The sequence below is a fragment of the Ranitomeya variabilis genome, chromosome 1 (assembly GCF_051348905.1).
Source record: "Ranitomeya variabilis isolate aRanVar5 chromosome 1, aRanVar5.hap1, whole genome shotgun sequence".
NCBI lineage: Eukaryota > Metazoa > Chordata > Amphibia > Anura > Dendrobatidae > Ranitomeya > Ranitomeya variabilis.
In genome coordinates, this window is record NC_135232.1 from 759,021,458 (window position 1) to 759,165,636 (window position 144,179).

At 45.0% G+C, this 144,179-nt stretch overlaps 1 protein-coding gene and 1 non-coding gene across 3 annotated transcripts; one reads left to right on the forward strand and one right to left on the reverse strand.

Moving 5' to 3' along the window:
• Positions 1 to 33,851: 33,851 nt before the first annotated feature.
• On the reverse strand, positions 33,852 to 33,958 carry LOC143797437 (U6 spliceosomal RNA). Its single transcript, XR_013220468.1, has one exon. It is a non-coding gene; the product is annotated as a U6 spliceosomal RNA (small nuclear RNA).
• A 234-nt stretch (positions 33,959 to 34,192) lies between these two features.
• Positions 34,193 to 119,621, forward strand: TMEM259 (transmembrane protein 259). 2 transcript variants are annotated; one of them, XM_077271477.1, is made up of 12 exons: positions 34,193 to 34,369; positions 34,610 to 34,818; positions 46,170 to 46,439; positions 60,338 to 60,449; positions 75,759 to 75,869; positions 90,674 to 90,796; positions 90,897 to 90,997; positions 99,298 to 99,355; positions 99,452 to 99,535; positions 99,612 to 99,744; positions 104,492 to 104,591; positions 115,332 to 119,621. In XM_077271477.1, the coding sequence occupies exons 2-12, from the start codon at positions 34,621 to 34,623 to the stop codon at positions 115,938 to 115,940; spliced, it is 1,899 nt and encodes a 632-aa protein (XP_077127592.1). In that variant the 5' UTR covers positions 34,193 to 34,369; positions 34,610 to 34,620; the 3' UTR covers positions 115,941 to 119,621. The 2 variants fall into 2 exon arrangements, with proteins under 2 accessions (XP_077127592.1, XP_077127602.1); XM_077271487.1 differs by lacking the exons at positions 104,492 to 104,591; positions 115,332 to 119,621 and having other exon boundaries at positions 34,221 to 34,369; positions 99,612 to 99,748.
• The last annotated feature ends 24,558 nt before the right edge of the window (positions 119,622 to 144,179 follow it).

The window sequence follows — 144,179 nt, forward strand, 5'->3', positions numbered from 1 at the left end:
GCCCCCCATAGTCAGATCCTGTAGCGTATTAGTCAGCAGCCCCCCCATAGTCAGATCCTGTAGTGTATTAGGCAGCAGCCCCCCATAGTCAGATCTTGTAGTGTATTAGGCAGCCTCCATAAAAAAACAACAACACAATACTCACCTCTCTTCCATCTTGTTCCATCGGCGCTCCCTGCTCCCGCTCTTGTCCTGACAGCGGGCGCAGGGCGGTGATGTCATCGCGCCCACTGTCCGTGTCGGCGTCTGCAAGTGACGTCAGACGCTGACAGCGGGATGATGGGGGAAGGAGCCGATACAGCTCACCATGCGATGACGACGGGGGGCCACTGCTGGCATCGGGCGCGCGCCGATGCAGTTCCAGTAGCGTAGCTCCGGGTGGGCCCCGTCAGAGCACCGGGCCCGGGGTGATGGCCCCCTCTGCCCCCCCGATAGCTACGCTACTGGTATGGGGAGTCATGTCATCTACTGGTGTAGGTCCACTGAGTTTTATCAAGACCAAAGTCGGCGCAGCCATCTACAAGGAGGTTTTAGAGCACTTGATGCTTCCCTCTGCCGACAAGCTTTTTGGAGATGGAAATTTCATTCTCCAGCAGGACTTGGCACCTGTCCACACTGCCAAAGTACCAATACCTGGTTTAAAAACAACAGTATCACTGTGCTTGATTGGCCAGCAAACTATACAGGCTGATTGCCTCCATGCCATGCCTCATTGATGCAGTAATTGATGCCAAAGGAGCCCCGAACAAGTACTGAGTGCATTTACTGAACATACATAAACACTTGAAATACATCACTCTGTAATGACTCTATATAATATATGAGTTTCACTTTTTGTATTGAAGAACTGAAATAAATTAACTTTTTGATGATATTCTAATTTTGTGAGAAGCACCTGTATGTTTGGCTGACAGCTCTCTCTCCAGACTATCACATACACAAAACACTTCCATAAACGTTCTTGTGCTGTCTAATAGAGAGCAGATTTTACGCTACTGTAGCAGCAGCAGTAGCGTAGCTACCGGGGGGGGGCAGAGGGGGCCATGGCCCCGGGCCCGGTGCTCTGAGGGGGCCCAAACGGTGCTACGCTACTGTAACTGCATCGGTGCGCGCAATCTCCCTGCTCTGCCGCTATGGGGCCCCTGAGCAGGCAGGGGGGGGGCCCAGTGCCAGCAGTGGGCCCCCCGCCGTCATCGCATGGTGAGCTGTATAGGCAAGTAGCCGATACAGCTCACCGTATTGATGAGGGAAGGAGTGCTGCGCTGCGCTCCTTCCCCCATCATCCCCCTGTCAGCGTCTGATGTCACTAGCAGAAGCCGACACTGACAGTGGGCGCGGTGACGTCTCCGCCCTGCGCCCGCTGTCAGGACAAGAGCGGGAGCAGGGAGCGCCGCTGGAACAAGGAGGAAGAGAGGTGAGTTTTGTGTTTTTCCTTTTTTTATGGGGGCTGCCTAATACACTACAGGATCTGCCTATGGGGAGCCTGCTGCCTAATACATTACAGGATCTGACTATGGGGGGCTGCTGTCTAATACATTATACGATCTGCATATGGGGGGGCTGCTGCCTAATACACTACAGGATCTGACTATGGGGGGGCTGCTGTCTAATACACTACAGGATCTGACTATGGGGGGCTGCCTAATACACTACAGGATCTGACTATGGGAGGGCTGCTGCCTAATACACTACAGGATCTAACTATGGGGGGCTGCTGCCTAATTGTAATAATTATAGGGGATAACTCAGGAGACTCTTTGCGTGGAACAAGACAACTACAGGACACAGTTTTATAAGGGGTAAAGTCTATATTATCACACGGTGATTCAAACAGCTGCAGAGAGAAACTCAAGTCCACAACACTTGGTGCAAATATTAAACGCAGCTTAGCAGTCTATAGGAAACTTCAGAGGAAAATGCAATCAAGCAGAAAGTCTATGAAGCACAGTTAATCTTGAGGATACTTGACACGAATAAATCCTTGTCTTAGTCCAGGCACCGATAGATATGCTTATTAGGCAGTTCAAATCATATCTTAGCTCAACCAGGGAGGCCTGGTTAATAGTCTCAGGTTATTGCAAAGCAGCAACAGCTTACATGACCAGCAAATGCAGATGGAAGTAAACACGAACAGCAGATGAAGGAGGATTACTGGAAACTTGTGTATGCAGCAGGAACTCAGAGCAGAGTAGCAGGATCACCACACAGGTTCACAGGAGCAGGTGTATAGCCAGAGAGTAATCAGAGGTCAGGAGCTGGATGCAAGGCAGAATACTCTAGCACAGACTGAAGGCTGGGGTGGAGTTTTATAGCAGGAGACACAGTGCACATGAGACCAAAGACGCCATCTTGAAAAAGGGCAGTAATGCACAAAAGGTAAAAAATGTTCAGAGTCCTGACACTAATACACTACAGGATCTGACTATGGGGACTATGGGGGGCTGCTGCCTAATACACTATAGGATCTGCCTATGGGGGGGCTGCAGCCTAATACACTACAGGATCTGACTATGGGGGAGGCTGCTGCCTTATACACTACAGGATCTGCCTATGGGTGTGCTGCCTTATACCACAGGGTCTGCCTATAGGTGTACTGCCTTATACTACAGGGTCTGCCTATAGGGGTACTGTTTTGTACTATATTGAGGACTATCTGGCACATTATACTATATGGAGGTTATCTATGGGGCCATCATACAGTGTGGGGATTACATTGAAGGGGCCATCATACAGTATTGGAGCCATCAAACAGTTTGGAGTCTACTAAAGGTTCAGTATACTGTATGGGTGGTACTATACAGTGAGGGAGCATCATGCTTTGTATAGGGGAGCTGTACAGGGGGAGATTCGGAACATTATTAAATGTAAAGTGGGCACTTATTGTTATAGAGGAACTCGGGTTACTGTGACTATCAAAGGGGCACACAGGACAATATTACTTTCTAGGGGGCAAAATATGGGCAGTGTTTTCTAGGGCACTTGCACCTGGCATTACTATATTATAGAGGGGGTGCTTTAAAATTGACACAGCAGGTGCAGTAATAGGGACACATACTGCAGCAGCAGCTTAGTATTGGGATATCAGGGGCAGTAATACGGACATATACGGCAGCAGCGGCTCAGTATTGGGGTATCAGGTGCAGTAATAGGGACACATACGGCAGCAGCGGCTCAGTATTTGGGTATCAGGTGCAGTAATAGGGACACATATGGCAGCAGCGGCTCAGTATTGGGGTATCAGGTGCAGTAATAGGGACACATACGGCAGCAGCTGCTCAGTATTGGGGTATCAGCAGGATGAGGAGTTTGTGCAGGTTGGGAATACATGATGATGGGGCTGGAATGTGAGAAGTGAAATGTGTCTTTGTTGTATTCTATGCAGATGAGTCCTGGCTGTAAGAAGTTGTCATGTCGGTGTGGGTCAGATGAAAATGACGGGAAAAGTGAACAACTCCATCAGAAAACATAAGCGGTAAGACATTATCTGTAACTGTGCTGTGATCTCACGTCACTGAATTGTAATCAAGGTTACCTGGTTAGGGGCCCACTCAGAAGCTTTGCCCCCCCTGAACCAAAACCCTACCTACGCCTCTGAGCAGCAGGTTATCTTGAGAGCGAGAACAAGAGCATCAACCATTGGAATTCCAACATGCCGGATCCTTCCCTTAACTCACATAAAGTATGGAAGGAAAGTTGAGAGGCCCCATACACTTAACATTGTAGCTGAACCTGCCGACTTTAGCCTTACGTGCAAGTGAACCTTAGTGTAACCAGTAAAATAGACATTATGGTGTTCCCAGAAATCATGAGCCTTAGTGCAGCAACTCCGATCTACTCATCACTGTAGTGAGGCAGCTAGAATGATGTTGCTGTATAGAGGACGTCCTTATAGATCATGCTGTGTGCACAGAAATTATGAGCTTCAGTGCAGGAACTATGATTTAGTCATCTCTGTAGTGAGACAGCTAGAATGGTGTTGCTGTACGGAATTTCATTATTTCTTGACAAAAAGTTACACAAGATTACTGCCCCAATTCATGAAGAACAGAATTTTGTATGCTAGTCTTAAAGGGTATATCCCTTAAAAACAAAAAATGTGCCTAAGCACTAGCAAGCAGGCAATTGCCACCTAACTGACGGTTGTGGTCAGCGCCATTCTTTCCCGGCACAGAGCGGTCACAGACCGCCTCTGTTGAAGTGACGGGATGTGACTTCCGAGTCATTCTGATTGACAGCCAGCTCCTCCAGTGCAGAAATTCAGCTGTCAATCAGAATGACGTCGGCAGACCTGCCCCATCTACAGAGCTGAGCAGAGAAGAATCAACTGCTCTGACCGCTGTGACCGCTCTGTGCCATGGAAGAACGGCACCGTGCACAACAGGCAGGTAAGTAGCAATTACCTACATATTTGTACTTAGGCACATTTTTTATTTTTTTCATACAGTCCTGGATATGCCCTTTAAGGCCGATTTCACACGTCCTGATATTTCCGATACCTGAAAAACCAGTACCGGAGATATCAGTGTACTTGTGTGTAATTCTTGGGGCATACGTGTGGCAATAATGTGCTGCACATTTGCCGCATCAGTACCACATGTAACGGCACCTGGGAAACAGCAGTACAGTTAGCTCTGTTCCCCGGCACTGGGTGGTGAAGATGGCTACCATGATCGCTGGCAGACCAGGGGAGAATTATGAGAGTTATATTCAACTGATAACAGCAAGAGCAGGCAGTGGCTGATGGGACTATCACTCTGATGGGAGTATTCACCAGCCACCGCCTACCCTATAAATAAACGAATTAAAAAAAGCATTGTGAGTTCCCCTGTATTTTTGATAACCAGCCAGGCAAGACTGACAGCTGTGTGCTGCAACCCTCAGCTGTCAGCTTCAGCAAGGCTGGTTATGAAGAATAGAGGTGTCCCCATGCTGTTTTTTTTTATTATTTAAATAAATAATTAAAAAAAAATGGTGTGGGTCCCCCCATTCTTGTCAACCAGCCAAGGTAAAGCAGACAGCTGGAGGCTATTAGTATCAGGCTGGTAGGGGGCCATGGATATTGGTCCCCCAGCCTAAAAATAGCAGCCTGCAGCCACCCAAAAAGGCACATATTGAAGATGCGCTAATTCTGGCGCTCTGCCCGGCTCTTCCCACTTGCCCTGTAGCAGTGGCAAGTGGGGTAATATTTGTGAGGTTGATGTCAACTTTAGACACTTATCCATTACTAATCCTATATTTATATTGGAAATAAAGACATAGCCAGAATAAAGTCTTTTATTTGAAATCAAAATTATCACACTTTTCCAATTTCAAAAATAAACACAGTTGTTCTCACCTAACACCCATTCCATTGAACCCAACGTCTCCTGTAATAATAAAAAAAATCCCTCACCTGTCTGACGCTCTGTACCACTCTGCAATCCAAGTCTGGGGATAAATAGTTTTCAACTTGGACTGTCCCAAGGTGAGACCATCCAGGCTGAGAACCACTGAGGAATGAGCTGCTGTGAGTGCAGCATCAGTGGCTAGAAGCGACCTCATCAAGGTTACCGCAGGTCACTGAGGATGCATTCCCAGCCGGGCTAAACTGCCGTGACCTCAGCACGGTGAGAAAAAATCACTGAGTTTACGGCGGTGAACTCACTAAGCAGAACTGCGGTGAACTCAGTGGCTTTTTCTCATGTTGTTGAGGTCACCACAGTTCAGCCTGGCTGGGAACAGAGCTTCAGTGACCGGAGGTTGAAAACTATGTATCCTCAGACATAGATTATGGTATGGGACAGAACGTTGGACAGGTGAGGGATATTGTTGTTTTTTTTAATTTTGTTTAATTACAGGAGATGTTGGCTTCAATGGAATGGGCATTAGGTGAGTATAACTGTTTGTTATTTTTAAATAAAAATGAAAAAGAGTGTTTTCTTTTGATATCAAATATATCAAATAAAAGACTTTATACTTGCTGTGTCTTTATCTAATATATAAAGCTGAATGTGTGTATGTATGTGTGTATGTATGTCCGGGATTGGCATCTGAACCGTCGCAGCTACAGCCACAAAATTTTGCACAGTCACACGTCTGGACCCCGAGAGCGTCATAGGCTATATTGTGAGGTGAAATTTTAACCCCGCGCTTTCCAATTCACCAAACAATTTTGCCCCTATCTACATAATGGGGAAAAAGTGAAAGGAAAAGTGTTGGAGGTGTCGCAGCTACAGGCACAAAATTTTGCACAGTCACACGTCTGGACCCCGAGAGCGTCAAAGCTATGTTGTGAGGTGAAATTTTAACCCCGCGCTTTCCAATTCACCAAACAATTTTGTCCCTATCTACATGTAGCGCCCCCACTGCCGCAGGGCGGAGGGGTACCCGGTACCGGGCCTCTGAGTCTCTGCTCTGGGGTTGTCACGGTGGCTAGGCCCAGTCCGTGACCCTGCTGAGGGGCGTACAGTAATAGATGTGGATAATGGTGGTAGTGTAGTGCAGTAAATAACGAGGACACCAGGTTGCAGTCTCTTTACCTCTTTACTGAAGGCTTCAGGTGTCCAATTCAGGGCACTGTTAACCGGGCTGTCTGAGACCGGCCGGTCCGAAGGCACATCAGGAGTCCCCTTCACAGGTGGGAATCAGCGTCTACCTTCTAGCGCCTGTGTGTTGTAGTCCTTCCCTGCTGAGCACCCTGGGATAGTCCTCACAACTGCTTCTGTCTGTCTCTGATGCTCGTTCTCTCCGTCCCCCAGATGATATGGCTAGGACGCACCCGTATGACGGGGTAGGCCTGGAGTTCTTCCGGGACTCTAGAGTCGCCCCTCTCCCACAGCTGCCTCTGTTGTCTGCTTAGGTGTTTTAGTGAGACAGCCAACCTATAATTGGCTGTCCGGCCGTGGTTTGAAGTAATATTTGTAGTCTCTTACTTGCTCGGCATTCCGGCCACCGACTGTTGCCCCTCAGAAGGATGTTGCCTCGATCTTACAGCACGACTCCTTCTGGTTCTATCACTTCTTTGCTGTGTCCCCGTTGCTCACTGGTTTGTGCTATTCTTAGGAGTCTGCCAGGATCCCATCCCTGACAGGTCCTCTCACTAGCTCTTCCCAGTTACTTCTCTCTGTCTTCCTGTCCAACCCCCAGTTTTACCAGAGTGTGAGGAGTGGCCTACTAGATAGAACCACTCCCCCTGGTGGCCGGAGTGTGAAGTGTAATATGAGTGTTACCTGATCAGGTGAACTCCTTTAGTGCAATCAGACATAACATCACTCCCCTTAGCGGCAGAGCGACGTTACTGCAACGACCAGGACTCTGGGGCGCTGCACTCCCCCCCCGGTTAAATCCAGTACTCCCGGACTGGGAAAACAAGAACAACAATACATGTTAACAGGAAACACACAACAATTTGAAATATCATAAACAATTAAACATAACAGTGCTTCCCGTTATGGGAGGTGAGGACTTCTTTAACGTTGCGAAAGTTAGGTCATGCACAGTTTATGACTCTCAGTTCAGTGATTGAAACTGCGGGGACCCCGGGTAAACAAAGGGGTCCCCTTTTAGAAGTTTTTGGAGCAATTCACCGTCCATTACTCTATTGTCCATTTTAAAACCTGTAACAAAAGATATATACACAAACATTTTCAACTAAATAACAGCCCTTATTAGTATCTCTAAGTTTTGTAGCGGAGGGGAATTTGATTCTGAGTGCTGCGTGTGGATCTTCGCAGCACAGGGGTTGCTACTGGCCTAACAGGGCCCACTATACTTGCTACCCCTGGTGTAGTGTACTGCCTTCTAGCTACACTTTCAGTGAGTCTGGGTAGCACTGGCAGGCTGAAGCTCTCAGGGCTGCTGCTGCTGGCAACAGTAGGTACGGCAGGCTCACCGATAGCAGAGGGAGGATTTGCCGGTTCAACGGTTGGCATGGCATCTTCAGGTAGGGCTTGTTGAGGTTGCGGGGCCGGATGATCTGGTACCACCATTGTTTCTGGTGGGTCCGGCTGTTGAAACGTTAGAACAGGTACCACGATGGCCTGATTTATCTGAGTCCAGGACTGGGGAAAGTCACCAAGGACGGTATGGATCATCTTCTCCTTTTCCACCGGCGGGGAGATTCCTGGGGCCGTGTCCCTCTCTTTCAACTTATCGGGGCAGACCTTAAGGTGATCCCTGGATACCGCTGTCGAGGTCTCCCCTCTGTCCTTGCTTATGAGACAGACCTTCGTGTTGTCGAAATCGGATGGCAGGATGGTATACGGTTCTGCTTCCCATTGGTCATCGAGCTTGTGTAGTCTCCTCTTTCGTTTAAGCACTTGCTCACCAGGTGACAGGGGAATCGCAGGAGCATGCTGGTTGTAGTCCCTTTCTTGTTTTTGCCTAGCCTGGGCGAGACTCCTCTCTACGCACTCCTGTACCTTGCGGTACCTTTGCTGCCTTTCTACATCCCAATCTGCATCCGGTGAGGTATCTTCGGGGACTAGGACCCCCATGTCCAGATCAACGGGTAACTGGCTAGACCTTCCTCGCATCAGGTACGCTGGAGTGCAGTTGGTAGAATTTACTGGGATGTGATTGTATATATCCACCAAGTCAGGCAACTTTGTCGGCCACAGGTTCCGTTCCTCTACGGGCAAGGTCTTCAATAAGTCAATCACCACTTGGTTCATCTTTTCGCACATCCCATTGGTTTGAGGATGGTACGGTGTGGTTCTGATCTTCTTACACCCGTACAGTTGGCAGAACTCTTGGAACACTTCTGCTTCGAAGGCTGGTCCCTGATCGGTCAGTACCTTCTCTGGGTAGCCATGGGGCCTACAAAAGTACTGCTGGAAGGCCTTGGCGGCAGTCCTGGCCGTTAGATCCTTGACAGGTACAACCACCAAAAATCTGGAGTAGTGATCTACGATGGTAAGAGCATAGATATAGCCTGACCGGCTAGGCGTCAGCTTCACATGATCCAGCGCGACCAGTTCGAGCGGCCGTTTGGTGATGATAGGCCGCAGGGGAGCCCGTTGGCTGTCACGGTCCTTCCGGCGTAGGCTATATGGACCGCACTCCCGACACCACTTGTCAATGGCTCTCTTCATGCCAATCCAATAGAACCTCCCTCGGAGCAGCCTCTCTAGCTTCCTCCATCCGAAGTGTCCGGCTCCATCGTGGTAGGCTCCCAGAACCATGGGCGCATCTCGCCTTGGCACCACTATCTGCCACACCAATTCATGAGTACGTGGATCGATGCTTCTCCTGCACAGCTTGCCATCATGGATAAACAGTTTGCTTCTCCCCTTCCACAGCTGTTGGGTTTCCTGTGGGTCATCTGGGCCGGGACGTAACCCTGCCTGCGTCAAGAGCTCTTTCACCCGACGGACTGCGGGGTCACCATCCTGGGTTTCCGCCCACCCGTGATGGGGCAGGGGGTTCAGCGTAGCATCCGGTTGGTTCTTATGCCTGTTCCTCACATGATGGGAATTCTGAGTGGCTTTAGGGCGATGGAATGCGGGCAGCTCCACCTCTTCAAGTGCCTCCGGGTCTTCCTCTGCTTCTGGCAAATTGGGCATCCGAGACAAGGCATCGGCATTCGCATTCTTGTGTCCTGCCCGGTACTTGATGGTGAAGTTGTAGTTGGACAGCCGGGCCATCCACCGCTGCTCCAAGGCCCCGAGCTTGGCTGTATCCAGATGTGTTAGCGGATTGTTGTCCGTGAAGACGGTGAATTTCGCTGAGGCCAGGTAGTGTTTGAACCTCTCTGTCACTGCCCAGACGATGGCAAGGAACTCCAGTTTAAAGGAACTATAGTTGTCAGGGTTCCTTTCCGTGGGACGAAGCTTCCTGCTGGCGTAAGCGATCACCCTCTCCTTGCCTTTCTGGACCTGGGACAGCACGGCTCCCAATCCCACATTGCTGGCATCCGTGTACAGCACAAACGGTTGGTCGTATTCAGGATAGGCCAGTACCTCTTCTCCCGTCAGTGCCGACTTCAAACACGTGAAGGATCCTTCCAGCCCCTCGTTCCAGTCAAATGGGGCATTCTTCCCCTTGGCCTTCTTTGATTGGCCCACCAACAGGTCTTGCAAGGGTGCGGCCTTCTTGGTGAAGTCCTTGATGAACCTTCGGTAGTAGCCTACCAGTCCGAGGAACTGCCGGACTTCGTGGAGGTTGCTGGGCTTCGGCCAGTCTTGGATCACCGTGACCTTGTCGGGGTCTGGGGTCACTCCTTCGGCGCTCACCACATGGCCCAGGTACTGCACTTTGGGTTTCAGCAGATGACATTTGGACGGTTTCACCTTTAAGCCAAAGTTGGACAGGGCTTCAAACACCTCGGCCAGGTGCTTCAGATGGTCTTCGTAGGTCTTAGAGAAGACAATGACATCATCCAAATACAGCAGTACGGTCTCAAAGTTCTTGTGCCCCAGACAGCATTCCATCATCCTCTGGAACGTCCCCGGGGCATTACACAATCCGAAAGGCATGTAGTTGAACTCGCAGAGCCCCATCGGCGTCGTGAAGGCCGTCTTTTCTTTGTCCGCCTCTGCCACGGGAACCTGCCAGTACCCACTGGTGAGATCTAAGGTAGAAAAGTAGTTAGCAGATTTTAAGGCAGCCAGAGACTCCTCTATCCTGGGCAGTGGGTATGCGTCTTTATGTGTAATGCGATTCAACTATCTATAATCAACACACATCCTCATTGTACCATCCTTCTTTTTAACCAGGACTAATGGAGCTGCCCAGGGGCTACAACTGTCTCTCACCACCCCAGCCTCCTTCATTTCTCGCAACATGTCCTTGGCACACTGGTAATGGGCTGGGGGTACAGGGCGGTATCTCTCTTTTATGGGTCGGTGATCTCCCGTGGGGATATGGTGTTGGATCCCTTTCACCCGCCCAAAATCTAAGGGGTGTTTGCTGAATACCTGCTCGTACTCATGAACCACCCTGTAAGCCCCTTGTTTTTGATGGGATGGGGTAGAGTCAGTGCCCACATGCAATTCCCGACACCAATCTTTCGAGTGTCCTGCAGAACCGTTGTCCTCCGCCACATTTGACGGGACCAAGGGTTCAGGTGTCCGTATCACACTATTGTTGACAGTGAACAGTTTGGCGAGCGTGGCATACTTGGTGAGATGAACCTCTTCCTCCCCACAATTGAGGACACGTACGGGCACCCTCCCCTGGCGCACGCCGACCACCCCCCGGGCTGTCAGAATAGTAGGCCTATTGTCTGAATACACGGGTTCTACCAAGGCCTGGTAGTCCTTTCCCCTGAGGCCTATGGCTGCCCGACACCATATTAACATTTCACTCCTGGGGGGTATCGCAATGGGGTTTGAATCACTCACAGTGACACGGCCAATCTCACCACCAGTCAGCTCTACCTGCTGTCTCTGCATCAGAGCTCTGATTTCTTTTTGCAGGGCACGTTGTTCGCTGTGGCCAGTGGTTTCGGCTACCTGTTGCAACAAAACAATAACTTCTGCAAGACAATTTTCTATAACATTGGTACCGATAGTCATCATGGGATTACATTCTCGGCGGTCAATATCAACAATCACAATCCCCTGGGCTTTCAATTCCACCCGCCCCACTTTAATAGTGGCCTCTTTATACCCCACTTGTGGCAATGGCTGACCATTACTGGCTATTATGGCGAAATCGTCATCGGGGCCACGAGTAATATCGGTGTCCTCCCAATACCGTTTATAGAGTACATAAGGCATAGTCGTCACCTGAGAACCGGTGTCCAGCAAAGCATTCAGGGGGATGCCGTCAACCACTACAGGAAGAACTGGTCGCCCTCCAATGTATTTGGCTCTCCAATGCTGTGGGCCTGACCGTCCTATTCCTGGGGGTTGGCCCTTTGCCCCAGGGGTTGCTCGTTTAAAGGACAGTACCTTGCAAGGTGGCCCACCTGATGACAGCGGCGGCAGATGGGTCGTCCATCCTCATGGAAGCGATCGTCGGACCGGCCTCTGGTCGGCGGGGTCCTCCTCTGTCGCATCCAGGGAACATCCTCCGGTCTGGTGGCCAGCTGGATCTTCTCCTTGGGGGCCTCCTGTAGGGACCGCACCGTCCGGGCCAGGGCAGCAACGCTCTTGGTCAGCTCCTGCATCTGAAGGCGGAGTCCTGCAGGGGAGTCGTCTTCTAGGCTCTGGGCATCGGCCTCGGCGGCGACTGGAACATCCGACGCCACCTCCTGGTGGTATGTGAGAGCGGGACGCCTGGGAGGTGCTGCACGGCTAGGCTGTCGCTCCTGCCATGCCTGGATAGCTTTATCCTTGAATTGCGCAAAAGTCAAGTCTGGATTTTGCATGGCCAGGAAGTGCAGTTGACCCCTTTGGTGGCTGCACAGGAGCCCCTCAATGAACCGCTCCTTCAGGAGTTTATCCTCATCCTGCATGCTGTCAGGGTCACTCTGCTTAATGGCCCGCATCGCCTCCTGAAGATTAAGGGCATAATCCCGTAAGCTATCTTGCGGCCTCTGCTTGCACCCATAGAAAGTCAGTTTAATTTCGATAGCAGTGCGGGTATCGAAGGTGGCTTTAAGCTTTGCAAAAACCTGCTGTGCCGTTCCCTTATCCGCGGCGGGCCAGGATTTCATTTCTCTCAGAGCCGCCCCAAAGAGTTGGTTTGTTATCAGATGGACCTTCTGAGGCTCTGTCAGGGGATAGAACTCAAGCAGGCTGCAGATCCCTTCTTTAAAGTCGGTGAATGTATGTGAATCCCCGGAGTATCGTGGGAGCCAGGCCGCTCCGGGCAGGTATGGCATAGAGAAGGGCATTATAGCCTTTGCGGTAGCGGCGGTGTCCGACTGGCTGATGGGGGCAGCGGGCTCCGGGGCTGCCAGTGGTGGTATTAGGGCCGCGGCTTCGTCCGCCGCGGGGACCGGAGGTGCCCCTGCATCCACTGCTGCGGCCGCCACCTCCTCTCCTCCCGACTCGGACATGGCTGTCCCTTCCTCCCACTAACCTGCTGGAGGTCGGAGTTCCTCTTCTGGGATTGGCGCCTTACCGCGCTTTTCCGTTCCGCGCTTCTTTTGGCCGGTTCCGCCCACGAAGCTAAGGCTCCTCCTTCCGTGCGCGGCAATGGCGAATTTTGGCGGTAAATGACAGCACACTGTCTTTGCAATAAAGTACAGTCCAAGCACAGTAAATCACAGTTCCAAGGCACACATGACCTGATTCTTCAGGCTTAAGTAGATCCTGTTCGTGACGCCAAGTTGTAGCGCCCCCACTGCCGCAGGGCCGAGGGGTACCCGGTACCGGGCCTCTGAGTCTCTGCTCTGGGGTTGTCACGGTGGCTAGGCCCAGTCCGTGACCCTGCTGAGGGGCGTACAGTAATAGATGTGGATAATGGTGGTAGTGTAGTGCAGTAAATAACGAGGACACCAGGTTGCAGTCTCTTTACCTCTTTACTGAAGGCTTCAGGTGTCCAATCCAGGGCACTGTTAACCGGGCTGTCTGAGACCGGCCGGTCCGAAGGCACATCAGGAGTCCCCTTCACAGGTGGGAATCAGCGTCTACCTTCTAGCGCCTGTGTGTTGTAGTCCTTCCCTGCTGAGCACCCTGGGATAGTCCTCACAACTGCTTCTGTCTGTCTCTGATGCTCGTTCTCTCCGTCCCCCAGATGATATGGCTAGGACGCACCCGTATGACGGGGTAGGCCTGGAGTTCTTCCGGGACTCTAGAGTCGCCCCTCTCCCACAGCTGCCTCCGTTGTCTGCTTAGGTGTTTTAGTGAGACAGCCAACCTATAATTGGCTGTCCGGCCGTGGTTTGAAGTAATACTTGTAGTCTCTTACTTGCTCGGCGTTCCGGCCACCGACTGTTGCCCCTCAGAAGGATGTTGCCTCGATCTTACAGCACGACTCCTTCTGGTTCTATCACTTCTTTGCTGTGTCCCCGTTGCTCACTGGTTTGTGCTATTCTTAGGAGTCTGCCAGGATCCCATCCCTGACAGGTCCTCTCACTAGCTCTTCCCAGTTACTTCTCTCTGTCTTCCAGAGTGTGAGGAGTGGCCTACTAGATAGAACCACTCCCCCTGGTGGCCGGAGTGTGAAGTGTAATGTGAGTGTTACCTGATCAGGTGAACTCCTTTAGTGCAATCAGACATAACATCACTCCCCTTAGCGGCAGAGCGACGTTACTGCAACGACCAGGACTCTGGGGCGCTGCATACATAATGGGGAAAAAGTGAAAGGAAAAGTGTTGGAGGCGTCGCAGCTACAGGCACAAAATTTTGCACAGTCACACGTCTGGACCCCGAGAGCGTCAAAGCTATGTTGTGAGGTGAAATTTTAACCCCACGCTTTCCAATTCACCAAACAATTTTGCCCCTATCTACATAATGGGGAAAAAATGAAAGGAAAAGTGTTGGAGGCAAATTAACAGCTGCCAGATGTGAACAAGGGGGACTTAAAGAATGAGAGCGATGGCGCCAAAGAGTATATACTGTACAGTTGCTAAGGTGGGGCCCCGACATGGGATAATCGCCACACCACCACGGGGATATGAACACACACACAAAATGCGCCACACACTACCACGTGCTCGAACACATATACCACCCTCAGCGCACATTTCACCACACATACACCAACCTCGCCACATAAAAGTTGAAACACAAAAGTCGCCGCTCAAAACTCGCCACGCGCAAAACTCTCCACATGCAAAACTCTCCACACGTGCAAAACTCACCTCATGGAAAACTCGCCACACGCAAAACTTGCACACGTGGAAAAATTGCCACATGCACAAAGGTTGCAACACATGCAAAAGTTGCCTCACACAAAACTTGCACATACTCAAAAGGCACCACACATAAAACTCGCCACGCACAAAACTCGCCATGCGCAAAACTTGCTGCACACAACTTGCTACACTAACCTGTCACATGCAACTCGACACACAAAAAGTTGCTACATGCATGTCGCCACACAAAACTCATCTCACAAAAGTCGCTACATGCATGTCGCCACACGCAACTCAACACACACAACTTGACACACGAAACTCGCCCTAAAACACACACAAGTCTGGTATTATCCTTCAAAAATAAAAATCTGATTAATAAGCTGACAAACTACAAGAGCAACAAATGTACCATATAGGAATCCGGCAGCTGTCAGTCACATGACCAGTCTATTATGTGTATGTGTGAGCTAATATATACTGCCAGGGGGTGGGCTTACTGTTGGCTGGGGATTTATCAGGCTGCCAATTTAGCTTACAAATACTGAGGTAAAAATACTGACCAAATAACGTGTGAACGAGGTCTAATACAGGAGGAGATGACATACAGATATATACTATATACAGGAGGAGATGACACACAGGTATATACTATTTACAGGGGAGATGACACACAGGTATATACTATATGCAGGAGGAGATGACACACAGATATATACTATATACAGGAGAGATGACACACAGGTATATACTATATAGAGGAGGAGATGACATACAGGTACATACTACATACAGCAGGAGATGACATACAGGTATATACTATATACAGAAGGAGATGACACACAGGTATATACTATATACAGGAGCAGATTACCTACAGGTATATAGTATATACATGAGGAGATGACATACAGTTATATGCTATGTATAGGAGGAGATGACACACAGATATATACTATATATAGGTGAGATGACACACAGGTATATACTATATACAGGAGGAGATTACATACAGGTATATACTATATATAGGAGGAGTATATACAGGGGAGATGACACACAGCAGGTATATACTATATACAGGGGAGATGACATACAGGTATATACTATATACAGGAGATGACATACAGGTGTATACTATATATAAGGGAGATGACAAACATGTATATACTGAGGTGAAAATGAGAGGTGTGAGGTGAAAATGAAAAGGTGTGAGTGCAAAATGAGAGGAGTGAGGGAAAATAGTGGAGTGATCGGAAAATGACAGATGTGAGGTCGAAATGACAAGTGTTAGGGGGGAATGAGAGGAGTGAGGGGGAAAATAAGAGGAGTGAGGGGGAAAATGAGAGGTGTGAGGGAGAAAATGAGAGATGTGAGGGGGAAAATGAAAGATGTGATGGGGAAAATGAGAGGCGTGATGGGAAAATAAGAGAAGTGAGGTGCTATAACCAACCACAGATATTTACTATGCCCAGGCAACGCCGGGCTCTTCAGCTAGCTTAGATTTACAATCTCCATGCTTTTCTCATGGTCAACTTTATGTGGCCTGTTCAAGAGTTGGAACAGCCAAAAATCTGTTTGTCTTTGCACCTGAAGGAAAAACTAAGAATGTTGTTTATCAAAAGGCTCTCGAATAAGAAGTAGAAGATTACTTCACATTACTTGGCCAATTTAGTTAAATCTGTGTGGAATATCTCTGGTGTTGAAATATATGTTGTAAAATGCTTCTATTAGCTGAGTTTTTGCCTTTTAATAATTACATTTCTATCTATTTGTTTTGTGGTTTTTTTGTGCAGAATACATTTTTGTTAACACATTCTATTTTGCTAACAGCAGTTATTACCCCGTGCGAAGCCGGGTAGTACAGCTAGTTTACAATATAACTACAGGATTAGTAATGGATAGGTGTCTTATAGACGCCTCTCCATTACTAACCCGTGGGCTTGATGCCACCAGACAATACAAAGGTGACATCAAACCCACAAATATTACCCCACCTGCCACCGCTACAGGACACGTGGGAAGAGCCAGGCAAAGAACCAGAATTGGCGCATGTAATAGATGTGCCTTTTCTGGGTGGCTGTGGGCTGTTATTTTTAGGCTGGGGGGGCAATATCCATGGCCCCTTACCAGCCTAAGAATACCAGCCCCATTTGTCTGCTTTAGCTTGACTGGTTATCAAAAGTGGGGTGGACCACACTTGGTATTTTAAATTATTTAAATAATTAAAAAATAGTGCGTGGGTACCCCTCTATTCTTGATAACAACCCTTGCTGAAGCTGACAGCTGAGGATTGCAGCACTCAGCTATGTTTTACCTGGATGGTTATCAAAAGTACAAAGGAAACCACACACCAGACACCAGAATTGTTCTCCGATGACCCTGGACATTCCTGTAATAATTCATATCACCACTGTGTTGTATATTTTATGATTGTCAATTGCGATCTTTTATGATGACTGTCGGTTGCGCTCTGTTATGATGACTCTCAGTTGGGCTCTGTTATGATGACTGTCGGTTGCGCTCTTTTATGATGACTGTCGGTTGTACTCTGTTATGATGACTTTGTCGGTTGCGTTTTGTTATGATGACTGTCGATGGTGCTCTATTTTGGTGACTGTCGGTTGCGCTCTTTTATGATGTCAGTTGCGCTCTTTTATGATGACTGTCGGTTGCGCTCTTTTATGATGTCAGTTGCGCTCTTTTATGATGACTGTCAGTTGCGCTCTTTTATGATGACTGTCGGTTGCGCTCTTTTATGATGACTGTCTGTTGCGCTCTGTTATGATGACTGTCGGTGGCGCTCTATTTTGGTGACTGTCGGTTGCGCTCTTTTATGATAACTGTCGGTTGCGCTCTGTTATGATGGCTGTCAGTTGTGCTCTTTTATGATGACTGTCGGTTGCGCTCTGTTATGATGACTTTCGATTGCGCTCTTTTATGATGACTGTCGGTTGCGCTCTTTTATGATGACTGTCGGTTGCGCTGATTCTGATGACTGTCGGTCGTGCTCTTTTATGATAATAAAGAAAACTTGGCAATCAACTTCTAGAATATTTTTTTGGATTTGTTTTTGGATTTTTTTGGATTTTTTTAATGCAGCCAGAAAATAATATAGACGTTCCGGCCTCACTGGCCTTCATCAGTAACGGACTGCAGTATATTGGTTAATTGCGTTTAGTGCGATAATAGGAGTGAACCATAGTCACTTTAAATATGTCTGGTCATGCACTAGGCGCTGGGTATGGAGCCTGTATAAGATAGTACCTGGGTGGAGTCGATGATGGGTGGGTGGGGGTGTCGGCATGCAGTCTTTTATGATGACTGTCGGTTGCTCTCTGTTATGATGACTGTCGGTTGCGCTCTTTTATGATGACTGTCGGTTGCTCTGTTTATGATGACTGTCGGTTACGCTCTTTTATGATCACTGTCGGTGGCGCTTTTTTATGGTGACTGTCGGTTGTGCTGTTTATGATGGCTGTCGGTTGCGCTCTTTTATGTTGACTGCTGGTGGCGCTCTGTTATGATGACTGTTGGTTGCGCTCTTTTATGACTGTCAGTTGCGCTCTTTTTTACGCCTCTCCACATGAAGCTCCGCCCACTTCTCACAATGTCGTGGCTGCGGACAGGACCAGTGACTGACGGGAGGCGTCACATTCTGGTGACACTGAATAATCAGCACCGAGTGTAATTATTTATATTACAAAAAGTTACAATAAAAATGTAATATTTATTAATCAGGAAAAAAAATGAATTTTACCCAAATACATAAAATATAGAACAGTGTAATGAACCTTCCTGTCTGACCTGTGATGTTTGCTCCATTAAAACCTTGAGAAATCCCATAAAAAACGCATTAAAAAAACAGAAGAGGGAACTAGAATGGAGTCTGTATGAGGAGCTCAATACATCAACTCCGATCTAGTCACTTCACTACTGAACCGTCTACATTAGATTTGATAATATAAGAATCACAAAAAAACAACTCCGATCTACTGTGGGAATAATAATAATATGGAAACATAATGATATCATTGTGGAAGACATATAAGGCCTCTTTCACACTAGCGTCGTACGACGCACGTTGCAATGAGTCTTTTTGGAATAAAAACGCATCCTGCAAAATTGCTTGCAGGATGCGTTTTTTCTCCATAGACTAACATTAGCGACGCATTGCCACACGTCGCAACCGTCGTGCGACGGATGCGTCGTGTTGCGTCGGACCGTCGGCACAAAAAAACGTTGCATGTAACGTTTTTTGGTGCGTCGTGTCGAGCAATTCCGCCCCCTCCTCCCCGGAGCTCACAATGGGGCAGCGGATGGGTTGAAAAATTGCATCCGCTGCCCCCGTTGTGCGGCGCTTTCACAGTATGCGTCGGAACGTCGCATTGCGACGTGCGTCGTACGACGCTAGTGTGAAAGTAGCCTTATATTGAAACATAATGATATCACTGGGGGGACATATAATATGGAAACATAATGATATCACTGTGGGAGGACATATAATATGGAAACATAATGATATCACTGTGGGGGACATATAATATGGAAACATAATGATATCACTGTGGGGGACATATAATATGGAAACATAATGATATCACTGTGGGGGACATAAAATATGGAAACATAATGATATCACTGTGGGGGGGGGACATATAATATGGAAACATAATGATATCACTGTGGGGGACACATAATATGGAACATAATGATATCACTGTGGGGGGACATATAATATGGAAACATAATGATATCACTGTGGGGGACATATAATGTGGGAACATAATGATATCACTGTGGGGGGACATATAATATGGAAACATGATGAGATCACTGTGGGGGACATATAATATGGAAACGTAATGATATCACTGTGGGGGACATATAATATGGAAAGATAATGATATCACTGTTGGGGGGACATATAATATGGAAACATAATGATATCACTGTGGGGGACATATAATATGGAACATAATGATATCACTGTGGGGGGACATATAATATGGAAACATGATGATATCACTGTGGGGGACATATAATATGGAAACGTAATTATATCACTGTGGGGGACATATAATATGGAACATAATGATATCACTGTGGGGGGACATATAATATGGAAACATGATGATATCACTGTGGGGGACATATAATATGGAAACGTAATTATATCACTGTGGGGGACATATAATATGGAACATAATGATATCACTGTGGGGGGACATATAATATGGAAACATGATGATATCACTGTGGGGGACATATAATATAGAAACATAATGATATCACTGTGGGGGACATATAATATGGAAACATAATATCACTGTGGGGGGACATATAATATGGAAACATAATGATATCACTGTGAGGGGGACATATAATATGGAAACATGTTATCACTGTGGGAGGACATATAATATGGAAACATGATGATATCACTGTGGGGGACATATAATATGGAAACATAATGATATCACTGTGGGGGGGCAAAATATGGAAACTTAATGATATCACTGTGGGGGACATATAATAAGGGAACATAAGGATATCACTGTGGGGGGACATATAATATGGAAATATAATGATATCACTGTGGGAGACATACAATATGGAAACATGATGATATCACTGTGGGGGACATATAATATGGAAACATAATGATATCACTGGGGGGGGACATATAATATGGAAATATAATGATATCACTGTGGGAGACATATAATATGGAAACATGATGATATCACTGTGGGGGACATATAATATGGAAACATAATGATATCACTGTGGGGGATATATAATATGGAAACATAATGATATCACTGTGGGGGACATATAATATGGAAATATAATGATATCACTGTGGGAGACATACAATATGGAAACATGATGATATCACTGTGGGGGGACATATAATATGGAAACAATGATATCACTGTGGGAGACATATAATATGGAAACATAATGATATCACTGTGGGGGGGACATATAATATGGAAATATAATGAAATCACTATGGGAGACATATAATATGGAAACATGATGATATCACTGTGGGGGACATATAATATGGAAACATAATGATATCACTGTGGGGGACATATAATATGGAAACATAATGATATCACTGTGGGGGATATATAATATGGAACATAATGATATCACTGTGGGGGGACATATAATATGGAAACATGATGATATCACTGTGGGGGACATATAATATGAAAACATAATGATATCACTGTGGGGGGACAAAATATGGAAACTTAATGATATCACTGTGGGGGACATATAGTAAGGGAACATAAGGATATCACTGTGGGGGGACATATAATATGGAAACATAATGATATCACTGTGGGGGACATATAATATGGAAACATAATGATATCACTGTGGGGGGACATATTATATGGAAACATAATGATATCACTGTGGGGGACATATAATATGGAAACATAATGATATCACTGTGGGGGACATATAATATGGAAACATAATATCACTGTGGGGGGGGGCATATAATATGGAAACATAATGATATCACTGTGGGAGACATAAAATATGGAAACATAATGATATCACTGTGGGGGACATAAAATATGGAAACATAATGATATGGTATCTGTTTTGAACTGTGATTTCTGTTATGCTGTAATGTCTATTGTCTGTACAAGTCCCCTCTATAAGTTGTAAAGCGTTGCGGAATATGTTGGCGCTATATAAATAAAAATTATTATTATTATTATTATTATTATCACTGTGGGGGACATATAATATGGAAACATAATTATATCACTATGGGGAAATATAATATGGAAACTTAATGATATCACTGTGTTGGGGGGGCATAAAATATGGAAATATAATGATATCACTATGGGGGGACATATAATATGGAAACATAATGATATCACTGTAGGGGACATAAAATATGGAAACATAATGATATCACTGTGGGGGACATATAATATGGAAACATAACGATATCACTGTGGGGGGACATATAATATGGAAACATAATGATATCACTGTGGGGGGACATATAATATGGAAACATAATGATATCACTGTGGGGGATATATAATATGGAACATAATGATATCACTGTGGGGGGACATATAATATGGAAACATGATGATATCACTGTGGGGGACATATAATATGGAAACATAATGATATCACTGTGGGGGGACAAAATATGGAAACTTAATGATATCACTGTGGGGGACATATAGTAAGGGAACATAAGGATATCACTGTGGGGGACATATAATATGGAAACATAATGATATCACTGTGGGGGGACATATAATATGTAAACATAATGATATCACTGTGGGGGACATATAATATGGAAACATAATGATATCACTGTGGGGGGGGACATATAATATGGAAACATAATGATATCACTGTGGGAGACATAAAATATGGAAACATAATGATATCACTGTGGGGGACATAAAATATGGAAACATAATGATATCACTGTGGGGGACATTGTTGTGAATTAGACTTTTTGGCTCCCTCTTGTGGTTACTAGTGATATGACTCTGGGATTGTCTTTCCTCAGTTTGGCACCCACCTGGGTCGTTAGTCCAGGGGAGTTGCTATATAAGCTTCCTGGATCCTTAGTCCAGTGCCTGGCATCGTTGTAATCAGATCCTTTCTGTTTGCTCCTGTCTGCTGGTCCGGGTTCGTGCAAAATTAAGCTAAGTCCTGCTTCTTTGTTTTTTGGTTATTTGCTTGCTCTCATTTTTGTCCAGCTTGTACTATGTGATTCCTGACCTTGCTGGAAGCTCTAGGGGGCTGGTGTTCCCCCCCCGGGCCGTTAGACGGTTCGGGGGTTCTTGAATATCCAGCGTGGATATTTTGATAGGGTTTTTGCTGACCATATAAGTCATCTTACTATATTCTGCTATTAGCTAGTGGGCCTCTCTTTGCTAAATACCTAGCTCATTCTTGCGTTTGTCTTTTCCTCTTACCTCACCGTTGTTATTTGTTGGGGGCTTGTATCCAACTTTTGGGGTCTTTTCTCTGGAGGCAAGAAAGGTCTTTCTTTTCCCTTCTAGGGGTAGTTAGTTCTCCGGCTGGCGCGAGACGTCTAGAACCAACGTAGGCACGTTCCCCGGCTGCTGCTATTTGTGGTGCTAGGATTAGATATATGGTCAGCTCAGTTACCACTGCCCTATGAGCTGTTTTTTTTGTGTTTGCAGACTTAGTAATTATTTCTGAGACCCTCTGCCATTGGGGTCATAACAGTATGCCAGGCCAACATTGAATGTTTAATGCATTGCTGAAGTGGGATTATAAGAAAGGAAATTCAGAGTTTTTTTTTTTTAGTTTTTTTTCCTCTCTTCCTCCCCTTTACCTCTGAGTGGCTTGTGCTTGCTGCAGACATGAATGTCCAGACCTTGATTACAAGTGTAGACCAGCTTGCTGCTCGTGTGCAGGGCATACAAGATTTTGTTACCAGTAGTCCAATGTCTGAACCTAAAATACCTATTCCTGAACTGTTTTCTGGAGACCGATTTAAGTTTAGGAATTTCAGGAATAATTGTAAATTGTTTCTATCTCTGAGACCCCGTTCATCTGGAGATTCAGCTCAGCAAGTTAAAATTGTTCTCTCTTTTTTACGGGGCGACCCTCAGGATTGGGCTTTCTCGCTAGCGCCAGGAGATCCGGCATTGGCAAATATTGATGCGTTTTTTCTGGCGCTCGGATTGCTTTACGAGGAACCCAATCTTGAAGTTCAGGCAGAAAAAGCCTTGCTGGCTATTTCTCAGGGCCAGGATGAAGCTGAAGTGTATTGCCAAAAATTTCGGAAATGGTCCGTGCTTACTCAGTGGAATGAGTGTGCTCTGGCCACAAATTTCAGAAATGGCCTTTCTGAAGCCATTAAGAATGTGATGGTGGGTTTCCCCATTCCTACAAGTCTGAATGATTCCATGGCGCTGGCTATTCAAATTGACCGGCGTTTGCGGGAGCGCAAAACCGCTAATCCTCTGGTGGTGTTGTCTGAACAAACACCTGATTTAATGCAATGTGATAGAATTCAGACTAGAAATGAGCGGAAAAATCATAGACGTCAGAATGGGTTGTGTTTTTACTGTGGTGATTCTACACATGTTATATCAGCATGCTCTAAACGCCTTACAAGGGTTGTTAGTCCTGTCGCCATTGGTAATTTGCAACCTAAATTTATTTTGTCTGTGACTTTAATTTGCTCATTGTCTTCTTACCCTGTTATGGCGTTTGTGGATTCAGGTGCTGCCCTGAGTCTTATGGATCTGTCATTTGCCAAGCGCTGTGGTTTTGTTCTTGAACCGTTGGTAAATCCTATTCCTCTTAGAGGTATTGATGCTACGCCATTGGCGGAAAATAAACCGCAGTTTTGGACGCAGGTAACCATGTGCATGACTCCTGAACATTGGGAGGTGATTCGTTTTCTTGTTCTGCATAAAATGCATGATTTGGTCGTTTTGGGTCTGCCATGGTTACAGACCCACAATCCAGTCTTGGATTGGAAGGCAATGTCTGTGTCAAGTTGGGGCTGTCAGGGAATTCATACTGATTCCCCGCCGGTGTCTATTGCTTCCTCTACTCCTTCGGAAGTTCCTGAGTATTTGTCTGATTATCAGGATGTATTCAGCGAGTCCAGGTCCAGTGCTCTGCCTCCTCATAGGGACTGTGACTGCGCCATAAATTTGATTCCAGGTAGTAAATTTCCTAAGGGAAGACTATTTAATCTGTCTGTACCTGAGCATGCCGCAATGCGTTCGTATATCAAGGAGTCTCTGGAGAAGTGGCATATCCGTCCATCCTCTTCCCCTCTTGGTGCGGGATTCTTTTTTGTGGCCAAGAAGGATGGATCTTTGAGACCTTGTATTGACTATCGGCTTCTGAATAAAATCACTGTTAAATTTCAGTATCCTTTGCCTCTGTTGTCGGACTTGTTTGCCCGGATTAAAGGTGCCAAGTGGTTCACCAAGATAGATCTTCGTGGTGCGTACAACCTTGTGCGCATTAAGCAAGGAGATGAATGGAAGACAGCATTTAATACGCCCGAAGGTCATTTTGAGTACTTGGTGATGCCTTTTGGGCTCTCTAATGCTCCCTCAGTGTTTCAGTCCTTTATGCATGATGTTTTCCGGAAGTATCTGGATAAATTTATGATTGTTTATCTGGATGATATTCTGGTTTTCTCTGAAGATTGGGACTCACATGTGGAGCAGGTCAGGATGGTGTTTCAGGTTTTGCGTGAGAATGCTTTGTTTGTTAAGGGCTCAAAGTGTCTCTTTGGAGTACAGAAGGTTCCCTTTTTGGGGTTTATTTTTTCCCCTTCTGCTGTGGAGATGGACCCAGTCAAGGTCCGAGCTATTCATGATTGGACTCAACCCACGTCAGTTAAGAGTCTTCAGAAGTTCTTGGGTTTTGCTAACTTCTACCGTCGTTTTATCACTAATTTTTCTAGCGTTGTTAAACCTTTGACGGATATGACCAAGAAAGGTTCTGATGTTGCTAACTGGGCTCCTGCAGCCGTGGAGGCGTTCCAAGAGTTGAAGCGCCGGTTTACTTCGGCGCCTGTTTTGTGCCAGCCTGATGTCTCACTTCCCTTTCAGGTCGAAGTGGATGCTTCTGAGATTGGGGCAGGGGCCGTTTTGTCGCAGAGAGGCCCTGGTGGCTCGGTAATGAGACCATGTGCTTTCTTCTCTAGGAAGTTTTCGCCTGCTGAGCGGAATTATGATGTTGGCAATCGGGAGTTGCTGGCCATGAAGTGGGCATTTGAGGAGTGGCGTCATTGGCTCGAGGGTGCTAAGCATCGTGTGGTGGTCTTGACTGATCACAAAAATTTGATGTATCTCGAGTCTGCTAAACGCCTGAATCCTAGACAGGCCCGCTGGTCATTGTTTTTCTCCCGTTTTGACTTTGTGGTCTCGTATTTACCAGGTTCAAAGAATGTGAAGGCTGATGCTCTTTCAAGGAGCTTTGTGCCTGACTCTCCTGGAGTCGCAGAACCAGTTGGTATTCTTAAAGAGGGAGTTATCTTGTCGGCCATTTCTCCCGATTTGCGACGTGTGTTGCAGAGATTTCAGGCTGGTAGACCTGACTCTTGTCCACCTGACAGACTGTTTGTTCCTGATAAGTGGACCAGCAGAGTCATTTCCGAGGTTCATTCCTCGGTGTTGGCAGGGCATCCGGGAATTTTTGGCACCAGAGATCTGGTGGCTAGGTCCTTTTGGTGGCCTTCCTTGTCACGGGATGTGCGGTCATTTGTGCAGTCCTTTGGGACTTGTGCTCGAGCTAAGCCTTGCTGTTCTCATGCCAGCGGGTTGCTCTTGCCCTTGCCTGTCCCGAAGAGGCCTTGGACACACATTTCCATGGATTTCATTCCAGATCTCCCGGTGTCTCAGGGCATGTCTGTCATCTGGGTGGTGTGTGATCGCTTTTCTAAAATGGTCCATTTGGTGCCTTTGCCTAAGCTGCCTTCCTCTTCCGATCTGGTTCCTGTGTTCTTTCAGAATGTGGTTCGTTTACATGGCATTCCTGAGAATATTGTGTCTGACAGAGGATCCCAGTTTGTTTCCAGGTTCTGGCAATCCTTTTGTGCTAGGATGGGCATTGATTTGTCGTTTTCGTCTGCCTTTCATCCTCAGACTAATGGAAAACGGAGCGAACTAATCAGACTCTGGGGGCTTATTTGAGGTGTTTTGTTTCGGCAGATCAGGATGATTGGGTGACCTTCTTGCCGTTGGCTGAGTTTGCCCTTAATAATCGGACTAGTTCCGCTACTTTGGTTTCGCCATTTTTCTGCAACTCTGGTTTCCACCCTCGTTTTTCCTCGGGACATGTGGAGCCTTCTGACTGTCCTGGGGTAGATTCTGTGGTGGATAGGTTGCAGCAGATCTGGAATCATGTGGTGGACAACTTAAAGTTGTCACAGGAGAAGGCTCAGCATTTTGCCAACCGCCGCCGCGGTGTGGGTCCCCGACTTCGTGTTGGGGATTTGGTATGGCTGTCTTCTCGATTTGTTCCGATGAAGGTCTCCTCTCCTAAATTTAAGCCTCGCTTCATCGGTCCTTACAAGATATTGGAAATCCTTAATCCTGTGTCCTTTCGCTTGGATCTTCCGGTGTCGTTTGCCATTCACAACGTGTTCCATAGGTCTTTGTTGCGGCGGTACGTTGTACCTGTGGTTCCTTCTGTTGAGCCTCCTGCTCCGGTGTTGGTTGAGGGCGAGTTGGAGTACGTGGTGGAGAAGATCTTGGATTCTCGTCTCTCCAGACGGAGGCTTCAGTATCTGGTCAAGTGGAAGGGCTATGGTCAGGAGGATAATTCCTGGGTGGTTGCCTCTGATGTGCATGCGGCCGATTTAGTTCGTGCCTTTCACGCTGCTCATCCTGATCGCCCTGGTGGTCTTGGTGAGGGTTCGGTGACCCCTCCTTAAGGGGGGGGTACTGTTGTGAATTAGACTTTTTGGCTCCCTCTTGTGGTTACTAGTGATATGACTCTGGGATTGTCTTTCCTCAGTTTGGCACCCACCTGGGTCGTTAGTCCAGGGGAGTTGCTATATAAGCTTCCTGGATCCTTAGTTCAGTGCCTGGCATCGTTGTAATCAGATCCTTTCTGTTTGCTCCTGTCTGCTGGTCCGGGTTCATGCAAAATTAAGCTAAGTCCTGCTTTTTTGTTTTTTGGTTATTTGCTTGCTCTCATTTTTGTCCAGCTTGTACTATGTGATTCCTGACCTTGCTGGAAGCTCTAGGGGGCTGGTGTTCTCCCCCCCGGGCCGTTAGACGGTTCGGGGGTTCTTGAATATCCAGCGTGGATATTTTGATAGGGTTTTTGCTGACCATATAAGTCATCTTACTATATTCTGCTATTAGCTAGTGGGCCTCTCTTTGCTAAATACCTAGCTCATTCTTGCGTTTGTCTTTTCCTCTTACCTCACCGTTGTTATTTGTTGGGGGCTTGTATCCAACTTTTGGGGTCTTTTCTCTGGAGGCAAGAAAGGTCTTTCTTTTCCCTTCTAGGGGTAGTTAGTTCTCCGGCTGGCGCGAGACGTCTAGAACCAACGTAGGCACGTTCCCCGGCTGCTGCTATTTGTGGTGCTAGGATTAGATATATGGTCAGCTCAGTTACCACTGCCCTATGAGCTGTTTTTTTTGTGTTTGCAGACTTAGTAATTATTTCTGAGACCCTCTGCCATTGGGGTCATAACAGGACATATAATATGGAAACATAACGATATCACTGTGGGGGGACGTATAATATGGAAACATAATGATATCACTGTAGGGGACATATAATATGGAAACATAATGATATCACTGTGGGGGACATATAATATGGAAACATAATGATATCACTGTGGGGGGACATATAATATGGAAACATAATGATATCTGTTATGGACTGGTAATTTAGGAGCGACATGTGACTAGCTCTGAGCAGGTGGTAACTATACAGACCGCAGTTCCTGATCTTAACACAACACTAGAAGTAGCCGTGGGATGTTCCTGTCACTCCCTGGACACCTCGTCACAGCCAGAGAGCTAGCTACCCCTAAAGGTAGAAACAGGAAAGCTATCTTGCCTCAGAGAAAATCCCCAAAAGATAGGATAGCCCCCCACAAATATTGACTGTGAGAGGAGAAGGAAATGACATACGTAGTATGAAACAAGATTTAGCAAAGGAGGCCACTTCTAGCTATATACATAGCAAGGAAAGAACACTGTGCGGTCAGTAATAAAAACTAGAAAAAGTCCACCGCAGAGATATGCAAAAATCTCCACACCTGACTAAAGGTGTGGAGGGCAAAATCTGCAGCCCAGAGCTTCCAGCTTAGCTAAATAGATCCATACTGATAAGCTGGACAAATGAGCAAAACATAGAATGTGCTGAACAATAAAGTCCACAACAAATGGACTGCAAAAGGACAAGCAAGGACTTATCTTTGCTGAACTGGACAGAGTGTCAGGGAAATCCAAAAGAGCAGTGGCTCCAAGCAGGAACAATTGACAACTGGCATGGATTGAGGGCTAGGGCCAGACTAAAATAGCCAAGCCAGAAAGACGATCAGTGGAAGCAGCTGCTATAGCTAAATCCAAAAAGCAGCTATACCACTCAAAACCACAGGAGGGAGCCCAAGAGCAGAATTCACAAAAGTGCTACTTACAACCACCGGAGGGAGCCCAAGAGCGGAATTCACAACAGTACCCCCCCCTTGAGGAGGGGTCACCGAACCCTCACCAGAGCCCCCAGGCCGATCAGGACGAGCCAAGTGAAAAGCACGAACCAAATCGGCAGCATGGACATCGGAGGCAACCACCCAAGAATTATCCTCCTGGCCATAACCCTTCCACTTAACAAGATACTGAAGCCTCCGCCTCAAAAAAAGAGAATCCAAAATTTTCTCAACCACATATTCCAACTCCCCCTCAACCAACACCGGGGCAGGAGGGTCAACAGAGGGAACAACGGGCACCACATATCTCCGCAACAAAGATCTATGGAAAACATTGTGGATGGCAAAAGAGGCTGGAAGAGCCAAACGAAAAGACACTGGATTGATAATCTCAGAGATCTTATAAGGACCAATAAACCGAGGCTTGAACTTAGGGGAAGAAACCTTCATAGGAACATGACGAGAAAATAACCAGACTAAATCCCCCACACAAAGCCTAGGACCAACACACCGACGGCGGTTAGCAAAACACTGAGCCTTTTCCTGAGACAACGTCAAATCTGCTGTAACCTGTCCATCACAGAATCTACACCAGGACAATCAGAAGGCTCAACCTGCCCTGAAGAAAAACGAGGATGGAAACCAAAATTACAAAAAAAAGGCGAAACCAAAGTAGCCGAACTGGCCCGATTATTAAGGGCAAACTCGGCCAACGGCAAGAAAGCCACCCAATCATCCTGATCAGCAGACACAAAGCATCTCAAATAGGTTTCCAAGGTTTGATTAGTTCGCTCAGTTTGGCCATTTGTCTGAGGATGGAACATTGAAGAAAAAGACAAATGAATGCCCATCCTAGCACAAAAGGCCCGCCAAAACCTGGAAACAAACTGGGAACCTCTGTCAGACACAATATTTTCCGGAATGCCATGCAAACGAACCACATGCTGAAAAAACAATGGAACCAAATCAGAGGAGGAAGGCAATTTAGGCAAAGGTACCAAATGGACCATTTTAGAGAACCGGTCACAAACCACCCAGATAACAGACATCCTCTGGGACACAGGAAGATCCGAAATAAAATCCATGGAAATATGCGTCCAGGGCCTCTCAGGGACAGGCAAAGGCAAAAGCAACCCACTAGCGCGGGAACAGCAAGGCTTACCCCGGGCACAAGTCCCACAGGACTGCACAAAAGAACGCACATCCTGCGACAAGGAAGGCCACCAAAAGGACCTAGCCACCAAATCTCTGGTACCAAAAATCCCAGGATGACCGGCCAACACCGAACAATGGACCTCAGAAATTACCTTACTTGTCCATCTATCAGGAACAAACAGCTTCCCCACAGGACAGCGGTCAGGTTTATCAGCCTGAAATTCCTGAAGCACCCGCCGTAAATCAGGGGAGATGGCAGAAAGAATCACCCCTTCCCTAAGAATGCCAACCGGCTCAAGAACTCCAGGAGAATCAGGCAAAAAACTCCTAGAGAGGGCATCCGCTTTAACATTCTTTGATCCCGGAAGATATGAAACCACAAAATCGAAACGGGAGAAAAACAGGGACCATCGAGCCTGTCTAGGGTTCAGCCGCTTGGACGACTCGAGGTAAATCAGATTCTTATGATCGGTCAAGACCACAATACGGTGCTTGGCCCCCTCAAGCCAATGTCGCCACTCCTCAAATGCCCACTTCATAGCCAACAACTCCCGATTGCCGACATCATAATTGCGTTCCGCAGGCGAAAACTTTTGGGAAAAGAAGGCACATGGTTTCATCAAGGAACCATCAGAATTCCTCTGTGACAAAACGGCCCCTGCCCCAATCTCAGAAGCGTCAACCTCAACCTGAAAAGGAAGAGACACATCCGGCTGACGCAAGACAGGGGCAGAAGTAAATCGGCGCTTAAGCTCCTGAAAGGCCTCAACAGCCTCAGAGGACCAATTTGTCACATCAGCGCCTTTCTTCGTCAAATCGGTCAGGGGCTTAACCACACTAGAGAAGTTGGCAATGAAACGGCGATAAAAATTAGCAAAGCCCAAAAATTTCTGAAGGCTCTTCACAGATGTGGGTTGAATCCAGTCATGAATGGCTTGGACCTTAACAGGATCCATTTCTATAGACGAAGGAGAAAAAATAAACCCCAAAAAAGAGACCTTCTGAACTCCAAATAGGCACTTAGACCCCTTCACAAATAGAGCATTATCACGAAAGATCTGGAATACCATCCTGACCTGCATCACATGAGACTCCAGTATAATTCTGCCACTTCCTGACCCTGGCACAGAGCCAACAAGGTTTTTTCCGCATGATCCACAGAGTTAGGTTCGTCATACAATAATCCGAGCGATTGAAAAAATGCATCTACATTAAGCAATGCCGGATCCCCTGACTCAAGGGAGAATGCCCAGTCCTGAGGGTCACCAAGCAGCAGAGAAAACTATTTTAACTTGCTGAGTGGGGTCACCAGAGGAACGGGGTTTCAGAGCAAAAAACAATTTGCAGTTATTTTTAAAGTTCAAAAACTTAGATCCATCCCCGTAAAACAAATCTGGAGTAGGAATTCTAGGCTCTAAGGCTGGAGTCTGAACAACATAATCTTGGATACTCTGAACTCTTGCAGCAAGCTGATCCACACGAGAAAACAGACCCTGAACATCCATGTCCACGCCCAAATCCACCCATAGATTAAGAGGAAGGAAAAAGACAAAACAGACTAAAGAAAAAAAAAAATGGCTCAGAACTCTTTTTCTTTTCCTTCTTTTGAGATGCATTCAACTCATTTTTGGCCAGTTGTACTTTTATGGACTGGTAATTTAGGAGCGACATGCGACTAGCTCTGAGCTGGTGGTAACTATACAGATCGCAGTTCCTGATCTTAACACAACACTAGAAGTAGCCGTGGGATGTTCCTGTCACTCCCTGGACACCTCGTCACAGCCGGAGAACTAGCTACCCCTAAAGGTAGAAACAGGAAAGCTATCTTGCCTCAGAGAAAATCCCCAAAGGATAGGATAGCCCCCCACAAATATTGACTGTGAGAGGAGAAGGAAATGACATACGTAGTATGAAACAAGATTTAGCAAAGGAGGCCACTTCTAGCTATATACATAGGAAGGAAAGAACACTGTGCGGTCAGTAATAAAAACTAGAAAAAGTCCACCGCAGAGATATGCAAAAATCTCCACACCTGACTAAAGGTGTGGAGGGCAAAATCTGCAGCCCAGAGCTTCCAGCTTAGCTAAATAGATCCATACTGATAAGCTGGACAAATGAGCAAAACATAGAATGTGCTGAACAATAAAGTCCACAACAAATGGACTGCAAAAGGACAAGCAAGGACTTATCTTTGCTGAACTGGACAGAGTGTCAGGGAAATCCAAAAGAGCAGTGGCTCCAAGCAGGAACAATTGTCAACTGGCATTGATTGAGGGCTAGGGCCAGAATAAAATAGCCAAGCCAGAAAGACGATCAGTGGAAGCAGCTGCTATAGCTAAATCCAAAAAGCAGCTATACCACTCAAAACCACAGGAGGGAGCCCAAGAGCAGAATTCACAAAAGTGCTACTTACAACCACCGGAGGGAGCCCAAGAGCGGAATTCACAACAGATATCACTGTAGGGGACATATAATATGGGAACATAATGCTATCACTGTGGGAGGGACATATAATATGGGAAAATAATGATATCACTGTGGGGGGACATGTAATATGGAAATATAATGATATCACTGTGGGGGGACATATGATATGGGAACATAATAATATCACTGTGGGGGGACATATAATATGGGAACATAATGATATCACTGTAGGGGACATATAATATGGGAACATAATGATATCACTGTGGGGGGACATATAATATGGAAACATAATGATATCACTGTGGGGAACATATAATATGGAAACATAATGATATCACTGTGGGGGACATATGATATGGGAACATAATAATATCACTGTGGGGGACATATAATATGGAAACATAATGATATCACTGTGGGGACATATAATATGGAAACATAATGATATCACTGTGGGGGACATATAATATGGAAACATAATGGTATCACTGTGGGGGACATATAATATGGGAACATAATGATATCACTGTGGGGGACATATAATATGGAAACATAATGATATCACTGTGGGGGACATATAATATGGAAACATAATGATATCACTGTGGGGGGACATATAATATGGAACATAATGATATCACTGTGGGGGACATATAATATGGAACATAACGATATCACTGTGGGGGACATATAATATGGAAACATAATGGTATCACTGTGGGGGACATATAATATGGAAACAATGATATCACTGTGGGGGGACATATAATATGGGAACATAATGATATCACTGTGGGGGACATATAATATGGAAACATAATGATATCACTGTGGGGGACATATAATATGGGAACATAATAATATCACTGTGGGGGACATATAATATGGGAACATAATGATATCACTGTGGGGGACATATAATATGGAAACATAATGATATCACTGTGGGGGGGACATATAATATGGAAACATAATGATATCACTGTGGGGGACATATAATATGGGAACATAATGATATCACTGTGGGGGACATAAAATATGGAAACATAATGATATCACTGTGGGGGACATATAATATGAGAACATGATATCACTGTGGGGGACATATAATATGGAAACATAATGATATCACTGTGGGGGACATATAATATGGAAACATAATGATATCACTGTGGGGGACATATAATATGGGAACATAATAAAATCACTAAGGACATAAAATATGGAAACATAATGATATCACTGTGGGGGACATATGATATGGAAACATAATGATATCACTGTGGGGGACATATAATATGGGAACATAATGATATCACTGTGGGGGACATATAATATGGAAACATAATGATATCACTGTGGGAGACATATAATATGGGAACATAATAAAATCACTGAGGAAGGACATAAAATATGGAACGCTTCACGAATTTGCGTGTCATCCTTGCGCAGGGGCCATGCTAATCTTCTCTGTATCGTTCCAATTTTAGTATATGTGCTGCCGAAGCGAGCACGACGTCAGTGGTGGCTCATGCTGTATATATAGTCCTCTATGTCTCCTAACGTTAGATTATGGCGACTTTCATGTATCACTCCCTCCTGCCTGTTGCACCCTCCAGCCTAGAATTACGCTGTCCCCACATACAGTCACTTGCATCTAATTGTTTATGAGTTTAGGAGAGTACTTAATCACGCAATGCATCATGGTGTACTCCTGGATATCAGCATAGCACCGCCCACTATCCCATACTGCCTCACACATTCACTTTCACGGTCACTGCAATGGATGAGGCCACAGGAAACGGAAGACGGAAGACAGACCGGAAGTTGGCGATAATCAGCGATTGCGCGTCCCTGTCAGCTTTAAGGGGTCCCCTCCTCACAGAGACAGGGGCCAGAGCGGGGACCCCCCGAACAAGGCATAGGTAGGCTCTGGCGCATACACATGACCGTGGCAGGGGACTGTATGGCGAGCGCCGCCTCTGGTGTCAGGCTGGCTGCAGCTAATAATGTGCTCTTAGCGCAGGGTCCCGAGATGGAGGCTGTTACTGCGCATGACCGTGTGAAGGGACGAGGCTGTAGCTTCCCCTGTCTCCTGTCCTTACTGTGCTCGGCTACTGCAATGTATCACTGTGCTGATTCCTTCTTTGTCTTTATGTTCTAAGGATTCATCAAGATGTCTGAGAATCAGGGGAATATTCCTATTAATAACACTAACGGAAACCGGGTTCGTACCCCCAATCTTAACCAGAACCCCCTGATCAACGTGCGGGATCGCCTCTTCCACGCGCTCTTCTTTAAGATGGCAGTCACCTATGCCCGGCTCTTCCCGCCATCATTCCGCAGAATCTTTGAATTCTTTGTCCTTCTTAAGGTACGTACCAATAACATCCCTTTTATTCCATACTGCTTGGTGGCCTAGGCCAGCTTTACATGTCCGACAGGGCCTTTCTGAGCACGTACCGCCATGTCCGGACCGCCCTGGGTCTGACCTCCTTGAGCTGCCTCATAGACGCGGGTCCTGGCGTACTTGGACCGTGAATGCGAGAACGGCATTATCTGAAGGATATCAGGTGTTTTGTCTGGTTTCATTATGAATAAGGTCTATCTCAAATGTAAAGGGGTCTCCAGTGGTGTTTGTTTTTACTTCCAGGCAGACCGTGTGCTGTAAGCAATATGGCAGTACCGTCATTGCACTGTGTTCTGAATTCAGCCATAAAGGGGATGTCTGGTGAAAACAATACCACCAGTCCACAAGATAGATGATAACTTGCTGATCACTGGAGGTCCGACTGCTGGGACCCACCACAATCGGCATCACAAGGAACTTTTAGAATGGTGCGGTATCCAGTCAATGCCGTTTTGTGATGGGCACTAAATATCCCTTATTCTGCTGATTGATGCAGGCTTCAGAGGTTGGACCCCCACAGATCAGCAAGCCGTCACCTATCCTACGGGCTGGAGATAATACAGCAAATGGTAGGTTAGGCCTCATTTAGAAACCAGGGACTTTTTTGATATTCAAAAAGCCATTCAAGTGTCATTGTTTTTTTTCTTACTCGATTTTCATCAATACTTTGGCAGTGGCAGTTATTGCCATCAGTGATTCTTCTTTTGTGCAAGCAAAAATGAAGAAATTGCAGATTTTCTCCTGTGCATTACAGTGTTAAAAGTAGAAAGCAGAGGGATTTGTGGTTTCAGTGTTTTTCACTGACCAATAGACTTCAGGGGATGATAATAATAATTTTATTTATATAGCGCCAACATATTCCGCAGTGCTTTACATTATAGAGGGGACTTGTACAGACAATAGACATTACAGCATAACAGAAATCACAGTTCAAAACAGATACCAGGAGGAATGAGGGCCCTGCTCACAAGCTTACAAACTATGAGGAAAAGGGGAGACACGAGAGGTGGATGGTAACAATTGCATTCGTTATTTGGACCAGCCATAGTGTAAGGCTCAGGTGTTCATATAAAGCTGCATGAACCAGTTATCAGCCTAAGTATGTAGCAGTACAGACACAGAGGGCTATTAACTGCATGAAATGTGTGAGAACATGATGCGAGGAACCTGATTATGGTTTAAGTTTTTTTTTTTCTTTTTAATGGGCCACACAGGGAAAGTTGGGTTAATGCGTTGAGGCGGTTGGCCAGTCTGAACAAATGCGTTTTAAGTGCACACTTAAAACTGTGGGGATTAATCGTATTAACCTGGGTAGTGCATTCCAAAGAATTGGCACAGCACGTGAAAAGTCTTGGAGAAGGGAGTGGGAGGTTCTGATTATTGACGATGCTAACCTCAGGTCCTTAGCAGAACGGAGAGCACAGGTAGGGTGGTAGACTGAGACCAGAGAGGAGATGTAGGGTGGTGCTGAGCCATGGAGTGCTTTGTGGATGAGGGTAATAGTTTTGTACTGGATTCTGGAGTGGATGGGTAACCAGTGTAATGACTGGCACAAGGTAGAGGCATTGGTGTAACGGTTGGTGAGGAATATAATCCTGGCAGCAGCATTCAGGACAGATTGGAGCGGGGAGAGTTTGGTAAGAGGGAGGCCGATTAGTAGAGAGTTACAATAGTCCAGACGAGAATGAATGAGTGAAACAGTAAGAGTTTCGACTCTGCAAAAACTAAGAAAAGGGCGAATTCTAGAAATGTTTTTGAGATGCAGATAAGAAGAACGAGCCAGTGATTGGATATGGGGGGTGAAGGAAGGCTCGGAATCAAGTATGACCCCAAGGCAGCGGGCATGTTGCTTGGGAGTAATGGTGGAACCGCACACGGAGATGGCAATGTCAGGCAAAGGTAGGTTAGTAGAGGGAGAGAACACGAGGAGTTCAGTTTTTGACAGGTTCAATTTCAGATAGAGGGAGGACATGATGTTGGAGACAGCGGTAAGACAATCACTAGTCTTTTGTAATAATGCTGGTGTGATGTCAGTAGTAGAAGTGTATAATTGGGTGTCATCAGTATAGAGATGGTACTGGAACCCAAATCTACTGATTGTTGTCCAATAGGGGCAGTAAACAAAGAGAAGAGGAGGGGGCCTAGGACTGATCCTTGAGGAACCCCTAACAGTAAGGGGAAGGTGAGAGGAGGAGGAACCAGCAAAAGATAGTGAAGGAGCGGTCAAAGAGATAGGAGGAGAACCAGGAGAGAACGGTGTCCTTGAGGCCGAAGGAGTGTAGCATAGTGAGGAGGAGCTGATGATCCACAGTATCGAATGCTGCAGAGAGATCCAGGAGAATAATTTCAAAGAAGTTTTCCACTACTTTATCATTGATGGTCTATATACTTAGGATCTGTCATCAATGTCTGATCGGTCGGGGCCCGACAACCTTCACCCCCAGCAATCAGCTGTTATTGGGGTCATTTTCAGTTTAACTCAAACCTTCTAACACTGATAACACAAGGCTGATTTCTTCCCCAAAGGTATCATTTTAATCAGTGTAACAATGCCAACATGACACTGTTTGTAGTTTACTTAGCAAAACTCTGCTGACAGGTTCACTTTAAGGCCGTTTTCACACTTCCGTTTTTTACAATCAGTCACAATGTTGAAAAAGACGGATCCTGTGCAGATTGTAAAAAACTGATGCACTGGATCCATTTTTTTTTTTTGACAGATCCGTTGAGGCAGTTGTTGCCAGAATTAAAAGACTGTGCACACGTTGTGTATGCGTCTTTGCTGCGTTTTGTCGCTGCGAAAACGCATACACAACACAACCCATGTTAACAATAATAAAAAAAAAAAATTAAAAATCGTGATATTCTTACCTGCCGGCGTCCCCCCACATCCTTCCCGATGCTCCAGTTCCCAGTGATGCCTTGCAATGACCTGTGATGACGTAGCGGTCTCGCTAGACCGCTACGTCATCGGGTTATTGTCGCAAGGCATCACTGGGAACGCCGCGGGGGACGCCGGAGGGTAAGAATATCACGATTTTTTTAAAATTATTTTTAACATATCTTTTTACTATTGATGCTGCATAGGCAGCATCAATAGTAAAAAGAGAGAGTGCGAGAGAGAATTTCCCTGACTGGAAATTCTTCCGCGCATGCTCAGTTTTAAAAGACTGCATCCGTCGCTGGATTCCTGCTTTTGACAGTCAGCGACGGATCCTGTGTCCATAGGCTTCCATTATAGCCAATGACGGGCAGCGCAGGATCCGTTGCTGGGTGATTTTCCGACATACACAAAAAACGTTTCTATGTGCGTTGACTCCTCCCGACGGACAGCAATTTTACGACGGATCCAGTGCACGACGGATGAAACGGATAGCCATCTGTCACAATCCGTCGCTAATACAAGTCTATGAGAAAAAAACGGATCCAGCAGAAACATTTGCTGGATCGTTTTTTTTTCACAAAACAACGAATTTTGATGGAAACAAAAAGACAGAAGTGTGAAAGAGGCCTAAGGCTGCTTTCACACATCAGGTTTTTACCGTCTGGCTCAATCTGGCGAATTTTGAAAAAAACGGAACTGATGCGACGGATTCTTTTTTTCGCCTGATCCGACTAGCTTCTATCCTGTCCAGAGCTGAATAGCATCGAGACAGAGACCCAGAATGGTAAATGCATGCTTAGGCTACTTTCACACACAGCATATTTGCTGCGTATTTTTACGCGCGCGTATTTTGCTGCTGCTTTACCTGCGTTTTTTTACGCAGGCAAAAAACGCAGCTGCTTTCACACACTGCGTTTTTTGCAGCTGCGTTTTTTGCAGCTGCGTTTTTTTTCAGAATTGTGTACTGAAATTAAAGTTTGTTTGAAAAAAAAAAAAAGGGGGAAAAAAAAAAAGTCATTGAGGTCATTTCCTGTCTTTATGACTCAGAATCCAATACACACTGGAGTTAACACTGGAGTTTTCCGGTACTCCACATTGTTTGCTGTACGTTATTCCTGACAGTCCTGTGAGTTCTTCTACCATAGATATAGAGTGCCTTCTATTCAGCAGTTCCCCTCGTAGTATATCTGATTTCTAGGGGGTGTCCTCTATTCATGGCAAGTGGGTGTTATGTAATGTGTATTTTTTGCCATGGTCGACAAATCAAAGAAGCAGACTACATCATAGTTAAAAGTTCAAATATTTATTTGTAGTAACTGTCAAAATTGAAAAACTTTTCTAATAAAATTGAGAATAGAATGATTTGTTGTTTTTTTTTGTTATTAACAAAATTCAACACGTAAACACTGTAAACATCCCCAAAATGGGATTATAAACCTGTGGATGTCCAAGTCCACTCATTAATTGCCGCCAGGAGGGCATGCTTCCAGCTTTCATTAGTATTGCGCAAGGCCCTTTCCTCGTCAACACTGACGGTGAGTCATTCGGCACTTGCGCAACACTAATCAGAGCTGGAAACATGCCCTCTTGGCGGAAACTGAGGAGTGGACTTGGACATCATGGCGTTTTAAACATGAAAAGCAACATTATGCCTACTGGTCCTCATATAGGCTTTGTGAATATGAGTAGTAGCTCCAGTCTGGATGGTGTTCTTCAGACTGGGCTACTACTCTGGATGTTGGTGCACCTGCAGCAGCACTTGGAGCAGATGGCAGAGGTCTATTGAATGCTGCTGCAGGTGCAAGAGGAGTCGGCGTCGGTGGATGCCAGATGTGGTTTAGTGAACAAACCATTTCTTCAAAGGTTGGATTTATATGCGGATACTTCTTAAAACATGTCACCGCCATTGAAATATACGTCATGCAGGAGTCCTGGACCTCGGGGGACAGAGTACGCATTCTGGAAGCTAGAGTGGTTCCATATGCTGAGAATTGATCCTCTTCAGGTTGGCGATCAATTAGAGAAATTGCCCTTGCCAAGGCAGCCGTCTCCTCATCCTCCTTTGAAGAGCCTCTTTTCCTCTTCCTCGGTGTTGAGGCTGGAGGTGGAGGTGGTGTTGGTGGCGGTGGTGGCGGCGGCGATGCCAATGAACTAGTCTCGGAGAGGGGCAGATCATCATTTTGGGTAGAAGGGTCAGGCCTTGGCTCATTTGGAAGAGAGCTGGTAGCAGGCTGTGAAGCATGTTCATACACTGGAGTTGTTGCTGTGGCCGGGATTTCGGTCATCGGCTGGACATTGCCTATGGTTCTGTAAAGAGAAACATCAAAACAATAGTTTTAATACATTTTATTTTCTATTCAAAATTAAAGACGTTACTGATACTTACGGTCGGTAATGTAGACTGCCGTTTAAAAATTGGAGTTCCTGTTCAAAACGCCCTTGAGAAGCAGGTGCCGCAGAGCCACTTGGTGCTTCTGACCGTGACCGTGTAAATCTGTCCCTCACCGACCTCCAGCGGGTTCTCAAGGCTGAAACTAAAAAGTGAAAAATTGAACCTATTAATATACTATTCAACTACATACAGACAAGAAATTCAAAAATACTCCTCCAAAATGGAAAATATTTACCAATTTCTTTTTGCCGCTCCTTTGTGTATGACTCATACAGGGGATAGAGGGTGACACAGACCTTGTGCCAGGAAGCAGTTTTTGTATATTTGTTGGAAAACTCCCGGCACCCCTTATCCCAAAGACATGGGAAGTTTTGAACCTAAAAAAGGTAAAACATTAACTACTAGTTATACACACAAAATTTGACAAACTTGATAGAGGCAGAAAAAGTAACACAGGCTGCTGAGGAATGACAACCCCAACTGCTTGTTATTACCTTCACACGCATACGGGACACACACGCACAGGGGACACACACGCACAGGGGACAAAATCCGGTGAAGAGCGTTTTTTTTAATAAATATTTTGCTAGGTTTAAAACTAAATTGGAAATAAATAGGGATTCAACGCAGGGCGCAGAGAACGCAGCAAGTTGCGTATCTAAGTGCCACGTATCACGTATTTCGGTGCCACGTGCCAAGTATTTAAGTGCCACGTGCCACTTATTTCAGTGCCACGTGCCACGTATTTCAGGGCCACGTGCCACGTATTTCAGTGCCACATATTTCAGTGCCACGTATTTAAGTGACACGTGCCACGTATTTCAGTGCCACGTGCCACGTATTTCAGTGCCACGTGCCACGTATTTCAGGGCCACGTGCCACGTATTTCAGGGCCACGTGCCACGTATTTCAGGGCCACGTGCCACGTATCAAAGTGCCACGTGCCACATATTTCAGTGCCACGTATTTAAGTGACACGTGCCACGTATTTCAGTGCCACGTATCAAAGTGCCACGTGCCACATATTTCAGTGCCACATGCCACGTATTTAAGTGACACGTGCCACGTATTTCAGTGCCACGTATCAAAGTGCCACGTATTTAAGTGACACGTGCCACGTATGACGTATTTCAGTGCCACGTATTTAAGTGACACTTATCACGTATAAGTGCCACGTGTCACGTATTTAATTGCCACGTATTTAAGTGCCACGTATCAAGATTTTCCATGGAGAACAGACACATCCAGAGATATGTCTGCTCTCCACGGCTGCAGCAACACACTGACAGGAGCCATAGTTCCTGTCGGTGTGTCACTGCGCATGCGCGAGCGAGTTTACCGGCGGTCATTGACCCCGGCACTCTCGCTTAACGGCAGTGCTGCGTGGGAAAGTTCAACGCAGCTGTACTGCTGTTAACCAAGACGCCGGAGCCATTGAACTCCGGAACAGTACGCGATACACTGCTAGGAGCTTCGCTCCTGGCAGTGTATCGCCGGAGAGCAGGGGATCGGCGTGGGACACTCGTTTTATGGATTCTGCGGACAGGGAGTATGAATTTGGTTTATTATTTTTGGATTTTTTCCTGGAGGATCGAGGGCTTCGCCTACAAGTGTGCTGTTGGTGAGTATATACTCTATGTTATGTGTTGTATGTACTGTGTGTCATGTATGTGTATTGTGTGTAGGTGTTTTGTGTAACTTTACAATTGTGCTAAGTCGCCGGACACAGGGACAACTCTCCCATCCTAATACCGGATGGGAGTAGTAGTCCCATACACGGCGACTTAGCACAATGGTGGCACTAGCGTCGCATGGGGACACACACACACACACACACACACACACACACACACACACACACACACACACACACACACACACACACCGTCTCGATCAGCAGCCCCACGTTTATGGTCATTCTGTTGAATGACTCCATGCTGCTTCACTGGGGGGCGGGGGCTTCCCTCTTCCTGTCCGACGTCACGTCCGGTCCTGGGTGTCAACCCCTCCGTACAAAGACGCCGACACCCAGGACAAAGGCGCTGTGTGTGGACGGTAAGATGGGGCCCTATGGGGATACGCAGACACGCCGCTGCGTAAAGAATTGACATGTCAATTCTTTTTACACCGGCGTGTTTGCAGACAAAAGCGCCGCGTTTTTTTGCGGTGTGTCTGAACGGCAAAGTGAATTTCTCATTCACTTTGCCGGCAGACGAAAATGACATTGCGCATTTTTGAAAAGCGCCCGCAAAATAGCGCTCAAAAATGCGCTATGTGTGAAAGTAGCCTTAGATTAAAAAAGAAAAGCGGAATCCGTCGCCGGATTCCATAATTTGACAGAAACGGTGCCGTAGGGTTCCTTTATAGTAAACGACGGACGCAAAAAATATTACTATGACATTTTTTTTGTGCCTGACGAAAAAAACGGACAGTGATGGATCCGACGAAAAGCGATGAAACGTGAGGCCATCCGTCGCTAATACAAGTCTATGAGAAAAAAACGGATCCGGCGGCAATTTTTGCCTGATCCGTTTTTTTCTAAATTCGCCGGATTGTGCCTGACGGCAAATACCTGATGTGTGAAAGCAGCCTAAGAGTATGTGTCCACTTTCAGGAAACGCTGCGTTTTTGCCGCAGCGTCAAAAACGCAGCGTCCAGATGTTACAGCATAGTGGAGGGGATTTAATGAAATCCTGTCTCCACTGTGCATTAAAAAACACATGCGTTTTTCCTGCAAAAATGCACATGCGTTGCGTTTTTTAAGAACGCAGCATGTTGCTACAATGAGCAAAACACGCAGGAACACCGCAGGTGACCTGCCAGTGACCTCAGGTGCATTACCTGCATAAAATCCTGACCAAAGCCTGAAGCAAACCTGACCGTGGACACATACCCTAAGGGGGATATCTGGGACTTTAAAAGAAAAAAAAAAAAGGCCATCGACCGTTACTGACGGAGATTCAGCTACTCCCTGTCAACAGAGCAACAGCTTGTCTTTCTGTTGACAGGGCGGAATACTGCCATCATGGTGATGATTGACAGCCGGCTTCCCCATAATTGGGCAGCGGAAGCCAGCTGTCAATCATGATGCCAGAAGTCTGCCCTGTCAGCAAAAAGAAACTTGCTCTTTTGACAGGGAGTAGCTGAATCTGTCAGGAATGGTCGTTGACCGGCGCTGGGTACAACAGGCTGGTAGTTGCATCTGTTAGCAACTGCATGCATTTTTTTCTTGTAATATTGCCTTTTATAGTACAGATGAGTAGTAACTTGCCTGTATTACTAAAGTGCATGCACCTATTAGCGATCCTTCCCATCTCTACAGTACTCTGTTTATAGCTCCTCAGGGCTGGTATGGGGTCAAGTTTTCCCCTTTTTAGGTTGGTTTCACACGTCCTGATATTTACGGTACCAGAGATAAGTGTCCGTGTGTGTAATACTTGTGGCAAAAGTGTGGCAACCATATGCCGCATCAGTAACACCCAGACAGGTGCTAGGGAAGAAGCGCTACAGCAAGTGCTGGTGCTGAAGATGGCTCTTATCATTCTCCCCTGCTCTGTCTGCGAGCACGGGAGAATGACGAGAGTTATATTCAACTGATAAAAATGACAGCAAGCTGTGGCTGCTGGGACTATTACTTCAATCAGCCTGCACCTGCTGCCACTAATAATAGTGACAGCAGGAGCGGCTGATGGAAGTATTCATCAGCCAGCTCCTGTGCTGTAAATAAATAATTAAAAAAAAAAAAAAATTCGTGGGGCCCCCCATTTTTGATAACCAGTCTTGCTAAAGAAGAAGCCTACGCAAAACGCGTGTAGGGGCTGGCGTTCCACTTCCACACTACGACCATTATGGGTGAGGTTCAGTCCTATATACATATATTATTACTAGGCGCTCTGGCGGGACATTGAGTGCTTGCTACTATAATATACGTTATTGAACCTGAGACCTCGGGTCGGACTATGTAACATTAGTGTGGAATTGTGGATATGTTACCTGTATCCTTTGCTTGTGTAGTGACTATTTAATGACTGTGTGTTTTTACAATATTCTATATGGTGAATTTGATAGATTTTGATATTAAATAAATGTTACAACTTTTTACATAAAAGACAGGTTTTTTTGACTCCATTTTCTAAATTATATATATGCTGATGGGAGTTTTACTGTTAGAGTTGATATTGAGTTATTGTTGCTCTGATCTATATAATTATTTGCTAAAGCAGATAGCTGGGAGCTGGTATTGTCAGGCTGGTAATGGCCTATTGATACAGACCTCCCCCAGCCTAAAAATAGCAGCCCACAGCCGCCCAGAAAAGGCACATCTATTAGATGTGCCAATTCTGTCGCTTTGCCCAGCTCTTCCTACTTGCTCTGTAGTGGTGGCAAGTGGGGCTTATATCTGTTGGATTTATGTCACCTTTGTATAGTTAGGTGACATCAAGCCCACGGATTAGTAATGGAGAGGCGTTTATAAGACACCTATCCATTACTAACCCTATAGTTACGTGGTAAATAAAGACAGCCAGCATAAAGTATTTTATTAGAAATAAAACAAAACCGTTTTCCATTATTATTTAAAAATAAGTTATACTAACCTAAAGCCTAATCCACAGAAACCCTTGTCTCCTGTAATAAGCCAAAATTAAAAAATCCCTCACCTATCCGATGTTCTGTCCCACGCCGTAATCCATGTCTGGGGGAGAAATGGTCTTCTCAGCAAATCAGCGTGAGAATTTTTCACAGTAATCTGCTGTGAAGACACTGAGCTTGAACTGCAGTGACCTCATCACTGACTTTTTCCCATGGTGCTGAGGTCACCGCAGTTCATTGGCCTGGCTGGGAACGCAGCCGGCGGTAGTGCTGTGACTTGATGCGAGAGACTCGCGCAAGTTTCTCGCATTGAGCTCGTAAGTGTGACCCCGGCCTAGCCTGGATAATCAATTTGCCAGGTAATTTTTACCATATAATGAATGCTGTAAATAAAAAAGAAACAATTGCTGACTTGGGACTTTTTAAATTTTTGTGCCTTTATCACATGATAAAGTGTGTTGTGTCCTTCAAGAGTAAACCTTAAGGGTTTATTTGAGACGCTTTAAAGGCCTCAACTTAAGATAGGCTTTTAAAGGTAGACGGGTTGGGGTCCCACTTTACACGCCTTCCATAATCTCTGGTTTGAAGGGGTCACTGGCTCTAGTGGACATTCCACGCCTTTTATTATTGACAGACACAATTCTGTGGTTTTAGTAGCAGCCCTATGTGGTAATACAATTCATTACATCTTCATCCAATTCATGTAAGTAGGATTGACCTATAATACCGGGAACAGTCATTGATAAAACAGCAGATAAACATTGAGGTTGAAGCTCCGACCCCCACCTATCAAATACCGTAACGATATCTCATTTGAAAATTCTGGATATCCCCTTTAAGAAGCAGCAATCCATTTTTTTATATGCACCCCTCTGGATTTCGAAATGACATACTGCCATTGTATGGCAGCTGAGTTGAGAACAGGGTGCGTCACAATCCAGGAGGATCTGAAGGTAGAAGATAAGGGAAATGAGATGAGATGTATGGACTATAAGGGTGTCAGTCAGCTGCTTGCTCCAATCTGAACATATGTACGGGGAGGAATTACTATGAGCCGAGCTTACCGTATTCAGATAATGGTTGCCTAAGTTGTATGGCCAGCTTTAGCTTAGTCGCATTCTCCTACTGTCGTTTGGCTGATGGCCATCTACTATGTATGGGGTCTGTGGCCAGCTTTACAGAATCGTCGACGAATTATGTTTTTGTTTTTTTTTGGATTATGTGACAGATGAAGGCTTAAAAGGATCGACTTCTCGCTCTGTGTAATCCTGGAGCTCTCCAATTGTTTGTGTGCTATAATCTGTACTGTATTTTCGTTACATTGTGTAAACCTGTGATGTTGGGTTTGTGTTGCAGCTGTAGGCGAAAGGTTGGCCAGTAGTGTTCAGGTGATATGTATGTACTGAAAATCGGTACACCTCTAAACAATGCTTTGCTTTCTTTCTTTAGGCCCTTTTGGTTCTTTTTATTCTCGCATATATCCATATTGCATTTTCGCGGTCTCCTATCAACTGCTTAGAGCATGTGCGAGATAAATGGCCCAGAGATGGCATCCTGCGTGTGGAGATTCAGTTGAACTCGAGCAGAGCACCTATTTTCCTTCAGTTCTACGACAGCGACACTTTTCCTGGCTTGGTAAAAGAGCCCCTGGGTGAGGAAGATGGAGAAGATGACGAGGAAGAGATGAGTATGGACATGTACCAGAACAGCTCTATCAAGGTATAAAACTATTTGACCAATGTACCGTATGTCGTAAATGTTTTTCTTTATACTGTATATGGCTTGCAAACAATTTTATGAACTGGAAATGAGTGAACTCTTGTATTTTGCAATGCTTGTTCAATAACTTTATTTTAAGAAAACAAAAATGTAGCCAGGGACTAACTATATATTTGAAATTGATTAACTCCTTTAAACCAATCTTGCAAAATGAAAGAATGTGTGGAAGGGATCTCATGAGTTGAGCGCTCTCCTCAGAAGGTAGATGCCACCAGGGCTGCGGAGTCTGTAAGCCAAATTTCCGACAACTCAATTACCCTGACTATGTACATAAAGGGCAGCCGTCAGTCCATTTTATTTCGACTTCTCCAAAATGGACTCTTGACTCCACAGCCCAGGATTCCACAGACTGAGCTTCATATGATGCCGGGATTTATACCACATAATGAAATTCTGTGGTATTTTAGTATATACAGCGGGGAAAATAAGTATTTAATAAACTGATGATTTTGCAGGTTTTTCCACCTACAAAGAATGGAGAGGTCTGTAATTATTATCGTAGGTACACTTCAACAGTGAGGGACAGAATCTTTAAAAAAAAAAAAAAAATCTAGAAAATCACATTGTATGATGTTCACATAATTTAACCCCTTCATGACCCAGCCTATTTTGGCCTTAATGACGCCGTTTTTTGCAATTCTGACCAGTGTCCCTTTATGAGGTAATAACTCAGGAACGCTTCAACGGATCCTAGCGATTCTGAGATTGTTTTTTCGTGACATATTGGGCTTCATGTTAGTGGTAAATTTAGGTCGATAATTTTTGAGTTTATTTGTGAAAAAAACGGAAATGTGGCAAAAAATTTGAAAATTTCGCAATTTTCACATTTTGAATTTTTATTCTGTTAAACCAGAGAGTTATGTGACACAAAATAGTTAATAAATAACGTTTCCCACATGTCTACTTTACATCAGCACAATTTTGGAAACAATTTTTTTTTTTGCTAGGAAGTTATAAGGGTTAAAATTTGACCAGTGATTTCTCATTTTTACAACAAAATTTACAAAACCATTTTTTTAGGGACCACCTCACATTTGAAGTCATTTTGAGGGTTCTATATGGCTGAAAATACCCAAAAGTGACACCATTCTAAAAACTGCACCCCTCAAGGTGCTCAAAACCACATTCAAGAAGTTTATTAACCCTTCAGGTGTTTCACAGCAGCAGAAGCAACATGGAAGTAAAAAATGAACATTTAACTTTTTAGTCACAAAAATGATCTTTTAGCAACAATTTTTTTATTTTCCCAAGGGTAAAAGGAGAAACTGGACCAGGGACGTTGTTGTCCAATTTGTCCTGAGTACGCTGATACCTCATATGTGGGGGTAAACCACTGTTTGGGCGCACGGCAGGGCTCGGAAGGGAAGGAGCGCCATTTGACTTTTTTAATGAAAAATTGGCTCCAATCTTTAGCGGACACCATGTCGCGTTTGGAGAGCCCCCGTGTGCCTAAACATTGGAGCTCCCCCACAAGTGACCACATTTTGGAAACTAGACCCCCCAAGGAACTTATCTAGAAGCATAGTGAGCACTTTAAACCCCCAGATGCTTCACAAATTGATCCGTAAAAATGAAAAAGTACTTTTTTTTCACAAAAAAATTATTTTAGCCTCAATTTTTTCATTTTCACATGGGCAACAGGATAAAATGGATCCTAAATTTTGTTGGGCAATTTCTCCTGAGTACACCAATACCTCACATGTGGGGGTAAACCACTGTTTGGGCACATGGTAAGGCTCGGAAGGGAAGGAGCGCCATTTGACTTTTTGAATGGAAAATTATCTCCATCGTTAGCGGACACCATGTCGCGTTTGGAAAGCTCCTGTGTGCCTAAACATTGGAGCTCCTCCACAAGTGACCCCATTTTGGAAACTAGACCCCCCAAGGAACTCATCCAGAGGCATAGTGAGCACTTTAAACCCCCAGGTGCTTCACAAATTGATCCGCAAAAATGAAAAAGTACTTTTTTTTCACACAAAATTTCTTTTAGCCTCAATTCTTTCATTTTCACATGGGCAACAGGATAAAATGGATCCTAAAATTTGTTGGGCAATTTCTCCTGAGTATGCCGATACCTCATATGTGGGGGTAAACCACTGTTTGGGTGCACGGCAAGGCTCGGAAGGGGAGGCGTGCCATTTGACTTTTTGAATGGAAAATTAGCTCCAATCGTTAGCGGACACCATGTCGCGTTTGGAGAGCCCCTGTGTGCCTAAACATTGGAGCTCCCCTTCAAGTGACCCCATTTTGGAAACTAGACCCCCCAAGAAACTTATCTAGATGCATAGTGAGCACTTATAACCCCCAGGTGCTTCACAGAAGTTTATAACGCAGAGCCGTGAAAATAAAAAAATAATTTTTCTTTCCTCAAAAATGATTTTTAGCCCAGAATTTTTTATTTTCCCAAGGGTAATAGGAGAAATTGGACCCCAAATGTTTTTGTCCAGTTTGTTCTGAGTACGATGATACCCCATATGTGGGGGTAAACCACTGTTTGGGCGCACGGCAGGGCTCGGAAGGGAAGGCACGCCATTTGGCTTTTTGAATGGAAAATTAGCTCCAATCATTAGCGGACACCATGTCGCGTTTGGAGAGCCCCTGTGTGCCTAAACATTGGAGCTCCCGCACAAGTGACCCCATTTTGGAAACTAGACCTCCCAAGGAACTAATCTAGATGTGTGGTGAGCACTTTGAACCCCCAAGTCCTTCACAGAAGTTTATAACGCAGAGCCATGAAAATAAAAAATAATTTTTCTTTTCTCAAAAATGATTTTTTAGCCCACAATTTTTTATTTTCCCGAGGGTAACAGGAGAAATTGGACCCCAAAAGTTGTTGTCCAGTTTCTCCTGAGTACGCTGATACCCCATATGTGGGGGTAAACCACTGTTTTGGCACACGTCGGGGTTCGGAAGGGAAGTAGTGACGTTTCGAAATGCAGACTTTGATGGAATGCTCTGCGGGCGTCAGGTTGCGTTTGCAGAGCCCCTGATATGCCTAAACAGTAGAAACCCCCCACAAGTGACCCCATTTTGGAAACTAGACCCCCCAAGGAACTTATCTAGATGTGTGGTGAGCACGTTCAACCCCCAAGTGCTTCACAGAAGTTTACAACGCAGAGCCGTGAAAATAAAAAATCATTTTTCTTTCCTCAAAAAAGATGTTTTAGCAAGCAATTTTTTATTTTCACAAGGGTAACAGGAGAATTTGGACCCCAATATTTGTTGCCCAGTTTGTTGTGAGTACGCTGATACCCCATATGTGGGGGTAAACCACTGTTTTGGCACACGTCGGGGTTCGGAAGGGAAGTAGTGACGTTTTGAAATGCAGACTTTGATGGAATGGTCTGCGGGCGTCACATTGCATTTGCAGAGCCCCTGATGTACCTAAACAGTAGAAACACCCCACAAGTGACCCCATTTTGGAAACTAGACCCCCGAAGGAACTTATCTAGATGTGTGGTGAGCACTTTCAACCCCCAAGTGCTTCACAGAAGTTTATAACGCAGAGCCGTGAAAATAAAAAATAATTGTTCTTTCCTCAAAAATTATGTTTTAGCAAGTAATTTTTTATTTTTGCAAGGGTAACAGGAGAAATTAGACCCCAGCAGTTGTTGCCCAGTTTGTCCTGAGTACGCTGGTACCCCAAATGTGGGGGTAAACCACTGTTTGGGCGCACGTCGGGGCTTGGAAGGGCGGGAGCACCATTTGACTTTTTGAACGCAAGATTGGCTGGAATCAATGGTGGCGCCATGTTGCGTTTGGAGACCCCTGATGTGCCTAAACAGTGGAAACCCCTCAATTCTAACTTCAACACTAACCCCAACACACCCCTAATCCTAATCCCAACTGTAGCCATAACCCTAATCACAACCTTAACCCCAACACACCCCTAACCACAACCCTAACCGCAACACACCCGTAACCCTAATTCCAACCCTAATCCTAACCCTAATCCCAACCGTAACCCTAATCCCAACCCTAACCACAACTGTAACCCCAACACACCCCTAACCCTATCCTTAACCCTAACCACAAGCCTAATCTTAACCCTATTTCAAACCCTAGCCCTAATTCCAACCCTAACTCTAATTCCAACCCTAACCCTAAGGCTATGTGCCCACGTTGCGGATTCGTGTGAGATTTTTCCTCATGATTTTTGAAAAATCTGCAGGTAAAAGGCACTGCGTTTTACCTGCGGATTTACAGCAGATTTCCAGTGTTTTTTTGTGCAGATTTCACCTGCGGATTCCTATTGAGGAACAGGTGTAAAACGCTGCGGAATCCGCACAAAGAATTGACATGCTGCGGAAAATACAACGCAGCGTTTCTGCACGGAATTTTCCGCACCATGGGCACAGCGGATTTGGTTTTCCTTAGGTGTACATGGTACTGTAAACCTGATGGAAAACTGCTTCGAATTCGCAGCGGCCAATCCGCTGCGGATCCGCGGCCAATCCGCTGCGGATCCGCGGCCAATCCACTGCGGATCCGCTGCGGATCCGCGGCCGATCCGCTGCGGATCCGCTGCCGATCCGCGGCGGATCCGCGGCGGATCCGCTGCCGATCCGCGGCGGATCCGCGGCGGATCCGCTGCCGATCCGCGGCGGATCCGCGGCCGATCCGCTGCGGATCCGCGGCCGATCCGCTGCCGATCCGCTGCGGATCCGCGGCCGATCCGCTGCGGATCCGCGGCCGATCCGCTCTGTGTGCACATGCCATAACCCTACCCCTAACCCTACCCATAACCCTAACCCTACCCCTAACCCTACCCCTAGTTCTAACCCTAGTTCTAACCCTAACCCTAGTGGAAAAAGAAAAAAAAATATTTTCTTTATTTTATTATTGTCCCTACCTATGGGGGTGATAAAGGGGGGGGGTTTATTTATTATTTTTTTATTTTGATCGCTGTGATAGAACCTACCACAGCGATCAAAATGTACCTCTAATGAATCTGCCGGCCGGCGGGCGCACTGAGCATGCGCCCGCCATTTTGGAAGATGGCGGCGCCCATGATGGAGGCGGACGGGGACCGGGAGCCTCGGTAAGTATAAGGGGGGGGAGATCGGGGCACGGGGGGGGCGTCGGAGCACGGGGGGGTGACATAGGAGCAGGGGGGGAGCGGGCAGGAGGACGGGGGAGCGGACAGCAGGACGGGGGAGCCGGCAGGCGGACGGAGGGGACAGGACCCTATAACGGAGCACTGGGGGGGCGATCGGTGGGGTGGGGGGGGGTCACATTAGTGTTTCCAGCCATGGCCGATGATATTGCAGCATCGGCCATGGCTGGATTGTAATATTTCACCAGTTTTTTAGGTGAAATATTACAAATCGCTCTGATTGGCAGTTTCACTTTCAACAGCCAATCAGAGCGATCGTAGCCACGGGGGGGTGAAGCCACCCCCCCTGGGCTGAAGTACCACTCCCCCTCTCCCTGCAGATCGGGTAAAATAGGAGTTAACCCCTTCACCCGATCTGCAGGGACGCGATCATTCCATGACGCCACATAGGCGTCATGGGTCGGATTGGCACGGGTTTTCATGACGCCTATGTGGCGTCATGGGTCGGGAAGGGGTTAAATTTTATTGCATGAAATAAGTATTTAATGCAGTAGAAAAACAGAGCTTAGTATTTGCTACAGAAACCTTTGTTTGCAGGTAGAGGTCAGACATTTCCTATAGTTCTTGACCTGGTTTGCACACACTGCAGCAGGGAGTTTTGCCCTCTCCTCCATACAAATTTTCTCCAGATCTTTCATCTTTCGGGGCTGTCACTGGGCAACATAGATTTTCTATTGGGTTCAGGTCTGGAGCCTGGCTAGACCACTCCATAACCTTTTAATGCTTCTAACGGAGCCACTTCTTAGTTGCCCTGGATGTGTGTTTCAGGTCATTGTCATGCTGGAAAACCCAATCACGACCCTTTTTCAATGCTCTTACTGATGGTAGGAGGTTGTTGGCCAGAATCTTGCGATGCATGACCCCATCCATCCACCATTCAATACCGTGTAGTCGTCCTGTACCCTTTGCAGAAAAGCACCTCCAAAGTATGATGTTTCCCCCAGTATGCTTCATGGTTGAGATGGTGTTCTTGCGGTTGTACTCATCCTTATTATTCCTCCAAACACAGCGAGTGGAGTTGATACCAAAAAGTTCTATTTTTGTCTCATCTGACCACCTGACCTTCTTACATGCCTCCTCTGGATCAACGAGATGGTCATTGGTGATCTTTATACAGGCCTGGACATGTGCTGACATGAGCAGGGGAACCTTGCATGCCCTGCAGGATTTTAATCCATGACGGCGTAGTGTATAACTAACGGTAATGTTTGAGACTTGTCCCAGCTCTCTTCAGGTCATTGACCAGGTCCTCCCATGTACTGTAGTTCTGGGCCGATTCCTGACCTTTCTCAGTATCATCCGTACCCTAAGAGGCATGATCTTGCATGATGTCCCAGACTGGGGAAGATTGACAGTCATCTTGTGTTTCTTCCATTTTCTAATAAATGTGCCAGCAGTTGTTGTCTTCTCACCAAGCTGCTTGCCTATTGTCCTGTAGCCCGTCTCAGCCTTCTGCAGATCTACAATTTTGTCCCTGATGTGCTTACTACTTGTAGACCTGGATCAAAATCTACCCCACTATAGTCTCCCACCCTGGTACTTCCGTGGCTCCCTTGCTGTTTATGTACAACCTCCCACCTGTGATTGTCTGGTCATGTGATTGATGCAGTCAAATACAGGGTCACAGAGACTAGAGATGAGTGAGTTTGTTCAGCTCCCTCCTTATTTGGCAAGCTGTAGGGCTTGCCGAATAAGCTGCAGAGGGAACCCGGCTAACTGGATCACTCCTACTGATCAGCTGTCCGGCGCCGCAGCTGCATGTGTCGCGGCTGTTTCACTGTCACAACACATGCGTGGAGAGTCCAACAAACAAGCTCTCCATGCATGTGTTGTGACAGTGAAGCAGCGGTGACACATGCAGCTTCAGCGCCGGACAGCTCATCACTAGAAGCTATCATAATCTGATCGCCTCTGCTACATACAGCATAATTGCTGACTTACTATGAGCGCCGACCACCGGGCGGCACTCATAGCAGTCCGGCATTGAAAACCATAGAGATCTACTGGAGACCTCCTGGTTGTCATGCCGACCTTTCAGTTACCCGCGATCACATGACGGGGTCACCGATGGGTGGGATTTCCGGCTCTCTTGTGGGAAGTGCGCGTTAAATGCCGCTGTCAGTTTGACAGTGGCACTTAACTAGTTAACAGCCGTGCGTGGATCGCGATTCCACCCACGGCTGTTAGACGCACGTCAGCTGTTCAATGCAGCTGACATGACCGGAAAAGATGTGGGCTCAGCGCCGAAGCCCACATCAAAGGGAGGGAGTCCGACATCGGCGTACTATTATAACTCTAGAACGCTTCAACGGATCCCGTTGATTCTGAGAATGTTTGTGACATATTGTACTTCGTGATAGTGGAAACATTTTCTTTGATATGACCTGCGTTTATTTGTGAAAAAAATGGAAATTTGGTGAAAATTCTGCAATTTTCACACTTTGAGTTTGCAAACCATTAAATCACAGAGATGTCACACAAAATAGTTAATAAGTAAAATTTCCCATGTCTACTTTACATCAGCACAATTTTGGAACGCATTTTTTTTTTTTTAGGAAGTTATAAGGGTTAAAATTGACCAGCGCTTTCTAATTTTTACAACAAAATTTACAAAAAACATTTTTATATGATAGAAGATGCCCAAAAGTGACACCATTCTAAAAACTGCTCCCCTCAAGGTGCTCAAAACAACATTCAAGAAGTTTATTAACTCTTCAGATGCTTCATAGGAATTTTTGGAATGTGGGGGAAATTTTTTTTTTTTTTCACCAAAAATTACTTCAGATCCAAATTTTATTTTGACAAGGGTAACAGGAAATAGACCCTAAAATTTGTTTCTCCTGAGCATGCCAATACCCCATATGAGGGAGAAAACCACTGTTTAGGCGCACGGCAGAGCTCGGAAAGGAAGGAGCGCCATTTGACTTTTTAAATGCAAAATTTCCTGAAACAGTTGGCGGACTCCCACAAGTGACACCATTTTGGAAACTAGACCCCTCAGGGAACTGATCTAGATGTGTGGAGAGCACATTGAACCCTCAGGTGATTCACAGAAGTTTCTAACATTGAGCTGTAAAAACATAAAATTTTCCCCACAAAAGTTTTCAGCACAAAATATTGCATCTTCATAAGAATAATATGATAAATTGCGCCATACAATTTGTAGTGTAATTTCTCCTGAGTACGCTGATACGCCATATGAAGGAGAAAACCACTGTTTGGGCACACGGCAGAGCTCAGAAGGGAAGGAGTGCCATTAGACTTTTTGAATGCAAAATTTGCTGGAACAATTAGTGGACCACATGTCGCATTTGGAGAGCCTCTGATGTGCCTAAACAGTGAAAATGCCCAACAAGTGACACCTTTCTGGAAACTAGACCCTTCAAGGAATGTATTTAGATGCGTGGTGGGTACCATGAATCCCCAGGTGCTTTACGGAAGTTTATAACGTTGAGCCATGAAAATAATAAAATCACATTTTCCTCATCAAATGTTATTTTAGCCCCAAATTTTGCATTTTCATAAGGGTAACAGGAGAAATTGCACCTTTCAATTTGTTGTGCAATTTCTCCTGAGTACACGAATACCTCTTATGTGGTGGAATACTACTTTTGAGACACAGAAAGGAAGAGGTGCCATATTGGGAATGGTTTGAGGGTGCCATGTCACATTGGCAGAGCCCCTGAGGTGCCAGAACAACAGAAACCTGAACTCCTCTTACAAACTACACTCCTCAATGAATTCATCTAGGGGTGCAGTGACCATATTGACACCACATGTGCCCCACATAATTTTATACCACTGAGCGGTGAAAGAATAAATTCTTACCACTAAAATGTTGTTTTAGCCCCAAGTTTTTATTTTTTCTAAGGACTAATAGGATTTTTTTGTCTTACATAGGCCGGCCTCACACTCAGCGTATAAAAATACGGTCCGTTTTTTACGGCCGTAATACGCAGAAAAGTCCCCAAAATAGTGGTCCGTATGTCATCCGTAGGCAGGGTGTGTCAGCGTATTTTGCACATGGCATCCTCCGTATGTAATCCGTATGGCATCCGTACTGCGATATTTTCTCGCAGGCTTGCAAAACCGACATCTAATGGATTTATGTGCTCAAATGTTCGTTAAAACATATATACAGTATGTATACGTATATATGTGTGTGTGTGTGTGTATATATATATATATATATATATATATATATATATATATAATTATAGTCATTGAGACACACACATATATATATATCATTCTGTATTTATATTTAATTCAGCGCGATATATGTGAAAAGCCGGTAATTCAATTGCCGGCTTTTCATTTCTCCTTCACAAACCCGACAGGATATGAGACATGGTTTACATACAGTAAACCATCTCATATCCCCCTTTTTTTTGCATATTCCACACTACTAATGTTAGTAGTGTGTGTGCAAAATTTGGGTGCTGTAGCTGCTAAAATAAAGGGTTAAATGGCGGAAAAAATTGGCGTGGGCTCCCGCGCAATTTTCTCCGCCAGAGTGGTAAAGCCAGTGACTGAGGGCAGATATTAATAGCCTAGAGAGGGTCCATGGTTATTGGCCCCCCCTGGCTACAAACATCTGCCCCCAGCCACCCCAGAAAAGGCACATCTGGAAGATGCGCCTATTCTGGCACTTGGCCACTCTCTTCCCACTCCCGTGTAGCGGTGGGATATGGGATAATGAAGGGTTAATGTCACCTTGCTATTGTAAGGTGACATTAAGTCAGATTAATAATGGAGAGGCGTCAATTATGTCACCTATCCATTATTAATCCAATTGTATGAAAGGGTTAAAACACACACACACATTATTATAAATTATTTTAATGAAATAAACACACAGGTTGTTTTAATATTTTATTGCTCTCTCAATCCACCTGAAGACCCTCGCTTGGCAAAATAATAAACCAACAATATACATACCTTCTGATGAACTGTCACGTCCCACGAAGTAAATCCATCTGAAGGGGTTAAATCAATTTACAGGCAGGAGCTGTGCTAAAGCACTCGCTCGTACCTGTAAACCCCGGGTGCTGAAAGGAAAGCTGGGTGATCTGTACTTGCATTGAGTCGCGGTGAGGCGCACTCTACAGGATGAACTCACATGAACTCGAGCGTGGGAACTTTTCCAAGGCTGCAGTTCATGAGAACATCCAGCAGAGGGCGCCTCACCGCGACTCAATGCAAGTACAGATCACCCAGCTTTCCTTTCAGCACCCGGGGTTTACAGGTATGAGCGAGTGCTTTAGCACAGCTCCTGCCTGTAAATTGATTTAACCCCTTCAGATGGATTTACTTCGTGGGACGTGACAGTTCATCAGAAGGTATGTATATTGTTGGTTTATTATTTTGCCAAGCGAGGGTCTTCAGATGGATTGAGAGAGCAATAAAATATTAAAACACAACCTGTGTGTTTATTTCATTAAAATAATTTCTAATAATGTGTGTGTGTGTGTTTTAACCCCTTCATACAATTGGATTAATAATGGATAGGTGACATAATTGACGCCTCTCCATTATTAATCTGGCTTAATGTCACCTTACAATAGCAAGGTGACATTAACTCTTCATTACCCCATATCCCACCGCTACACGGGAGTGGGAAGAGAGTGGCCAAGTGCCAGAATAGGCGCATCTTCCAGATATGCCTTTTCTGGGGTGGCTGGGGGCAGATGTTTGTAGCCAGGGGGGGCCAATAACCATGGACCCTCTCTAGGCTATTAATATCTGCCCTCAGTCACTGGCTTTACCACTCTGGCGGAGAAAATAGCGCGGGAGCCCACGCCAATTTTTTCCGCCATTTAACCCTTTATTTTAGCAGCTACAGCGCCCAAATTTTGCACATACACACTACTAACATTAGTAGTGTGGAATATGCAAAAAAAAGGGGGATATGAGATGGTTTACTGTATGTAAACCATGTCTCATATCCTGTCGGGTTTGTGAAGGAGAAATGAAAAGCCGGCAATTGAATTACCGGCTTTTCACTAACACCGCTGCATATTTCTCGCAAGTCACACTGCTGGTCCGTGTGGAATCCGTATTTTTCTCGCCCCCATAGACTTTCATTGGCGATTTTTTTTTTTTTTTTTGCGCAATACGGTGACAAACGCAGCATGCTGCGATTTTCTACGGCCGTACAAGACCGTATATTACGGATGCGTAATATACGGCAGATAGGAGCTGGGCCATAGAGATTCATTGGGCCGTGTGTAATGCGAATTTTACGGACGTAGTTTATGCGCTCATACGTCCGTAAAACTCGCTAGTGTGAGGCCGGCCATAAACTGAGGACCATTTTTTCCTGAGTGCGCCAATATCCTAAATGAAATTGGGGCACAGTGCAAAGCTCAGAAGGCAAGGAGCACCAAATTTTACTGTTATGGTTTGCAGGTACCATGACACACTGTGAAAGCCCATTAGGTGCCAGAACAGCAGACCCCCCCCCCCCCCCCCATAAGTGACCCCAGTTTACGAACTACACCTCTCAATGAATTCATCTAGGGGTGCAGTGATCATATTCACACCATGTGTGTGTCACAGAATTTTATACCATTGGGCAGTGAAGAAAAAATACTTACATTTTTACCACCAAAATGTTGTTCTAGCCCCAGATTTTAAATTTTCCCTCAAGAAATAGGTAAAAATAGCACCAAAATTTGTCCCACAATTTCTACTGAACGTGACAATGCACCACATTGGTTGCGGTTAGCAGTGGGGTACCACAGGGGTCAGTATTAGGCCCTCTTCTTTTTAACATATTTATTAATGACCTTGTAGGGGGCATTCAGAGTAGAATTTCAATATTTGCAGATGACACTATACTCTGCAGGGTAATCAATACAGGGGAGGACAATTTTATATTACAGGATGATTTATGTAAACTAGAAGGTTGGGCTGATAAATGGCAAATGAGCTTTAATGGGGATAAATGTAAGGTCATGCACTTGGGTAGAAGTAATAAGATGTATAACTATGTGCTTAATTCTAAAACTCTGGGCAAAACCGTCAATGAAAAAGACCTAGGTGTATGGGTGGATGACAAACTCATATTCAGTGGCCAGTGTCAGGCAGCTGCTACAAAGGCAAATAAAATAATGGGATGTATTAAAAGAGGCATAGTTGCTCATGAGGAGAACATAATTTTACCTCTATTCAAGTCACTAGTTCGACCACACTTAGAATACTGTGCACAGTTCTGGTCTCCGGTGTATAAGAAAGACATAGCTGAACTGGAGCGGGTGCAGAGAAGAGCGACCAAGGTTATTAGAGGACTGGGGGGTCTGCCATACCAAGATAGGTTATTACACTTGGAGCTGTTTGGAAAAACGAAGACTAAGGGGTGATCTTATTTTAATGTATAAATATGAGGGGACAGTACAAAGACCTTTCTGATGATCTTTTTAATCATAAACCTGAGACCGGGACAAGGGGGCATCCTCTACGTCTGGAGGAAAGCAGGTTTAAGCATAATAACAGACGCGGGTTCTTTACTGTAAGGGTATGTGCACACGATGCAGAATTGGTGCAGATCTGCAGCAGATTTTTCTGCAGCAGAAACGCTGCAGATCTGCACTGTGATTTACAGTACAATGTAAAATCAATGTGAAAAAAGACAAACTGCACATGGTGCAGAAAAATCTGCGCAGAAATGCTGCAGATTTCAAAAGTGCATGTCACTACTTTTGTGCAGTTCTGCAGCGTTTCTGCACCCCTCCATTATAGAAATAAAATCTGCATAAAAAACAGCTGCGGATTCTGCCAGGAGATGCAGATTTTGTGCAGATAATTCTGCACCTCTTTTCTTACGTGTGCACAATAGCCTAAGAGCAGTGAGACTATGGAACTCTCTGCCGTATGATGTTGTAATGAGTGATTCACTACTTTTAAGAGGGGACTGGATGTCTTTCTTGAAAAGTATAATGTTACAGGTTATATATACTAGATTCCTTGATAGGGCGTTGATCCAGGGAACTAGTCTGATTGCCGTATGTGGTCGGGAAGGAATTTTTTTCCCCATGGTGGAGTTACTCTTTGCCACATGGTTTTTTTTTTGCCTTACTCTGGATCAACATGTTAGGGCATGTTAGGTTAGGCTATCGGTTGAACTAGATGGACTTAAAGTCTTCCTTCAACCTTAATAACCATGTTACTATGTTACATGTGGCTGTACAGTGCTCCTTAGCCACACGGAGAGACTCGGGAGGAACGGAGCGCTAGCTAGTTGCCTCTTGGAACGAAATGTTCCTAGAACAGTTTACAGACTTCATATACAGAGCCCCTAATTGCTAGAAGAACAGGGATGTATTATTACGACAAATGTCAGAGGGGTTAAAAAATATGTTGAAACATAAAATAGTGCAAAAAAATATTTTTTTTCTTTAGAATCTAAAATAGGCAGCAAAAAATCTACATGTTAAGGATCACTGTACTCATACTGACACTTACAAAAATTGTTGCGCTATTTGTAAACCTGAAAGATAAAACCAAGGCAGATTTGTGTTGTTTTTTTGTTGTTTTTTTTTTGTCTGCATGTTTCCACTATGAAAAGGTATGTAAATCATATTCAATCACTTTACACATGGGAGCCGGACATATGTGAATAATTTTGGATTGCAGTAGTGTTTCAGTTTCGAGACCAAACCAATAGGCGAACTGAGCCAATTTTGAAATACTTCATGGTTTGTTTTTCTTTTGCTTTTAGTTTGAGCTCGACATTGAGCCCAAGGTATTTCTGAAGCCATCGCTCGAGAGCGTGAAGCAAGCCTCTGATAATCAGAGTCATGGTCTTTCTTTTAGCGATACTGCTAGTAAAGGTGAGTGAAATCCCACTTCAGAATAAATTATTTCACAGCAAATGTAATGGTATTCATCTAGCTTTTGTGACATGAACATTAAACATGATGCTGTCCTCTTTAAGCCCTTAAAGAGAATCTGTCAGCAGGTTTTTGCTACCTCATCTGAGAGCAGCCTGATGTTGGCAAAGAGAAGCTGAATCCAACGATGTATCACTTAGTTTATTGGCTGCAGCCGTTCTGATACAATCAGAGTTTTTAGATTTAGAATGAAGCAGAGCTGAGAAAGCGAACCCCGCCCCCTCCAGTCTCTGTGTACAAAGTCTATAGACAGTGAAGTGCTTAGTTGCCCTCCAGCTATGTAAAGGCCCCGTCTCACATAGCGAGATCGCTAGCGAGATCGCTGCTGAGTCACAAGTTTTGTGACGCAACAGCGACCTCAGTAGCGATCTCGCTATGTGTGACACGTACCAGCGATCAGGCCCCTGCTGTGAGATCGCTGGTCGTGTCGGAATGGCCTGGACCTTTTTTTGGTCGTTGAGGTCCCGCTGACATCGCTGAATCGGTGTGTGTGACACCGATCCAGCGATGTCTTCACTGGTAACCAGGGTAAACATCGGGTTACTAAGCGCGGGGCCGCGCTTAGTAACCCGATGTTTACCCTGGTTACCAAAAAAAACAAACAGTACATACTCTCCTTTCGGTGTCCAGGTCCCTCGCCGTCTGCTTCCTGCTCTGACTGAGTGCCGCCGTACAGTGAGAGCAGAGCACAGCACCGCTGACGTCACCGCTGCGCTCTGCTCTCAGTGTACGGCGGCACTGTCAGAGCAGGAAGCAGACGGCAAGGGACCTGGACACCGAAAGGCGAGTATGTACTGTTTGTTTTTTTTGGTAACCAGGGTAAACATCGGGTTACTAAGCGCGGCCCTGCGCTTAGTAGCCCGATGTTTACCCTGGTTACCCGGGTGCTGCAGGGGGACTTCGGCATCGTTGAAGACAGTTTCAACGATGCCGAAGTCGTTCCCCTGATCGTTGGTCGCTGGGGAGAGCGGTCTGTGTGACAGCTCCCCAGCGACCACACAACGACTTACCAACGATCACGGCCAGGTCGTATCGCTGGTCATGATCGTTGGTAAATCGCTATGTGAGACGGGGCCTTTAGTCTTAGTGATAAATCCTTCACAGTTGTCAAAGTGCAGCTGCTGTTTACTAAGTGACCCCTCCCTGAACTCTGTGTTTTAGCCTCTAATGCCTGCTGACTTCAGATTACATAGCAAGAACTGCTGACAGATTCCCCTTAACATGATGGTGTACATATCCATTATGAGTGTTGGGGAGATCAGAAACATATCCTACCACTGCCACCAATTTGTCAGGACAGTCACATACTTGACTGACGGTTGATGGACGAGATGACTACTATTGCTGGGCAGCTTATCGAGTGCTTTCACATTGAACGAATAGTGTATACACATCTGATTCCACTCTAGAGCAACTGTCCAGAGGGAATCCAACAAATGGGAATGTATCTTTTTATTCTCAGTGGTCGGCGCTCATAGCATTTCTTCTACACAGAACAGGGCTGCAGCTCTGTTCTGTGTAGCACAAGCGATTGGATTATCGCAGCTTCTAGTCTCCTATGGAGGCTATTGAAGCTAGTAAAAAGTGAAAAAATAGTTTTTAAAAGTATTTAAAAAATAAGTTTAAATTTCCCCCCATTTGTCCCATTCAAAATAAAACAAAATGAAAAAATAAACCACACATATTTGGTATCGCTGCATTCAGAATCGCCCGATCTATCAATATATAAAAAGTATTAATCCGATCGGTAAATGGCATAGTGAGAAAAAAAACGAAACCCCAGAATTGTGTTTTTTGTTTTTTTTTGGGTAGTCGCAACATTGCATTAAAGTGCAATAACAGGGGATCAGCATGGTATCAATAAAAACGTCAGAATGCAAAAGTAAGCCCTTACCCAGCCCCAGATCACAAAAAATGGAGACGCCACGGGTCTCGGAAAGTGGCGCTTTTTTTTTTTTTTTTTTATGGACAAACTTTGGATTTTTTTGTTTTTTACCACTTAAATAAAAAAAAAACAAACCTAGACATGTTTGGTGTCTACAAACTCTGAATAATCTGGAGAATCATAATGGCAGGTCAGTTTTAGCATTTAGTGAACATGGTAATTTCACCGCACTTGGAATATTTTTGCCGTTTTCCAGTACACTATTTGGTAAAACCAATTGTGTCATTCAAAAGTACAACTCGTCTCACAAAAAACAAGCCCTTTTTTATGCCAATTTTCAGCTGCGTTTTAATCTCATGCACACACATTGTTTGTTTTTTTTGTGATCAGTATTTCGTGCTTTGCATGTTTTTTTGCACAATGGAGCATGTCAGTTTTCAGCGTTTTTCACCCATTGAAATGAACGGGTGGTGAAAAATCGCAACAAAAATGCAGGTATCAGGTTTTGCTGCTTTGCTTTTTTTTTGTTTCAATAATTTTATTTGGGGAAATTGTACAATATCAAGGTAGGCGAACAGATTATATGCGACAATATAACATGAGTTGAAATTGATATTGTTTTTGTACATCAATTTTAAGGTTTGTTGCCAAGTTTTATTAGAATTTTTTTTGTTTACATCTTGTTCTCATTTGATTGTGATTTTGCTTGACATATTCTGTGTCTGAATTAAAGAGTACCGTATATACTCGTGTATAAGCCGAGGCACCTAATTTTGTGACAAACAACTGGGAACATTTATTGATTTGAGTATAAGCCTAGGGTGGGAAATGCAGCAGCTCCTGGAAATGCTCCATACAAAATACGTCCCATATAATGCTTCATAAAGGTTGATGATGGCCCCATAAGATGCTCCATAGAAAAATATGCCCCATATAATGCTCCATAAAGGTTAATGATGGCCCCATAAGATGCTCCATATTAAAATATGCCCCATATAATGCTGCATAAAGGTTGGTGATGGCCCCATAAGATGCTCATCATATCAGTGCAGTTTATGCTGATATGATTATATCCTATTTCTCCTTCGCCTCATTGGGGGACACAGGACCATGGATTATGCTGCTGTCACTAGGAGGCTGACACTAAGCTGAGACAAAAAAAGGTTAGCTCCTCCCCTGCAGTATACACCCTCGTACTGGCTTCCAGACACCCAGTTCAAGCTTAGTGTCCGTAGGAGGCACACTGATTTTTATTTTCACGGATTTTTTCTTTTTAATCCATTCCGGACGAAGGGGGCGACGGATTCTTTAGTGGTCCGATCTCCCCCGAACCAACAACAGGTGAGCACGGGAGTTTCACCTCTCCGTATCCTCTCCTGCGACGTGGGAGCCACTGCCTGAGCTGACCATTTTTGGGCGACGGTTTTTTCCCTAAAAGGGACGCCGATCTCCCCATGTTGTACAGAGGAGCACTGGTGTTTTCCTCCAGTATCCTCCTCTGCAGCCAGGCCTTTTTATTGCCGGACATTTGCCCTGTCCACCAGGTTTCACCCTCGGCTGTACAGTGGCCCCCTATTCCCGTGGCGTCCGTGCAGACCACACTGCATCACCAATGCTCTGTGTGACTCAGGTGGTGGACGGTTCCTCTCCACTCCCCTCTGGGGCTGGTGGATGGAGGCTTCCCATCCCCTGCACCGTCCCAGCCATCCTTAGGCTCCTCTCACCTCCTCGGGTAAGTGTCTCGTGGGGGATGGGGGGGGGGCGCCGGCGGTCCGGAGGGCTCCTCCTTAAGCAGGGCACATTAGGGGCTGTAGCGCTGTAACGTCGGCACTTTGCGGCCGGGCCCAGGCCGCAAATTTAGCCCCCGGCTTCGGCCTAGCCGCTGGTCGCTGCCGATAGGCTCCGCCCACTCCTGCGCGTCATCGGCGGCGCCGCCCCTGGTTCCTGGCGCTTCTCACAGCCATCGAGATCTCCTTCCTGATCTCGGCGGCCATCTTCACACCACATGCCGCAGCTCCTGCTCGGACGCACCTCGGTGTCACTGCGCCCACGTGCAGCCAGTTTCCTCTCAGGCTTCTCAGCTTCCCAGGACAGCGGGACACAGGACCGGGGTAAGGAGACATCGTCAGCTTCTCCCCTGCAGCGTCTCTCTCTGCTTCCCAGTCCAGTTTATAGTCCCTGTGGCCTCTTTCTGCATTAGAATCATGTCGCAGTCAAGGTCTAAAAAACTACCTAAAGTACATACGACCTTTTTTTCTGCATGTACCACCTGCCAGGCCCCACTTCCTAAGCCTCAAAGTTCTCCCCTCTGCTCTGCCTGCGATGCCCCATGTGCCCAGGAGCCCTCCACCGCCACCGACTCTGGCGTACCTAGTCCCCCCCCCGTGGGTCGCTTCACTCACACAGTCCGTGGATTTTTTAGCCAACGCCATCAAATCCATTCAAAATCCTCCCGGGGTTCAGGGTAATCCGCTTCAGGCGTTAAGAGATCCCTTCATAGCAGGGGAATCGTCGGCCAGCAGGGGCCGCTCTCCACTTAAAGATGCTCGGTCATCCAGAAAACGGATCCGCACTGCCTCTCCTGAGCGCTCTCCTCGCCGCTCAGACTCTGCCAGCTCCACCTCTCGCTCACCCTCTTTGGGGGGGGGAACACGCGGTCTCTTTTACCAGATCCAAACGTTCCCACAAATCTTTTGCCTCTCATCCAGCTTTTCTGGATATAGTCAGGCGTCACAGGGAGCATCCAGATAAGCGTTTCACGGGTAAGAAGGACCTGGCATCTAAGTATCCCTTTTCAGCGGATCTCGTGAAGGACTGGACGGATCCCCCTTTAGTAGATCCGCCGGTCTCACGCCTAGCTTCTAAAACGCTTCTTTCAGTTCCGGAGGGCTCTTCAATTAAGAGTCCCACTGAACGCCAGCTAGACTCTCTAGCTCGTTCAGTGTATGAAGCCTCTGGCTCTTCCCTGGCCCCCTCCTTCGCCGCGGCTTGGGTGACCAAGGCTATGGTTTCCTGGGCGGATGCTCTAGCGAAATCCATTAATGAACAGGACCTCCCGTCTGAGATGGCAGACCTAGCCAAGCAGTTAGCCATGGCTAGCGATTACATGATGTTCGCTTCCCTCGACGCGGCGAATTGCGCAGCATCGGCGGCTTCCAACGCCATTGCTATCAGAAGGGCTCTTTGGCTCAGGGAGTGGCGCGCAGACTCCTCCTCTAAGAAATCTCTGATCTCCCTCCCTTTTCAAAGCGGGCGTCTTTTCGGCGAAAAGCTTGACCAGCTTATTTCCGACGCCACAGGGGGAAAGAGCAAGTTCCTTCCCCAACAGAGGCCCAAGGCGGTTTTTCAGCGCCAGCCTTTCTTTCGTTTTCGGCCTTTTCGTACCAGCCCAGCCTGGTCCAATCCCTCCGGGCTTTCCAGATCAGACCGTTCCTCTCGCAATGACAGAGACTCTCGTCCCTCCTTCAGGCCGAATCCTTCCTGGCGCAGGAAACCAAGGCAGCCCAGAACCCGAGGTTCCAGACCTCCCAGATTCCCGTCTCAATGACTCGGGAACGGTGCCAGTCGATACCATCAGAATAGGCGGACGCCTACTCTTTTTTCAGCAAGCCTGGCTCTCCGTCGTGCACGACGAATGGGTCAGGGATCTGGTATCGTCCGGCTACAAGATAGAGTTCTCCTCTCCTCCTCCAACTCGGTTTTTCCCCTCTCGTCTTCCCAGTTCGGCAACTCAGACTCGCGCCCTTCTTTGCGCCATTCACATCCTCCGCCAGAGCGGGGTCATTGTCCCGGTCCCGGAACACGAGAGGTTCAAAGGTTTCTACTCAAACCTCTTCGTCGTGCCAAAGAAAGACGGAAAAGTGCGGCCCATTCTGGATCTGAAGCTCCTGAACAAGTGCGTAAGAGTCCGGCACTTCAGGATGGAATCGCTCAGATCGGTCATCTCTTCGATGGAAAGAGGGGAATTTCTGGCCTCGATAGACATCAAGGATGCCTATCTTCACATCCCGATTTTCCCGTCTCATCAGAGGTTCCTCCGCTTTGCCATTCTGGAGGATCACTTCCAGTTCACGGCCTTACCCTTCGGTCTCGCCACGGCGCCCAGGGTATTTACCAAGGTCATGGCGGCTGTCATGGCCATCCTTCATTCTCGAGGAGTCATCGTGTTACCTTACTTAGACTATCTCCTCATAAAGGGCCCGTCTTTTCAGGCCTGTGAGTCAAGCGTCCACATTACCCTGGATTCTCTTTCGCGCCTAGGTTGGTTGATCAACTGGGACAAGTCCTCTCCCGTTCCTGCCCGTCGGATCTCCTTTCTGGGAATGATCCTGGACACTTCGAGGGGGCTGGTCTTGCTTCCTCGGTCCAAGGCCCAAGCACTTCAGCAAGGAGCCCAAACGCTCTGTCATCCTCGCCCGCGAACCATTCGGTTCGCCATGAAGATCCTGGGAAAGATGGTTGCAGCAATCGAAGCAGTTCCTTTTGCTCAACTCCATCTCCGTCCCTTGCAACAGGCTTTGCTAGACATCTGGGACAGGAGCATCTCTTCTCTCGACCGCCCTTGTCCCCTGTCCCCGCGGGTCAGACAATCTCTCGTATGGTGGACCCTGGGCCCATCTCTCCTCCGGGGGAAGTCCTTCCTCCCGATCCGCTGGTTAGTGGTGACTACCGACGCCAGTCTTCTTGGCTGGGGGGCGGTGTTCCTCCACCACTCTGCCCAGGGCCTCTGGACAGTTCGGGAATCCAAACTTCCCATCAACATCCTGGAGATTCGTGCTATCAGACTTGCTCTGAATCGCTTTCACCCCCTGCTCGCGGGTCACCCTGTACGAGTCCAATCCGACAACGTCACGGTTGTGGCTTACATCAACCACCAGGGGGGTACCCGCAGCAGGGCCGCGATGCAGGAAGTCTCCCTCATCCTTCGTTGGGCCGAAACCAACCATTCCATCATCTCTGCGGTGTACATTCCGGGAGTCGAGAATTGGGCGGCGGACTTCCTGAGCCGCCAGGGCCTTGCCTCGGGGGAGTGGGAACTCCACCCAGAGGTTTTTCACCAGATCTGTCTTCGCTGGGGGACCCCGGACGTGGATCTGATGGCGTCCAGATTGAACGCCAAGGTCCACAACTTCATTGCTCGATCTCGGGATCCCCAGGCCATAGGAGTGGACGCGCTGATTTCTCCGTGGCATCATTTTCAGCTCCCATACGTGTTCCCTCCCCTTCCCTTACTGCCGAAGGTGATCCGAAAGATCAAGATGGAGGGAGTTCCAGTCATTCTGGTCTCCCCAGACTGGCCTCGTCGCGCTTGGTACGCGGAGCTCGTTCAGCTCGTAGCCGACGTTCCCTTGCGGTTGCCAGACCGCCCAGACCTGCTTCGCCAAGGACCGATTTACCATCAGAACTCAGGGGCCCTACGTTTAACGGTGTGGCTGTTGAAACCTGGGTTCTAACTCGTGCCGGTTTCTCTCAGCAGGTCATCCCCACCATGTTAAGTGCTCGCAAGGCGTCTTCCGCCTCCATCTACCACCGCGTCTGGAAATCCTTCTTCTCATGGTGTAGGCTCCGGGGTCTCCCTCCCCTCGTTTTCTCTATCCCTTGCATCTTGAATTTCCTTCAGGCTGGTCTGGACTCCGGTTTGGCCCTGAGTTCCCTCAAAGGTCAGATCTCAGCGTTATCCGTGCTTTTCCAGCGTAGGATCGCCACCAACCTTCAGGTCAAGACTTTCATCCAGGGAGTCTCCCATGTGGTTCCTCCCTACAGGATGCCGCTGGAGACCTGGGATCTCAACTTGGTCCTAGGGGTCCTTCAGGAACCTCCGTTCGAACCCCTGCAAGACGTTCCGCTCTCGGTCCTCTCTTGGAAGGTTGCCTTCCTGGTAGCGGTGACGTCCATCAGAAGGGTTTCAGAGCTCGCCGCTTTATCCTGCCGGGCTCCTTTCCTTGCCTTTCATCAGGACAAGGTAGTCCTTCGTCCTTCTCCGGCGTTTCTTCCAAAGGTGGTCTCTTCTTTCCACCTCAATGAGGACATCATTCTTCCCTCCTTTTGCCCACAGCCCAAACATAGAGTCGAGAAGGCTCTCCATACTCTGGACGTGGTTAGGGCCCTCAGGAGGTACATCTCCAGAACGGCTCACTTCAGAAAATCGGACGCCCTTTTCGTGCTCCCGGAGGGTCACAGAAAGGGTTTGGCTGCGTCTAAATCCACGATAGCCAGATGGATTCGATCTGCTATCCAGGAATCCTATCGAGTCAGAGGCAGTCCTATCCCGGCGGGGATTAGAGCTCATTCCACTCGGTCGATGGGTGCTTCCTGGGCCATCCGGCACCAGGCAACAGCGGAGCAGGTTTGCAAGGCCGCAACGTGGTCTAGCCTGCATACCTTCACAAAGCATTACAATGTCCACATCCACTCCTCTGCGGACGCGGCCCTTGGCAGGCGTATCCTGCAAGCGGCCGTTGCGCACCTGTAGTCAGTTGGTACATGGAGGTATTTGGTTGTATTGTTTCCCTCCCAGGGACTGCTTTGGGACGTCCCATGGTCCTGTGTCCCCCAATGAGGCGAAGGAGAAATAGGGATTTTTGTGTGTACTCACCGTAAAATCCTTTTCTCCGAGCCACTCATTGGGGGACACAGCACCCACCCTGGTAGCCTTTTTCGGCTCGTGATCTTGTTTTTTGATCTTGACTGTTTGTTTGACATGTTATATTCTAATGTTACTGGTTATATTGTTTCTATCCTACTGCTTTTGCACTGAACTGGGTGTCTGGAAGCCAGTACGAGGGTGTATACTGCAGGGGAGGAGCTAACCTTTTTTTGTCTCAGCTTAGTGTCAGCCTCCTAGTGACAGCAGCATAACCCATGGTCCTGTGTCCCCCAATGAGTGGCTCGGAGAAAAGGATTTTACGGTGAGTACACACAAAAATCCCTATATTGCTGCTGCATTAAAAAAAAAAATGACATACTCCCCTCTCATCGCTGGCTGCTGCTCCTCACCGTCGCCGGCTCTGCAGTGACTGTTCAGGCAGAGTTCGCGCACTAATAACGTCATCACGCCCTCTGACCTGAACGTCACAGCCAGAGGACGCGGAAGACACAGCGCGGCGGTGGAACAGGGACAGGTGAATATCACAAGTGCCAGGATCCTGAGCAAGCGGCAGCACAGGCACCTGGCCCCCATAGCGTGCCGGTGTCCCCGCCTGCTCAGGACACCGGCACTTGTCCCGGTGCCAATGACGACCACTGGCCCTGTCAGCAGCCACCAGAATACTTACCAAGGCTGCAGAGGAGCTCAGACATGTTCCGGGGACCTCTGCACTGGGACCATGACTCGTGTATAAGCCGAGGGGGGTCTTTTTCAGCCAAAAAAGTTGCTGAAAAACTCGGCTTATGCACAAGTATATACGGTAGTTAAATAAGCGTTAACAGAATGAACCTAGATAGGCTTGGAACCAAACAGCAACTGTTAATTTTTTACTAATTAACGTTTTTACAAATTCCCAGGCTATTAATACCAGCTCACAGCTGTTTGCTTAGCCTTTACTGGTTAGTTTACAGGGGGCCCCCCCATAAAAAAATTAATGTAGGGTGCCCCTATAAAATTAACCAGCAAAGGCTAGGCAAACAGCTGCATTCTGATATTAATAGCCTAGGAAGGGGGCATGGATATTGGGCCCCCTCCCAGATTAAAAACCTTAGCTTTCTTCTGCACCAGAAGTGGCGCATCCATAAGATGCTTCAATTCTCGCACTTAGCCTCGTGCACAGCCCGCACATGGGCTGTGCGCGGGCGGTCGCAGCCGGGTGTCAGCTGATTCTGACAGCTGACACCCGGCACGAAGTGTCAGGAGTAGTCATGCACCACTCCCTTCACTTTAACCCCATAGATGCTGCGATTGCAGCATTCGAGGAGCCAGCAGAGGGATGACATCCGGGTCACCAGAGCTGGGAAAGTTGCTGATCATGCGCCAGGGCATAATCAGCATCTTTCTCTGTCAGTGCAGAGCTGACAGTTTGTACAGCATGGGGATGCTCCTGCATCCCCATGCTGAACAAGCGATCAGCCTGGAAAAGATGATAGTCCCATAATGGAACAAAGTAAAAAAAAAAAGTTTTTAATAATTGTAAAAATATTTAAAAAAAATCAAGAGATATTGTATCTATAAATTGTACGAAATATATAACTGTATACATATTTGGTACTGCTGTGTCCACAATGACCCGTCCTATAAAACCGTCCCTCTAGTTAACCCCTTTAGTGAACACCATAAAGAAACAAGGCAAAAACAATGCATGAGCATTCTGCCAAACAAAAAGTGGAATAAAATGCGATCAAAAAGACAGATATAAATAAACATGGTACTGCTGAAAACTTCATTTTGGCAAAATACTGCTCCATCAGCGGAAAAAAAAAAAAATACAGCTCGCAAGAATACAGTGATGCAAAAATAATTTTTCTATAAAATAGTTTGTGTAAAAGCACCAAAACTTAAAAAAAGAAGTATCACTGTAATTTTACTGACCCGAAGAATAAAACTGCCTTTTTTAATTTTCCCACACATGGAACTGCATACCCCCTCCCAAAAACAAAAAAAATCCTGAATTGCTGGTTTTTGTTCATTCTGCATTCCAAAAATCTGAATAGAAAGCGATCAAAAAATGTCATGTCTGACAATAGTACCAATAAAAACGTCAACTCGTCCCACAAAAAACAAGCCCTCACATGACTGTGGGCCAAAATATGGAAAAATTATAGCTCTCAAAATATGGTGATGCAAAAACTATTTTTTGCAATAAAAGGCGTCTTTTAATGTGTGACAGCTGCCAATCCTAAAACCCGACATAAATCTGGCATCGCTGTAATCGCACTGACCTGAAGAATAAAGTTGCCTGATTACTTATACCGCATGAGGAACGGCGTAAAAAATGTATAAAACCAATTATTTAATGAATACGTCATTCATTCGGAACCTCTGGCAGCAGATTCCCTATAATGAGGCAGATGGAGGCACTGTGGACGCTGTCTGACCTGTGATCGGGCACTGTCCGTCTTTCTAGGATTGCATACTAGTGCCGTCGGTCACAGTTTTGTGCACTTCTGAAAAGGACACCACTGAACAGAGGCCAGACGGAGTCCACAGTAACTCTGCTGCCTCATTATAGTGAGTGCATCCCTCGGGGGGTTTCTTCTGAATCACGTCACTCAGATTTAGATGGAAAACCCAAAGTGCGTGCTTAGCATAGAGCGACGGATAAATGTGATCCCAACCATTATGTAAATGATCCCAATGAAAGCTTCAGCTCAGTCCATAAAAAAGCAAGCTCTCACTCAGGTCTGTCATCTGTTAATGAAAATATAGGGGGCTTCCACATTACTGGTAGCACAAAGGCTCCAGAAAAGCAAAATGGCTCCATAACCATCCAAATTAAGTCCAGCAAATTCTGCGCATCCAAATGCCCCCTCCCTTCTGATCCCCACAGTGTACCTAAACCACATATAGCGTCCACATGTTTGCCATTTCTGAAGCGATGAGAGCCCGCCTAACTTACGGATGCATGCCTCCAAAAGCATGAGCTGGGCATAATGTACTGGTCGCTACGGCGTACTGGTCGCTACAGCACAGCGTACTGGTCACTACAGTTTGCAATTTTCACTCTGCAACATCCATTGCTGCTTGTTTCTGGAAAGTGCCCATGGAGTCAAAATTGTCACAACAACTGTAGATAAATTCCCAAAGGGGTATAGTTTCCAAAATGGGGTCACTTGAGGGGGGATTCTACTCTTCTGGCAATTAGGGGATCTGTATATGAAGTCTGCAAACTGTTCTAGCAAAATCTGCGCTTCTTGAGGCAAATAGCGCTCCGTTCCTCCCGAGTCACTCCGAAGTAGAACTGTACAGCCACATATGGGGTATTGCCACGTTCAGCAGAAATTGTGGGACACATTTTGGTGTTATTTTTAACAACTTCTTGTGTGAAAATGTAAAATCTTGGGCTAAAACAAAATTTTGCTGGTAAAAATGTAGTTATTTTTTCTTCATTGCTCAATTGTATAAAATTCTGTGACACACCCATGGTGTCAATTTGATCACTGCACCCCAAGATGAATTTGAGAGGTGTAGTTTGTAAAATGGGGTCACTTATGGGGGATTCTGCTGTCTGTGTCCACATGGGTACTCCCAGTAGCTCATGGCAACTGCAAAGCAAAACAGTAAAATCTGGGGCTCCTTCCCTTCTGAACTTTGCACTGTGCCTGAAAAATATTTCACGATTACATGTAGGGTATTGGCGCACTCAAGAAAAAATGGACCTGAGTTTGCTGTATAAAGAAAAAAAATTCCTGTTGGCCCTGAACGTGGTGTTAAAACAATATTTTTATGAGGAAAATGTGATTTTATTATTTTCATTGCTCAACATAATAAATGTCTGTGAAGCACCTGGAGGTTCAGTGTGCTTACCACACATCTAGATCGGTTCCCTGAGGGTCTAGTTTCCAAAATGGTGTCACTTGTGGGGGATTTACACTGTTTAAGCACGTCAGAGGCTCTCCAAATGTGACATGGTGTCCGCCAATTGTTCCAGCAAATTTTGCACTCAAAAAGTCAAATGGCGCTGATCATACCCTGTGTTTAGCAGAGGTGATTGGGTTATAGCAGCTTCTAGTCAATGGACAATGGAAGCATATAAAAAAATTAAAAAAATATAAACAAAATATAAGTTCAAATCACCCCCCTTTCGCTCCATTCAAAATAAAACAATAAAAAAATGAAACATACACATATTTGGTATCACCGCGTTTAGAATCACCCGATCTATCAATAAAAAAAAAAAAAAAAATTACCTGATCTCTAAACAGCATAGCAAGAAAAGTTAGAATGCCAAAATTACGTTTTTTTTGGTTGCCACGACATTGCATTAAAATGCAATAACGGGCAATGAAAAGAACGTATCTGCACCAAAATATCATTAAAAACATCAGCTCGGTGCGCAAAAATAAGCCCTCACCCAACCCGAGATCACGAAAAGTAGAGACGCTACGGGTATCAGAAAATGGCACGATTTTTATTTTTTTTTTAACAAAGTTTGGAATTTTTTTTCACCACTTAGATAAAAATAACCTAGACATGCTTGGTGTCTATGAACTCGTAATGACCTGGAGAATCATAATGGCAGGTCAGTTTTAGCACTTAATGAACATAGTAAAAAACAAAACAAGAACAGCTGGCTACATTCTGACAGGAGCTTGTAAGCTCCTGCAGTGTTAAGCGCTGAGCTGCCTTGAGAGAGGTCACAGGAGTTCATCAGTTGATGAGCCCCAGTGATTTCCTTTATGGCACCCATTGCGTGAGAAAGTACTCACGAAGCGGTGCTGTGAGATCACCGGAGCTCATCAGCTGATGAACTCCTGTGACCTCTCTCACGACAACTATATATTACAAGAGCAATGATGCTCCTGTCAGTGTATCTCCCGATGTGACTGTTCTACAAATGAGATCGCCGTGGGACACTCTGAATTATGACGGACAGGAGACTGTTTATTTTTGATTGTTTACCAGGGACAAGGGCACTGGGGATTTGGTGTTTGAAGAGTGTTTTCTATTTCTGTTTCAGTATGTGTTTAATTACTTGATATGTTTTTTTTTTTTTTGTTTGTTTGAACACAGACTCTGGCCGACGAGAGATTACTTCTCCCATCAGCGTCTCCTGCTATCACTGTTATCAGTGACAGCAGATGCAGCCTGATGGGAGTAGCAGTGTCTCATCAGCCGACACCTGCTGACCTGCTGTATGCTTTTTGCTGTGGTTCACAGTCACGCTGACATCTGGCAACGTGACCCTGCAACGCTTTGATGACTGTACGGTTACCGGCAGTAGCATTACTGACAAACTGTCTTTATCTTCACTGTCACACAGATGACAACGTGGGAAACACCATAGGAAGTCTGGAAAAACTCACAAATCTGCGGCCTTTTTTATACCTGTGTTTTTGCTGTGGATTTGACTGGATTGAAGTCAATGGGTGAAAAACGCTAAAAATCTGCACAAAGAATTGACAAGCTGCAGAAAAATGCAGTGAAAATATTCAAAGAAAAATGTCTGATCATGTTCACAATACTTCAGGATTCTTATTGAATTTAGGTGCCATAAGGGTTCCATAGCGTTTTTGGCCCATCGCCGCCGTGAAAATGCACCGTGTACGCACAGCCTACATGTTCATGCCAATTCCAACAGTTTAACCTCTCCTATGCTGCGGCAAGTAGTGGCAGTGTTAGCTGAAGAGTTTGACAGAGGGAGAGCACTTCTTCTGTCAGCTTGTAGGCACACATATGCATGATCCTTGTGTTATGTAAATAGAGGTCTAACCAAGGCCTACAGGTCAGTTGTAAACTACAGCCAATTAGATCCCACAGGTGTCTGATAGGCTGTCTAAGTTAAACAATGACCGGATAACATGCATAAGCTGTGTGTTACCCATGTGATCATAAGATTACCTATTCAAGTTCTCATGTAGTGTTTTACAAAAAAAAAAAAAAATCTGTCCACATCCATAATGATGTGCACTGCGATACCATATCATTATGCGTCGAGGTCGACGCTGTAAACACTTTTTGAAGACTATGCCAGACTCAAGTGAATGAAATATATGTTACCTATTTATTTCTCAGTCCTCCACCACTTTTTCTAGACTGCTCCATTTTAATGCATCCTCCTGTGATGTCTACATACAGCTTTTCAGATAGGGGCTGTGAGGAGAAGAGAATAGCCTAAGTACGGTATATTAGAGAGTTTATTATATTGTCGTTTTATAGCTTGAGAAACTGAATTTTAAGCATACAGTGCTGCTTTCCTTCTTATATTAGGGGAATTAAAAGAAGTGATTAACTGCCCATGATCCTGGAGCAAACTGACACTAGTCCCTGTTTGTTTCCAGTACTGGCTAAGGCTACGTTCACATTTGCGTTGTGCGCCGCAGCGTCGGCGCCGCAGCGCACAACGCAAACAAAAACGCAGCAAAACGCATGCACAACGCTGCGTTTTGCGCCGCATGCGTCCTTTTTTTAATTGAATTTGGACGCAGCAAAAATGCAACTTGCTGCGTCCTCTGCGCCCGGACGCGGGCGCCGCAGTGAAGCATGCGGCGCAAAACGCAAGTGCGACGCATGTCCATGCGCCCCCATGTTAAATATAGGGGCGCATGACGCATGCGGCGCCGCTGCGGCGCCCGCCGCTAATGTGAACGTAGCCTAATTACTACAGTAAAGTACTATAGTTTTTAGAAGACTTGTCATTCCAAATGTAGGACTTTTTCATGTTTGGCTTACCTTTTGTGATTATATGTATAAATATCTATATTTCTTTCCCTAGTTTGGCCCCAAGAAGAGTACATAGTAGAATATTCACTTGAATATGGGTTTCTCAGGCTATCTCAGAGCACACGACAGAGACTCAACATACCTGTGATGGTGGTAACACTGGGTAAGTGATTTTGCAGTTTAATAGCTTTACTTGAGGTTGCATTTTGCCCATTCCATAATCCATCAAGGTCTTCCGTGTGAACACCCGATAAACGGTATTAGCTGAGCCATAGGCTTCACTGACGTAGTTGGAATCTGAAACTTTGAACTCCAGTGGAGCTAGTTTCTAGCTGCCTATCCTTAGTCGCTGGATACAATGGTGTACTAGACGCTGTCAGAAGTGGACTAACATGCAGATAAACTTGTGTGGTCAAAAAGAACAAAACTGGCTACAGCAGCAAGGATTGAGTGAATAAAGAAATGATGAACTATGTACATTAGATGAAATAACAAAACTCATAAATTCTTCAACTTTTTTTTTTTATATATGTAACTACCAACTTAAATAGTAGAAAAAGAGGTGACTAGCACTCCTAAATAATCGCCCAGATTCAATATAGTGACATGGCGATCTAGAACAGAGGTCTCAAAACCAGCCGGGTAAATGGGCTGCACATAGAAAAAGTCTGAATTGCTGGAGAAGATTATGTTTTTAGTTATGATAACATTATTTTTCTATTTAACTTTTTTTTTCTTGGTTTTTATTATATGGGTTCTGGTACAGGTCTTTTTTTTTTTTTTTTTTTTTTACTTCATTTTTTTTTTTTTTTTTTTTTTTACATAAAACCACATTTTAGTAGCCAAATAGTTCATTATTTTTTTTATTCTTTATTTTACTTTTTGTTAATATTTTCCTCTTTTTACCCCAATTGGACCCATACAGTAATTCTGGCCCCTGTTTTGTAATGATGTCCCTCGGCCTGTACTAGTGTACCCTGTCTTGTAATAATGTCCCTATCCTGTAATAATGTCAATGAGGTTGTAATAATGTCCCAATCCTGTAATAATGTCCTTCATCCTCTGTCTCCCCATCCTGGTCCCCTCTTATAGTAATGTCTACACCCTTGTCCCCTCCTTGTAATAATGTCCCTCATTTTACTGCTCTTTACATACACATGTTCCATGAACAGCTTCCTCTTCCTCCTCCACAGCTGGGGCGCTTAGTAATTTTCATGTGCTGACGCATCGGGACGCCAACGTCAGCTGCCGGCCTCTGATTGGCTGGTGTTGGAATTATGGTGCAGAGAGCTGGTCTCTGCACCGCTATACATTTCAACTGAAAGTGTGTCCGAGGACACTCATTCAATTGAGGAGCATTGCTAACATCGATGGGCCTCTGGCTCGCTGGGCACGATTGTCTCAGGCCCGAAGGCCGCACAATGAAGGCTCGGGGTGGCATGCAGCTCGCTTGTTTGAGACCCCTAATATAGACCATCTATGGAGCCAGTTTCAAACATGACACCATGGATGGGGTGACAACGTTGCACGTCTCTTATATTTGAGTGAACAATCCATGTTTACATTGCTTTTCTGGAGTTCTGCTCTCATCAAAATCAGATGGATACCTTAAAAGTTGAGCCGACTGTTCTGTAGCCACCTGCTAGGTGCCGCTGTACAGTGATACCTTGCCTTTTTTATGTTGGGGAAATTAAAAGAAGTTATTAATGCTCCAGTATTCTGGAGCAGACTGACACTATTTTATTTCTGTTTCCAGTACTGGCTAATTACTACAGTAAGGGTACCGTCTCACAAAACGATTTACCAACGATCACGACCAGCGATACGACCTGGCCGTGATCGTTGGTAAGTGGTTGTGTGGTCGCTGGGGAGCTGTCACACAGACCGCTCTCCAGCGACCAACGATGCCGAAGGCCCCGGGTAACCAGGGTAAAAATCGGGTTACTAAGCGCAGGGCCGCGCTTAGTAACCCGATGTTTACCGTGGTTACCAGCGTAAAAGTAAAAAAAAACAAACAGTACATACTCACATTCCGGTGTCTGTCCCCCGGCGTCTCAGCTTCTCTGCACTGTGTAAGCACAGCGGCCGGAAAGCGAGCACAGCGGTGACGTCAGACGTCTGAGACGCCGGGGGACAGACACCGGAATGTGAGTATGTACTGTTTGTTTTTTTTTACTTTTACGCTGGTAACCACGGTAAACATCGGGTTACTAAGCGCGGCCCTGCGCTTAGTAACCCGATGTTTACCCTGGTTACAAGCGAACGCATCGCTGGATCGCTGTCACACACAACGATCCAGCGATGACAGCGGGAGATCCAGCGACGAAATAAAGTTCCAAACGATCTGCTACGACGTACGATTCTCAGCAGGATCCCTGATCGCTGCTGCGTGTCAGACACAGCGATATCGTATGGATATCGCTGAAACGTCACGGATCGTACGGTCGTAGCGACAAAAGTGCCACTGTGAGACGGTACCCTAAGCTCTCTTTTTTTTTTTTTTTTTTTTTTTTTTTTTTTTTTATAGAAGGCTTGTAGTTCCAGATTCAGGATCGCTTTCTATTTGGCTAGAACATTACATTAACACAGATTAACACTTCAATGAATCAATCATTGTTCCATTATAGAGTAGATGAAAGGGTTTGTGTTTATTCTGATCTAGTTTTCTTCCCTCTGAAGAAAAGCTACTTTCCAGTGCCAACTAGACTGGTTCCCTTTATCCCACAGACTTTCATCTGCTGCCAATAACGTGTCGCAATTGTCCTTGGTTTCCTAAATGTGTGCTCTATACCACCACAGATTGTCATAATTGTAAAAATGCACTTTATACAAGTCTTTGCACCAAGTAGTTCAGAGGGCCGGCCCAGACCATCCTTTGCATCTCCTCTGGTGAAGATAATGCAGCTTCCTTGCCATGATCAATTCCCTACATCAGGTGTGTGCAGACTGCAACACTACTCTGTGCTGCCCCCAACCATCTGGTCATAGACTTGCCGGTCTGTGTCTGTTGGCTTCAGACATGTATAATACTTGCCAGAGAAAAGGATGGATAAGTAAAATGGTGGGTCTCCGGACACCTGTGTCGCTCTCCGAAAAGTAGTTGATGTGGAGAGGTGGCCATACATGAGTAAGGCTCTCTTCAATGCAGGCAACTTGCAATAAAGGGAACCTGTAAATCCGTCTTATGGTTGCACTTTAATCTTTATTTTCAGTTTTGTGTTAATGAGATTCTCGTGCCCTAAGGCGGGGTTCATGTATGCGGTGCTCTGATTCTCCTCATCCCCATCCTTGTCTGCCTGGCTCCTTATTCCCATCCTTGTCTGCCTGGCTCCTTATCCCCATCCTTTTCTGCCTGGCTCCTCATCCCCATCCTTGACTGCATGGCTCCTTATCCCCATCCTGGTATGCCTGGCTCCATATTCCCATCCTTGTCTGCCTGGCTCCTCATCCCCATCCTTGTCTGCCTAGCTCCTCATCCCCATCCTTGTCTGCCTAGCTCCTCATCCCCATCCTGGTATGCATGGCTCCTTATTCCCATCCTTGTCTGCCAGGGCTCCTTATTCCCATCCTTGTCTGCCAGACTTCTTAGGCCATGTGCACACGTTGCAGATTTTTCCATGTGGGACCCCACGTTATTTTTTTTTTTTTTTTGGGGGGGGGTCCCCCTATTTTAATAGCCAATAAAAGCTACGCAGACAGCTGCGGGCTTATATTCATAGCCTGGGAAGGGGCCATGGGTATTATCCCCTTCCCAGGCTACAAATATTGGCCCCCGGCCGTTGGCTTTCCCTCCTCTGGAGCAGAAAATTGCACGGGAGACCACGCCATCTTTTTTTTTTTTTTAATTAAACATTTTCATTAATCAACATCAGCCTTGCTATTATATATCTATGGATATATCTATACATGGATAACTATGGCTATATCTGTCTATCAATTTATAGATAGATATATCTATGTATCTATAGATATAACTATTAGTGATGAGCGAATATACTCGTTACTCGAGATTTCCCGAGCATGCTCGGGTGTCCTCCGAGTATTTTTTAGTGCTGAATGATTTACAGCTATTAGCCAGACTAAGTACATGTGGGGATTGCCTGGTTGCTAGGGAATCCCCACATGTAATCAGGCAGGCTAGTAGCTGTAAATCATCCAGCTGCGGTGAAAAAAACCCCCAAAATCTCCATGCTATAAAATACTCGGAGGACACCCTAGCATGCTCGGGAAATCTCGAGTAACGAGTATATTCGCTCATCACTAATATCTATCCATATATCTATCTGGCTACTTTCACACATCAGGTTTTTGCCGTCCAGTTTTGGGGAAAAAAAAAAAGCATCCGTTTTTTTTCCACCGTATCCGTTTTATTTTCATAGAGTTGTATTAGCGCCGGATTGCGCCTGATGGCCACACGTTTCATCCGTTTTTTGCCGGATCTGTCAAAGCGTTTCCGGTGGACGGAGAAAACGTACGGGGGAACGTTTTTTTTCTGTCCGGCGAAAAAGCGCCCAGCGACTTATCCGTCAAAAAACGTATGAAACTGAGGTGAAAGTGAAATGATGAATCTGGCCTCCGAATCCGTTTTTTTCATGCATTTTTCCATTCAAATCATGCACATTTTCTGTTCTCCCTCTCTAAAAAAAAAAACGGATCAGTTGCATCAGTTTTTCACTATTTGCAACGGATCAGTTTTTTTTCAAAAATTCGCCTGATCCTGCCTGATGGAAAAAAACTGATGAGTGAAAGTAGCCTAACTATCCATATATCTACCTACATCTATCCATAGATAGATCTATCCATAGATGCATAGATCTATCCGTAGATACATACAGGGGTTGGACAAAATAATGGAAACACCTGGAAACATCAACAAAAGTTAGTTTAATATGGTGTAGGTCCACCTTTTGCGGCGATTACAGCCTCAATTCTCCGAGGTATGGATTCATACAAGGTGTGAATTGTTTCCAAAGAAATTTTAGCCCATTCTGCAGTTAAAACACCCTCCAGTTCTTTGAGCCACGATGGTGGCGGAAATCTACGTCTAACCTGAATCTCTAAAATCGACCATAAATGCTCAATAACGATGAGGTCTGGGGATTGTGGGGGCCAGATGAGATGCTCAACATCATTAGAATGTTCCTCGTGCCATGCTATAACGATTCTAGCTGTATGAATTGGTGCATTATCATCCTGAAAGATGGCGTTCCCCTCCGGGAACAGTGCTTGAACCATTGGGTGCACTTGGTCGCCCCAAATGCCTAAATAATCTCTGCTGTTAATTCTTCCATGAAGGGATATCATTAGTCCGGCGGATCTCCATGAAATAGCACCCCAGATCATCACAGAACCTCCACCATGTTTTACGGTTGGGAGAAGGCTGTCTGGATGGAATGCTTCTTTCGTCTGTCTCCAAACGTACACTCGGCCGGAGGTCGGAAATAGGGTAAACGATGATTTGTCTGAGAATATCACATGTTTCCACTGCTCGAGGGACCAATTCTGGAGGTTTCTACACCACTCTAAATGCTTGGAAACATTTGTCATTGAGAGCAGCGGTTTTCTAATTGCAGCTCTTTCGTTGAATCCAGATTTGTGCATCTCCCGACGAACAGTTTTCGTGGAAACTGGGTTCTGTAGGTGTTTATTGAGCTCAGCAGTGATTTTCGGAGTCATGGTCTTGCGATCCTTTCTCACAATTCGCTTTAGAGTCTGACCGTGTCTGTCAACTTCAACTTTCGGCCGGACCTGTGCTTTGATGCTGACGTTTTTCCTTCTCTTTCAAATGCAGTCATTACTTTGGAGACAGTACCTCTTGACACGCCAAGCATTCTGGCACTTTCTGTTACACTAGCGCCTGCCATACGAGCACCAACAATTTGGCCTCTTTGAAAATCCGAGGGGTCTGCCAATGGTATCAGGTTCTCATCAATGTTCTTAATTATGCAAAACAAATAGTTAATTTACATACACATATCACATAACACAAATAATCAACTACAAAACATTACCATATGTCACGGTGTGCATGTTTATAACATGTTCGAATATTATGATGCCAAAATGTTTGGTGTTTCCATTATTTTGTCCAACCCCTGTAGATCTATCCATGGATACAGAAATCTATCCATGGATACAGAGATCTATGCATTCATGGATACAGAGATCTATGCATTCATGGATACAGAGATCTATGCATTCATGGATACAGAGATCTATGCATTCATGGATACAGAGATCTATGCATTCATGGATACAGAGATCTATGCATTCATGGATACAGAGATCTATGCATTCATGGATACAGAGATCTATGCATTCATGGATACAGAGATCTATGCACTCATGGATACAGAGATCTATGCATTCATGGATACAGAGATCTATGCATTCATGGATACAGAGATCTATGCATTCATGGATACAGAGATCTATCTATTCCTATATCTAAAGTGCAGACCAAAAGTTTGGACACACCTTCTCATTTAAAGATTATTCTGTATTTTCATGACTATGAAAATTGTACATTCACACTGAAAGCATCAAAACTATGAATTAACCCATGTGGAATTATATACTTAACAAAAAGTGTGAAACAACTGAAAATATGTCTTATATTCCAGGTTCTTCAAAGTAGCCACGTTTTGCTTTGATGACTGCTTTGCACACTCTTGGCATTCTCTTGATGAGCTTCAAGAGGTAGTCACCGGGAATGGTTTTCACTTCACAGGTGTGCCCCGTCAGGTTTAATAAGTGGGATTTCTTGCCTTATAAATGCGGTTGGGATCATCAGCTGTGTTGTGCAGAAGTCTGGTGGATACACAGCTGATAGTCCTACTGAATAGACTGTTAGAATTTGTATTATGGCAAAAAAAGCAGCTAAGTAAGGAAAAATGAGTGGCCATCATTACTTTAAGAACTGAAGGTCAGTCAGTCTGAAAAATTGGGAAAACTTTGAAAGTGTCCCCAAGTGCAGTGGCAAAAACCATCAAGCGCTACAAAGAAACTGGCTCACATGAGGACCGCCCCAGGAAAGGAAGACCAAGAGTCACCTCTGCTTCTGAGGATAAGTATATCCGAGTCACCAGCCCCAGAAATCGCAGGTTAACAGCAGCTCAGATTAGAGACCAGGTCAATGCCACACACAGTTCTAGCAGCAGACACATCTCTACAACAACTGTTAAGAGGAGACTTTGTGCAGCAGGCCGTCATGGTAAAATAGCTGCTAGGAAACCACTGCTAAGTACAGGCAACACGCAGAAGAGACTTGTTTGGGCTAAAGAACACAAGGAATGGACATTAGACCAGTGGAGATCTGTGCTTTGGTCTGATGAGTCCAAATTTGAGATCTTTGGTTACAACCACCGTGTCTTTGTGCGACGCAGAAAAGGTGAACGGATGGACTCTACATGCCTGGATCCCACCGTGAAGCATGGAGGAGGAGGTGTGATGGTGTGGGGGTGCTTTGCTGGTGACACTGTTGGGCATTTATTCAAAAGTGAAGGCATACTGAACCAGCATGGCTACCACAGCATCTTGCAGCGGCATGCTATTCCATGCTTTTTGCGTTTAGTTGGACCATCATTTATCTTTCAATAGAATGACCCCAAACACACCTCCAGGCTGTGTAAGGGCTATTTGACCATGGAGAGTGATGGGGTGCTACGCAAGATGACCTGGCCTCCACAGTCACCAGACCTGAACCCAATCGAGATGGTTTGTGGTGAGCTGGACCGCAGAGTGAAGGCAAAAGGGCCAACAAGTGCTAAGCATCTCTGGGAACTCCTTCAAGATTGTTGGAAAACCATTCCCCGTGACTACCTCTTGAAGCTCATCAAGAGAATGCCAAGAGTGTGCAAAGCAGTCATCAAAGCAAAAGGTGGCTACTTTGAAGAACCTAGACTATAAGACATATTTTCAGTTGTTTCACACTTTTTTGTTAAGTATATAATTCCACATGTGTTAATTCATAGTTTTGATGCCTTCAGTTTGAATGTACAATTTTCATAGTCATGAAAATACAGAAAAATCTTTAAATGAGAAGGTGTCCAAACTTTTGGTCTGTACTGTATCTATCTAGTCTATCTGTCATCTATCTCTCATTCCTTCTATCTATCTATCTATCTATCTATCTATCTATCTATCTATCTATCTATCTATCCCATTCCTTCCATCTATCTATGTATAGAAGGAATGAGAGATAGATAGAAGGAATGAGATAGATAGATAGATGACAGATAATATCTATCGATCTATGTATAGATCTATCTATAGAGCTATCTGACAGCTATGTATCTTTCTATCCCATTCCTTATATCTATCTATCTATAGAAGGAATGAGAGATAGATGATAGATATATAATAGATAGAAGGAATGAGATAGATAGATGAGAGATCTATAGATAGATAATATGTATCGATCTATGTATAGATGTATCTATAGATGATCTCTGTCTATCTCATTCCTTCTATCTATAGATCTATCTATTATCTATCTATATTTGTCTGTCTGTGTAATGGAGTGTGGGTTGGACAAATGTAAAAGAGGAGTTTGGAGAAGAAATGACATCATAATTTTTTTTTTTTTGTTCGATAATACATAAAAAAAAGCATAAAAAACGCACATGCGTTTTCTGCCAAGAGATGCAGATTCAGTGCAGAAAAATCCGCAGGCAAATCTGCAACGTGTGCACATACCCTTATTCCCATCCTTGTCTGCCAGGGCTCCTTATTCCCATCCTTGTCTGCATGGCTCCTTATCCCCATCCTTGTCTGCCTGGCTCCTTATCCCCATCCTTGTCTGCCTGGCTCCTTATCCCCATCCTTGTCTGCCTGGCTCCTTATCCCCATCCTTGTCTGCCTGGCTCCTTATCCCCATCCTTGTCTGCCTGGCTCCTTATCCCCATCCTTGTCTGCATGGCTTCAAATTCCCATCCTTGTCTGCATGGCTCCTTATCCCCATCATTGTATGCATGGCTTCTTATCCCCATCCTTGTGTCATGGCTCCATATTCCCATCCTTGTGTGCATGGCTCCTTATTCCCATCCTTGTCTGCCTGGCTCCATATTCCCATCCTTGTATGCATGGCTTCTTATCCCCATTCTTGGGGCGAGGAGCGTCGGTAACCGCTTCGCCTGGATCCGGGGGCCAACAGAAGGTGAGTATATAACTATTTTCTATTTTAATTATTTTTTTTAACAGGGATATGATGCCCACATTGCTATATACTACATGGGCTGTGCAATATACTACGTGCACTGTGCGATATACTGTGTGGGCTGTGCGATATACTGTGTGGGCTGTGCGATATACTGTGTGGGCTGTGCGATATACTGTGTGGGCTGTGCGATTATACTGTGTGGGCTGTGCGATATACTGTGTGGGCTGTGCGATATACTGTGTGGGCTGTGCGATATACTGTGTGGGCTGTGCGATATACTGTGTGGGCTGTGCGATATACTGTGTGGGCTGTGCGATATACTGTGTGGGCTGTGCGATATACTGTGTGGGCTGTGCGATATACTGTGTGGGCTGTGCGATATACTGTGTGGGCTGTGCGATATACTGTGTGGGCTGTGCGATATACTGTGTGGGCTGTGCGATATACTGTGTGGGCTGTGCGATATACTGTGTGGGCTGTGCGATATACTGTGTGGGCTGTGCGATATACTGTGTGGGCTGTGCGATATACTGTGTGGGCTGTGCGATATACTGTGTGGGCTGTGCGATATACTGTGTGGGCTGTGCGATATACTGTGTGGGCTGTGCGATATACTGTGTGGGCTGTGCGATATACTGTGTGGGCTGTGCGATATACTGTGTGGGCTGTGCGATATACTGTGTGGGCTGTGCGATATACTGTGTGGGCTGTGCGATATACTGTGTGGGCTGTGCGATATACTGTGTGGGCTGTGCGATATACTGTGTGGGCTGTGCGATATACTGTGTGGGCTGTGCGATATACTGTGTGGGCTGTGCGATATACTGTGTGGGCTGTGCGATATACTGTGTGGGCTGTGCGATATACTGTGTGGGCTGTGCGATATATACTGCGTGGGCGGCCGCGAACAATCAGCGACGAATTCTGTGTATTAAATGTATTATTCTAAAATCTTCATAAATAAACTACATACATATTCTAGAATACTCGATGCTTCCATCTAGTATGTTATAAACATCCGTTGAGGTTTGAGTATTGATGTCACTATAGAAAAGAGGATGAATTCTGTCATGCCTCGGCGTGTTTGGTCTTGGCACTTCTGTATATTGAATCGCTCACACCTTGTGTTTTTATTTATCGTTATTGAAGTTATAAAAAGAAAAGGTAATGCAATCACAAGGCACAGAAATAGAAAAATGTATACATTAAGAAACAAGATGTAAAATCCCATAACCAAGACCACGTACTCTGAGTGCAATAACAGTCATAGGAATAGAGAAAGAAAAGGGAGAAAAGTAGAAGCATAAGGCTGTGTGCACACGTAGCATATTTTTCGCGTTTTTTTTGCTATAAAAACACTATAAAACCGCGAAAAAAATGCTCACATTTAGCATTCTATTTAATAGAATGCAATCTGCACATTTTTTGTGCACATGCGTTGTTTTCCTGAGCGGAATCGCATTCCAGAAAAAAATGCAGCATGTTCATTAAATTTGCGGAATCACGGGGATTCCGCACACATAGGAATGCATTGATCTGCTTACTTCCCGCATGGGGCTATGCCCACCATGCGGGAAGTAAGCAGATCATGTGCGGTTGGTACCCAGGGTGGAGGAGAGGAGACTCCTCCACGGACTGGGCACCATATAATTGTTAAAAAAAAAAAAGAATTTAAAATAAAAAATCGTGATATACTCACCTTCGATGGCCCCCGGAGTGTTCCCGCCTGTCAGCGGTGCACGCGGCCGCTTCCGTTCCCATGGATGCTTTGTGTGAAGGACCTGCGATGACGTCGCGGTTACGTGACCGTGACGTCATCGAAGGTCCTGCGCGCACAGCATCTATAGGAACGGAAGTCGCTGAGGAGATCGGCTGCCTTCGGTAGGTGAGTATAACCATTTTTTTTTATTTTTTTTTATTTTTAACATCATATCTTTTACTATTGATGTTGCATAGGCAGCATCAATAGTAAAAAGTTGGTCACACTTGTGAAACAGTGTTTGACAAGTGTAACCAACCTGTCAATCAGTTTTCCAAGCGATGCTACAGATCGCTTGGAAAACGCTAGCATTCTGCAAGCTAATTATGCTTGCAAAACGCTAGTTTTTAGCAGGAATATGCATGCCAATTCCGCATGCGATATACCCGCGGCAGGAGTTGTAGAATTGGCGCGGAAATTTCCACGGCAATTCTGCAATGTGTGCACTTAGCCTAAGACTATGTACACACGTCAGGATTTCTTGCAGAAATGTTCTGAACAAAACCGGACATTTTCTGCAAGAAATCCGCATGTGGATTTTTCGCTTTTTTTTTCGTGTTTTAAAGAAAATGGGGGAAGGGAGGAAAGGAGATGGGGACAGGTGTTCAAAGGTGGGGCACAAAGATTACAGGCTGTATCCCTTAATAAGAGCTAGATAGATAGCAGAGGATATAAATTTGAGCTAGTAAAACCAGGTATTGTAGAAACATTCATAGAAATTGTTTGTTCCTCCATTAACAAGCTGAGACAACTTTCTTCCTGTTCTAGTGGTATCAGATCTTTGTACAGGGCTACGATGTGATGATCAGAAGTTCTCCAAGATGGATTTCTTTGACTGCAGTAGTTCTATTGGCTTAAGCACTATTTGACTTTCTTAGGGGGCATACTGAGTGGTACCTAAATGGATATAACAAAAGGCGAAACATTTGAGATGGTGAAGTTGGATTAGTGTCACTTAGCTAATATTTTGGTAATACACGCCTGCGCAAGGTAATCCCTTGCGCACGCGCAGTATGCTTTGCCCAACTGCGGGAAAAGCCGAAAAGCATTAGTGCGCATGCACCGGCGCACTATGTCCCGGAAGTATTTCGCTGTGTTCCGGGACATAGTGTGCCGGCGCATGCGCACTAATTCTTTTCGGCTTTGCCCGCAGTTGGGCAAAGCATACTGCACGTGCGCAAGGCAAGATTGCCTTGCGCAGGCGTGTACTACGGAGGACAGAGCATGAACTTCAATCCAATATTGCGGCCAGCATGCAGCCAGCGGGTAAGGAAAGGGTGAATCAAACACCCGAAAACCCCGCCCATATGACCGAAAACTGGTCCCGCCAAATTCTGGTGACAGGTTCCCTTTAAAGGGAACCTGTCGCCAAAAAAAAAAAAATGCTATTAACGTGCAGACATTGTGTTAATCTGCAGGTTAATAGTGTTACAAACCTGTCCAGCTCCACCATGGATAAAATGATCTTTATTCTCCCCGGCAGCATATGGTTTCTGATACGGAGGGTGCCATTGGCACGGATTCTGTCACTGCCGCTGGAACCGCGCTGCCGGTGTTTACTGACAGCCAACCCCAATGCAGAGCCAGTGTCAGTCAGGGTTTGGGGCGCAGTTACAGCCTCCACTGTGTATTCTCAGAGCAGTGACTGACCTGGCACCTCCCCCATGACTGACATCCGAATGTTGCCGGGGGGAATAAAGTTCATTTTCTCTTTCGACTAAGGCTACTTTCACACATCAGGTTTTTGCCGTTGGGCACAATCCGGCGTTTTTTGAATAAACGGATCCGTTTTTTTCTCATAGACTTGTATTAGTGCTGGATGGCCTAACGTTTCATCCGTTTTAGGCCGGATCCGTTTTCCGGCGGCCTGGGAAAACGTACCTAGGAAGGTTTTTTTCTGTCCGGCGGAAAACAGGTGAAAGGTGTGGTGAAATTATGAATCCAGCAAACGATTCCATTTTTTTTTCAATTGAGCATGCCCCGTAGCAGAACTCCCCCTCTCCCTCAACCAGTTAGTGCCAGCATATCAGCTAGTCGGATCCGGCAAAAAAAAAAAACCCAGATCCATTGCATCAGTTTGCAACGGATCCGTTTTTTCATAAGTTGCCGGATTCAGCATGACCGCGAAACCTGATGTGTGAAAGTAGCCTAAGTGTGGGCGGCTGGGCAGGTTAATAACACTATTAACCTACAGATTAACTCCATATCTCCAGGTTAATAGTGTGTTTTCTGGTGACAGGTTCCCTTTTCATGTTAAATAATTTTTTGATCAGATGCAGTTGTTTCGTCTGTTACCCCACTTGGCACACTACTCTAAACTTGTTAGGCTTACCGGGTTCCTTGGATCACTTGACTTATGCTCCAGTTAACATAATAAATTTTACTACCTCTTCCTGAACACTTCAGTTGTTGGTTAAGTAGGTTAACAAGTAAAGAATATCTCATTAAATCCAGGAAGATATATAAGTAAAGTCTATAAATATAAATCATCCTTTTTAAAAGGGAAATAAAATGAGGGGGGGTGTCCCTGGATAATGGTAACCTGTTTCAAATTCTACCTCATCTGGTCAGGCATCGTCTCCAGTTAGTTTGTGGACACTTACTTTGTCGGAGCGCTGAATCAAAAACTTTATTTTCTCGATGAAATCATTTCTATAACTTTCACTGTTTCCCTTTAAAGGGAACTTGTCACCCCAAAATCGAAGTTGAGCTAAGCCCACCGGCAGCAGGGGCTTATCTACAGCATTATGTAATGCTGCAGATAAGCCCCGATGTATCCTGAAAGATGAGAAAAAGAGGTTAGATTATACTCACCCAGGGGTGGTCCCGGTCTGATGGGCGTCGTGGTCTGGTGCGGGGCCTCCCATCTTCATAGGATGACGTCCTCTTCTTGTCTTCACACTGCGGCTCCGGCGCATGCGTACTTTGTCTGCCCTGTTGAGGGCAGAGCAAAGTACTGTAGTGCGCAGGGAATGGTCAGAGAGGCCCGGCCCCTGCGCACTGCAGTACTTTGCTCTGCCCTCACAGGGCAGACAAAGTACGCCTGCACAGGAGCCGGAAGACAAGAACAGGACGTCATCGTATGAAGATGGGAGGCCCCGGACCGCAGCGGGACCACCCCTGGATGAGTATAATCTAACGTCTTTTTCTCATCTTTCAGGTTACATCGGGGGCTTATCTACAGCATTCCAGAATGCTGTAGATAAGCCCCTGATGCTGGTGGGCTTAGCTCACCTTCGATTTTGGGGGTGACAGGTTCCCTTTAAGCACTATGAGTTAAACTGCAATATTCTTGGGATCTAGATCTTACAAGGGGCGCTACCTCTCGATCAGATTATTTCTTTGCTATCGTCTTAGATGCTGTCAAGTGAGGGGAAAAATGATAATTATTTACTGTGAATTTGATTTTCCCGAAACCCATGACAGCACCTTTTTTTAATTTAATTTTCTGGCTTGTGGTGGCTGAGGTTTCGGTCCTTCTGTTCTCACCGTGAAGTATGAGGTTGAGTGAATGTGTAAATCATACCCAGAATAAGGATGATAATTTAGGTGACTCCTACTTTTCTTGGAAACTACAAAAGTAGGAAGTGAGTGGCTTTTCTTTTTTTTGTTTTTTTGTTGTTGATGGCTTCCTGTCTAGGCTGCAGTGGTGAAAGTCATACAGTAGAATGTATAGATCATAGAAATCAAATTTCTTTAAAGGCTGACCTATTCAAGAGTTTTGCGTGATATATGCCAGACTGGAAGCGCTCATCTGGCTGATAGCCTTGGTCATTGTCCAAGGTGTCTTATTGGGTCTTGAATTGCCTTACAGGGTAGCTACTTACAGATGGTAGTAGAGAGATGATTTTCTTCCTTCTGGAGGAGAACTAATTTGCCCACTTTCCTAGAGAGCATAGCCTTCAAGATGCCCTATATCAGCTGTTTCTCTAGAGTCGGTACGATCTAAATGTCACAGTTCTGTGCACATGAAGTCACTAGACTGGATTACAAGTGAGTGTTTTGTACCCAAAAAGTCTAAACTAATAGTCTTTAATTTTTGTTTCAGACCCAACACGTGACTTGTGCTTCGGAGACCGATTTAGTCGTTTTCTCTTGGATGAGTTTCTTGGATATGATGATATTCTCATGTCTAGTGTCAAGGCTTTGGCAGAAAATGAAGAAAACAAAGGTTTGTGTCTAATCGGAGTGGGACTGTTCTGTCACTATTTTTTTTTTTATTATTATTATGTCGCAAAGTTAAAATAATTGTTCTTGTGCCTTGTTTTTAGGTTTCCTGAGAAATGTTGTTTCAGGGGAACATTATCGATTTGTCAGTATGTGGATGGCTCGCACTTCATACCTTGCTGCCTTTGTTATCATGGTTATTTTTGTGAGTTTACCTCTTTTTAATATTTGTGTAGTTTTAATGCTGAAATGACTAATATAACTATAATATCTATAATGCAAATTTAGTTTTGGTTCAATTTAATGTTTTATCACAACGAGAGAAACTCAAAAAATATATTGCTACATTTCAACCTCTTGGATAAAGATTTTGGTTTAGATTGCGATCACATTTTCTCCCATGCACATAAGCTAGCCACTTTGAATGTTTTCTTTCATCAATGTTGAACTCTTTTCCGGAGCTATACATTATAGCTGATGTCGGGCTACAACGGCTACCATCAGACCTAGCACCAATCGTGGCAGTTTAACATTCCAGATATACTGCTGATGTATGGAGCGGGTTGAGAGGCTGAGACTGCATTTTTACTGGCAGATGATGGCTGTGTTATATAGCCATCACCTGTATCCAGCAGCAGCGAGTAAGCGGAGATTCTCCTGCTGCTACTAACCACTTAAATGTTGTCAATCTGACAGTGTCATTTTGAAGCAAATGAACCAGATGTCGCACACATTCACATGCCTATCGCCCCCACCCAAAGCGACATGATCGAGGGAGCTGATGGGTTACCGTTGCAGCCCATGGGTCTTTTGAAATCCCTATTCTTACCATGACTGTACTTCTATGAGAACCAACCTGTGGACACATTTGATATTAACATAATCGTACTTGTTTGGTGAATCATTATACCAGGTCCTTTTTACCACTCAATGAAAATTTTAAAACCAAAACAATGTCAGAATTGCAGTTTGCTTTTTGTATGTTTTTGTTTCAAAATTTCAGTACACTATAAAAATAGTATAGCAGAAAATGTCAAATCATCCAGCAAAAAAATAACTCCTGTCGCAGCTTTCTGCTTTTGCTTATGTCGCTATTCCCAGGCCCATAGCATGTGCACTTTTCAGGATCTGGGGCTGCGTGAGGGCTTAATTTTTGCCTCTTGAGTAGTGATGAGTGAGTATACTCGTTGCTCGGGTGGTCTCCAAGTATTTGTGAGTGCTCGGAGACTTAGTTTTCGTTGCCTCAGCTGCATGATTTGCTGATAATAAATGTGGGGTTTCCCTAGCAACCAGGCAACCCCCACATGTACTCAGGCTGGCTAGCAGCTGTAAATCATGCAGCTACATCAACAAAAACTAAATCTCCAAGCAGTCACAAATACTCGGAGACCACCCGAGTGTGCTCAGGAAAACCCGAGCAATGAGTATACTTGCTCATCACTACTCATGAGCTGACGTTTTTGATAGAATTTTGGAGCAGATGCAATGTTTTGATCACCAGTTACTGCATTTTATTGCAATGTTGCGGAGGCCAAAAAACTTAATTCTGGCTTTTTGATTAATTTTTCTCGTTAAGTAGTTTACCGATCGGATTAATTGTTTCTGAACACAGCAGTACTAAATGTGTTTATTTTTTAAAATTGTTTTATTTTCAATAGGGCAAAAGTGGGGTGATTAGAACTTTTTTTTTTTTTTCTTTTATATATTTTAAAAAACTTTTTCTCTATCCCCATGATGGCACCACGGAGAGAGGGGTCCGCCCCCAGGGACAGGAAACCTACAGGTGAAAAAGGGCGTACCTCTCTCCCACATCAGTTGGTTTACTGTCCCTGACGGGGAACCTACAGCACGTACCTAAAGGATTCTTCGTGGGATTCCAGGGTGCTGGCCGGTCGGTTCCTGACAGGGGGCGCCCTGTCACGGCTGTGTCCAGTAGGTTTTCTCCCCCCTTTTCATCCGACCCTGAGGCACCACCACGGGGGTCGGCGGGCCCTACGGGTGAGTGTTGCAGGGGAAGGCAGTGAAGAGGTCCGAGCCTGCCTTCCTCAAGGAAAAAAAAAAAAAAAAAAAGGGGGTGAGGAAAGAGGCAGGTGGCGGCGGTCACCGTTACAGCCTCTACACCGCTAATCGGTGCATGGGGGTAGCGGCGGCTACGCTACCATCACAGAGGCGCTAGAGCATAAGCGCCGCAGGTCACCGCTGAACCGCCGCCCAAACCGGAAGCACGGGCTCGGGCGGAACGTTGAAACGCGCGCACAGGCGTCCCCACTAATATCCTCCCTATAGGACGCCTGTGCAGCGAACCGGAAGTGACGCGCGCGCATGCGCAGATGACCGCTTCTGCCGGCGGCAAGTTTAAAAAACAGCGTTCTCAGCAGAGAAAACGTGGAAAACCCTCTCTTTTGGCAAACGCAGTGCGGAGCCACTATGAGTGGCAAAGAACCACAAGAGGCACAGGAATGTGCACAATCATCACCTGAGCAAGTACCGCGTCCGCGCTCACAACATCAGCGCAGGGGGAACGCTTCATCCCAACAACGCAGCAGCAGCGGACGATCAGGGTCTCAACGCAGCCGAGTCTCTGGAGGAAACACTCGGCCAGCGACAAAACCAGTGGATACAGTCCCGAGGCCAGAGACGGTATCTCTTAGCCGTAAAGGGTGAGTGATCCACGTGGAAGTGGTAACATAATACGAGATTATTTTTCTTTTCTCTCTTAGGGAAGGAAATGTACATCCAAATCAAAACACAAAGTGTGTGCGATATGTTCGGAAGAGCCATCTTCCTCATGGGAAAAGAAGCTATGCGGGCCCTGCATAGAAAAAACCATCCAGGAGGAATCTCCGGCGTTCGCGTCAGACCTAAAAACTCTTATAAAAAATCAAGTGGAAAATGCCCTCAAAAGCATTAAAATTCCGAGGAAAAAACATAGATCAGGTCATAAGTCTCCCGAGTCCAGTATAGACGAATCAGAAAATGAAACATCTGACTCTAATGATTCATCAACATCCGGAACCTCCTCACTATCATCAGAGGGGGGACGCAGTTGCTTCCCCATCGAGGAGACGGACGCATTGATAAAGGCCATCAGAACAACTATGGGTCTGGTAGACGAACGCCCTAAAAGAACAGCACAGGACATAATGTTCAGCGGATTAGAACAAAAGAAAAGAAGAGTATTTCCAATAAATGAAAAAATTCATTCTTTGATCAAGAAAGAATGGAAGAAACCAGACAAAAAAGTACTCTTGACCCCCAAGAGAAAGTACCCGTTCGATGACCCAGCCTGCTCATCCTGGAGCAAGGCACCCAAACTGGATGTGGCCATAGCAAAGGCCTCTAAAATGTTCGCCCTGCCCTTTGAGGACATGGGCACTCTGAAGGATCCAATGGACAAAAAGGCAGACACCTTCTTAAAAAACTCCTGGGAAGCGGCAGGAGGGGGCCTAAAGCCAGCCATCGCAGCCACATGCACGGCCCGTGCTCTGATGGTATGGCTTGAGCATTTGGATTCTCAACTAAAACAGAAAGTCCCAAGAGAGACATTACAAAAGTCAGTGTCCATGATGAAAGGAGCAGCAGCTTTTTTGGCGGACGCTTCGGTGGACTCGGCAAGATTGTCAGCCAGGTCGGCTTCCTTCTCAAACGCCGCAAGACGCGCCCTGTGGCTGAAGTGCTGGCCGGGGGATCTGCAGACAAAGACCAAGCTTTGTTCAATACCTTGCGAGGGTGAATTCCTGTTTGGGTCAACGTTGGACGACATCCTCGACAAAGCGGGAGATAAAAAGAAATCCTTTCCCGGGTTCCCCAACCAGTCATATAGGCGCTCCTTTCGGAACAGAAAGTTCATGCGCAGAAGACCTCCAAAAGGAAATAAAGACGGATGGGAAGACAGAAGAAACAAAAACAGGGGCTTCTTGTTCAACAAAACCCCCCCCCTCCAGATAATAAAAAATCCCAATGAAGGTACTTCCCGGGTCGGAGGGAGACTAGCGAAGTTTCTTCCAGCCTGGGAAAGAATTTCAAACAGCCCTTGGATTTTAGGCATTATACGAGAAGGCCTCAAATTCAAATTTCGTGTCCCTCCCGGCAACTCCTTCATGGTAACGCCTCAAAAACAGTCACTCGAACAGTCAGCTCTCCAGAAGGAAATTCTGAGCCTAGTCCAGAAAGATGTATTGCAAGAAGTTCCATACCAGGAAAGAGGCACGGGGTTCTATTCTCCCCTCTTTCTCCGGAAAAAACCGGACGGATCGTACAGAACGATCATAAATCTCAAAAAACTAAACAGTTTCCTGGAGATACAACATTTCAAAATGGAAACAATAAAATCTTGCATAAGAATACTCTTTCCTCGGTGTTTCATGACTGTTTTAGATTTACGAGACGCGTACTACCATGTGCCCATACACAGAGATTACCAAAAATATCTCAGATTGGCAGTGAATATCCAGGGGGAGATCAAACACTTCCAATTCCGAGCTCTCCCCTTCGGGATAGCTATCGCTCCTCGAGTATTCACGAAAATAATGTCAGAGGTAATGGCCCACATACGGGAACAGAACATCCTAATAGTTCCCTATCTAGACGACCTACTCGTGGTAGGGAACTCATTTCAACACTGCGAACAACAGTTGAATCTGGTCATTACTTCTCTGTCGAGTCTAGGGTGGCTGCTAAACATACCCAAGTCCAAAATGGTGCCATCTCGGGTACAGGAGTACTTGGGGATAGTCCTAGACTCGAACACGCAGACATGTTATCTTCCTCAGGAGAAGGTACAAAAAATGACACAAGCCGTATTACAGCTGACGGTATCCCCAGTGACCACTCCGAGGAGAGCAATGTCCCTCCTGGGCTCTATGACTGCCTGTATTCCGGCAGTTCAATGGGCACAACTTCATTCCCGGGATCTACAGTGGGAGACCTTAAATTTAGGCATATCTCTGCACGGAAATTTAGACGGGCGGTTAACTATTTCTCCAAATACAATACACTCCCTAGCATGGTGGGCAGACCCAGGGAATCTAGCCAAAGGGGTTCCTTGGGCGCTACCGACGGAAAAGATTCTAACAACAGATGCAAGCCCCTGGGGCTGGGGAGCACATATAGGCGATCAAGTGGCACAGGGAAGTTGGAACAAAAGTCAGGAGCCAGACTCTTCCAACATGAAAGAGCTGCTAGCGGTAAAACTGGCCCTAACACACTTCCTATATCTCCTGCACGGTCATCACGTAAAAGTGTTCTCGGACAACCAAGTGGTTGTGGCATATCTAAACCACCAAGGGGGAACCAGGTGTCGAGCTCTGATGGAGGTAACCCAATCCATCTTCCACATAGCGGAACACAGTCTAAAGTCCTTGACAGCTCTCCACTTAAAAGGCTCCGAAAACCAAACTGCAGACTTCCTGAGCAGAACATGCTTAAAACAGGGAGAGTGGGAGCTAAACCAATCGGTCTTCGATCAGATCGTGAATCTCTGGGGCCTACCAGTAATAGACCTATTCGCGAACAGTCAAAACCGCAAAGTAGAAACATTCTGCTCAATCGATCCCCGGGGGAACCCTGTAGCTCTAGATGCTTTGACAATTCCTTGGAACTATCACCTTGCCTACGCGTTCCCTCCAATGTCACTCATCCCCTTAGTGCTGAGGAAAATTCGGGAGGAGAGGTCTACAGTGATACTAATAGCGCCATTCTGGCCCCGCAGAATATGGTTTTCTTGGCTAAGAAAAATGTCCATATCAAGTCCATGGGTTCTACCAGACACCCCGAAACTTCTGTCCCAGGGCCCAGTGTTTCACCCCAATGTGAAAAATTTACACATGACAGCGTGGCTTTTGAAAGGAGGTTACTAAGGGACAAAGGGTTCTCTCCTAACTTGGTGTCCACTCTATTACAAAGTAGAAAACCCGTAACCACTAGAATATATGGGAAAGTGTGGAAAAAATTCATATCAGTATCAGGGGCAGACCCGTCCGGGGAAATTCCTATTGGGAAAGTCCTTGAGTTTTTACAGAAAGGCCTGGAAAGAGGTTTGGCTACAAGTACACTAAAAGTTCAGGTAGCAGCCTTAGCAGCTCTGTATAATCACGATCTGGCCAGAAATCGTTGGGTCATGCGATTTATTAAAGCCTCATCTAGGTCCAGACCCATTCCCCTCCACAACTCTCCCCCATGGGATCTAAACCTCGTACTAAACGCTCTAACCAAACCTCCCTTTGAGCCCCTGACAGAAGTCCCTTTAAAGATCCTGTCTCTGAAAACCACACTCCTAGTGGCCCTAACCTCAGCTCGCCGTGTCAGCGATATACAAGCGTTATCTTTATGCCCGCCCTTTACTCAGATACTTGATGACAGAGTCATTCTAAAAACTGACCCAGCTTATCTCCCTAAAATAGCGTCACAGTTTCACAGAACGCAAGAAATTTCCTTGCCCTCCTTTTGTCCCAAACCTAAAAATGAGGGGGAAAAAACACTGCATACCCTAGACGTAAGAAGGTGTCTAGTTCGGTATCTATCAGCCACTAGGGAGTGCAGGAAGGATAGGGCTCTGTTTGTCTGCTTCCAGGGTCCACGCAAAGGACAAAAAGCGTCGAAAGCCACGTTAGCAAGATGGATAAGAGACGCCATCGCCCTATCCTACTCATCCTGTGGGACAGCCATCCCAGAGAACATAAAAGCTCATTCGACCAGAGCAGTGGCATCATCCTGGGCGGAGAGAGCTGGCGCTTCAATACAACAGATATGTAGAGCGGCCACTTGGTCTTCCCAGTCTACATTTTTTAAGCATTATCGCTTAGACTTGACTTCCTCTGATCCTACCTTTGGGCGAAGGGTTCTAGAGGCAGTGGTCCCTCCCTAATAGCTCTATCTATTCAAATCTCTCCATGGTGCCATCATGGGGATAGAGAAAATGGTAGTTACCTGCCGATAACGGTATTTCTCTGATCCCATGATGGCACCCGTATATTCCCTCCCTTCTCACACACAGGTGTGCACTGGATAATGTACTAGTAATTAATTTTAGTCACGGTGCATCTATTAAGTTAAATAGGTTAAGTTTAATTTGCGTAAATATTGAGTTGCAGCTGAAGTTCTGTATAAGGCTCTGTAAACCAACTGATGTGGGAGAGAGGTACGCCCTTTTTCACCTGTAGGTTTCCTGTCCCTGGGGGCGGACCCCTCTCTCCGTGGTGCCATCATGGGATCAGAGAAATACCGTTATCGGCAGGTAACTACCATTTTCTTAAGTCTTCAATGACTGACCACAAGCCGGTGTTGACAATGCGTCACAATGCCAGGCACTGGGGTCATCTGCAGATCCCCGGCTGTCATGACAGCCCATTGGCGATCACGTGACACTGGCGCTGATGGGTGGTATTTGTGAGGCACTTAGGACTTGCGTGCGGTAAATCCTGATGTACAGCTCCGCTACACCCGTGGATGTTAAAGGCACTTGATGGCTAATTAAATCAGCCATCAAGTGCTGGGAAAGATACAGGCTTTGCATCGGAGCCCGCATTCAAAGGCAGGCATACGACCTTTTGACACAAAGGGGTTAAAGGAACCAAAAATAATTGAACAGTTATCTCAAAAGATCATTAATGGGCTATTCCCTTGGTTAATTCATCATCGGTTAAACAGGTAATCTGGAGCTGATTCGAGATGAGGCATTTGCATTTGAAAACTGTTCCTGTGAACCCACAACATGCAGTCAAAAGAGCTCTCAATGGAAGAGAAACCATCATTAGGCTGAGAAAAAAAAAAAAAAAAGAAGATATCAGAGAAATAGACGAAATGTTAGAGGCCAAATCGACCGTAAAAAGGTGTCTCATTACCAAGGTGTGCCACACGACACCTCTCATGGTGGGTAAAACCAGTGAGCTGTCTCAAGACCTTTTGCAATGTTATTATTGCAAAACATACTGATGGCACTGGTTACAGAAGAATGGCTGAACTACTGATAGTTCCAGAGCACTGTTGGGGCCATAATTTGAAGTGAACAGAAAATCATTTCACCATAAACCAGCCCGACCTGGTGCTTCCTCCAAGATTTGAGACAGAGGAGTGAAAAGAGTTATCAGAAGAGTTGTCCAAGAGTCAGTGGAGAGCTACAGAGGAATGGCAGGGGCTGTGACGCCTGTGGTGAATGGGTACAGGGCTCACGTGTCATAACAACCTCATTGGGATGCGAGTGCAGACACTGCTGGAACAGTGCCGGCATGGGAGCAGAGTCTGTGTTTTTATTTTAATGGGGCGAAACATGAGGAATGAGACAGGGCTGTCTTTGATTTCTTTGCTTGTGGGGATTAGATGGGTTGTTCCTGACATGTGGTGAGAATTTCATGTCAATAGCACCTTTAGAGATATATTTAATATTGAAAAGATTGATGATGTGTTCAATACTTATTTTACCTGCTGTATTTACAATACTTTTTAAAACCTGATTTTTTTGCATATTAGTTTTTCTATGACAAGTGATAAACCTGTTTTGCTTCCTAGACTCTCTCGGTCTCTATGCTCTTGAGATATTCTCACCATCAAATATTTGTTTTTATTGGTAAGTAAAGTATTCTTGAAGTAAATTTCAATCATTTGTCTCGAGGCATGTTTTTCATGTTTTCTTTACTTTTTTTTTTTTCCTCCCCATCTACAGTGGATTTGCTGCAAATGTTGGAGATGAATATGAGCATTGCTTTTCCTGCTGCACCACTGCTTACTGTGATCCTGGCACTTGTAGGTATGTTAGCTGCCGAAAAGCTGTAAGACTTGTTTTAAAGTGTATCTTTATTACTTCAGTTTCTCTTCCTTCACAGGAATGGAAGCCATTATGTCAGAGTTTTTCAATGATACAACTACTGCCTTCTACATAATCCTTATAGTGTGGCTTGCTGATCAGTATGATGCCATCTGCTGCCACACAAACACCAGCAAGAGGCACTGGCTAAGGTGAGTTGCAAAGCCTGATTTTTCGGATTCTTTTTCATGTTTTGCAGTGTCTTTGTTTTAATTTTAAAGGAAAAAAGTTTTCTTGATGGATTTTTAAATGGTTATACCCTGACCTGTCTCTAGTCACTGGTAGTCACGGTTGCGACGTGTGGCAATGCATCGCACTACGTCGCTAATGCAAGTCTATGGAGAAAAAACGCATCCTGCAAGCACTTTTGCTGGATGTGTTTTTTCTACAAAGCGACGCATAGCGACGTGCAGTGCACGACGCTAGTGTGAAAGTAGCCGAACTCTTAAAAAGTGGTTAATTAGTTCTCTTTTAAAGGGGGTTTTCTGGTCTGAGAAGAAATCTGTATCCTGACAGTATGCAATGCGTACATTGTCAATATTCCCCGAAGGGGTGGGCGTTCACGTTCTCCGGCTTCTGCTTTCTCTCTTATTGAGAGAAGCAGGGTGAGACGAGCTGGCTGGTGACCGGAAGTGTGCTGTTTGCATACATGCCATCACATGACCAACCACCCGTACAGGGAATACAGAGGAATTGTTACTGTGTACATCACACACTGTTATGATCCAGCAGTCACACAGAGTAACTACAGACTTTTCTTCTTAGACTGGAGAACCTCTTACGCTATGTGCACATGTCAGGATTATTTGGAGAAATTTCCTGAAAAAAAAAAAACGGACTTTTTCCACAGGAAATCTGCATGCGGTTTTCTTTTGTGTGGATTTTTCGCGGTTTTTTTCCGGAGCTTCCCAATGGATTAAATAGCGGGAAATGCGGAAAATTAATGAACATGCTGCATTTTATTCCGCGATGCATTTTTTCGCGGAAAAAAAGACAACATATGCACAAAAATTGCGGATTGCATTCTATTAGTAGGATTCTTAACCACTTAATCCCATATGACGTACTGTCCCGTCGAGGTGACCTGGGACTTAATTCCCAGTGACGGGATAGTACGTCATATGCAATCGGCCGCGCTCACGGGGGGAGGGAGCGCTGCCGATCGCGGCCGGGTGTCAGCTGACTATCGCAGCTGACATCCGGCGCTATGTGCCAGGAGTGGTCACGGACCGCTCCTGGCACATTAACCCCCGGCACACTGTGATCAAACATGATCGCAGCGTTCCCAGGGGCATAGGGAAGCATCGCGCAGGGAGGGGGCTCCCTGCGGGCTTCCCTGAGACCCTCTGTACAAGGCGATGTGCTCACCTTGTACCGAGCGTCTCCTCCCTGCAGGCCCCGGATCCAAAATGGCCGCGGGGCTACTTCCGGGTCCTGCAGGGAGGTGGCTTACAAGCCACAGTGCTCTGCAAAGTGTCAGATCAGCGATCTGTCACTATATAGTGATGTTTTCCCCCTGGGAAAATGTCATAATGTAAAAAAAAAAAAAATTTAGATGTGTAAAAAAAAAAAAAAAAAAAATCCTAAATAAAGGAAAAAAAAATATTGTTCCCATAAATACATTTCTTTATTTACTTCTCTAAATAAAAAAAAATAAAAGTACACATATTTAGTATCACCGCGTCCATAACGACCCGACCTATAAAACTGTCCCACTAGTTAACCCTTTCAGTGAACACCGTAAAAAAAGAGGCAAAAAACAACGCTTTACTATCATACCGCCGAACAAAAAGTGAAATAACATGTGATCAAAAAGACGGATATAAATAACCATGGTACCGCTGAAAACGTCATCTTGTCCCGCAAAAAACAAGCCACCATACAGCATCATCAGCGAAAAAATAAAAAGTTATAGTCCTCAGAATAAAACGATGCAAAAATAATTTTTTTATAAAAGTTTTTATCGTATAAAAGCGCCAAAACATAAAAAAATGATATAAATGAGGTATCGCTGTAATCATACTGACCCGAAGAATAAAACTGCTTTATCAATTTTACCAAACATGGAACGGTATAAACGCCCCACACAAAAGAAATTCGTGAATAGCTGGTTTTTGTTCATTCTGCCTCACAAAAATCAGAATAAAAAGCGATCAAAAAATATCACGTGCCCGACAATGTTACCAATAAAAACGTCAACTTGTCCCACAAAAAACAAGAACTCACATGACTCTGTGGACCAAAATATGGAAAAATTATAGCTCTCAAAATATGGAGTCGCAAAAACTATTTTTTGCAATAAAAAGCGTATTTTAGTGTGTGACAGCTGCCAATCATAAAAATCCGCTAAAAAACCCACTATATATAGTAAATCAATCCCCCCTTCATGACCCCCTTAGTTAGGGAAAAATAATAAAATAAAAAAAAAATGTATTTATTTCCATTTTACCATTGGGGTTAGGGTTGGGGCTACAGTTAGGGTTGGGGCTACAGTTAGGGTTGGGGCTACAGTTAGGGTTGGGGCTACAGTTAGGGTTGGGGCTACAGTTAGGGTTAGGTTTGGGGCTAAAGTTAGGGTTAGGGTTGGGGTTAGGGGTGTGTTGGAGTTAGGGCTGTGGTTAGGGTTGGGAATTGGGGTTAGGGGTGTGTTGGGGTTAGAGGTGTAGTTGGGATTAGGGTTAGGGTTTAAGTTACAATTAGGGGTTTCCACTGTTTAGGCATATCAGGGCTCTCCAAACGCGACATGGCGTCCGATCTCAATTCCAGCCAATTCTGCGTTGAAAAAGTAAAACAGTGCTCCTTCCCTTCAGAGCTCTCCTGTGCACCCAAACAGTGGTTTACCCCAACATATGGGGTATCAGCGTACTTAGGACAACAAATTTTGAGGTCCAATTTCTTTTGTTGCCTTTGGGAAAATAAAAATTTGGGGTGCTAAAAAAAACATTTTTGAGGGAAAAAATGATTTTTTATTTTCACGGCTCTGCGTTATAAACTATAGTGAAGCACTTGGGGGTTCAAAGCTCTCACAACACATCTAGATAAGTTCCTTAGGGGGTCTACTTTCCAAAATGGTGTCACTTGTGGGGGGTATCAATGTTTAGGCACATCAGGGGCTCTCCAAACGCAACATGGCGTCCCATCTCAATTCCAGTCAATTTTGCATTGAAAGGTCAAATGGCGCTCCTTCCCTTCCGAGCTCTGCCGTGCGCCCCAACAGTGGTTTACCCCCACATGTGGGGTATCGGCGTACTCAGGACAAATTGTACAACAACTTTTGGGGTTCATTTTCTCCTGTTACCCTTGGTAAAATAAAACAAATTGGAGCTGAAGTTAATTTTTTTGTGAAAAAAAGTTAAATGTTCATTTTTTTTTTTTAAAAGATTCCCAAAATTCCTGTGAAACACCTTAAGGGTTAATAAACTTCTTGAATGTGGTTTTGAGTACCTTGAGATGTGCAGTTTTTAGAATGGTGTCACACTTGGGTATTTTCTATCATATAGACCCCTCAAAATGACTTGAAATGTGATGTGGTCCCTAAAAAAAAAAAAAATGGTGTTGTAAAAATGAGAAATTGCTGGTCAGCTTTTAACCCTTAGGCTATGTGCACACGTAGGAAATGTGGTGCAGAATTTTCTGCACTAAATCTGCATCTCCTGGCAGAATCCGCAGGTGCGTTTTTTGTGCAGTTTTTGTGCAGATTTTACCACTGCAGATTTCTATTAATGGAGGGGTGCAGAAACGCTGCAGAAACGCACAAAAGAAGTGACATGCACTTCTTTGAAATCTGCAGCGTTTCTGCACAGCTTTTTTTTTTTTTTCACATTGATTTACATTGTACTGTAAATCACAGTGCAGTTCTGCAGCGTTTCTGCAGCAGAAAAATCTGCTGCAGTTCTGCACCAATTCTGCACTAAATCTGCATCGTGTGCACATACCCTTATAACTCCCGAACAAGAAAAAATGTTGGTTCCAAAATTGTGCTGATGTAAAGTAGACATGTGGGAAATGGTTACTTCTTAAGTATTTTGTGTGACATATCTCTGTGATTTAAGGGCATAAAAATTCAAAGTTGGAAAATTGCGAAATTTTGACAATTTTCGCCAAATTTCCGTTTTTTTTAACAAATAAACGCAGGTAATATCAAAGAAATTTTACCACTAACATGAAGCCCAATGTGTCACAAGAAAACCGTGTCAGAATCACCAGGATGCGTTGAAGCGTTCCAGAGTTATGACCTCATAAAGGGACAGTGGTCAGAATTGTAAAAATTGGCCCGGTCATTAACGTGCAAACCACCCTTGGGGCTTAAGGGGTTAATGGATGTGTTTTTTATTGCGTTTTTATAGCGAAAAAAACGGAACATGTGCACACAGTCTTAAAGTGCCTTTAGGTCTTCCTTTCCTTGTTTTTGCACCATGATACTGCCACTCAAGTTCCTAATTTTTAATGCAAGTTTATTCCAATATATTGGTGCTGTAATAGAATCCTGAGAAACTATTCAGTGTTTATTCACACACACCCAAAGGCTAGATTTGTTACTGCACCAGTATATGTAATACGCAAAAGCAATGTGTTGCACGGTGGCTCAATGGTTAGCACTGTTGCTTTGCAGCGCTGAGTTCAAATCCCACCAAGGACACATCTGCAAGGAGTTTGTATGTTCTCCCCATGTTTGCGTGGGTTTCCTCCGTGTACTCCGGTTTCCTCCCACTTTCGAAATAGGGAATGAAGATTGTGGGCCCCATCGTGGACAGCGATGATAATGTGTGCAAACTGTAAAGGGCTGCGGAATATGTTGGCGCTATATAAATAAAAAGATTATTATTACATTGAAAAGTCCAAACCATTTTGATAATGCGATTTATTGTAATTTTATGTCATTGCTCCTTTTCCACCCAGATTCTTCTACCTGTATCACTTTGCATTCTATGCCTACCACTACCGCTTCAATGGTCAGTACAGCAGCCTGGCTCTGGTCACATCCTGGCTCTTCATCCAGGTAATGATCAATCTTTTTTCTTTTTTTTTTTTTTTCTTTTGCATTTTCATCAGAAGAGGATAAGAGACACATACGGTACTTCTATAATGTTATAGTGGGCAGACTCAGAAATTAGATAGCCATTCAAGGCTGCCTGGGTATAAAAGCTGATAATTGCATTCATCCACGCTCTATCACGAATTTCCGTAACCTCTCTAACCTTATACCCATTTGCCCAGCCCCCACTTCCCCAGTCCCACTAACAGGAGCTCTATGGAACGCTCGTTCTGTCTGTAACAAACTTTCCTACATCCATGATCTTTTTATTACTAACAAACTTTCCTTCCTCGCCATCACCGAAACCTGGCTCACCCCTTCTGACATAGCCTCTCCTGCTGCACTTTCATATGGTGGCTTCCACCTTTCTCACACACCCCGCCCCAGCAGCAAGCATGGTGGTTGAGTTGGTTTTCTCCTGTCAGATAACTGCTCCTTCATCCCAATCCCACGTCCACCCTCTGTTACCCTCCCTTCCTTTGAGGTGCACTCTGTGCGCATCTACTCCCCCTCCAACTGGCTGTCATTTACCACCCCCCAGGGCCAGCCACCACCTTCTTTGACCACTTTACCACCTGGGTACTTCATTTCCTTTCTGCGGACATCCCTACTATCATCATGGGCGACTTCAACATCCCCATTGACACTTTCCTCTCAGCTGCCACTAAACTTCTATCTCTCCCTTCCTCCTTCGGCCTCAATCAATGGTCTTCTGCAGCCACTCACAAAGATGGTCACACACTGGACCTCATCTTCACCTGCCTCTGCTCCCTATCTAACCTCTCTAACTCACCTCTTCCTCTTTCTGACCACAATCTACTCACATTCTCTTCCCTCTCCACTCATTGTCTACAATCACCACCCCACAAACTTGCACACCCTCGCAGAAATCTTAAACACCTCAATCTACACTCACTCTCTGAATCCCTCCTCCCTCTCACAGACATAAGTTCCCTACGCAGTGCAGATGACACTGCCGCTCTATATAACACCACAATAGCTGTAGCTTTGGAATCTGTTGCCACTCTCACACAGAGCAAAGCTCGCAAAATCAACAGACATCCCTGGCACACCAGCCTGACCAAAGAACTGAGGCGAGCTTCCAGGGCTGCTGAGCGCAGATGGAAAAGATCCCACTCCGACGAGCACTTCATCACATTCAAACAGTCCCTCACTAGTTTCAAGACCACATTCGAAACAGGAAAACAAACCTACTTCTCAACTCTCATATCCTCCCTGTCTCGCAACCCTAAACAGTTATTCAACACCTTCAATTCTCTCCTCCTTCCCCCAGCACCTCCTCCCTCCCCACTCATCTCAGCTGAAGACTTTGCCTCATTTTTCAAGCAGAAGATTGAGAACATCAGAGACAGTTTTAGTGGACAACCCCCAGAGCCCTTCCTCCCAACTACCCAGCTCTCCACCTCCAAAACGAACTTCTCCACCCTTACAGAAGATTGACTCTCCACTCTAATCTCAAGATCGCATCTCACCACCTGTGCACTTGACCCGATCCCATCCCACTTCATCCCAAACCTCGCCACAGCCTTCATCCCAACCCTAACCCATCTCTTCAATCTATCACTAACAACTGGTGTTTTCCCCTCAAGCTTTAATCATGCCTCAATAATACCTATCCTCAAAAAGCCCTCTCTTAACCCATCCTCTGTATCTAGCTTATCTAGCTATCGTCCTATATCACTTCTCCCCTATGTCTCAAAACTACTGGAACAACACGTCCATCTTGAACAGTCCTCCCATCTATCTTCCTGCTCCCTCTTCGACCGCTTACAATCAGGCTTCCTATCACACCACTCCACTGAAACTGCCTTAACTAAGGTCACCAATGACCTATTAACCACCAAGAGCAAGCGACACTACTCTATCCTCCTCCTCCTAGACCTGTCCTCTGCCTTTGACACAGTGGACCATTCCCTGTTGCTGCGGACCCTTTCATTCCTTGGCATCACAGACTTGGCCCTATCCTGGATCTCGTCATACCTAACTGACTGGACATTCAGCATCTCCCACTCACACACCACCTCCTCACCTCGCCCCCTATCTGTCGGAGTCCCGCAAGGTTCAGTTCTAGGGCCCCTGCTCTTCTCCATCTACACCTTTTGGCCTGGGACAGCTCATAGAATCTCACAGCTTTCAGTATCCTTTCTATGCTGACACACAGATTTACATCTTTGGACCAGATATCACCACACTACTAACCAGAATCCCTCAATGTCTGTCCGCTATTTCATCCTTCTTCTCCTCTAGATTTGTAAAACTTAACATGGACAAAACAGAATTCCTCATCTTTCCCCCATCTCACTCGACCCACCCAACGAACCTATCCATTACAGTAAACGGCTGCCCACTCACCCCAGTCCCACAAGCTCGCTGTCTTGGGGTAATCCTTGACATTGATCTCTCCTTCAAACCACATATCCAAGCCCTTTCCACTTCCTGCCTCCTTCAACTCAAAAATATTTCACGGATCCGTACATTCCTAAACCAAGAATCTGCAAAAACCCTAGTCCATGCCCTCATCATCTCCCGCCTCGACTATTGTATCCTCCTGCTCTGTGCGTGGCCTCCCCTCTAACACTCTCGCACCTTCCAATCTATTCTAAACTCTGCTGCCCGACTAATCCACCTGTCCCCCCGCTATTCCCCGGCCTCTCCCCTCTGTCAATCCCTTCACTGGCTCCCCATTACCCAAAGACTCCAGTTCAAAACCCTAACCATGACATACAAAGCCATCACAACCTGTCTCCTCCATACATCTGTGACCTCGTCTCCCGGTACTTACCTACACGCAACCTCCGATCCTCCTTCTCTACTCCCCTCTTGTCTCCTCTTCCCACAATCGCATACAAGATTTCTCTCGCATATCACCTCTACTCTGGAACTCTCTACCACAACATATCAGACTCTCACCTACCATCGAAACCTTCAAAAAGAACCTGAAGACTCGCCTCTTCCGACAAGCCTACAAGCTGCAGTAACCACCAATCAACCAAACCACTGCACGACCAGCTCTATCCTCACCTACTGTATCCTCACCCATTCCTTGTAGATTGTGAGCCCTCGCGGGCAGGGTCCTCTCTCCTGTACCAATTGTGACTTGTATTATTCAAGATTATTGTACTTGTTTTTATGTATACCCCTCCTTACATGTAAAGCGCCATGGAATAAATGGCGCTATAATAATAAATAATAAGGCTATGTGCACACGTCAGGATTTTGTCAGGATTTTTCCTCAGGATTTGTAGCCAAAACCAGGAGTGGAACAATTAGAGGAAAAGTATAATAGAAACATATGCACCACTTCTGCATTTATCACCCACTCCTGGTTTTGGCTACAAAACCTGATGAAAAATCCTGACAAAATCCTGACAAAATCCTGACAAAATCCTGACGTGTGCACATAGCCTAATAATAACATAGCGACATCCGCAGTCCAGACGTTGGATGTGCAGACATGTGTGGCCTGTTTTACACGGTGTGTGCTGATTGGACTACCCGATCCAACCGCCTGTCCTCCTGGCCTGAGCTAACTGCCTCATTTAGGATCATGAGAATGTCTACTCAAGTCAGGAGACCCGGCGGTAAGGCCAGGTATTCCTATCTGATAACAGGCCTATGGAATTTAACGGCTGCCACTGGAACTTGCTCAGTCATAATAGCGGCCTTCAAAGAGAAACGATCATCAGGAAATTATCTGACTAAATCAGGACTTTGTGTTAAATGTATTTATGTAATTATTTTTGAATGTGTGTGCAGTTTTTAGAATGGTGTCACTTTTGGGTATTATCTGCCGTATAAACCCCTCAGTCACTTCAAACGTAATGTCCCCCCAAAAAAATGAAAACTAAAAATAGTTTTATTAACTTTGTTGAAAAAAAAAGAAATCGCTGATAACTTTTTAACCCTTATAACTTCCTAACAAAAAAAAAAAAAATGTAAGCAATTGCCTACTCTACTAAATTTCTAAACAGTTTCCTCATAGGTCAAATATGAATATTTTAATTTCGCCTCTGTAATCATCGTTTTAGCACCATGAAATAAAAGTTAAGTTTAATAACCTGCAAGTGATGGTTACCAGTTAGTGGGGCTCTGCCCTTTCAGTAAATTATTATACATTCACACACACAAATACGTAATAGTCAAATCATCTTCCGTATCCCAGAAAGTAAATGAAATCTTTAAAATCCCAAAATCACAAAACAAACAGTTTTGGTATTGCTGTGTTTATTGCTGTACTAATAAAACATATTTCTCCTTCGCCTCATTGGGGGACACAGACCATGGGTGTATGCTGCTGCCACCAGGAGGCTGACACTAAGTATTACAAAGAAAGTTAGCTCCTCCCCTGCAGTATACACCCCTCTGCTGGCTCCCAGCTAACCAATCAGTTCTTGCTTAGTGTCCGTAGGAGGCACACGGACGGGTCTGCTATTCAGACCCAAAGAACTCTTTTTTTCCGTTTTTTACTTTTTACTACGGTCGAATGGGGCGACGGATTCTTTCATGTTCCGATCTCCTCGAACCATCAACAGGCGAGCACGGGAGTTTTACCTCTCCGTATCCTCTCCTGCGACGTGGGAAGCCACTGCCTGAGCTGATTCTAGGGGCGACGGGCCCCTTCAAGGGCACCGATCTCCCCCCTCCCTTATCAGACGAGCACTGGAGTTTTACCTTCAGTATCCTCTTCTGCAGCCAGGCCTATTGCCGGACATTCAGCCCTGTCCTCCAGGTTTTACCCTCGGCTGTACAGAGGCACAATCCAGCGTGGCGTCCGAGCAGCCCCCACTGCATCACCACTGAAAAAGCGGATGATGGAAGGAGGCAGACGGTTCCTCTCCACCCCTCTTCTGCAGGGATGGTGGATGGAGGCTCCCCAACCCTGCATCGGCCTATCTACCCGGGCACAGCTCCTACCTGCAGCATCTGCCATGGTCCCTCTCCATATTGGGGTAAGTGCTCCGTGAGATTTGGGTGTTCCGACGGTCAGAGGAGGGCTCCATAGCGACTGGGTCCCCACAGAGCTTCGCGGCACTTTTCCCCTCAGTCTGCGGGTGCGCGCTGGCCGAAGCCATAACTTTAGTCCCCGGCTTCGGCCCTGTTTAGGCCGCAGCCCGGGAGGCCCCGCCCACCGCTTGCTCCCTTCTAGCGGCTCCGCCCCCCTATTCAGGCGCTTCTCGTTCCAGACGAGATCTCGGCGGCCATCTTCCTCCTCCTCCATTGCGGTCACTATTTCTTCTGGAGGGGGCTGCGGCCGGCGGTTTTTCAGCGCTATTCCAGTCGGGGGACTCAGAACCTGAGTAAGGTGAATCGGCACGCATCCCGGCAGCATTAAGGGACTAGCTTTCCCTGTTTTTTTTTATATACTTAAGGCTGCAATTTTCTGGTGCTCCTGCACACTACAGAATGTATAGTACAGTATGCAGGCTTGCAAACGGAGAGCTGTGAGTTCCCAGCAACGAAGCTCTCATGACTCATTCCCTGGTGACTCATTCCTTCCCTGGTGACTCATTCCTTCCCTGGTGACTCATTCCTTCCCTGGTGACTCATTCCTTCCCTGGTGACTCATTCCTTCCCTGGTGACTCATTCCTTCCCTGGTGACTCATTCCTTCCCTGGTGACTCATTCCTTCCCTGGTGACTCATTCCCTGGTGACTCATTCCCTGGTGACTCATTCCCTGGTGACTCATTCCCTGGTGACTCATTCCCTGGTATTTGCTACTCTGCCTCGGTAGTCGCTGGGCCCATAGGTGCATCCCCAGCTTTCCATGCCTTTTTATTAAACCCAGGACCAGCATTCCCTGGTCTTAAGGGTCCCCTAGTTTTAAAAGGGTCACATCCCCAGCATTCTCTGCTCTGCCAGAAGCCGGTCTCTTTTTCCTTAGTACTTAATCAGGCCAGTATGCCCTGGTCTTAAAGGCACAGGGCCAGTAGGCACTGATCTTAAAGGCACATGGCAAGTGTGCCCTCGTCTTAAAGACACATGACCAGCATCCCTGGTCTTAAAGGAGCATGACCAGCTTTTTTTGTTCTTAAAGGCACATTACCAGCTTTGCTGGTCTTTAAGGCACTTGTTCCTACATTCCTCTCATGACCAGTATTCCTGGTCTTAAAGGCACGTGACCAGCATGCCCTGGTCTTATAGACTCGTGACCAGTATCCCCTGGTCTTAAAGACACGTGTCCAGTATACCCTGGTCTTAAAAGCACATGACCAGTATGCCCTGGTCTTAAAGGCACGTGACCAGTATCCCCTGGTCTTAAACGCTATAATCAGTATGCCCTGGTCTTAAAGGCACATAACTAGTACGTCCTGGTTTTCAAGGCACATGACCAGTATGCCCTGGTCTTAAAGGCACGTGACCAGTATCCCCTGGTCTTAAACGCAATATCCAGTATGCCCTGGTCTTAAAGGCTCATGTCCAGTACGCCCTGGCTTTTAAAGGCACACGACCAGTATGCCCAGGTCTTTAAGGCACGTGACCATTATGCCCTGGACTTAAAGGCTCAGGACCAGTACGCCCTGGTCTTAAACGCAAATGACCAGCATACCCTGGTTTTAAGGGCACATGACCATTATCTCCTGGATTTCAGCATGCCCTGCTTTTAAAGGCACATGAACAGTATTTCATCTTACAAAAGGCACAAGACCAGTATTCCCTGGTCTTAAAGGCTCATGGCCAGTAACCCCTAGCCTTAAAAGCGCATGACCAGTATTTACTGGTCTTAAGGGCACATCATCTATCCTAAGCTGGTCACCCTAACTGAGCTCTGGAGCACTCACATGCTCCCTCTCCTACAATGGGAGCCGTCGGCTAGCAGGGGCCGCAAGTATTCTAGAAAAACGTACAGGTTCTAGAAAATCTCCATCAACATTTGACGGTGATGCACTGGAAGACCTCTAAGTAGGATACCATACCTGGTCGGAATTTTATGGGCGACGGGTCCCTTTAAGGGCTCCGATTTCCCCCCACACCTTCAACAGACGAGCACACGGAGTGTCGCCTCCATGTATCTTCTTCTGCATCCAGGTCTATCGCCACAACCTGCCCTGTCCACTCAGAAACCTCAATTCTGGGGATGTACTGAGGCACACATTTGTGGCGTCCCAACAAGGAGGTTTTTCCCCCCTTTGTATCAGATGCAAGAAAGTGGACGATTCCTCTCCACTTCCCTGTTAAGAGATGGTGGATCGAGGTTTTTTATTTTTTATTTTTTATTTATTTTTATTTTTTTCCTTATTTTCTTCTCTGCACGATGGCAGAGACCTGCTGGTTACAGTCCCGCATTCTGTCACTTGACAGACTCGCCGGGCAGAATTTCTTGCGGTATTCCTACCAGTATCCTGGCCGGTGTATCATCAATTAAGATTCCACAGACGGTCGGATAGCAGGTCTAGTTAGTTCCGTCCTGTGGTTTCGGGTTTAGCGCTCTACCCTTCCTTAGCCGCCACATGGGTTGTTTGACCAAAGGGAGAGAATGAAAGTCTCCGGGTCCCAGACCTTATCTACTTCGTTCCACAGTATAGCTGGCCAATCAAATCTTCTGAGCGGGAGACTAGCAAGGGATCGTATCTCTTCTTCAAGCTCAACCAGCAGTGGAAGCATTGGCCAGGACAGTCTAGATCTAAGGGATCTTGGTTCCAAAATGGAGGGAATGAAAAGTATCTCCATTTCTGGACCCCAAACTTCTAACAACCTTTGACAGGGCCCTCTCTTTTTTCGGATGGAGTTCCTCCGCTCAGCCACTACTTCAACAGAGAAACGTGGTTGTTTTCTGGCATCCATCGTCATCCGGGATTCTTCCCTCGCATACCTATTTCTCCTCTCTACTATAATCTCTTCGCCTTTCCATTCGCGAACAGTATTTTCACGACCTGGCCCTTCTGCCTGGCTACCACACCAGAGTGGTCGCAAGGGTCATGACGGTTGTCATGCGCTTCTTGCACCTTAGAAACATGGTCGTCCTGCCCTACTCGGTCGACTCTCTAGCCGCTCTACAAGGACTACGCTAAGTCGTCTATATCACTTGCAATACCCTCTCTCTTGGGCTAGCAGCTAAACTTAGACAAGTTTTTTCCTCATTCCCAGCCCAGCAGATCCTCTTTGACGATGATCCTGCACAAGAAGGATGGTAATTCTCTCTCTCGAGTCAAGGTCGTGGCCCTTCAACACGGAGCTTGTGCACTTGATCACTCATTCCCTCGGTTCATTCAATTAGCTAGGAGGGTTCCGAGCAATAAGATGAAAACGGAAGTAGTTTTCTTTTGCTCCGCTCGTTTTCAGCAAGTCAATCAGGCTTTCAAAAGGTAGTTTCTAAGCTCCTTCCTCATCCAGAGCCTTCTTCTGGTCCAATGGTTATTAGGGATACCAATGCCCGTCTTCTTCTCCCGATCATTTCTCTGGGGATCTGAACAGTACGGCCAATCCCACAGCAGGTCCACACTGCCCTTAGGCGGGTCAACCATCCGTCTTCAATTTGGATAATGCCACGGCTGTGCCATACGTCAATCATCTCGCAGGTACCCACAGTCAAGCGCCATGGCCGAGGTACCTCGCACTCTCTGATGGGCCGAGATCTATCATTCGGTGAGCTCAACAGTACATGTCCCTGGAGTAGAACACTGGGCGGCTGACATATTCAGCCGTCAGGGTTTTCTCCTCAAGTGAGTGGGAACTTCACTCGGAAGTCTTCCTTCACATCTGCCTTCACTGGAGTACTCCAGATGTAGGTCGGATGGCGTCCAAGCTGAACGCCTATGTACTCCAGTTCATGGTTTGGCTGCAAGATCCAAGTCCATCGCAGTGCATACTCCGTTTCTTCCACGGTACCAATTTCCATAACTCCTCTTCCACTACGTCTGAGACCTTTTTGGAAGCGGAAAAGGCCCCCAGTGATCCTGGGAGACCCGCACTGACCATGTCAGGTTTTCTCGCTTGCGGTACTAGTATTTCTCCGTCTTATTTCGTCAAAATTGGAAATATGGACCTTCTCGCAGGGAGTCTCCACCTGTAGTTCTTCCCTACCGCGTACCGTTAGATCTGGGGGACCTTAATGGTCCTGGGGATCTTACAGTACACTCCTTTTTCGATCCAGAAAGACTTTACGATAAGGGAACGTCACTCCCCTTTCTTCTATGCGTTCTTGTCATCCTGATGAGTCTTCAGAGCTTCCCACTCTGTTCCTTTCAGTCTTTTTTCCTTATTACCATCTATGCATCGTTGCCCTCAAGCCATCCCATTCCCTCGTTGCCAAGGTGGTTTTGTATTCCCACTGTTGCAGGGGCATCGTCCTCTCATCTTTCGGCTCCAGTCCACACAACGGAATGGATTCTCCATAATCTGGAAGAAGTGAGTGCTCCAAGTGGGTACGTATCGAGGACGGCGTCCTTCCAAGGTTGGACACTTTGCTTGGGCTTCTCGATGGTAAGTAGGCTTCCCGATGGTCACAGAAAGGGTTTAGCCGGGTTCATCGGCCACGTTAGCCTGGTGGATTCTTTTCACCATCCAGGAGTCCTTCCGTGCTAGATGTCAGCCTATCTCCCTGTCTCAGGTCCGCATGCATTCTTGAAGCACTATAATTCACACACTTCCTCAGATGTGAGTCTGGGCAGGCGGACTTTGCAGGCCGCCTTGGCGCACTTGTAAGTAGCGGTTACACGGCCTGATCTGATGTTGTCCCCACCCAGGGACTGCTTTGGGACGTCCCATGGTCTGTGTCCCCCAATGAGGCGAAGGAGAAATAGGGATTTTTGTGTACTTACCGTAAAATCCTTTTCTCCGAGCCATTCATTGGGGGACACAGCTCCCTCCCTATTATTAGTTGTATTTGTTTTTATCATTTGATATGTTATACTCTCATATATAATGTGACATGCTATACGCTTATATGTTATTGATCTCCTACTGCTTTTGCACCGAACTGGTTAGCTGGGAGCCAGCAGAGGGGTGTATACTGCAGGGGAGGAGCTAACTTTCTTTGTAATACTTAGTGTCAGCCTCCTGGTGGCAGCAGCATACACCCATGGTCTGTGTCCCCCAATGAATGGCTCGGAGAAAAGGATTTTACGGTAAGTACACAAAACTATTTCACCTCCTAAAATAATAGAGACCAGAAAGTCATTAAAAAAAACCACAAATGGTACCAATTAAAACTACAGCTTCTGCAAAAGAAGTCTTCATACAACTTGACCGAAAAATAAGTTATTGCTCTCTGAAAATGGCAACGCAAAAGAAATCTCCTAAAACATGTATAAATTTGCAGTCCCATAATGGTACTGACCAGTAGAACAAAGTTAGTAGGTATTTTTTTTTACCATAAGGGGAACGTCTAAAACTGTGGCAGATTTGCTTTTTTTTTTTTTTTTTACATCTATATAATAAAATAAGTCATTTTTAACTACATCTCGACCTGCAGAAAACGAGCCCTACTACAACTTATTGGAAAAAAAAAATTACCCCTTCTTGAAGGGACTTTAAAGAGTTTGTCTTGGCAAGAGTCTACAGTGAGCCCCCCTAGGTGACATTCACATGCAATAATATGAATTGTGCGTGCTATGTTAAAATATTTTAGTATGAATTTGGATTTCTCTATCTGATTCTTATACATGAGGTCAAAAAAATAGATTTATGCAAAATTGAAATTATCATGACTGTCTGATTTTAAGGTTTTTCTTCTGTTCCCTCAGCACTCTATGATCTACTTCTTCCATCACTACGAACTTCCTGCCATCCTTCAGCAGATTCGTATCCAGGAAATGCTGCTTCAGAACCAGCAGGCTGGTCAGAATCAAACCAGTCTTCAGGACAACCTGAACAACAACACTACATCTGAGCCATCCATAGTAACGCCTCCCCCGGGCTCTGGCTTTATTCTCCAGCCACCAACAGCTAGCTTTGTGGCAGCAGGTGCTATGTCGGCTGATTCAGATGGAGGGGTAGCTCCTGCACAACCTGTACAAGATGTTTTGGAGCTTTTGACAGCTCTGTCTGAAGAACCACCACGGGAAGCGGCTGGTAGCCAAATCATCGAAGCTGGCACTACAGAGTTGACTCAAACTGGTGACCCTCCTCCTGTTTTGCCAACTGCTACATCTAATATTAGTCCCAAAAAACTCAAGGAACCCCAAGTGAAAGTAATGACCCTTCCCACAGACTGTAACCCTGTGAGATTTTCAGTTGCTAGCACTGATGTAGAGCAAAACAGTCTCTCCACGTCGGTGTCATCAGGGTTGCTCTCAGAAGCTAGTGCGCCACAGCCGACCACAGATGTAGAGCATGGCTCCGATTACATGTGAGCTGAATCTCTGCTTTAGATGTTCAGGCTTTGCATTTGGGAGAAATGCATTTCTACTGGGAAAGAGCTGTATGAACCATAAAACTCTTTGCGACTGGAGTGATTGGTTTCCAACACCAAAAAAGCAAAATAATTGTGCATGCGTGCGTCTTGTACACGCACCCAGACTGACTTCAACTGCTTTCCTTCCGTCTGTCACTCAAGTCAAATAAATGCCACGAATCGGCCTAGAAAAAATATAAAATGGCCAACGAGACTACCAGTCTTTTCTGAACACTTTAGACCTGGGTGTAGTGTGGGCATACATGTTGTGTACGCAGTCTGTATGCTCTGACGCGCACCATGCGGTACCGGTTATCACCGATTAAGAGCCATACTTCAGAGAGGATGTTCTTATTTCAGTCAGTCTAATAGGTGTTTCCAGAGGTTTTATAACAGAGGCCCTATGGGCAATATAGCTTTTCATAATTTCACTCCACCACCACTGGACCAAGAATGAGTGAACTAATACAAAGAAGACAAACGTCTGCCGCACAGATATGTGCAGACCCATGTTTTATACTTTCACCCCGTGTTTCCAGTGCTTACCATGTCCTCCAAGCTATGGAATGTAAGTGCATATGTGGGAACAGATGTGTTTGTGGAGCTGCATCTGGAGGTTCCATAGCTGCAGCTGTTGTGGCAGGCGGTAATTAGAAGATGTATTTGTGCCTTTCTACCTGTGACTGCAGAAAGAGGCTGAGCACGAATGTGTAAAACCTGTTCTATTATATTGCACTTTTGTTTCTTACATAGAAGTGGAAGCTATATACAGATATATAAGTGTGTATTTGCATATATACACTTACTATGTAGATTAGAAGTGAATAGGTATCAAAAAATAAGATGCATTCCCGAAGCTGTGCTCGAGAATAAAATTAGATTGGCGCTTCTGGCAAGTTCTGCATATAAAGTTCTTAAATCCAGGGATTGTCTGCTCTTGAACACCATTTCTTTATTTCGTACAAATAGGTTCTGGGCTATTTAATGTCTTTAATATATCATTAGAACAGTCTGAGCCTTGTTTGCCTGATAATGACTAGCCATAATTTCCTGCATAGACTCAAATTAAAAAAATAATATGCTGGATGCTTGCATCTGCCACTAGGGGGAGCTCACTGCAGACTTATGTCTCCCTCTAGTGGTAGTGGCTGACAGCCAGCATGTTATCTTTTAAATCTGGGGGGGGGGATTATTAACCCGTTTATGCCGCTTTTGTGACAAAGGTTTCAGATTAGGGCACACACCACATTTGTTCAATAATTTGTGATTATTTTTCTTTTGAAAAGTGGTAGAAAACTTGGGCAGGGTTTAGAGGGAGGGCATGGACATCAACGGTATATTAAATTTAAAGCCAAAACAATTGGTGCAACAAGCAGCCCAAACCTATGCCTTGTCTTGGCAGGCATAGAATTAGTTTTCTTGCTTTATATCCGCAGTAGATGCATGTGCCTCTTCATTTTAATCCCACCAATCATCAGATAACAAACTAATCTATGTAAGATTATTGGACAAAAATGGACCTCTGACACTGTTTTGGATACATTAGCATAGAATTTTGAACTTCATAAATGAAGTGGTGCTAAAGTGCAGACATTCTGTTAAACAGAAGCGCTGATCCAATGCCATTGATACATCATATTACCTTTTACCCTATGCCCTCATATATAAAATAAAAAAAAATGATTTCTTAAAGGCTATAGCACCATTTTATAACTAAGATTTGTGCATTTCTTGGGGTGCTTGGTAGGCTGAGGGCTGCCATTGTTATCTGCACCTTTGTTTCCGTGCTTTAACTGGTCTGGTATAGTGCAATATCCCCCTTACTTGTCCAGCATAAGTTATTCTTATGAGGTCTGGGTAGATGGTCACATCAGTCTGCAGTCTACCACATGATCAGTGCCAATATATATATTTTGTTTTCCCAAATTCATATTTTTAATAAAAGTATAAAATGGCGTTCTCATTTTTAACGGGAAACTGGAGTTGGAATACAAGTCTCAACATTTTAACAAAACTCACCTTGTTTTATGCATTTTTAGAGAGTTTGTCCCATTTAAATGGAAGGTCTTTTCCACAATCAGAGCTTTGGTGCGTCGTTGTTTGAGGCAGCGGCCAGGCTTGCGCACTGCCCCTCCATTTAAAGTTTATAGCCGAGCCCTATACTTGGCCATCTTTGAATTGAGTGGTCGTTCACGTGTTCCACCGCTGTTCCATTCAAACATGAGGATTCCCGTTCTTGTTATCCCTAACCTACCACCTATCCTGTATGGTGTGATTGTGGGACAGTAAAATGGATGACCCTTCTATAGATATTCTATCCAAACCTTGCTTTGTTGCAGTCCCACGCTTTTGTAGTTAGTATAGGCTTCATTCCTGTACAACCATGGCGCCAATAATGATCACGGCAGCTAAAGATCGTTAATGTTTCAGTAGCGTTCATGCTTTGTCTCTAAACAGTGTTCAATTTATGGCAATAGATCAAATATTTACTCCCATTAATGGGTTGAAAACCTGTTAATATGTGATATCTTTGATAGGTGGGCGTCTGACCACTGGGACCGGCATCAATCGGCAAGTTATCGCCTAATCTATGGATAAAGAGGTTGTCCAATGAAAATAAGCCCTGGCTAAATTTTATATTTTTACATAATGAGTATTTTTAAAGAGCACTACTCACTGGCTATTTCTGGAGCACTATTGGTTTGTGGGGGAGAACAGCTTTTCACATATGTCCGGATTAGTAAATTGTGCAGTTTGGTTAGCCTCTAAAAAATAGTGTCTCTTTCCCGGTAGGACGCTACACTAATATGACCTTGGTTGATAGAATAGGAGCACTGGGTGATGTGCACTGGGTGGAGAATGGCTCTGGGGGGCAATATTTGCTTTGCTACTAGTGATGGAGCATCTCCGGTGCACTCGAGTACTATGCTGGAGTCGCTGTCCGACAGATACAACACATGCAGGGATTTCCGCGGTGACTCGAGCATAGTATTCGAGCACTCCGGAGATGCTCCATTACGCCTCGACCATGCTCGCTCATCACTACTTGCTACCTAAATTGGCTTTAATGTAAGCCTCTCTTCATTTTCAGCTTTAGGCCCAGGTGGCAGAATTCTAACTGGGCGCGAGAACAGGGCAGAGGATCGACTAGGAAGCGAGGATTTTACATCCTTTTTGTTTTCATATCTGTTGTTCTCACATTTAACACTGATTGATGGGGGCGTTTTACTTCCAAGTGTACTTCCAGTGCTAAATAAAAAATACAATAGAACTAAGAAAAGACTTTGTATTCCAACAACAGTTTTTCGGAAACGTGTGGCATTGATTGACTTCTAAATGAAGAGTGACCACGTTACCCGATGCTGAGACAGATTTGGGATGGTTTGAGAGAAGCGGACTGCAGACACTTCTCTGAGAAGTCAGTACCCCAGTGCATAGCTATGCACAGCTTTGCGAAGGCTTATTATTATTTTTTTAATTAAGAGAAATAGGATAATTATTGGGGTGAGTCGGATGTGCACCCGTCACCCCATGTTTTATTTAATTGTACCTCAAAAAAATTCATGAAATTGATGAATTGTTTGTATATATGTTAATAAATATATCTTAAGCACACTGTGTGCAAAAGTGTATAAGTAAAGTCCAGTTTTAATGTACAATATTCAAGTATGAGAACAGTGAGCCATGGGGCCACTAGGGGGCGGTATGAAGTTCTCATTGTACTTTGTTTTATTTTTTCATGCTTCAAATAAGGACAATAATCCAGAATGTTCCGGAACACCGTGCGTGCTGTATTTACACTGCCTCAGGATTTCTTGGGCGCATTACACTTTTATATTCATTGTTCCAGGGTCATACTGCAAACCTTAGTTTCCAGTTTTATTGATTTGAAGGCTGTTTTGTGCCATAGGGTAGGATGGCATATATGGTTTTATGAGCCAATGGTTGCTGCAGTGACTCTTCTAGGATTCTTCAGGAGTAAAAAAAAAAAAAAAAGTAAATATATGTAAGAACACACAAAATATTTTTGGGCCTGTATTTGCTCCTTTATAAATTCCCATACATAAGTTAAAATTCAATCCTAGACTGCTACTAGTCACAGACCTAATGGTGTTGATGTTCTGAATCTCGCAAGGTTTTTACTACCTAACCCCCTTAGTGACCGGACCAATTTTTTTTATAAATCAGACCAGTGTCACTTTATATGGTAACCACTCTAAAACTCTTCAACAAATCCCATTGATTTTGAATTTTTTTTTTTTTTCGTGACATATTGCACTTTATGATAGTGGTAAATTTAGGTCAATATGTTTTGCTTTTATTTATAAAAATATCAGAAATCTTACAAAAAATTTAAATTCGCAAATTTTGATTATTCCTTTTAGACCTGTTAGTCATATCAGATAAAAACATTAATAAATAACAGTCCCCCCATGTCTGCTTTCCATCAGCATTATTTGTAAAATATTTTATTTTGTCAGCATTTTAGAAAGTTTAAAGATGTAGCAGCAATTTTTCTTTTTTTTTTTTTCATGGGAATTTACAAAACTTATGTTTTTAGGGACCTGTTCAGTTTTGAAATTACTTTGGGGGTCCTATATATTGGAAACCCCCAAAAGTGATATTTTAAAAATGCCCCCCACGACATATTCAAAATTGCTTTCAGGTACTGTATGTACCCTTCAGGGGCTTTTCAGGAATTAATGCAAAGTGGCATAACAGAATGAAAAAGTGTATTTTTACCACCTAAATGCTGATAACAATCCTACAAAAACAAGGAAGCATATGCCAAATAAAATAAATAATCTTTGAGTCAGATATATAGATAAAAATTTACATAAAAATACATTTTAAGGGAGATATAATTGCAAAATATACTGCCTGCATGGGAAGTATACAAATCCTAAGGGATCAGTGTCATAGTATAGGCAAAATCAGACTCTGAGGCTTCTGTGTATGTCCAGTAGCATGTGGGGGTTCCATACCGAGACTTTAGTACAGAGTTAATTAGTGCACAAGGGACAACTGGCAGCAATCAATAAATAGAAATACACAAAAGGTGAGCCTGATAGTAGGATAGGATGCTAGGTCTCACTGCTAAGTTGGTAAAGTGCATTAGTAGTGCTAAATTCTGTACATGTCCAAAACAGGACCAAGGTAGGAGACAATTGTGCAGAAAACACCATTGCACTGCTAGGTAATATACCGTACCCTATTCAGCCTAAGCAGCAAATACATAAAGTGTCTCAAGTGCAATCTTATATCTATCTCTATACTTGATGTCCCTGGCCTACTTTAACCCCTTTACCCCCGAGGGTGGTTTGCACGTTAATGACCGGGCCAATTTTTGCAATTCTGACCACTGTCCCTTTATGAGGTAATAACTCTGGAACGCTTAAATGGATCCAGGTGATTCTGAGATTGTTTTCTCGAGACATATTGTACTTCATTATGGTGGTAAAATCTCTTTGGTATGACTTGCGTTTATTTGTGAAAAAAATGGAAATTTGGCGAAAATTTTGAAAATGTCGCAATTTTCCAACTTAGAATTTTTATGCCCTTAAATCACAAAGATAAGTCACACAAAATACTTAATATGTAACATTTCCCACATGTCTACTTTACATCAGCACAACTCTGGAACCAAAAAATTTTATTGTTCGTAAGTTATAAGTGGTAAAAGTTGAACAGATTTCTCATTTTTACAACTTTTTTTTTTTTTTTTTAGGGATCACATCACATTTGAAGTCACTTTGAGGGGTCTATATGATAGAAAATACCCAAAAGTGACACCATTCTAATAATTGCACCCCTCAAGGTTCTCAACAGAACATTCAAGAACCCTTCAGGTGCTTCACAGGAATTTTTTGAATGTTTAAAAAAAAATTAAAAAAAAAATGAACATTTAACTTTTTTTCACACAAAATTTACTTCCGATCCAATTTTTTTTTTTATTTTACCAAGGGTAACAGGAGAAATTGGACCCCAAAAGTTGTTCAATTTGCCTGAGCATGCTGATATCCCATATGTGGGGGTAAACCACTGTTTGGACACATGGCAGAGCAGGGAAGGGAAGGAGCACCATTTGACTTTCAACACAAAATTTGCTGGAATTGAGATCGGAAGCCATGTTGCTTTTGGAGAGCCCCTGATGTGCCTAAACAGTGGAAACCTCCCACAAGTGACACCATTTTGGAAACTTGACCCCCAAGGAACTTACCTAGATGTGTGGTGAGCACTTTGAACCCCCAAGTGTTTCACAGAAGTTTATAACGTAGAGCCGTGAAAATAAAAAAAATCATTTTTTCCACAAAAATGATCTTTTCGCCCACAATTTTTTATTTAACCAAGTGAGATCACCAAAGTCACTGCAGCTCAGCCCGGCTGGGAACGGAGCCTCAGTGACCGGAGGTAACCTCTGACGTCACCCTCGGTCACGGACACTGCGTTCCTAGCAGCTCATTCACCAGTGATTCTCAGCCTGGATGGTCGCATCTTGGCACCGTCCAGGTTGAAAACTAATTATGCCCCAGACATGGATTACGGCGTGGGACAGAACGACTGAGAGGTATGGTATATTGTTGTTTTTTTTATTTTTGTGTTATTACAGGAGAACGAGGGCTTCGATGGAATAGGCGTTAGGTGAGTATGATTGTGTTTATTTTTAAATAAAACAAAACAGTTTTACTTTTATATTTCTAATAAAAGACTTTATTCTGGCTGTGTTTTTATTTACCATGTAACTATAGGATTAGTAATGGATAGGTGTCTTATAGACTCCTCTCCATTACTAAGCCATGGACTTGATGTCACCTGACAATACAAAGGTGACATCAACCCCACAAATATGAACCCCACATGCCACCTTTACAGGGCAAGTGGGAAGAGCCGGGCAAAGCACCTGAATTGGCGCATTTAATAGATGTGCCTTTTCTGGGCAGCTGGGGGCTGCTATTTTTAGGCTGGGGGGGGGGCAATATCCATGGACCCTTACCAGCCTGCGAATACCAGCCCCCAGCTGTGAGCTTTAGCAAGGCTGGTTGTCAAAAATGGTGGGGACCACACGCCTTTTGTTTAAATTATTCATTTAAAAAGAGTGGGGACCCCTCTATTCTTGATAACCAGTTTTGCCTGGCTGGTTATAGAAAATACAAGGGAACCCATGCTGTTTATTTCATTTATAGCTCAGGCGGCCGCTCCTGCTGTCACTGTTATTGGCAGAAGCAGGGGTAGGCTAATGGGAGTAATAGTCCCATCAGCCGCCTGCTGTCTTTTATTACTTAAATATAACTCATCATTTTCCCCTGCTCGTGCTGATCGCTGGCAGAGCAGGGGAGAATGATGAGAGCCGTGTTCAGCACCCGGCGTCTTTGAACAGCGCTTACTGTAATCCTTCTTTCCTTGCGCCAGTTCATATAGTACTGATACGGCAAACGGATGCAACATGTGTGCTGCAAGTATTACACATACGGACACGGATATCTCCGGTGCTGGAAATATCAGGACGTGTGAAAGAGACGTTATAGTGGGTTTCTATGTTTGCCAGCTGTCACACACTAGAAGACTGTTTTCATTGCAAAAAATAGTTTTTGCATCACCACATTTTGAGAGCTATAATTTTTCCATATTTTGGCCCAGAGAGTCATTTGAGGTCTTGTTTTTTGTGGGATGAGTTGACTTTTTTTATTGGTACCATTTTAGGGCACATGACATTTTTTGATCGTTTTCTATTCCAATTTATGGAAGACAGAATGAACAAAAACCAGCAACTCGTGTGTTTCTTTTGTTGAGGGGTTATGCCTTTCCATGTGTGGTAAAATTGACAAGGCTGTTTTATTTTTCGGGTCAGTACGATTACAGCGATACTGCAATTATATACAGTACAGACCAAAAGTTTGGACACCTTCTCATTTAAAGATTTTTCTGTATTTTCATGACTATGAAAATTATACATTCACACTGAAGGCATCAAAACTATGAATTAACACATGTGGAATTATATACTTAACAAAAAAGTTTGTTTAGTATATAATTCCACATGTGTTAATTCATAGTTTTGATGCCTTCAGTGTGAATGTACAATTTTCATATTCATGAAAATACAAAAAAATCTTTTAAATGAGAAGGTGTGTCCAAACTTTTGGTCTGTACTGTAGGTTTTGTGTTTGGGCGCTTTTATACAATAAAAACTTTTTATTGAAAAAAATAATTCTTTTTGCATCACTTTATTCTGAGAGCTATAACTTTATTTTTCCGCTATAGGAGCTGTTTTTTGCTGGACAAGATGACGTTTTCAGCAGTACCATGTTTATTTATATCCATCTATTTGATCGTGTGTTATTCCACTTTTTGTTCTGCGGTATGATGATAAAGCATTGGTTTTTGCCTTTTTTTATGGAGTTTACTGAAGTTAACTAGTGGGACAGTTTTATAGGTTTGGTCGTTGCGGTTGCAGTGATACCAAATATGTGTACTTTTATTGTTTAGATTTTGTTTTTCATTCAAATATTTATTTAGTAAGAGAATATACGTACAGCTCTGGCAAAAATTAGGAGACCGCCACATCAAAACCCTGTCATGGGCAGCCCAATCTCCAGACCTGAACCATATTGAAAACCTCTAGAATGTAATCAAGAGGAAGAAGTCACAAGCCATCAAACAAAGAACTGCTTAAATTTTTGCTCCAAAAGCAGTGTGAAAGACTGGTGGAAAGCATGCCAAGACGCATGAAAGCTGTGATTAAAAATCATGGTTTTTCCACAAAATATTGATTTCTGAACTCTTCCTGAGTTAAAATATTATGGACTTGTTTTCTTTGCATTATTTGTGGTCTGAAAGCGCTGGGTATTTTTTTTTTTTTTTTTAATTTTGACCATTTCTCCTTTTCAGAAAAAATATTACAAAATTTATTGCTTGGAAATTTGGAGACGTCAGAAGTTTATAGAATAAAAGAACCATTTACATTTCAAATATACCTATAAATTGCTTAACTGTATATTGATTTTGTTATTTTTGATTTAAAAAAAAATATTTGTACAATTTTACTTTTTTTTTTTTTTTTTTTTTTTTTTTTACTTTTTTTCGCACTTTTTTTTTTTTACTTTGTCCCACTATAAGACAATCATTTTTTGCAGGCCGATCGCTTCTATAGCATATAGATGAAGCAGCATCTGCATGCTATAGAAGCTGTCGGCTCTGCACTGACAGGGAGACCTGCTGATCATACACTGCACATGATCAGCAAGTTTTCTAGCTCTGGTGACCCGGATGTCATCATGACTAGAGATGAGTGAATTTTCTCGGGTTCCCGCTTATTCAGCAATCTATAGCACTTGCCGAATAAGCTGCAGAGGAAACCCAGCTTTCTGGATCGCGCCAGATGATCAGCTTCGCAGTTGCATGTGTCGCCCAACAAACAGGCTCTCCATGCATGTGTAGTGTCTGTGACACAGCTGCAACACATACAGTTGGGGCGCTGATCAGCCGGCACAATCCAGGAAGCCGGGCAAATTCGCTCATCTTAAATTATGACATGACACGATCGGCTTCCGGAATGCCGCGATCCTGTTCGATTGCAGTATTTCGGGGGTTAAAATGCAGGGAGTGGTCTGTGGCCGTCAGAATCAGCTGACACCCAGCGGCGATTGCCCTCGCACCCCACGTGAGCACTGGCGATCGTGATGATGTAATATTCCGTCCATGGTCAAATAGGCCCAGGTCACATGGACGGAATATTATGTCCAATGTCAGAAAGGGGTTAAAAGAGCATGAACCGTTTGTTCATCTGCTATTTGATGAAAGGCCACTGTGCTCTCTAATGTACATTTGTGTTTTCTGCAATTGTCTACTACCTTGGTCCTGTTTTGGACATGTACAGAATTTAGCACTACTAATGCACTTTACCAACTTAGCTGTGAGACCTCGCATCCTATTCTACTATCAGGCTCACCTTTTTGTTTATTTATATTTATTGATATCTGATTCAATAAAGATTATTTTATTTGGCATATCCTTCCTTGCTTTTGTAAGATTGGTAGTTATGGAAGTGCCACGAATCTAGGCCTGTAAGTAGGTTTAATATACGCTGATAACTTCTGAACAGGCCACTACAGCCGGCAGACTTTAAGGTCATTATTTGGCCATGAACTGCTATGGCAAACATCAGGACCACACAGTCAAGATCTCAGGGTGCCGATGGGGTTAACAGTGTGGGGGCTACCTCTTTAACCATCTAAGAGCCTATTGTGCTCTAAATAGTAACATGAAAGACTACGAACCGATGAGGAAAATAAAAAGGATTCTCCAAATGCAAAATAGTGTCTGAAAAGTATTTTTTTTATTTATTTATCAACTAGCTGAAGAGCCGGGCGTTGCCTGGGCATAGTAACTAACTGTGAGTAGTTATAACAAATTACAATGATTGATTATATTGCACATAAAATCATTTCACATCTGACAGGGCGGAGAGGGAGGGGGACCCACTATGTATCATGTCAATCGATGCTGAAAAAGCTTTTGACCGGGTCCACTGGGAATTCATTTTTCAGACCCTAGAGGAAATTGGCCTAAAAGAAAACATGCTGAGCAGGATCTCCGCTTTGTATTCCTCTCCTAGTGCCCAGGTCAAGGTAAACGGCGCATTATCGGATATGTTCCCGATCAGGAATGGTTTGAGGCAGGGGTGCCCCTGTCTCTCCCCTCTTATATATCCTAACAATGGAGCACTTGGCTGTGGCCCTGAGAAATAACCCTTTAATTAATGGTATAAAATTACGTCCTGAAGAACATAAGCTAGCACTTTTTGCGGATGACATTCTATATATCACATCTCCCTCCACGAGCCTACCAAACATTATTTCGGAACTACATAAATTTGGTCTTCTAAGTAATTTTAAAATAAACTCCCACAAATCCGAAATTCTAAACATTTCACTTCAACTCCCCTTGGTTGACCAATTAAGGACGGCCTTTCCATTTAAATGGTGCTTTGACTTCCTCACCTACCGGGGTATCAAAATTACAAACAAAACGTCTAAACTGTTTGGGGCCAACTTTGCGCCAACCCTACAAAAAACAAACTCAAATTTAGAGAGGTGGCACAGGCTCCAATTGTCTTGGCTGGGTAGGATCAATGCAGTTAAGATGGACCTCCTGCCTCGTCTCTTATACTTTTTTCAAACAATCCCCCTATACCTACCAGCTTCCTTCTTTTCCCGCCTCAAACAAATAATTACCCGTTTTATTTGGTCTCATAGCCGGGCGCATATCTCATATACGATATTAAGTAGATCTAAACTGACAGGTGGATTGGGCCTCCCGGATCTTGCGATCTATAGTTATGCATCAATAGGAACATGTATCCTGGACCTTTATCACAGTAAAAATAGTAAAAAGTGGGTAAACTTAGAAAACGATCTTAATGGATGCGACTCCCAGGTTGTTCTTTGGACGGGAGGTAAGGGGTTGGGGTCGGGCGCCTACATACCCTTCCTCACACGAAACATATTGCTCCTTATCAACAGAAACAAAGACCTTCAGATTACAACTATCCCGGGCCCCTTGATTCCAATCTATGATAATCCTGCTTTTCCGGCGGGGCTAAATAAAGAGGTATATCTAAACAAGAGAAAAGAATCCAAACCCATCATTCACGATTATTTAAAGGATACCGTGATGAAGTCCCTTCGGGAATTATTCCCAGAGGAAGAAACACACTCTGTTGATTGGTTCTTCTATGAACAATTAAAAAGCTATATCCACACAATCTCTAAACAAACCAATGTTAGCAGGCCACTAACTTCCTTTGAGATGCTTTGCGTATCAACAAACCCTCCGGATCATACCGTTTCACTGCTATATAAAATCTTCCAAGAGGGGAGGGCTCCGCTGCAGGGTTGGCCAATGCTTTTCTCAAAATGGGAGGGTGATCTAGGAAGACCCTTGTCACCTGAAGATAGGGTAAAAATTCTTCTCTTCTCATCCAGATCGTCATTATATGCAGTATCACAGGAGAGGAGCTATAAGATCCTAGCAAGATGGTATAGATGCCCCTCCATGGTGCATGCAGTGTTCCCCACGACCCCTGACACCTGTTGGAGATGCTTAAAGGAAATAGGCTCTTACATACATATTTGGTGGGACTGCCCTCCCATAAGGGATCTGTGGTTGGCTGTCTTTGAACTTCAGAATAGGATGTCTATCACACAGATCCAACCTTCAGCAAGTCTAGCACTGTTGTCTTTATGTGACTTGTCAATATCTCGGTTCAAGAGGGGCATCCTCAGACACTTCCTTACTGCAGTCAGGAACCTTATTCCACGTTTCTGGAAACAAGAAAAATTTCCCTCCCGAGCGGAATTTGTGGCTGAACTTAATAACATCTATAGAATGGAGCAGCTGATAAGTCAGTCCTCAGGCAATGTAGAAAAAGCTTACAACACATGGGCTCCCTGGATTGCTTTCAGGGAAACCCCTGAACTTGATCTCTGGATTTCCGGAACCTGATGTATCATGTAGCTCACTCTTGCGTACTCTCGGGCTGTTTCTCGGCCTGTGCCCTGTCCGCTGGAGCAGGATGGCGGCCTTACTCCCTTCCCGCATTCCCCATACCCCCATCCATCCCTCTCCTCTTCTTTCTACTCCCTTTTCTTTCCCTTATCTTACTTTCTTTGTTTGTCTTCCTCATATCCAGTTTGATTGTATATTGTACTTTTGAATGATTACAAAGAAATTCAATGGTGGTTATCGTTTATTCCTGCTGTTAACACTTCATTATTTCGGGATAACTAACAACATTATTAACAAGAAAGTTAAATCATAAGACTTAAATATTGTAACAATGTTCCACTTGATTAACTTGTAACCTCTGCCTATTATTGCACAGATTTACTAGTTTGTATTATTTATCATTATTCTTTATTGCTGTGACCAATAAAATTGATTTATACAAAAACATTTCACATCATATACTCAACACTACAGATTTGCAACACAAATTAACTAAACGATTACCTAAGTATTGATAGTATTTTATTTTCAACACATTCAAGAGCCTTTTGGATAAACAACATTTTTGTTTTTTCCTTCCTGTGCAAAGATGAACAGATTTTTGTCAGTTCCAACTCTTGAACAGGCTACGTGAAGTTGACCATGACAAAAGCATGGAGATTGCAAATCGATCCCTACTACTTTCAAGGACTGTCCTGAGCCTTGCTAATGGACGTTGCAAATACCAGTCGAACTGGAAATCAACTGACAAATCAGGTGGAATGAGAGGAATTCTTGGAATGAAAAGGTCCTCTCTAGTGATGAGCGAATATACTCGTTACTCGAAATTTCTCGAGCATGCTCGGGGGTCCTCCGAGTATTTTTTAGTGCTCGGAGATTTAGTTTTTCTTGCCGCAGCTGAATGATTTACATCTGATAGCCAGCTTAAGTACTTGTGGGGATTCCCTAGCAACCAGGCAACCCCCACATGTACTTATGCTGGCTAACAGATGTAAATCATTCAGCTGCGGCAAGAAAAACTAAATCTCCGAGCACTAAAAAATACTCGGAGGACCCCCGAGCATGCTCGAGAAATCTCGAGTAACGAGTATATTCGCTCATCACTAGTCCTCCTTTGGCACATCCTGTTGCTGAGCTGTGTATCTAATCCTATCCTGTGTGATACTGTCTGCTGAGCCATGCATCTAATCCTATCCTGTGTGACACTGCTGAGCCATGCATCTAATCCTATCCTGTGTGATACTGTCTGCCGAGCTGTGTATCTAATCCTATCCTGTGTGATACTGTCTGCCGAGCTGTGTATCTAATCCTATCCTGTGATACTGTCTGCCGAGCTGTGTATCTAATCCTATCCTGTGTAATACTGTCTGCCGAGCTGTGTATCTAATCCTATCCTGTGTGACACTGCTGAGCCATGCATCTAATCCTATCCTGTGTGATACTGTCTGCCGAGCTGTGTATCTAATCCTATCCTGTGTGATACTGTCTGCCGAGCTGTGTATCTAATCCTATCCTGTGATACTGTCTGCCGACCTGTGTATCTAATCCTATCCTGAGTGATAGTCTGCTGAGCCGTGCATCTAATCCTATGCTGTGCGATACTGTCTGCTGAGCCATGTATCTAATCCTCTCCTGTGTGATACTGTCTGCTGAGCTGTGTATCTAATCCTCTCCTGTGTGATACTGTCTGCTGAGCTGTGTATCTAATCCTCTCCTGTGTGATACTGTCTGCTGAGCTGTGTATCTAATCCTCTCCTGTGTGATACTGTCTGCTGAGCCGTGTATCTAATCCTATCTTGTGTGATTCTGGGCTCCCCCTGAAGTCTGTGTCAGAGGGTGGTCTGTGTCGGCACGGTAATAAATTATTTCCAGCTGTACAGAAGGACGATAACACCATAGAAATGATAAGAATAATAGGCATCAGTTACCACAACTGTCTACAAGGAAAACTGTTGCTCTTAGCAACCAATCACAGCTCAGCTTCTTATAAACAGCTCTGGTGAAATGAAAGATTCTTAGTGATTGGTTGCTGATACATATACACACACACATACATACAGTCCACTATATATAATTATATATAGATTATTTTAACAACGGACATAATTAAATGACAACAATAGGAGATTTTTCCTATTGGTTCATTTTGATCACTGAGAGACCCGATCACAGTGATTAAAATATAAAAATAGTCAATTAAAACCCCCTTTAACACTCCCTTAGTTAGGTAAAAATAATGAAATTAAACAAAATGTATTTTTTTTCCATACTTTGCAGTTAGGGTTGGGGCTAGGGTTAGTGTTGGGGTTAGGGTTGTGTTGGGGTTACGGTTGGGGTGTTGGATGCGACATGGCGCCCACAATTGATTCCAGCCAATTTTGGGTTCAAAAAGTCAAACAGTGCTCCCTCCCTTCCGAGCTCTGCTATGTGCCCAAACAGTGGATTTCACCCACATGCGGGGTATCGGCGTACTCTGGAGATATTGCACAACAAATTTTGTGGTCCATTTTCTCCTGATACCCTTGTGAAAATAAAAGTACTGGTCATTTTTTCCTTCCACATTGCTTTAGTTCTTGTGAAGCACCTGTAGGGTTAATACACTTCTTGAATGTGGTTTTGAGCACCTTGAGGGGTGCAGTTTTTAGAATGGTGCCACTTTTGGGTATTTTCTGTAATATTGGCCCCCCACACTGACTTCAAATGTGAGGTGGTCCCTAAAAAAATGGTTTTGTAAATTATGTTGGAAAAATAAGAAACCGCTGGTCAACTTTTAACCATTATAACTTCCTAACAAAAATCACCTGCAGCCATCTGCAATGGCGCTCCTTCCCTTCTGAGCTTTCCACTGTCTGAAAATTAGCTCCTGATTACATGTAGGATATTGGCGCACTCAGGATAATTTGCACAACAAACTGAGAGGTCCATTTTTTCCTATTGGCCCTTATAGAAATTAAAAACTTGGGGCTCAAACAATATTTTAGTGATAAAAATGTAATTATTCATTCTTCGCTGCCTTATCGTATAAAATTCTGAGGCACATGTACTGGCAACATGCTCACTGCATCCTTAGATTAGTTTATTGGGGGTTGTAGTTTGTAAAATGGGGTCACTTATGGGGGATTTTAATGTTTTGCCACCTCAGGGGCTCTGCCAATGTGACATGACACCCTCAAACCATTCCAGCAAAATTTAAACTCCAAGATGGCGCTTCTATCCTGCTGAGCTTTGCACTGTGCCTCTAAAAGTAGTTTTTGAACACATATGGGGCATTTGCGTATTTCAGGGGAAATTGCGTAACAAATTGTACCATTTATTTTCTCCCATTATTGCTTGTGGGGCCAAAGCAACATTTTAGTGGAACAAATGGTAATTTTCTATTTACTCTGCCCAATGTTCTACAATTCTGTGTATCGTATGAGCTTTAAAAATGGTCATATCACCCCTAACTGAATTACTTGAGCGGTGTAGTTTCCAAAATGGGGTCACTTGTGGGTGTTTCTGCTGCTTTGGCATATCACGGGCTCTTCAAATGTGGCAAGGCATCTGCAATCTATACCAGCCAAAATTGCGAACCTGAATTCAGTTGCTGCTCCTTCCCTTTTGAACCCTGCCATGTACTTAAACAGTAGTTTTCCATTACATATGGGGCATCTGTGTCCCTCCAGACAGCACACCAGGAGGTATTCCTTCCTTGATCTATAATGGGACAGGATCACAGAGAGGTAAAAAGTAGAGATGAGCAAATTTGTTCGGCTCCCTCTTTATTCGGATACCTGGATTGTTGCTGCTGATCAGCTGTCCGGCGCCGTAGCTGCATGTGTTTTGGCTGTTTCACTGTCACAACACATGCATGGAAAGGCTGTTTGTTGGGCTCTCCATGCATGTGTTGTGACAGTGAAACTGCCGTGATACATGCAGTTGCGGCATCGGACAGCTGATTAGCAGGAGCGGATCCGGGTTCCCTCTGCAGCTTATTCGGTAAGCGCTATAGCTTGCCGAATAAGGAGGGAGCCGAACATATTTGCTCATCTCTAGTTATAAGACCCCTCCTCCCCCCAGTGTTTTTCCTGTCTCTACAGGGGATAGTCACTTGAGAGGTGCTCCTAGTGAAGAGATACCTTATCCTTTGGAGCTTCATTGTACGGATTCTGGGCCAAGCAGTCTGGGTCTGATACCTTTCAGAGTAGAAAGCTATCAGTCGCTATCAGAGTACAGACTCTGGAAGATCAGGGGGTCTCGAGCTTCCCTTCTTCCTGTCAAGTGGTTTGAAGCTGACACCTCTCTAGGTAGAGGTCTCTCAGCCAACAGCCAGCCAGTCGAATGTATTCCTGGTTATGACACTGCTTCCCTCCAGGGTGCACTCTCGGCAGTTCGATCTCCCGCTGTTCTTCTAATGCTACCTGGAGGCGAAGGTTAAGAGGAAGGAAGGGGAGAAGCTTTGGGATGGTGTGAAGGTAGCACAGGTAAGTGCACTGTGTAAGGCCCCCTTCACATGTCCATTTTTCATGTCCATATGCAGTGCATTTTTTAATGACTGCAAATATGGACACACGCACACCCATTGCATTCTATGGTGGTGCGCACATGTCAGGTTTTTTACATGGACCATGTGACAAACCCGCAGAAGTCCATTTTTTACCAGCATCACAGACTAAATGCGAGCCGCACACTGATAGAAGTGGGGCACATACTGTCGCCTGGAAAAAGCCACCCAGTTCATTTCTTCCCAGGTGCCGGATGCTGAAGACCGCTGATCATTGTCGCCTGGTCTCCCTGAGCTCAGCGCGACCAGATGACAATGATGGGAGTTGTATTTGGCACCAGCTGTATACATCTTAAAATAAATTATGTGTGCTCTCCTGAAATTTAGGTGACAAGCAGAGGGAAAGCTCATGGCGGGGGGCTGATTTTACAAATCTGGGAAAAAAGACTATCCCTAAGGCTATGTTCACACAATGCGGTTTTTGCTGCGGATCCGCAGCGGAATTGCAGCTGCGGATCCGCAGCAGTTTTCCATACAGGGTACAGTACAATGTAACCCTATGGAAAACAAAATCCGCTGTGCCGACGATCCTTTTTTTCGCAGGCAAATCCGCGCGGATTTGCCTGCAGAAAAAAAGAAGTACCATGTCAATTCTTTCTGCGGATTCCGCTGCGGGTTTCCAACAGCACCAATAGGAAACTGCAGTTGGAAACCCGCAGTGGAATCCGCAGAAGAAAAAGGACACAAATCCGCGGAGAAAAGCACCACGGGTTTTCACTGCGGATTTTCCCAAAAAAGGACCTGAAAAATCCGCAGTGAAAAAAGGATCGTGTGAACAAGCCCTAAAGGTTCCCAGGCTATTAATAACAACTCACAGCTGTTTGCTTTGCCTTTACTGGTTAGTTTACAGGGAACCTGAGAAAAAAGACTTAGGGTCCCCTTTTAAATTCTAACCAGCAAAGACTAAACAGACAGCTGTGAGTTGATATTAAAAGCCTGGGAAGGGGCTAGGGATATTGGCCCCCCTCCCAGGGTACACCCCAGAAATGGCGCTTAGACTCGCTGTTCCCATTTGCCCCGATGCATTGGCGGTTGGGGTTGATGTCAGCTTTGTTAGTAATGGAGAGGCATCTATATGAAGCTCCCATTACTAGCCCAATAGTCCTATTGTAAAAAATTCACACCCGGAACAAAGTCCTTTAATTGAAATAAACACACCCCACCCTTATTTTCCCAGTTATTATGTAAAAATGAAAATAATAAAACAAAAAATCTTCCTCACCTGTCCAATGACAATCCATTTATCCCAAGAAGAAGTCCAGCTCTACTACATCTGGAGCTTGAGTGACCTGCGGTAACCTCAATAACGTCACTGAAGCTGCGCTCTAACATTCAGCTCCGTGTTTCCTGGATGCCAGGCTGAACGGTCGCATCATGCCACTGTTCAGCAAGGCATCCAGATGAAGCAGTGATGGAAACCGCATGGGACAAATGTATAATTGTCGGACAAGTGAGGAATAGTGATGAGTGAGCACTAAAATGCTCGTCTACTCGTTACTTGAGTTGAGCAAATGTAATGCTCAGGTGCTCGAACGATATAAAGAGTATAATGAAAGGCAATGGAAAACTCAAGCATTTTCCTCTCGGTTTTCCTCCCCAGAGGTCTAAAACTTGTTGAAAACTATGGACAAAGTGCTGAAAGGGAATGGGAGCATCCCAGATCACTGATGGAAACAATGTTAGTTTTACGCCACTTTTACGAACTGAGAATAAAACATACAAAACCGCAGTTAAAATTGATTATTTCACTGGAAATAATGTTGTAGGTAGCACGGTGGCTCAGTGGATAGCACTGCAGCCTTGCAGCGCTGGAGTCCTGCGTTCAAATCCCACCAAGGACAACATCTGCAAGGAGTTTATGTTCTCCCCGCGTTTGCGTGGGTTTCCTTCTGGTACTCCTCCCACATTCCAAAGACATACTGATAGGGTATTTAGATTGTGAGCCCCATTGGGGACAGTGATGATAATGTGTGCAAACTGTAAAGCGCTGCGGAATATGTTAGTGCTATATAAAAATGAAAATTATTATTCTTTCCAGGATAATTACTTGCATACTGTATAAGGCAAAATAAATAAGAGGAATAAAATGCCCTTTCACACTTTGGGCTATGTGCACACACAGTGTTTTTGCACGTTTGCATTGCTTTCAACGGTGGAAAAAAAACATTCAACAGGAAAAGTAATTTTATCATTTTAATACCTTATCTGGCCATGTGGTGTGTGACATGATCAGACACATTCTGTTTAATTTATGAAGGAGTGACTCTGAAAGTCACTTTTTTTTTCAGGGTCATCAGGCGGCCCTCACTTTTGTCAGAGGGCCAGGAGGCGGCCCTTACTGTAATTTTAGAGTACCCGCAGCCAACCCTGACGAATCATTTTTGGAGGGCCAGCAGATGACTATTCAAAGCAACTACAATATAATTTATCCATCTGAGGTTGGCAAATTTTCTTTTTCGTATTAATACTATAATGTTTGACTCTTAGAGGGCCAGCAGCCAGCCCTTACAATTTATTGAGGGCCAGGAGGCAGTTTTTAGAGGGCCAGTAGGTGTCTTGTGGACAGATAAGACCAAGATAGAGCTTTTTGGTAAATCACATGCCAAAAATGAGAAAGAGGCACTCCAATACCGCTTTGAAGACACGTGGTGTCTGATTTTTCTCTTTTATAGGTATATAAAAATATAAATTGTTCTTTTCTTCTATAAACTTCTGACATGTCTCTGAATTTCCAAGCAATAATTTTTTTATTTTTTTTTCTGACACAGAAAAATGGTCAAAATGTAAAAAAAAACAACAAAATAAACAGTGCTTTCAGACCTCAAATAACACAAAGAAAACAAGTTCATAATCATTTAGAAACAACAATACTTATGTTTTAACTCGGGAAGAGTTTAGAAATCAATTTTTCTTTTTTTTAATAACCATGATTTTTAATCACAGCTTTCATGCGTCTTGGCATGCTTTCCACCAGTCTTTCACACTGCTTCTGGCACAAAAATGTAAGCACTGCAGTTCTTCTTTGTTTGATGGCTTGTGACTATCCATCATCCTCTTGATTACATTCTAGAGGTTTTCAATGGGGTTCAGGTCTGGAGATTGGGCTTTGGGCTGCCAATGACAGGGATTTGATGTGGTGGTCTCTTAATTTTTGCCAGAGGTGTATATCAAAGAATTTTAGAAGTAGGCTTCTAAAAATTGTCAATGTGGGCATCATAAATACCCTTAAAAAATTGTATAGCGAGGGCAGTATGATGACCCTGTTGATAAGTTGGTGGAGGAGGACGACACACAAAAGACAAAATCCTGATGCGTATACCCATGTTTGGGTGAGAAGTGGTTCATGGGAATAGTCCAGAAAAAAAAATTGATTTGAGTTTGTTCCGCTGCTGTGATTCAGTGGTTTAGAGACATCTGGACCAATCCAGTTCTTGTTCATTTTGATAAGGCAGCCTGTCTAAATTTTCTGTTGATAGGCAGATATAATACCCCCGGCGGCACTAAAAACCTACTCTGACAAAACGCTAGCAATAGGGCAGCCCAGAACCTACAATGCATAGAGAGACAGTTCATGCCACATGTCTAGCTTGGGGACCCAATAGTTGTAAGGCACAGAGGACGCTAGTACAGTCTGTGAGGTATTCCTTCAGCATCTTCCAAAACTTTTCCCTCCTTGTCACAGTACCTCGCATATCAGGACCTGGGCAATAGGAGGGTCTGAAAAAACTGTCCCAAACCTTTGATAGTGTTCCCCTGCCTCTGCTGCATCTGGTGTGTGTCTCCCTCGTCTCTACTGTTTGGTTGTCCAAGGAACTGTGATATCTACAGCCAGCATTGTCAGATGGGTATTTTCTTAATATTTCTTCAACTAGGGCCTTTTGGTACTGCAACATTTTATTAGACCTCTCCGCCACGGGAAGAAGAGATGTAAAGTTCCCTTATACTATGGGTCTAAAAGGGTGATCAACCAGTAATTCGTGTTTGCCAAAGTGCGTACAACGCGAGAGTCATGAGAAAGGCAGCGGAACATAAACTTAGCCTTGTGTGCCAGACTGCCAATAGCCAAGATTTCCCTGTCTTCACCAAGAGGACTACTTTTCATGTTGTCCTCCTCATCTTCCATCCTCTCCTCGTCTTCAGGCCATCCACGCTGAAGAGATAGGATGAAGGTGGTGTGGGTAGTACCGTTTTTGGTGCAGGCAACCAGCTCTTGTTCTTCATTATCACCCAATCCACGTTGAGAAAATGAGATGAGTCTAGGCTGTGTAGCATCTCCCAGTGCAGTTTCTTGCTGCATCTCAACTTGCTCCACCTGCAAAGCCTCCTCTTGTGAGTAAGGAGCATTTCAGAAGACAGAAAAGCGAGATAATGATGCTGATTATGGTGTAATCGCCACTCACCATCTGTGATGACACAACATTTTATCTTAATTTATATGTCTATTTTCAGCATCCAGGGGGAATAGACTGTTATCTATATGTTGACTTCTGAATTTCTGTTCATGCAGGGTCATTGAGCAATGATGTTTGCCGATATGCTGATTACACATTGTGCAGACAAGCCTGTTTGTTGACTTGCAAAACAGAGAATTAACTATGCAAATAGATTACATAATCAAACAATGCGAGTGAGTCTGGTGTCCATTCTTCCCCTTTAGGGTACTGTCACACATTGGCACTTTGATCGCTACGACGGTACGATCCGTGACGTTCCAGCGATATCCATACGATATCGCTGTGTCTGACACGCAGCAGCGATCAGGGATCCTGCTGAGAATCGTACGTCATAGCAGATCGTTTGGAACTTTCTTTCGTCGCTGGATCTCCCGCTGTCATCGCTGGATCGTTGTGTGTGACAGCGATCCAGCGATGCGTTCGCTTGTAACCAGGGTAAACATCGGGTTACTAAGCGCAGGGCTGCGCTTAGTAACCCGATGTTTACCGTGGTTACCAGCGTAAAAGTAAAAAAAAACAAACAGTACATACTCACATTCCGGTGTCTGTCCCCCGGCGTTCTGCTTCTCTGCACTGTGAGCGCCGGCCAGCCGGAAAGCGAGCACAGCGGTGACGTCACCGCTGTGCTTTCTGGCTGGCACAGACACAGTGGAGAGAAGCAGAACGCCGGGGGACAGACACCGGAATGTAAGTATGTACTGTTTGTTTTTTTTTACGTTTACGCTGGTAACCACGGTAAACATCGGGTTACTAAGCGCGGCCCTGCGCTTAGTAACCCGATGTTTACCCTGGTTACCCGGGGACTTCGGCATCGTTGGTCGCTGGAGAGCTGACTGTGTGACAGCTCCCCAGCGACCACACAATCACTTACCAACGATCACGGCCAGGTCGTATCGCTGGTCGTGATCGTTGGTAAATCGTTTAGTGTGACAGTACCCTTAACTGAGAATGCTGGTTTGAAGGACATTTAATGATAAAAAGGAGAGATACCGCCAGATATACAGAGAGAGACATCCAGACAGCCAAAAGATCAAGAGATCCCAAGAACCAGAGACTTTCTACAGGATGGCAGCCAAGACATCATGGCTCCATGACGAGGAATACAGATTTGTCATTCTACATGATGCCAGCTTGGGGGACCATGGCCTCGGCTGGAAGAATACAGATCTGCTCCGTTGACCATCGCAAATCCATGGATATGTTTGGGGTCGTCAGAATTTGGACTCACCGGTCGCCTGAGCCCCATGGATACATTTTTGGGGGCCAAGATTGAGACCCACCAGTTGCCTGTCTGGCTGGAGATGTTCAGAGAATCCAGGTGGTGCTGCTCTGGTCAACTGGCCTTGTACCTGAATAGACTGTCATCTTCCTAAGCTTGTCATTACCTCCTGTTTGTGTGCATGTCACAGGTGGATAAGTTGTCCCTGGAAGCTCTGAAGTCACAGCTGCTCTTATTCTGGCTAGTCAGCAGACAGGTGAGACTCTGTAATGTGCACTATCTTGGGTATTTTACTGGGACTGTTCTATGTGTCATTTGCCAGTTTTGTGGTTTAATAAAGTATTGTCACACTGTTTTACCCTCACTCTGTTGTCTGTATAGTGTTATGCCCAAGGTAAAAGGAGAGCGGTAGTTTGGTGGGATGATCCCTAGTCCATACTGTGTCAGCTAGCGGACCGGGGCACATCCGTGTCTCCACACCATCTTAGTTATGTCCTCAAAGTTTTTGAGAATTGCACAGATGTCAGACATCCATGCCCACTCATCAGCTCCTATGTGAGGAGGCTGACTTGAATACCAATGGGCATGGTGTAGCTGGTATTCAACTACTGCCCTCTACTGCTCACAAAGCTTTGCCAACATATGTAACATTGACTTCCACAGCTTGGAGACATCGCACACCAGTGGGTGAGCTGGAAGTTGCAAACGCTGCTACAGTACCGCCACGGCGACTGCAGCTGTAGCTGACTTGCGGAAATGGGCACACACGCGGCACACTTTCACGAGTAGCTCAAGCAGATCTGGGTAGGTTTCAAGAAACCACTAAATTGAGCTATTGGGCCAGGCATGGTACATGTGTGAGGTTGCCAAGCTTCAAAGCCGCCACCAGGTTTCGGCCATTGTCACACACAACCATGCCTGGTTGTAGGTTCAAGGGTGAGAGCCACAGATCAGTCTGGTCTGTTAGACCTTTTTGAACAACTTTGTGGCGGTGAGATTGTTGCCACTTGAGCGAGGCAATGCTACAGTGCTTTCAGCTTGCAACTGATGTTGACCTTTCTGAGATAGAGGATGAGGAGGAATAGGTGGAGGAACTGCTGGAGAAGGTGGGCGCAACCCTGATTAAACCAGGGCCCATAATCCTCTGTGTCTGCAGCATGTGTTCCGTCCCAGGATCCAACTGGGTCTCAGCTTTCACAATGCTCACCCAGTATGCCATCAGACATATGTAGTGTCCCTGGCCACAAGCACTTGTCCAGATGTCTGTGGTTAAGTGAACCTTCCAAGTAACAGCATTAGTCAGGACATGGCTGATGTTATGGGACATGTGCTTGTGTAAGACGCACACTGGGAGAAACAGTGGCAGCTGGGGACCAAGGGACAGCCACCTCTATGAGGTTGCAGAAAACTTCCATCTCTAAAAGCTTAATTTCCAGTGTAAGCAGTATGGAAATGTGACCACTTAGTATTATGGCCTGTGGGTGGCTGGCTGCATATTTACGCTTGCTTTCCAAGGACTTTGGTAGGGAAAACTGTATTCCTGAAGGACATGGACGTGGTTGCAAGTGCAACTACAGATGCAGGGTGGGAGGCATCTTCGCTTACATCATGGACAGGGAATTGGCATGCACGTAGAATAGGGGAAGAGGCAGTGATGTCACCCGCAAGCACTGTGGCTGGACCCTGGCATTCGGCCCAAGTAGTTGGATGCTTTGCTTTCATGTGCCTGAGCATGCTGGTGGTGGTCAGGCTGGTAATTGTGCTGCCACTGCTGATGCTGGTATGGCAGATGTTGCAAATGACTTTTTGGGGGTTAATTGGATTGTCTTTAAAAAAGTGTCAGACTCGGTAACACCTAACACTTAACTTGGCAACTTCCCGGGTTGATGATCTGGGGAACACTTGCCCTCTTGTGTCTCCGGCCAACCGTCTGCCTCTGCCCCCTCTGAGCACGTTGTGCATTTGGAAGCCCAGGTTCTGGATCTAAATGTGCAGCTGGCAACACTGAGATCCATTGACAATATGGAAAGGAGTCTGCTGCTCATTGAGCAGACCCTCAATAGAATAGATGTGGGGGAGAATGGTAGTAAGAAACTGCAGGAAAGTGAGGCAGCTAGCTGGGTGACAGTTAGAAGGCGGGGTATAGGGAAGAGTGCCAGGGAGGCTAGTCCTGATCTGGCACACCCCAATAAGTTTGCTAAGTTGGCGGATGAGGGGGATGTCAGTGCAGGGTAGCACTGCTGCAGTAAGACATGTCCTCTGAAAGCCAGAGGAGTGTCTGTTTCAGAAAGTGGGGAAATAGGAGAGTAGGGAAGGCCAGACAGGTGCTGGTAGTGGGGGACTCAATTATTAGAGGAACAGGGCAATCTGTCACGAAGACAGAACAGTGTGCTGCCTACCTGGTGCTCAAGTCCGACACATCGCCGATCGGGTGGACAGATTACTGGGAGGGTCTGGTGAGGATCCAGCAGTCATGGTGCACATTGGCACAAATTACAAAGTTAGAGGTAGGTGGAAGGTCCTTAAAGAAGATTTCACGGAATTTGGCTGCAAGCTTAAAGCAAGGACCTCCAAGGTGATATTCTCTGAAATACTACTTGTACCACGTGCCACGCCAGAGAGGCAACGGGAGATTAGGGAGCTAAATAAGTGGCTCAGGAATTGGTGTAGGAAGGAGGGGTTTGGATTCTTGGAGGACTGGGCCGACTTCTCAGTTGGCTACAGGTTCTACGCTAGGGACGGGCTGCACCTCAATGGGGAGGGTGCAGTTGTGCTGGGGGAGAAAATAGCTAGAAGATTGGAGGAGTGTTTAAACTAGGGATTGGGGGAGGGTATTCATTTTATAAGAGGGGAAGATAGTGCAGATAGTGACCTGGGCACAAATAAAGAAGTTTTGGGTGGCGGTGGCATGGGTTGTGGGGTTAGAACAGTTAATAATTTAAGAAAGAATAGAGGAACAGAGAGATACATAAAGTGCATGTATACTAATGTCAGGAGCCTCACCAACAAAATGGAGGAATTAGAATTAATGTTGTTGGAGCATAAATATGACATGGTGGGGATATCTGAAACATGGCTGGACGAGAGCCATGACTGGGCTGTTAATTTACAGGGCTATAGTCTGTTCAGAAATGACTATATAAATAAGCGAGGGGGGGTGTGTTTATATGTAAAATCATCCTTAACCCCTTTCTGACATCGGACGTACTATCCCGTCGAGGTGGGGTGGGCCCCCATGACCATGGACGGGATAGTACGTCCAGCGCGATCGGCGGCGCTCACGGGGGGAGCGCGGCCGATCGCGGCCGGGTGTCAGCTGCTTATCGCAGCTGACATCCGGCACTATGTGCCAGGAGCGGTCACGGACCGCTCCCGGCACATTAACCCCCGGCACACCGCGATCAAACATGATCGCGATGTGCCGGCGGTGCAGGGAAGCATCGCGCAGGGAGGGGGCTCCCTGCGGGCTTCCCTGAGCCCCCCGCAGCAACGCGATGTGATCGCGTTGCTGCGAGGGTCTTACCTCCCTCCCTGCCTGCTCCAGTCCCGGATCCAAGATGGCCGCGGATCCGGGTCCTGCAGGGAGGGAGGTGGCTTCACAGAAGCCTGCTCAGAGCAGGCACTGTGAAGCAGCCTGCGCTTCTCTCAGATCGGTGATCTGTCAGAGTGCTATGCAAACTGGCAGATCACCGATCTGTATTGTCCCCCCCTGGGGCAAAGTAAAAAAGTAAAAAAAATTTTTTCCAAATGTGTAAAAAAAAAAATAAAAAAAAAAATATTCCAAAATAATGAAAAAAAAATATATATATTATTCCCATAAATACATTTCTTTATCTAAATAATAAAAAAAAACAATAAAAGTACACATACAGGTCCTTCTCAAAAAATTAGCATATAGTGTTAATTTTCATTATTTACCATAATGTAATGATTACAATTAAACTTTCATATATTATAGATTCATTATCCACCAACTGAAATTTGTCAGGTCTTTTATTGTTTTAATACTGATGATTTTGGCATACAACTCCTGAAAACCCAAAAAACCTGTCTCAATAAATTAGCATATTTCACCCGTCCAATCAAATAAAAGTGTTTTTTAATAACAAACAAAAAAAACATCAAATAATAATGTTCAGTTACGCACTCAATACTTGGTCGGGAATCCTTTGGCAGAAATGACTGCTTCAATGCGGCGTGGCATGGAGGCAATCAGCCTGTGACACTGCTGAGATGTTATGGAGGCCCAGGATGCTTCAATAGCGGCCTTAAGCTCATCCAGAGTGTTGGGTCTTGCGTCTCTCAACTTTCTCTTCACAATATCCCACAGATTCTCTATGGGGTTCAGGTCAGGAGAGTTGGCAGGCCAATTGAGCACAGTAATACCATGGTCAGTAAACCATTTACCAGTGGTTTTGGCACTGTGAGCAGGTGCCAGGTCGTGCTGGAAAATGAAATCTTCATCTCCATAAAGCATTTCAGCCGATGGAAGCATGAAGTGCTCCAAAATCTCCTGATAGCTAGCTGCATTGACCCTGCCCTTGATGAAACACAGTGGACCAACACCAGCAGCTGACATGGCACCCCACACCATCACTGACTGTGGGTACTTGACACTGGACTTCAGGCATTTTGGCATTTCCTTCTCCCCAGTCTTCCTCCAGACTCTGGCACCTTGATTTCCGAATGACATGCAAAATTTGCTTTCATCAGAAAAAAGTACTTGGGACCACTTAGCAACAGTCCAGTGCTGCTTCTCTGTAGCCCAGGTCAGGCGCTTCTGCCGCTGTTTATGGTTCAAAAGTGGCTTTACCTGGGGAATGCGGCACCTGTAGCCCATTTCCTGCACACGCCTGTGCACGGTGGCTCTGGATGTTTCCACACCAGACTCAGTCCACAATCTTCCTCAGGGTCCGGTCACCTCTTCTCGTTGTACAGCGTTTTCTGCCACATTGTTTCCTTCCAACAGACTTACCATTGAGGTGCCTTGATACAGCACTCTGGGAACAGCCTATTTGTTGAGAAATTTCTTTCTGGGGTCTTACCCTCTTGCTTGAGGGTGTCAATGATGGCCTTCTTGACATCTGTCAGGTTGCTAGTCTTACCCATGATGGGGGTTTTGAGTAATGAACCAGGCAGGGAGTTTTTAAAAGCCTCAGGTATCTTTTGCATGTGTTTAGAGTTAATTAGTTGATTCTGAAGATTAGGGTAATAGGTCGTTTAGAGAACCTTTTTTTGATATGCTAATTTATTGAGACAGGTTTTTTGGGTTTTCAGGAGTTGTATGCCAAAATCATCAGTATTAAAACAATAAAAGACCTGACAAATTTCAGTTGGTGGATAATGAATCTATAATATATGAAAGTTTAATTGTAATCATTACATTATGGTAAATAATGAAATTTAACACTATATGCTAATTTTTTGAGAAGGACCTGTATTTAGTATCGCCGCGTCCGTAACGACCCGACCTAT

Coding starts and splice junctions, on each gene's coding strand:
- TMEM259 (XM_077271477.1), top strand. CDS start 34,621: ATGTCTGAGAATCAGGGGAATATTCCTATTAATAACACTAACGGAAAC. Junction 46,440..60,337: donor ACCAGAACAGCTCTATCAAG/GTATAAAACTAT, acceptor TTTTGCTTTTAG/TTTGAGCTCGACATTGAGCC. Junction 99,745..104,491: donor AGCAAGAGGCACTGGCTAAG/GTGAGTTGCAAA, acceptor TTTTCCACCCAG/ATTCTTCTACCTGTATCACT.